The 105,516-nt window shown below is 44.8% G+C and overlaps 5 protein-coding genes, 1 long non-coding RNA gene and 2 pseudogenes across 9 annotated transcripts; 3 read left to right on the forward strand and 5 right to left on the reverse strand.

The window, feature by feature from the left end:
• Positions 1-3,965: 3,965 nt before the first annotated feature.
• On the reverse strand, positions 3,966-5,675 carry LOC136540155 (uncharacterized). Its single transcript, XR_010779883.1, has 3 exons — positions 5,385-5,675; positions 4,627-5,304; positions 3,966-4,241 (listed from the first exon to the last, which is right to left on the reverse strand). It is a non-coding gene; the product is annotated as an uncharacterized lncRNA (long non-coding RNA).
• A 13,602-nt stretch (positions 5,676-19,277) lies between these two features.
• LOC136533366 (protein IN2-1 homolog B-like) lies at positions 19,278-20,308 on the forward strand. Of its 2 annotated transcripts, none has more exons than XM_066525927.1 (5): positions 19,278-19,361; positions 19,464-19,540; positions 19,732-19,839; positions 19,911-19,991; positions 20,060-20,308. In XM_066525927.1, exons 1-5 carry the CDS (start codon positions 19,325-19,327, stop codon positions 20,063-20,065), a joined length of 309 nt encoding a protein of 102 aa, XP_066382024.1. In that variant the 5' UTR covers positions 19,278-19,324; the 3' UTR covers positions 20,066-20,308. The 2 variants fall into 2 exon arrangements, 1 of the variants encoding a protein (XP_066382024.1); XR_010778470.1 differs by lacking the exon at positions 19,278-19,361 and adding an exon at positions 19,370-19,385.
• Positions 20,309-21,217: 909 nt separating this feature from the next.
• On the reverse strand, positions 21,218-27,004 carry LOC136533352 (ABC transporter C family member 3-like; annotated as a pseudogene).
• Positions 27,005-27,467: 463 nt separating this feature from the next.
• LOC136533377 (uncharacterized) lies at positions 27,468-31,384 on the reverse strand. The gene is made up of 6 exons (XM_066525939.1): positions 31,075-31,384; positions 29,153-29,309; positions 28,388-28,469; positions 28,262-28,309; positions 27,927-28,024; positions 27,468-27,849 (listed from the first exon to the last, which is right to left on the reverse strand). Exons 1-6 carry the CDS (start codon positions 31,367-31,369, stop codon positions 27,717-27,719), a joined length of 813 nt encoding a protein of 270 aa, XP_066382036.1. The 5' UTR covers positions 31,370-31,384; the 3' UTR covers positions 27,468-27,716.
• Positions 31,385-31,799: 415 nt separating this feature from the next.
• LOC136533387 (uncharacterized) lies at positions 31,800-37,992 on the forward strand. The gene is made up of 4 exons (XM_066525947.1): positions 31,800-32,151; positions 36,840-37,012; positions 37,110-37,299; positions 37,574-37,992. Exons 1-4 carry the CDS (start codon positions 32,073-32,075, stop codon positions 37,798-37,800), a joined length of 669 nt encoding a protein of 222 aa, XP_066382044.1. The 5' UTR covers positions 31,800-32,072; the 3' UTR covers positions 37,801-37,992.
• Positions 37,993-38,058: 66 nt separating this feature from the next.
• LOC136537280 (probable ATP-dependent RNA helicase prh1) lies at positions 38,059-39,264 on the reverse strand. The gene has a single exon (XM_066529312.1). It carries the CDS (start codon positions 39,262-39,264, stop codon positions 38,059-38,061), a length of 1,206 nt encoding a protein of 401 aa, XP_066385409.1.
• Positions 39,265-41,426: 2,162 nt separating this feature from the next.
• On the reverse strand, positions 41,427-97,296 carry LOC136537281 (probable RNA-dependent RNA polymerase SHL2; annotated as a pseudogene).
• Positions 97,297-98,892: 1,596 nt separating this feature from the next.
• Positions 98,893-104,417, forward strand: LOC136533398 (uncharacterized). Of its 3 annotated transcripts, XM_066525967.1 has the most exons (5): positions 98,893-99,147; positions 100,044-100,107; positions 100,199-100,424; positions 100,545-102,798; positions 102,958-104,417. In XM_066525967.1, the coding sequence occupies exons 2-5, from the start codon at positions 100,084-100,086 to the stop codon at positions 103,931-103,933; spliced, it is 3,480 nt and encodes a 1,159-aa protein (XP_066382064.1). In that variant the 5' UTR covers positions 98,893-99,147; positions 100,044-100,083; the 3' UTR covers positions 103,934-104,417. The 3 variants fall into 3 exon arrangements, with proteins under 3 accessions (XP_066382064.1, XP_066382058.1, XP_066382054.1); XM_066525961.1 differs by having other exon boundaries at positions 100,004-100,107; positions 100,199-102,798; XM_066525957.1 differs by having other exon boundaries at positions 100,199-102,798.
• Positions 104,418-105,516: the final 1,099 nt, after the last annotated feature.

Here is a 105,516-nt window from a genome sequence, read left to right on the forward strand (position 1 = left end):
TCTCCGCGCCAACCACCCATGCCCCGCGATGCCGCTCGATGCGCTCGGCGCAATCCCCAGCCGTCCGCCATTGGAGCTCGGAGCTCCGGCTATAAGTCATGGCCCTCGGTTGCCCCTAGCGCCCTTCCATCGCCCCGCCGCCACTTGTGGCCATCCACCAGACCACCCAGCACGAGGCCCGAGGGGAGGAGAAGAACAAAGAGGGCGGAGCCGCTGCCGGGAGGAGGACCGGGAGATCACCGGAGCCGGTGCGGACGACACTGCACGGCACTGCTTTCGGAGCTTCACGGCCACGACTCTTCACTGCACCGCCATCCTCTCGCCCTCAACACCGACGGTGAGCCGTACGCCGCTGAGACCTCCTCCTAAGCCCCATGGACACGAGCACGCATGGGCGCACACCGTAGACACGCGCACGGCCATGGCGAAGCCACCGCGGCCGCATCACCGCAGTAGAAGCGACGCCACCGCCTTGGCTGGCTCCTTCTCGCCGCGGAAGATGCCACGCTCACGATCAGGGTAGACGTAGGTCACTGGAGGACCCCGGAGGCCACACCGCACCACGGCCGGAGCACCGTCGCCACCGCGTCGACTCCACCGTGGCCAGGTCCGCTGGGAGCGCCTGGCGTCTCCTTGTCTCGCCCGTCCTGTTCGCTGGAGCCACTGGTAACTCACGCGCTCGCCGTGACCACCCCACCGGCGCCCGTAGCGCTACTGCGTGCCTCGCCGCCGCCACCATGCCGCCATGGACGCCATGGAGCCCCCACCGGCCACAAGAGTACCCGAGCCCCGCCTTGAGCCCTGGACGCCCTCACCGTGCTTCCACGGACCCACAGAAGCTCTTAGCCGCCCCGCCGAGCCTCCAGGGAGCCCACACGCGTGACCTCGCCACCGACGAGCACCGCCGAGCCACCGATCATCGTGGCCAAGGCCTTAGGAATCCATAGCCGATGCCCCGACCCTACCATCGATGTCTCCATGGTGTAGGGGAGCTTTTCCCTCCTCAATTGGACGCCAGCGCCTATAGAAAGGCTCGCCGACAAGGGTCGCCGCCGATGGGAACACGCCGGGAGGAAGCAGGGGAAATTTCCACTCACCGGCCACACACGCGTACACCCGGTTCACGAAGACCGCAACGGAGGAGATGAAGGGAGGACTCGGTCCACCATGGACCCTGTCTTAGGTCCATGGACCATGAACTTGCGTCCACCATGAACCACGCACCGTGAGCCAGCGCTATGGACGAAGCCCAGTAGAGGCCCACGGCTACGACGTGGCAGCGCCACAGCACGCCATGTGGCGGGCCAAGCCCGGCCTAAATCCAGCCCATATCCAGGCCCAACCGGCCCAGTTTGAACCCGACCCGTATTGACCATTGACCGGTCAACGTTGACTGTTGACCTGGCCCCACATGTCAGTGGCACAGGCACTCTGGACCCACACGTCAGACGCTGACGTCATGATGACGTCACACGGGACCCACACGATAGAAGCCAACGCAGTCGGGGTGACGTCATGCTGACGTCACGGTGATGTCAGCTGCTGACGTCAGCAGCCCTGGCCCCACACGTCAGTGACCCTGACCGTTGATCGTTGACTGACGTTGACTTTGACGGGACCCACATGTCAGTGACCTAATAGCCCCTGGACCCACCTGTCGGAACTGACGACGTTGATGACGTCAGCTGGACCCCACCTGTCAGCTCGGAACCGAGACGATGATGTCATGCTGACATCATCATGCCACGTGGACCAGTCACTGCGTGACACGTGTCAGCCCAGGATTAATTCAGCCTTTTTCCATTTTCAGAAATGATTTAAACTTCGGAAATTCATAACTAATTCATATGACCTCAGAAAAATACAAAACCAGGACCAAAATTCATCTAAAATCGAGCTCTACGCAATGAACCCATGTTTGAGTGCATTTAGCCCTTTTGAATTTTCATTGCTTCTTTGTGCTATTCTATAGACGTCGCTAACGCGACTATAACGCGATCGTTTGCAGACTCGGAGGAGAACCGGACGGACGAGGATCATGAGTACCGTGAGGAGTACGGAGACGACTACACTGAAGGTGCCACATCCCACCTAATCTCGTAGCACCTATTACGCATGGCTAAAATAGAAATGCTAGTGCTTTACTTTATTGTCGTGATCACACTATGATAGTACTTGCATGGTAGTATGCTTTCTTGATGGCCTTTACCTTGACGCAACCTTATCCCTGCTCACCCGGCTGTTAGGCTAGTCACACGCTTGCTATTATATTTCATTGCTTATTACTTCTACTACGCTTGCACTACATTGATGCGTGGTGGAAACTGGTGTTATCTGGACCATGGGGAGAGTGTTGCGTGTGTGACTTGGGTGCGTGGAGGGTGAGGGTTGTGTCGACCAAGTTGGAGTATACGACGAGCCTGGGGCAAGTCTTGCCGTGGGGTGCTACCTGGGCACCCCTGAAATGGATACCTGTGGTGGGTAAATGGTATATGAGGTGGTCCTAGGTGTGAACCTATGATGGGAGGAGACCAGAATGGAGGTGCTGTGGTGGCACGATAAATGGAAACCCTGATGAAGACATTCTAGCTTGGTCAACCCTAATGACTTACTAGTACTCAGATTCACCGGGAAGCCTTACGTACCACTCGCCCTATATGGTGCGGGACAGCCGGACTACTTGGTAGGATATTGCCACTACTGCTAGGTTGATAGCGGACAGTGTAAGGAGGTACGGGGCGTGGAGGATTTCCCCCACACCCTTCCGAGACTTCATGGAGACCTTCTGGACCCGGCTCATAACTCACAGTTTCAGCCACCCCAGACTAGACTTGGGGTGAACCAGGGCTGAATGGTAGAGTGGCTTTATCCTAGGCTAGCAAGCGGCCGGAATCAGCCCAGTTGACGATGGTCAGCGAGGAAGGCGGATCTTGTGGTTATGTAAAACCTCTGCAGAGTGTATGGTTGATCGATCGATGCATTTGCCGACTTGTCGGCTATGGACCTTTCTTGGGTTTCGCTTAAACTAGATAGTGAGATGAGTCCTTCTCTTCTTCCCTTGGGAGTGAGTGTTCGGTCATAGCCAGAGGCTACGGGCCTTGAGATAGTGTCGAGAGGGATTTGGCCTGTCGACTGAGCGATGGTATGGTTATGGTATGGTGATGGTGTGGATATGGTGGTATATCGATCACAGGATCGAAACCTGGCTCTGGGATGGGAATGGGGTGGAATGTGAGTGGGAATGGTGTTAAAACTTGATTATACTTTTATTCATACCTGATATGCTGAATGCATAGGAAACCCCAACCTTATAGGTTCCTTTGATTATATCCAGCTTGCATCCAATTTCCACAAAGCAATGCTCATAGGATTGGGAGTGGCTAGTACAAATCGTACTGATAAATTTTGGCACACAGGTTCTGCTGAGGAGTATAGCTCCGAGGAGTTTGACGGATAAGGGGTCCGTGCCTACGCTCGAGTTTGGCGATCTTATCTTCAAGCTGTTCTGAATGAATGCTACTTTTGATTCCGCCAATACGGCGATGTAATAATTCATGTAATTCCGCACTATTTGTACTCTGATATTATCGTTGTATGGATGTGATATTCGACTGGAATTTGGGTAATATGATCTACAACGGTCTTATTACACTTCGACGCTGTGGATTTCCCTTCGTGGAAATCGGGGTCGCTTCATAGTCAATGCATGAAAGTAAATATATACGGTGTTTTTATTTTAACCTTTGATGAAAAGTCAAATGAATAGTTCACCTAGTTGTAGATATATTGGTAAATAAATATTGCTTTTATAATGCTCTATTATAGCTGAGTCGTGGCATAAACTATAGTAATAACTAATAACTAATAACTACATGATCGAAAAAGAAGTAAAGAATGACGTATGAGTAAGAACAGCAACAGATATTGAACAGTTTGACTAATGAAACATTAATGGTAAATTGGTTACTAATTTTGACTTTAATTTCTTTTCAAGATGCTTCTTCACAAAAGATGGTCTTCTTTGATTTAGCTAAACAGTGAGAACATGATAGTCAATTGGTAGTTCTTTGGCGACGTCTTCACACCAAGACCTTAGTTGAGAGAGTGAGACAATTTTTTTCTTTTGTAGAATCCTTGAGCCTCGTGATTATATTCATGTACTGATGTACATATAACTGCGAAAGTCCTTGTGAGAACCAATAGAGAAATGAAGAGCACCATATCAACATTTCCGCGGTGCTCTGAATGGAAAGAAATATCAATGTTGTTTGGGAAAATACACTGTTAAAAAGTATAAAAAGACTAAAATGAGGAAAGAAAATGCATTAATGTCCAGAGAAAAGTAAGTAAAAGTAGGATTAGTGGAGAACCAGCTGATTTGTTCTTGATGGTTGACGATGAGCAGAAAACTACAGTGTGGACTGTGGAGTAAAGGGAAAGTTGTGTACGTACATAGAGTTTTAATGCAGAGATCCAAGGTAATGGTGACTTTGATTTTGATGAAGAATTTAACTAAAATCGATAACACCACCTTGCAGTAGTAAGACTTTATGTGAACTAAACTTTTTTCTTTGCATGGAAAGAGAATATATGTTCGCAAACATAAACTTGGCATTTGATACTTACTTTCTGCAAATCTGCAAATTTGTCCATTTTTCCGTGAATTAAGTCCCTGATCAGGTTCTGTCACGCACTGCATTCTCCAAAATGCTAGGTTAAAAAATTTAACAAACGAAGAGGAATTGCCAGTCTCACAGAGAGGAGGCACTGCCTGTCCGTAGTAGGAAATTGGTGTTGCCCTGAACAAATGAGAAATCTATGGCACCAAAATAGATAAGTAGGAACTCGTTAGAACCATGGATGGTTTCATATTTCATCAGACTGAACCATCGGTAAAGAAAAAAGTAGATCTCCTTGCCCTTATTGATCAATAGAATTTGTACGTACTGTTCTTTTGGTTAATCTGTAGCTAATATATTTGAAGAAATTTGCTGTTGCTCCAATGTAAAAAAATTCAGACATAGGATGGTGAATCGAGCAGCAAGAGTAACAAAAGAAAAGATGCATACACTCATCCAACGTGAGATGCGAATTTGTGTACCTGTGTGAGCCGGAAGAGCCTAATGAAGCACAAACTCCGCGGAGATTCACTTGTTGGCAAACCGTCGAGACCTTTGGAGCTATAGCACAATCGTTAAATCATGAAACCTGACAACTAATGAAGCACAAACTCTGCAGAGATTCCCTTGTTGGCAAATCGTCGAGCACCTTTAGAGCTATTGCGCAATCGCGAAATCATGAAACCTGACAATTGCAAATATGAACCTTAGGGATAGGAGAAAGTAGGAGACGCTAAAAATTAGAACGGACACTTGGCCACTTGCCTGAATGGAGGGTGATGGCAGAGATGAGAACGTGAGGATTTTAACGCGAAGGCAGTGGCGGCGGATGAAGCAGTTTCTTCCGCAACTTGCGATTGGATCGGATAAATGCTGGCATCATGCGATTGGATCGGATGAATGCTGCAGTCCGTTGCAGGAGCATTTGTGGGTCAGGTAAGTGTAAGTGGAAGGAATGGTGGGGAGGAGATCAGACGGAAGCAGGAAAGGAGAAGAGGGAGAGGCAGGCGAGTTGGCCGATGGTGTTCGCGAGAGTTTCTGCACCGCCGGGAAGGAGAAAAGGCCGACCCCATGGTGTTGTGTTGGCGTGGACCAATGGTGACGTGGCTTCATAAGAACGCAGCAAATGGGGATCTTCTATTTAGGTACAGAAGATACAGTCATATGTGAAATGTATTTATATGCTGTTGTTGGCCACACGGGGATACTTTATCATGAGAACCTATAAAATCAATTTCTATCTTTCATTCTTTAAATTTAAGACAAGCTTTGGAATGTCAAATTCTAAATCAAATAGTGAGTCCAAACAGACTCTAAGCGTTCTGCATTCATCCATATAGACATTCATGCAATCATGTTATAATTTTTTTACAATTTTATTATTTTTTTGAAGAAAATTTACGTTTGCCCTCTAGGAGACTTAAACTCATCTTTAGACCCTAGGGGTCGGCGTCAGGACTCATGGCGCCGAGATAACACGTCTCGGCGCCACAGATCTTGGCGCCGAGGTGCCTGGCCGAGCACAGCAAGCCGTCCTAGGTGGCGTTTACGTGGCCGGTACCTCGGCGCCACAGATCTTGACGCCAAGCTCGGCGTCATGTATTCTGACGCCGAGCATTGATTCAAAACCCGTGGCCGCAGCTCTCTCTCTCTCTCTCGCTCTATCTCTGCCCCCGTCTCTGCCTCTGTCCACGCCACCGTCTACGCCCTGTCCGCACCGCCGTCGGCCGTGCCTCCTGCGCCGGCAGCAGGCCACCGTCGGTCGTCCGGTCCCTGCGCCCCCTCCCTTTCCCGGCTCCTGTGCCCCCGCGCAACCGCCCGCAGCATGCCGCCGCCGTGCCCCGTCGCCGTGCGAAGCCCGACCGCCCTCGTCGCCCCTTCCCTCCTCCTCATCTCTGTCTGACGGTGAGGGCGGCCCGCCACCGCTCGTCGAAGCTCCCGCCGGCCGGCTGGGCTCCGGGCCCTGCGCCCCCTGCCCCTTAGGGTCCCCCTGCCCCTTCGGGCCGTGCGCGAGCAGCCCATCCAGGTAATTTTTTTAGTTAACTTAAATTAGTTAATGTACTTTAGATAATTTAGTTAGTAATTTTTTTAGAATATTTAGCAAATTTAGTTACCAAATTTAATTACATAGGTTGAAAGTTAGATGCTTATTTATTTAGTTATATTATATACTTAGGAATATATGTATGTAGCTTATTTAGTTAGATTAGATTGTTAGAGACATAATTAGGGAGTTAGTTACCTATTGATTTAGTTAGCTAGTTAGTAAGTGTAGTTACCAAATCTCTTATCTTGTTATAGAGATAGTTAGACAGTTAGATACTTATTTGTTTAGGTCGATAGTTAGGTAATTTAGTTAGCAAATATAGTTAGATATTATGGTTAGTTATTTTATAATAATATACCCGTAATAACTTGGTTGATGTGCATACCAACTAGATGGACAACGTAGTCACCCTGTATCATGGAGGAAGTGTGGAGGAAGATGAGTTTGGTAATGTTAGTTTTGTTGGAATGCAAAGGGTGCCAGTGATATTCGATGATCGGCCATTGTTTTGCGAGTTATTTGGTAGGGCTCGTGATGAGCTTAAATGCAATTCAAATGAAGATGCCATCTTAGTTGAGGGGGTACTTCACCATGGCAGGTCAGGGATAATTTTGAGGCGGTTGGTCCTAATTGCATCAAAGGCTCAATGGGATAAATATGTCAAAACTGTCATGAAGAATGAGTTTCAATGTTTGGATTTGGTTGTGCGGAAGTTGTCCAATGATCCCACCCCTCATGGGTATTCACCCCCTAATGTTCATTCACTCCCTCATGGGTTATCGCCAGCACCAGAGAATCCGGCACCCTATGAGCCTCTGTTATCCAACCGTGAGGTGGATGTGGAAGATGCGGTTGTGGTGCCCGATGCTCAATCCACCCCCAATGAGGTTGATGTATGTCCTAGTGTCCGTGCAGAATGTGGGACTGATGATATTATAGGTGCCCCTCAGGAGATCTCTTTGACCCAGAATCATACTAGTAAGTGATTTAGTAACACTTTGGCTCTCCTTATTCTTTGTTCATTCCATTCCTTTGTCTCAGTGATATCCTTGTGCTTTAAATGCAGGAGACAATCGTGATAATGATGGTTGTGCTCCTGTTCCTCCATCAACCAACGTGGATCTAGGGTTTATGGCCTCTAACAATGTAGATGTTGATATTGCGGATGATGAGGAGCCTTATGGCACAACAAGGGCCATTGATTCTGATGATGACCAGTCAGTTGCAACTTTGAGCGAACAAGAAATGGAGCTCATTAGACGCTTGTGTCCTAATCGTGATCCACTGGTTCATGAATTCAACGACCTTAGTCATTCTCAACATGCTTATGGAGAAGGAAGAGATGACGAGCTGCTAGAGGCTCCTGAGGCCGATGGCAGCATGGAAATTCAGTTGGGCATGGTCTTCAAGGACTTGCCCACCTTAAGAAGGTGGCTACAGGAATATTCTGTGAGATGTAAGTAGGGATGAAAATGGTACGGATATTTTTCGACCGTATTTGAAACCGAATCCGTTTAGAGGGGTTGAGATCTGTCCGTATCCGAGTCTGGATATCCAACATCCGATACTGTATCGGTATCTGAATACTCAAATCGCATATTTATGATGTCGATATCCAATCGTATCCTATCCGACATAGTTGACACTATCCGTATTCGAATCCAAATCCGGACAAAAATATGAAAACTAATGTAATATCGGTGATATCCGTCCGTATCTGATCTGTTTTCATCCCTAGACGTAAGAGACCATTCAAGGTGAGGCACTCCCATGTGGAGCGCCGTTACACGGTGGTGTGCGAGATGCCAGATTACAATTGGAGGGTCTGTGCTCGCAAATAGAAGGCCACAGAGAAATTCAAGATCACCAAAATTGTAGGTCCATACACTTGTGCCCAGACAGATCTAAAACAGAAGCATAGACAATTGACCTCTACCCTCATTGCCAGAAAGTTATACACAACTTTGAAGGGTCAGCCCAACTTGAAGGTTAGGACAATTATAGAGACGTGTAAGGAGATATTTAAGTATTAAAGGGACCGTGACGCCTAAGAGGGGGGGTGAATTAGGCAACTTAAAAAATCTAACACTAAACTATGGCCTCTTTTTCTAACCCTAGCAAAACCTATGCAATAGATAAACTATCTAGATGTGTAACTATAGTTTTGCTAGTGTGTTGCTATCTCTACCGCAAACGTAGTAAAGTAATCAATGTAAATGTGGAAGCTAAAGAGTAAGGTAGAGATATGCAAACTCCCATCGATGACTCCGGTATTTTTACCGAGGTATCGAGAAGTGCGCAAGCTTCCCCCTAGTCCTCGTTGGAGCCCCTCGTAAGGGCCAAGCTTCCGGTCGGGTAACTCTGTGGATAGCCTCGGGCCTTCCCCACGCGCAAGTGGGTCTCCGACGTGCCTCTCGGCAAGCCTCTCTCGGATGCCCTCCGCCGTCTTCACTATCAAGCTTTCGGCCGAAACGCCGCGGGCCTTGTTCTCTCCGGTACACGGTGGCGGCCACACCACAAACACGGTTGGTGTGATCTCGCAAGACTTCAAGCCCCTCTGATGTATAACAATGGTGCTCGCAAGCACCGAGTGGTAAAAGATATGCAAACCTCACTAAACACTAGGCCTAAACCTAGAGCAAGCGCATAAGCGGTGGTCTAATCAACCTAAGCACTTCGCAAAGCACCTACGCTAATCACCTGATGAATCACTAAGCACTATGCAAGTGGAGATCACTAAAATGGTGTATCAACACCCTTGGTATGTTTCCTCAACTCCACACCACTCAAATGTCCGGTTGGGGGTTGTATTTATAAGCCCCACTGAGAAAGTAGCTGTTGGGGTCGAATTCCCGCAAAACTGCTACTAACCAAACGCTGAATCGTCCTGACCGGACGCATTCGGTCATCCCGACCGTTGAGCCGGCAATATACTGATTGGACGCTGGCCAGCGTCCGGTCGTAGATTTGCCGCTCTAGAACCTTACTATACTCGATAGGACGCTGCTTCCCTGCGTTCGGTCGGTTTCGCCGCCCGCGTCTGGTTGTCCCGACTACAGAGCCACCGGTCCAGCGTCCGGTTGTCCCGACTGCCGAGCCACCGATCTAGTGTCCGGTCATCCCGACTGCCAAGCCACCGGTCCAGCGTCCGGTTGTCCCAACTGCCAAGCCACCAGCGTTCGGTCCAGCGTCCGGTTGCCTCTACGAGCTCGTTTCTTCGCGATCTTGCATACGGCTTGGTTCCAATCTTCATGCTTGGACTTTACTTGATCTCTTGGGTCTTCTCTTATGCTCCTAAGGTCTTGCTTGAGGTGTTGATCATCAGATCATCACGTCGTCTTTGTCCAAGTTACGTCTTGCACCCTATTGAACTACAAAACAAACACTTGCAAATTCATTAGTCCAATTTGGTTGTATTGGTCATCAAACACCAAAATCCAAAGTAAATGGGTCAAGGGTCCATTTTCCTTACAATCTTCTCCTTTTTGGTGATTGATGCCAACACGACCAAAGCAAGCAAATAATAAGAACTTGGAAGTTAAAAACTACCAACTTGCTAGGATGCAATGCAAAGGGCAAGGTAATATGATACTAATTGATAGATACCAATTAAAACTTTACTTAAAAACTTGTCTTGCCCTTGCAAAAGTCCCCATGTGATATTATGGATTCAAGCCTAGCTTTCAAAAAAAATCTCCCATTACTTAGACTAACCCATAATTCACTTTCTAATTCACTTTCCTCCCTTTCTCGGACCATTACTACTTGTAACTAAATGCTTGTCTTTAGTCCTTCAAATTCTCCCCCTTTGGCATCAAACACCCAAAAGGAATACGTTAGTAGCACAAGGGAGGGTCAAACTTTATGAACCAAATGAAGGATTTGAATAGCATGGAATAGGTCACAAAACTTGACTATCACATTATATAGACTAAGCTCCCCCTAAATTTATGCATACATATGATAAAAAGCAAAGCATATGCATAATTAGCAATTTATTGTACAAGAGAGTTTAATCTATATAATGCATGGAGAAAGCATATAAATATGAAATGAAATCAACATGATGATGCCAATTGAAGAATGATGCTTAACTCCGGGGACTCCAATTTCCTTACAATGAGACTACTACACTTGTGATAAGTTTGAAAAATTGATACCGTTTGAAAAAGTGTTAGTCTCAAAGCATCCAAGTTGTAGAATTACTCCCCCTAAATATGTGCACACAAATGTGGAACACTTTGTAGGAATCATGCACATTGATTTTAGAATCAAAATACCACTTGAAAGATGACTTCTCATGAATGTGAGGAACATTTTCAAAATGATATTCGGGAGAGATTATCTACAATTTGGACTTTGGCACATATTAGATAAACAAAAGTAGGACAAGCTATGTGTTGTGCTCCTAAACAATTTTAAACCATGTAGGTTTGCTCCAAGGGTTGATAATGAAACCGAGCAAGCCTACCATATGATATACCTATTGAATGCATGACAAAAGATTTAAGCATGTAAATGTAAACATAGGCATGAAAGATAACTAGATGCTTTAAGAGTATATCAATTGAAAAACAATACCAATTAAAATAAATACTAATTGAAAGTAATGACATCTAGTTACCTAACATGGGAAGGGGAATTTGGGTCCATTGTATTCACTAACCTACTTGGCAGTGACTTTGTCCATCATGATGCACCCCATGAAATGCACCCATACTTTGCCAAGTCTCTAAATTCTCCGAAGTCCGATGGACTTCTCACTTCCCTTTCGGAATCCAAACCTTCTTGGTGCTCTTTATGTTGGAAATGATTTCCTTTGGCACCCAAAAGCGTTTGACTCTATTGTTGGCTTGCTTGTTCACCTTATGGCCACCACCTTGTCATTTTTCTTCTTCTTTAAGAGATAAGGTATGGAGGCCTTCTTGTCACCTTGTTGGTGTAGGTGTTGGAGAGCTTGCTTGTTTGCTTTTTCTCCTTCTTCTTTGCTCCTCCCCCATTCTTCACCTTGCACTCATAGGACTTGTGACCTTTCTTGTGGCACATGTAACAAACCATGATTTGTCCTTCATCAAGCTTCTTCACTCCCTTGATGGTGTTATCTTGATAAAGTTGGGTTTGCTTCGCCTTGCCTTTCACTTGAGTCAAGTCCTTGGTGAGGCGAGCTACTTCTTGCTTGAGTTGCTCATTCTCCTTTGCAACCTCTTGTGTGCATGTATCTACAACAACTTTCTCAACACAAACTTGGTTGCACAAAGGTGAGTCTAAACATAAATCATTACAAGAAGTAGAGGCATCCTTTTTAGACATGTTAAAGATAGAACTTTTCTTTTTAGATGCCTTGGTGGGGGTTGTGCTAACGGCTTTAAGATTAGCAACTTTATTAGTTAGCTCATCACAATGTTTGCACATGGTTTCCATTTTAGCAAGCAAACTATTATATGCTTCTTGTGAGCTAGCTAACTTTTCTTTTAATTTTTCATTTTTCTTTAAGAGTTGCTCATCATTGATTGTGCATGCATTTGTTGTTGCACTAGTCTCAAGTTTCTCAATTTTAGTAGATAGTTCAACATTGAGATTAGCAAAGTTCTCATATTGTTCAAGCAAGGTTTTGTATGCTTTTTGTGAACTATCTAGCTTTTCTTTTAAACTTTTGAGCTTCTTTTATTGACTAGTGCAAGCTTTAGCATAATTAAGATTATCTTGCACAAGTTCATGATAAGAAGGCATATTATCATCACTATCACTCTCACTAGAGGAAGAGCTTTCGTTACCTCATGCCATAAGGCACACAAGAGAAGAGCTTGATGATGAGTGCTTGTGGCCTCGCCTCTTGTGATGGGATTCTTCTTCACTTGAAGAATCATCCCATGATCTTATTGATGTGAGGGCTTGGTTCTTACATGCCTTCTTCTTTGTCTTGGGTGTGGGCTTGTTTGGACAAACTTCCATAAAGTGCCCCAACTCGCCACATCCATAGCATCCTCTCTTTCTTTGCTCATTTCTTTGATTGGTGAAAATGAAATCTTGAATTTGGATGGGCACACCCTTGACATTGAGCCTTTGGATCATCTTCTCCACCTTGTTGATCACTTTGATTGATTCTTCATCAAAATCAGAGGTAGAGGAGGAAGATTGATCATCACTTGAATCTTCATCATCATCATCATCATCATCCTCATCTTCTTTTTTATCTTCACTTGAGGAACTTGAGCTTGAGCTTGTCTCAACTTGCTTGCCCTTCATCTTCTTTTTCTCGCTACAAGCGAGAGCTTTGCCTTTGCTTGATGAAGAAGCTTCTTCTTGACCCATCTTACGTGACATTTCAAATGCCACTAACTTACCAATGGCTATGCCCAGGGTCATATTGCTCAAGTCCTCCATATTGTGAAGGATGGTGATGATGCTTGCATATTTCTTTTGTGGTAGCATGGAGATGATCTTCCTCATGATGTCTGCATCATCTAGCTTTAATAATCCTATAGAATGGAGCTTATTGATAATTAGATTCAAACGAGAATACATATCACGAACAAGCTCATCATCATTCATAGTAAAGGAATCATAGTTTTGCTTTGCTAGACAATGTTTTTGCTCACGGACATTGCTTGTGCCGTCATGGAACTCTTGGAGTTTTAACCAAATTTCATGAGTCGTATTTAAAGTGAATACTTGGTTAAAAACATCCATGCTAAGTGATTCAAACAAGCAATTTTTAGCTCTAGCATTGAAATGCATTTCTTTTTCATCACTCTTTGTGGGGTTTTCGGGATTCTTGATGGGTTTCATCCCATCACGAGTGACTCTCCATACACCCAAATCAACTGCCTCAAGGTGGCAAGCCATTCTAGCTTTATAGTATAGAAAGTTAGTGCTGTCAAAGTGCGGAGGCCTAGCGGTATCCATCCCAACCACTCTAAATAGCGTCGGCTCAATAGCGGTTAAGCCAAAAGTCCAAATTGAGCCAACCGGCTCTGATACCAATTGAAGGAACCATGACGCCTAAGAGGGGGGTGAATTAGGCAACTTAAAAAATCTAACACTAAACTATGGCCTCTTTTTCTAACCCTAGCAAAACATATGCAATAGATAAACTATCTAGATGTGCAACTATGATTTTGCTAGTGTGTTGATATCTCTATCTCAAACGTAGTAAAGTAATCAATGTAAATACAGAAGCTAAAGAGCAAGATAGAGATATGCAAACTCCCATCGATGACTCTGGTATTTTTACCGAGGTATCGAGAAGCGCACAAGCTTCCCCCTAGTCCTCGTTGGAGCCCCTTGCAAGGAATCCCTCGCAAGGGCCAAGCTCCCGGTCGGGTAACTCCATGGATAGCCTCGGGCCTTCCCCATGCATAAGTGGGTCTCCGACGTGCCTCTCGGCAAGCCTCTCCCGGATGCTCCCCGCCATCTTTACTATCAAGCTTCCGGCCGAAACGCCGTGGGCCTTGTTCCCTCTGATACACGATGGCGGCCACACCATAAACGTGGTTGGTGTGATCTCGCAAGACTTCAAGCCCCTCCGATGTACAACAATAGTGCTTGCAAGCACCGAGTGGTAAGAGGTATGCAAACCTCACTAAACACTAGGCCTAAACCTAGAGCAAGCGCATAAGCGGTGGTCTAATCAACTTAAGTACTTCGCAAAGCACCTATGCTAATCACCTGATGAATCACTAAGCACTATGCAAGTGGAGATCACTAAAATGGTGTATCAACACCCTTGGTATGTTTCCTCAGCTCCACACCACTCAAATGGACGGTTGGGGGTTGTATTTATAAGCTCCACTGAGAAAGTAGCTGTTGGGGTCGAATTCCTGCAAAACTGCTACTGACCGGACGCGTCCGGTCGTCCTGACCATTGAGCCGGCAATATACTAATTGGACGCTGGCCAGCGTCCGGTCGCCTGCCACCGGACGCGTCTGGTCACAGATTTGCCGCTCTAGAACCTTACTGTACTCGATTGGACGCTGCTTCTCTACGTCCAGTCGGTTTTGCCGCCAGCGTCCGGTCGTCCCTACTGCAGAGCCACCGGTCCAGCGTCCGGTTGTCCCAACTGCCAAGCCACCGGTCCAGTGTCCAGTCATCCCGACTGCCAAGCCACCGGTCTAGCGTCCGATCATCCCGACTGCCGAGCCACCAGCATCCGGTCCAGCGTCCGGTTGCCTCTGCGAGCTCGTTTCTTCACGATCTTGCGTACGGCTTGGTTCCAATCTTCATGCTTGGACTCTACTTGATCTCTTGGGTCTTCTCTTGTGCTCCTAAGGTCTTGCTTGAGGTGTTGATCATTAGATCATCAAGTCGCCTTCATCCAAGTTACGTCTTCCACCCTATTGAACTACAAAACAAACACTTGCAAATTCATTAGTCCAATTTGGTTATGTTGGTTATCAAACACCAAAATCCAAAGTAAATGGGCCAATGGTCCATTTTCCTTACAAGTATAACATAAAGTATGGGAAAGCATGGAGAGCAAAGCAACGGGCCTGGAAGATGATATATGGGGACTAGGAGGAGGGGTACGAGCAGTTGCCTGCAATGTTCAATGCAATGAAAGCAGCAAATCTAGGCATGCATTATGAGCATATCCCGAAGCCGAATGTATGGAAGGACGGGAGGCAGATATTCTTTCGTGCATTCTGGTGCTTTCCCAGTGCGTCAAGGCCTTCAGGCACTGTCATCCAGTGTTATCCATTGATGGTACTTTTCTGCTTGGCAAGTACATGGGCACACTTTTGGTAGCCATTTCCTGTGACGCAGACAATGCATTGGTTCCTTTGGCTTTCGCTTTGGTGGAGAGGGAGAACAAAGATAGCTGGGGATGGTTCTTGTGGCTTGTTAGGATCCATGTCGTTGGCCCTCATAGGGAGGTAGGTGTCATATCTGATAGACACCAAGGCATACTCAGTGTCGTATAGGAGCAGATTCCGGGGTATGCACCTTTACACCACCTTGGTGCACTCGACACCTTGCTGAGAATTTACTTCGGAAGGATAGTACGAAGGACAACTTTCCTCTATTCGAGGAGGTTGCTCACATGCTTTAGGTGCCGTTCTTCGAGGAGAAGTTGGAGCAGCTAAAAACGGCAACAAACGCAGAAGGTAGACAGTGGCTGAGAGGATTGATGAGAGAACCTGAGAAATGGACAAGAGCCTACGACGATGGTGGATGGAGGTACGAGTTTCAGACTAGCAACATGGCAGAGTCATTTAATAGTGTACTCGAAGATTATATAATGATGTCTCTACTTGTAACCGTGGATGCTCCTGAAACAAGGGAAATTTTTGTGAATTTTTTCCGTGAATCATTAATTATACTATATTGCTACAAAGGCACAAATGTAGTATACAGATTAAATATAAATTCATTAGAACGTGTATAGTCCAATCGTATCGTACATACGCTTTACAGATGAATATAGGCTTTTCAGTAATAGTGAACGAATCTAGGCTTTTCAGACAATAGTACACCTATAGGTACGAAGGCATGCAAGGAAGCACAACTCCACTCCATCTCCACCATCCATCTTATCACTGTTTGATCCAAGGGATGAGGCGAAGAGACACACGGATCGTGGACATGGAACATTGAGAGGCCTCCATTCCTCCTCTCAACCTATAAATAACCCCTCACTCCCTCTCATTCAAACACACAACAAGGAGGAAGAGCACTCCTCAACATTATCTTTTGTTGCAGTACCAATGTCTGGAGGGTCGTCCAGAGGGAGAGAAAAGGGAAAGGGAACTACCATTAGGTGGGAGGGTCCTCTTGGTCCCAATTTCTTTGAGGAAGCTCTTTATGAGAGGTTCCCAGTCGAGAGCAAAAGTGATTTCACCAAAGAGGCACCACTGAGAGGATACGATGAACGGAAAGAAGAGTGGCCAAAATGCATGCATGGTGAGGACTGTCTAGTGCAGATGTTCACCGAGGGAATAGATGGGGGCCGACGTTTCTTCAAATGCCCGCGAGCATGGGTAATTACTATTACTATTTGTTTCTTCAATATGTTCCTCTTCTATACAACTTACATGACATACTTATTGTAGTCTTCCTTATCCAAAGAAAACTATGGGTTCACTAGGTGGGTCGATCCTTGACCTATTTATCCGCATGCGGAGTACATCTACTACCGATAGGACCGTATCTTTGATCTAGAAAGAGAAGTTAGCAGTGGTTACAAGGACGACAAACATGAAGATGACAACAATGGTACCAGTTCACAGGAGGCACTCTGCAATAATCCATATTGCGTCTGCCCTAATCACAGGAACAAGGGTCCTCCGCCGCCACCCCCGCTGTGATCACCACCAACAATAGGAGGATACTTTGGAGAAGGTGCAACACAATTTGCTATGTGGCCACACTACTAGGACAAACCAATCTTTTTAACAGGCGACATCCATGTGTTTGTTTTTTTGCTTTAATCATCTAAGGCATGTTAGGGTTAGTCGAAGGAAATATGTACCCTTGTTTGGCACATGTTCTCACATGCAATTTTATGTGCTTGTTGTTTGTTTCAATTACCTAAGGCATATTAGGTTTAGTCCAAGACCTCTGTACCCTAGTTTGATACATGCTATCACATGCCATTTCATGTGTTGTATGTGTTGAATTAGGTAACCCACTACTTCGTTACGTTTTATTTGCACTACGTGAGCTCGTTTCACTACCTATGCAATATTAAACTTAATATTATGACAACAAATAATGAAACCAATGACACTATGAAAGGTCCAATAATAGAGCATATTAATCAACATAACAACATTTGAAGTACATGACGACAAACTAAAAGTGTATTACATGACAACACAATCCAAAGTCCAAGATTAGACAACATTGTTCGTGAATATACTATAGAAATAGCAAGTTATGAAGACTACTGAGTGCAACGAGGCCACTTTCCCTTCCTCTGGGTATCGGGATTCTCCTCCATCACTGCTTTCGCTCGCTGCGCACGCTCAAGCTTTCTCTCCCTCTCCTCCCTGTGCGAAGTAACACGCCTCCTTTCCTCATCTTCCTTGTGCTCCTTTTCTAGAGCATTCTCTCCGTGTCTCTTCTTCATCATCTCCTTGTCCTCTGCCTCCCACCATAACAGTTCTGCATCCACTTCTTGTCTTCCGGCTTGATCTCAGTGTCGATCCACTGCTCAAAATCACAGAGCGGTGGAGGGGTCTGCAACAAATGCAATTGTTATAAAACAAATAAATCATGCAAGACTTTATTTTACACAAAATAAATATTAAACAACATTAATTTCTCACCATCTTGTTAATGCGGCGCTGACGAAGTGTATGCTCAAACGCAAAATTAGCACACATCCAATACCTCTGCCTATACGTGTCCTCTTCATCGGACTTGGCTACCTTGCAAGGATCACCGTAAAAGCACATGGGCACTGGAACACCACTAGGCAGAGGCAACGGGTCGAAGGCATTTCTGGTCATCCGGCCATAACTACAATTGAACATAAATACAAAAAATAAAATATAATACAAAAAATAAAAACATAATATAACACGATGATAAGGGATTACCTTGGCTTACCAGCTTTACCACGCCTTGGCATCCTACCGTCACATAATACAAAAAATAAAAAAAATCACTTCAAACATTAGGTACTAACGTATCTAGGGTTGCAAAATAGACGTAATATATACCAAATCAATGCGTAAAATTTGATAAGGGGAGAGAGGATACCTTGCTCGCGAAGATGTATGGATCAAATCCAAATATCTAAGGTCAAATCCGTCGATTCAAGAGATTGTGCGGGGTAGGGAGAGGAAGAAACCGAGAGGGGGATAAAGAAATGAGAGCACATTCAGCAAGGAAAACTGGGGTTTCGGATTTTGAATCAATGCTCGGCGCCAGAATACATGATGTCGAGCTCGGCGCCAAGATCTGTGGCGCCGATGTGCCGGCCACGTAAACATCACCTAGGACGGCTTGCTGTGCTCGGCCAGGCACCTCGGCGCCAAGATCTGTGGCGCCGAGACGTGTTACCTCGGCGTCATGAGTCCTGACGCCGACCCCCCAGGGTCCAAAGATGAGTTTAAGTCTCCCAGGGGGTCAAACGTAAATTTTCTTTAAAAAAAGGTCCAAATTGTAAAAAAATTAGGCAATCATGTTCAACTGGGCCTTACTCAAGCTTCCTAGAGCAGGGAAGCCCTCAAATCCTCTTCTACCGTGGTCAGGATGCAACCGTTCACAATGAAGAACTACTAGAAATTAATGCTAGGTATGCTCAAAGGCGGGCCCATTTTGCTAGAAATCAATAATCTCCTAGTGGGAACTTTTTTTTCACACCTATAGTAGGAACTATTGAAGAACTGTTGGGTGTTTGAATAATAACCTCCAACTTCCGACGCATGTATTGCTCATATTGTGACACGGCGCATGAAAGACGTGGCTTCAGCCATTACCACTCAGGCACTCACTCATTTTTTTGGCTACTCGTCACTGCTGACGCTCGAACTGAATTAATTTTTCTTCGGCATCGCTTTCAGCTCAGACTGCTGCCATCTTGCATGCTCTCATTTAACAGCGCCAGAATTTCATTTGCTAAAGGAATCCTTTTTCCTGTGCGTATCACTGCTGGAGGCAATTGTAGCATCACCGGCTAACAGGTTTTTTACAGTTATGGCATAGTTGGACATGAGACAGAGTACCATATCATCGCTAATTTTTCTCTGTGAGTGTATGACCGCTGAAGCTGGCAAGAACTGAAAATTTTCATTTATTTTTATTAGAGCTATGATTGTGCACATACTGATTCTTGACTCTTGATTGTCAGTTGCTGCTCTGGACAAAATAAATAGCTCCCTGTTAAAATTCGATGATGGCCCTTTCTTCCTTGGCCAACTTAGTCTGGTAAATTTGCATAAATGTTCTTAATGCCTTATGCTAGTTACTCCCTCCTTTATCTAAAAAAAAATATATGGTGCTCAGGCGAGCTAATTAGTTTACTTTGAACCAGTTAGCTTGTCATAAACGTTGTACATTTAACAACGTAGGGGGCTCTAGTAATTCACAAGTACTAATGTTGTTTAATCTTGGGATAGGTGGACATTGCATATGCACCGTTCATCGAAGGGTTTCAGATATTTTTTGCTGGCATAAAGAGTTGTGACATCACCGAAGGGAGAGTTCATATACATAAATTCATCGAGGTAGTTTTCACTGCATGTTCATGTCTTTAATCTAATGATTTATATCATGACGCCAGAACAATGTATGATAGGAAATGAACAAGATTGACGCGTACATGCAGACTAAGCAGGACCCTCAAGTGCTGCTTGCTCTCACAAAGAAGAAGTTTGAGGTAGGCAATTCCTGCCATGTATTAATACTTCTTATGTCGCTGAAAGAGTAATGGTGTCTTGCCTACAGATTTAAGGATACATGAAGCACTTAATCTGCTTGATCTGAGCTCTACAAATGGCTATTCATTAGATAAAATGAAGGAGAGCCCGTCACACAAGGTTTTAGCAGGTTGGAATTAAGAAGGCTATGTATCTCTTTTGACAGACTTCACACAGGAATAATCAGGATGAGATCAACAGCTTGACTGTTGAATCCTGTCGATATGTTTTGTTCTCCAGCATGAAAAGCTGCAAATACTTCGCTATTTTATTTAGATGTGTTACCTCCACCAAAATGTAGTGCTACAACATCTTTGAACATTCCACTCGACCCGTGGGGGTGTATGACGCCCCCTGGGCATTCTTGCTTAAAGTAGAAGGTAACCATCTCAAACATATGTTGAAGAGTTCTCTAGACGTAACTAGCCATAAGCTCTTGTGATCCCTCTTCCTGATTGAGCTTGAACTAGCGCAACCAAAATGTAGTGCTACAACATCTTTGAACATTCCACTCGACCCGCGGGGGTGTATGACGCCCCTCTAGGCATTATTTCTTAAGATGGAAGGTAACCATCTCAAACATATGTTGAGGAGTTCTCTAGACGTAACTAGCCATCAGCTCTTGTGATCCCTCTTCCTTATTGCGCTTGAACTAGCGCAACCAAAATGTAGTGCTACAACATCTTTGAACATTCCACTCGACCCGCGGGGGTGTATGATGCCCCCCTGGGCATTCTTGCTTAAGATAGAAGGTAACCATCTCAAACTTATGTTGAGGAGTTCTCTAGACGTAACTAGCCATCAGCTCTTGTGATCCCTCTTCCTGATTGCTCTTGAACTAGCGCAATCTACCAAATTTTTGGCATTTTCAACGATTCAGCCTGAGTAACTGAGTAGAAGAAAGAACCATCTTCAGTCGTCTGCTATGTAGTGTATTCTGCTACGAGCTTTGAGAACAGAGACGACTTATCCTCCAGCAATTTCGTCGGCCTGTCGTGCTCGACAGCCACGCCTGCAAAATAACAGCACCAGCGTCATCACAACAGAAGCGCCAAAGGCATCACATTCAGTAGTAACTGCTGTTTGTGGCACTAACCGTTGTCAAGAAGCAGCACCATGTCGCTGTCAAGAGCTGAAGTGATCCTGTGCGCTATCGTGATGACTGTCGTCTCTGAAAACTGCTGCCTCAGTGTTTTCTGGATCAAGTTGTCAGTTGCAGTATCCACTGAAGCAGCGGCTTCGTCCAGAACAAGGATCTTACTCCATTTCAGAATTACCCTACCAAGACACACAAGCTCACGCTGGCCCACACTCCAGTTCTCACCATTCTCTATCACTGCAATCCAAGTCAAGAACATTTCACAAGAATATTCAGTACCATGTGCCTCCATTCTTTCATTTTGGCAAAACTAGTATAAAGGGCGTATCCAGTGCAGAGAGTTCTCGCTCTGTGCGGGGTCTGGGGAAGGGTGTTATTGGCAAGCCTTACCATCGCCTGTGCAATGCGAGGAGACCGCGACTCGAACCCGGTACTACGAAAAAAGATACAAGGGTGAGGGGAAAAAAAGTAGTAGTAACTCTGAACTGCATGACTAGTATAAGGATACCAGACCTGGTGAGTCAAGCTTCAGCTCCTTCTTCCTAACTTCGTCCCCTAACTGACAACAATCCAAAGCCTGAAATCAGGAGTAACAGATTGATATTTTCAACTATTTTATTTCCTTTTGAGAGAAAAAATGGGAATGACATAGCAACTTAGGTAAACCGATGCATGTGAAAGGTGAAACTACCTCCCAGATTTGATCATCAGAGTACTCCCCAAGAGGATCGAGGTTACTTCTAACAGTTCCTTCGAACATTGTTGGCTCTTGCGGAATGAAGCTCAGTCTGGATCTCAGATCATGCAGTCCAATTGTGCAAATGTCGACGTCATCTATTAGTATCTGACCAATAGTAGGGTCCACAATACGGAAAAGGGCCTGAATGAGGGTTGATTTGCCACTTCCTGTTCTTCCAACAATACCAGTCTTCATGCCCCCCGGAAAAGTGACTGTAAGACCCTTCAGAACAAATGGCAATTGCGGTACATATTTTACCTGCATCAAACTAAAAAAAATAAAAAGGCCTTCCTCCTGACATTATTCTTTTGCTCTCCTCTTGTGCACGTATGCCCATCTGACTTCTTCAGATTTATTGATCAAAGCATAATCTGGATCCCGGAAAGACAAATAGGCACTGGTTTGAACAAAGCACACAATTTAACTATTCCTTTGCATCGCACTAATTATTCAGGACACTATTCTAGTACAGGGAAAAAAAAAGAATACAACACCACGGCAAAAGGATGAGGGATTTACATGGAGATTATGGAGCTGAATTTCTCCATTAGATGGCCAGTTATGAGCCAACTTATCTTGAGACATAACAAGTGGGGGTTCTGCAGGAATGCTAATGTACTGTAGAATTCTCTCTACTGATATTATCTTGTTCTCCAAAGTGCACATACCCCTGACAACCCATGCTTGAAGCATGTTCAGATTAAGCCCATATGTGATAGCAAGACCAGCAATACCTGAAGGTTCGTCGTGATGTTAGTTACGTATCCATATCAAATCCTATCTAATTTACTGTCATCCATCCAGCAGAACTATAGATATTGTTCAGAATTAACATGATATATACCTGGATCAATGAGACCGGTTGGTAGATTGATAAAAAATATCAAAGAGAAGGCAAATATAAGAGATGACAACACATCCAGACGAAAGCAAAGCCACTACATTGCTCCAGTGTTGTAGAATCTCGGTCGAGAGTAGGCATCTGTTAGATGGCTATTAGTTGACACGAACTGATTTTCCTTGCCGAAACTTCTAATGGTAGTTGACCCCGTTATTGATTCTGCAAAATGTTGTATGGTAGGAGCTTTGCAAACTCCTACTAGCCTTTGAAGCTCCCTAGCTGTGTCAATGTAGTATCGCTGCAACAAGGCAAGTAAAATGAGATATGGGTGATCCTGCAGTTTAACATGGAGGATGATAGGATTGGTAAAAAGTACCTGATACCAGACACAGGTAGCAAATACAGGGATGAAAACAACGAAGACCTGCCGTGCAACTTGAGACATCACCAAAATAATTCCGATAATTTTTTTTTCGACTTTAATTCCGATAAGTTCAATGATGGAAAATGCAACAGAGCCCATCTGGTCAGCAATGTTAGTGTCCACTTCACTTTGATCAGTTGAAGCCTGCAAATTTTGAATAAATGAATTAGCAAAGTACAAGTAAATGAATTGAACTAACAACATTTGATCCGACGAAGATGACTTGCCCTATTCAAGATGCGCCTGCTCGGAGTGGAATCGAAGAAAGACATAGGAGCTCTGAATATGGACAAATGCATCTTGTTGAATAACAACGTCGCTGTTTTGTATGCAGCTGTTGCAAGGAACAGTGATCTTACAAGGATGCACAGTGAGCTTCCAAGAGCCAGGATGACATAGACATAGATCAGTGTCGACATGCTCACCGGAGGCTCAAGATCCTTTGACACGGGAGCAGCCCAAGCCATCCAATAATTACTCGCAATTTGAAGTATTTGGAAAAGTATCTGTGCTAGCAACACAAGCGGTACAAGAGCTCCCTTATAAGCTAGTGTGAGGTACTTCCAATAGACCCAGAACCCCACCCTACCTTTCTCCCTTTCTTCTTCCTGCACCAGCTGCCCACTCTGAGCATTCTGCTCATCATTGTTGGCTTTATCTTTCTTCTCAACTGATGACAGTGATCTGGACAGCTTCGGCTTTGCTTTGCCACTTGAAGGAGAGGGCACATTGCCTCCATTCATGGAATCAATCGCATCCAATGTTGTCAGAGCATCCTTGTGAGCACCAACTAGCTCCATGAACTCTTTCCCTGGATCTAGTATTTCGTCGTATTTTCCTGCTTGTGCTATTCTCCCATCTTTCATGACCTACATCACGAGTTTTATAAGAAGAGTCATATGAACTTATGGTAACAATAATACAATAAAACTTTACCAAGAATTTCTCACAAGAATGAGATCAGCAGTAGGTAGGAATTCAATCTGATGAGTGACATAAACCACTGTTTTTGAAGCCAAATCCCCAAGCAAGCATTCCTGCAAAATAAATTTTGTAAGCGATGAAGCTTATAGTTAGAATAAATCAATAAATCATGTACCTTAAAAAGGTGGGATCCTGTATGGGCATCAACTGCACTGAATGGATCATCGAACAAATAGATGTCGGAATCCTGATACAGAGCGCGGGCTATCTGAATCCTTTGCTTCTGCCCGCCACTAAGGTTGATGCCTCGCTCGCCAATGACCGTCTGATCACCAAATGGCAAGATCTCGAAGTCTTTCTTCAGCGAGCAAGACTCAAGTACTCTGTCATACTTCTCTGCGTCCATCTCTTTGCCAAACAGTATATTCTCCTGAATTTTGCCGCTCTGTATCCATGCTGACTGACTGACATATGCTGTTGTTCCACAAGTCTGGACCTCTCCTGATAACTTCGGAATCTCACCAAGAATGCAAGATAGCAGGCTCGATTTGCCGGAGCCAACTGTCCCACAAACAGCAACACGCATGCCTGGCCTAGCTTGGAAGCTCAGGTCCTTCAGTGTTGGGACTTCAGGTGAGGCTTCCCAGGAGAAGCACCCATTGTTGACATTGATTGCAAAGTCAGAGCTACCACTTGGAAGCCTCTGCACAGCATCGCTAGGCAGCTCGTCAAGGCATAGGAATGATGCTATCCTGTCAAGAGACACCTTGGTCTGAATCACCATTGAGATAGAATCAGGAAGGACATATATCGGTTCCTGCAGCACGCCGAACGTGGTCAATGCTGACAGCACCTTCCCTGACTCCAACGGGATCCCCATGAGAATGCAAGCTCCAAAGGTGACCACAGCAACGAAGGTCGGGGTGCCCCAGAAGACGAAGGTCACCGTGGCCGATGTGTAGAGGTATTTCTTTAGCCAATTCGTCTCTGTCTTCCTCAGCTCAATGATCTTGGACAAGAATTTCATCTCCCGCCCCTGCAGCTTCAGAATCCTCATGTTGCGAAGGATCTCGGTCGTCGCCTTCATCCTGACGTCCTTGCTGTCCATGAGCTTGTCCTCGAACTTCTCCTGCATTTTTCCGGGAGGAACGTTGGCGAGCATGATGACCACGGTGGCACCGAGCGCGGCAAGCGAGGCGAGCCCAAGCGTGGAGTAGATGATGAACATTGCCATGCCTACTTGTAACGGCACCAGCCAGAGGTCGTGCATGTACCATGCGAAGATGCCGACGCGGTCGGCGTTGACGCTGATGATGTTAATCATCTCTCCGCTTGTGCGGCTCCGCCTCGACTGGCTGGAAAGTGCGAGGCTCTTCTGGTACACGACGGCGACGAGCGCCGACCGCGCGCGTATCCCCGCTTGCTGCAAGCGGAAGAACCAGTGCCGCTGCGACAGGCACTCGAACGCCTTGGCCACGATGAAGGCGAGGACAAGGAGCGGCCCCTTGCTCGCGTACCTCTCGTCGCCGTTGAGGTACTGCACCACGGAGTCTATGAGGTACGGGCCGACGTAGGTGGCGACGTTGTAGACCAGCGCGTAGAACGCGGTCACCGCGACGTGCCACCAGACGGTGCGCAGCAGGGCCTTGGTGAGCTTGAATGCCGTGACGACCTTCCGGCTGGAGCTGGAGCTGTCGCCGTCGCGGCTGAGCGCCTCAAGGTTGGCCTTGAACGACGGGAGCAGGCCAGCAACGCTGTCGCCGGGCTCGAAGCCCGGGACGTCCTCCAGGACGAGGGTCTTCCTGTGGCCCACGCTGAGCAGAGGGGCCATCCACGAGAAGGTGAGCACGCTAAGAAAGCCGGCGCCAGTGAGCAAGGATGCGCCGGCGGCGCCGGCGATGCTGCTGTTCTCATCGGCCGCCTCGTGCGCGCCGTTCAGCAGAGGCTCCTCGGAAGCATGGCCTTGGCCCCGTCCCGCCCTCCTTGGCTCTTCCGAGGAACCCAGCTGAGAGTAGAACCACTGCTGCGACAACAGAGACGCCGTCGAGCGCCCACGACCGACCGACCGGGCACGAGGAACCCGTCGAGACTCGTCGCCGTGTGAGCGCCGACGGTGGCGAGGGACAGCAGCATGTAGAGCGCCCACCAAAGCCTGAGCTGCGCAGGGAACCGCTCCTGCTGCCGCCGCCGCCCGAAATCGAACTGCAGGTACGCGGCGAGCAGCAACCACGGCACCGCGCGCGCGGCCGCGTCCACCTGTTCCGCGACCGCGTCGCGTGACCACCCGGCTCCACCGTCCGCGTACCAGGAGTACGCGGCGACGAGGACCTCGAACGCTGCCAGGGTCCACGTGGTGCAGGCAGTGACCCCGTAGCCGTAGCACCGGAACCGGCCAACGCCGCCGCGGCTGGCATCTCCCTCCACCTCCTCGTCCTTGGTTCGGGCCGTTCGGCCGGCGGAGAGGCGGCAAAGGAGCAAGAGCCCCGCGACGGCGAGCGCGAGGGTGAGGTGGGCCGCGGCGCTCACGCCGTGGAGGAAGAGCGGTTGCCGGAAGAAAATGAGGGATCCCTCCCCCGCCGGCGTTGGCGCCATCGCTGCCGCGGCGGTCGAGGGCATGGACGTCAGTGGACGGGTGTTCCAGTGAGGCGCATGCGCGGGGTGAGTGAGGAGATCAAAGGGGTCGGTCGTCGTGACGGCTACAAAGCCGTTGGCGCCGTGGCGTCAGACGTCGTGGCGGCGACGCGGCCATAGGGATCAAAGGGGTCGCGGGTGCTCGGCTCCTTGACGCAGGAGCTACCATACCAAAGCTTACCGCACGCCATGCTGAAATGCTTTGCTGAGTGGCTTCGCTTGGCACCATGCATCCATCATTTTCTCCGCTGACGATTAATCCATTTGCGATCGTTTGATTATTCGGCCACAATTGCTAGAGTGACTCCCATTTCCACCTATGACCTATCCGACAACGACTGAGGATTAGGGACGGAACAAAAAAAAATGGCACGCTAAGGAAATATTTCGTCGATGACCTTTAAGTCCGCTTCGACTTTTCCCATGAATGCAACGAAAAGGATTAAATAAATGTCCCGCTTTAGGACTAATCATTACATATCTGCACAGTGCACATATCTTCGAATCTTGGACTTGTACACTTCAGAAACATTCTACCAAAATAACAAAAAGTTTTGCCTATCCACGGCTCCCCGACTATCCGCAGCTTCCATTGCCACCATAATTTTTTATTTATTAGTGCACTTTTTAATCTCTTTTGGTCTTCGCTACTCCACACTGATGGTTTCTACTGCTGATAAGCCGGTTTTAACTGATTTGTTGTGAGAGAAAAACAATATAACATAGCTGATAAGTTCCGAACAAGGCTGAACACAGTAGCAATCCAGCACTCGAACACTAGCGTTTGTACTGTTAATTATTTTATTCTAAAGGGTACAGTGTACAATTTCCAGAGTAGACATGAAATATTTGCCATACAGTACAATTGAAACCACAAACTAATAGGAAATTAAAACATAAAGCAGGCTACCAGTTGAATGTAACCTACAGAACCACACAATGCGGCAACATTTGTGGATAGACTTCAGATAAAGGTTTTGTCTGACAGAGTTGGCGCAAATATCACGAGATTTGATTGGCTACTCAGTTACTGAAGGACACGCATGCTAACTTGATTGTTCAGACAGAAACCCCTGTTTTTGGTAATGAAGGCATTCATCGCATCAGTCTTTGTGCGGAATTTAACCAGCACCATTCTTATGGGCTCTGGGACACCAGCTCTGTTGCAGCAGTATGTATGGAATTAGACAACTACGACTAGGACTAGCAAACAAGAGTGGGCGTCTAAAGTCCTTACCTTATAAAGCTTTCAAATGGAGGTTCAAAGTTCGTGCCACACAAAAAACGCTCTATGTCCTCTAGGAGAGCATTTCGTGGGACTCCTTGCAATAGTACCTGGAAAGACCAATACAACAAACAACAGAATCAAAACTATATTTGTTCCAGACAAATATATTTGTTCTACTAGAATAAGAGATTGGAGATTTGGGAGGATTGTAGTCCTTGGTATATGCACAATCAATAAGCACTAAGTAGAAGAGAGATAACACTATATTTGTTCTACTTAATCTTCTTGCAAGCATAAACAAAAATTGATTACATACATATACTTAACACAAAACTATCACTTACAGTTTTCCCATCAAAGGGCTTTTTGAGATCCCATACTTCACGACTTATCTGTTTAGAGCAGACAATATATCACTGTTTGGCACTGGACCAACTGAAAAGCTGATAAAAGAAAAAGTCCCGCCTTACCTCATCAATCCTGTACACCCGATTCTGACTTGTTTGCCTATTTGCGGTGGTAAACATTGACTTTGAAGAAAACCTCAACAAACTAATCAAGTAAAGCATTAAAACAAGTTTCAGGTTGATAATCACATCCAGAAGTGGGCAGAAATAAATAATAATACAGATTTTTTAATACCAATATCATGTCAACAGCTATTAAAATATTAATGAAAGCATGACATACGTTTACCATAAATACAGTGTTTGATAGTAGTAAACCAAGTACTTGTGTTTGCACAATCTTCCTTAGCATCATACAGAATAATAACATCAATGAAGAAATAACTATTGTCCCTCGTACAGAACTCATCATGTGCTCAAGGAAAAATATCTTGCACAGATACACAACCTAACTAAATAGGTCATCAGACAGATCAACAAAGGCTAGTGAGGGACAAATTGGACTACTAAGAAAGGGCAACGCTTCATGAACACTATTGAAAATAGGCATGCATCAACCAGACACAAGGTTCATATCTAAGCTACAGTTCTAAAAGGCCAAGGCGTCACTTGTCTTGTGATCGGGTCATGAAGGAATGGAGACGGTTAGGAGCCCAAGTTCAAGTAAACAAAAATAAAAAAAGGTTATATATAAAAAGCATGCAGAGTATGCAGAGCATACAGAGTACGTCCCTTGTTGTAATCAATCTTCACACAAGGCTATGTATACAGAGCATGCAGAGGGAAAAAAAAAAGGTTATATATACAGAGCATGCAGAGGAATCATACGCGGCCAATGGATCATATCTGTTGTTGTAATCAATCTTCACATCATCCAATGACAATCCACATCTGTCAAGGTGATGGATAATGTCAGTTTTCAACATGTTCTTCTCAAGACGATTGCCTCCACCAATGACGCTGTAGAACCTTCCATAAGCCAATCCTGTAGCAGTAGGAAAAATATTATTGTAATATACTTGATCTATGAGGTGAATAGGTACCTTATCAGCCGAAACAGTTATTACAAGCTATGAGTATCAGCAGAACAAAAGGCTAAGAGGCCACAACAAAATCCTCTTGATCTCAACAATCAAGATACAAGAACACAAGAGTGAGAAGACCCAATTTAAATGTTACAACATATGTCACAAGCTCGGCAACCTACCCAGTTCACACTTCTTTAATTTAAGCATGACCATTGACCAGTGTTCCAAAAAAACAGTATTAAACGTGTGCCTACACACAATTAAGCGCTAATCAGAGCCTCCTGCATCGATTAGGCCCTGCACGGCCAAATAAGCATTGGTTGCACCTAGGTGCTTTGCATACGCACACGGCGGCATGTAAGCGGCACAGACACAGGGAAAAGCTGCGGCGAGGCAGTCTTGTGCTAGTGCAGGCGGGCAGGCAGGAGCGAGCGAACGGGCGGAAAAAAGAGCCTGTGCGGGCACAAGCAAGAGCGCAAAACAGATGGCAGGAGCACGGAACAGAGGGCTGGCGCAGACAGGTAGATAAAGACCTGGTGGGTAGGTTATGGGAGAAACAAAAAGCACCATCGCTCCTTGTCTCATTGCCGGCTGCAGAGTCCTCATCACCACCCCTTGTTCATCCTCGTGTTGCCACCGGCGTAGCTTCGTCCCAGCCTCCTCCTCCCTCATCCTGCTAGCTCCCAGCTTCCCATCGGCGGTGTATGGATGCGCATATGAGGTGGGGAGCCTCAGGGAGTGCATCATTAGCTGTTCATGCATGCCCTCATGTGGTAAGTGGTGGATGGAGTGTGACTTTGCAGTGCGGCAGTGCGCGACCTGCAGCACTCAGCTGTCCCTGTGAGATACGTTTCTATTATTTTTTCTAGACTAGAACCTGCTTCTGTTTGAAAAAAAACTCGGTACTTCTGTGTCGGTTGACATAATTTTCTTCTGAAACTATGTTCTCAAATGCTCTGAACCTGATAAATGTCCCTTGTTTGTGCTGCCTTGTGATTTATTAGCCTTGAAAATATCTCTATTAAATACTCTGTTTGGCCTTCATCTGTGCTGGTACCTCCGGATCTTGCTCCCAGCAGCAAAAACAAATTATATATAAAAAAAGCACAAACGCTTAATCTATGTTTAGGCGCTCTAGGCCCTAGGTCACCAGTGGCCTAGTGCGGAACCTTGAGCATGACAATACTCCACAGATATGAAATCAACAGAAATACCTATGAACATTTTCCTTTTCCCTGTACACGCATCCCCAATAAGGAAATGACGTCTTCTAAAATTGAATTTTTTTCTTTTCAGCTTACATGTGATGAAACTTCCAAAGAGGCAATAACAATGACTGACCTTATACTGGTAGCAGTATTGCTTCACAGTGTTCAACAGACAAACTAGAGCAATATCTCATGCTTCCAAACCTATAATTCACCCTACCAAACGTGGTACTATGTCATGACCTTAGAGATCAAATCCCTCCATCAAATTCACGGATAGCACACCCAACCTACATTTTTTTTATCAAATTTAGGTATAGCACATCCAACCTACATTTTATTGCGGGCTACTCTATCCCTTTTAGTTCCTTACTCGGTATTCTTAAACGGGAAGATAACATCAAAGTATTAAACCCTAAACCCACCCAGAACCAAGCAAATTGACAAACTACAGAAGAATCACGAATAGGTACAGGTAAAGGAAAAGGTAGAAGCACGAGAATGACCGAGTTACCTTCGCGGGATGCCTTGAGGAAAGAGTCGTCCTGCGACTCTGCGGCCGTGGCGGCGGCTTCGCCGGACGCATCCGCGGAGAAGAGCCGAGCGGACACCGGCGGGGTCACGACCAAGAGAGAGGAGGAGGGATCCCTCGATGCGGTGACGCCGCGGCGGAGGGCGGCGGCCGCGAGCCTCGACATATCTCCGGCGGCGCGGCGGAAGAGGGAGGAATCAGGAATGGCGTTGGCTTCGGGACTCGGGGGAGCACGAACGGGTCGCAGATGGGTCCCTTCTCTGATTTGTGCAATCATATGGGCTAGCTACTTGTTGGGCCTTATATAAATGGGCTTTGAGGATCATCAGAGCTAATGGGCTTTATGAGTTGGAAGGCATACGTCGACGAAATCTGATCCGCAGTCTATCGAGGGGTATACCATGACAGTAGATGAATCGGTGGAGGTACGCGTGATACGAATCAGATGGTAACAGAAACACAAGACACAAGATTTATACAGGTTAACCATTAGCTTAAGGTAATACCTATATCTTGTGCTCTGTTATTTTATATTGATTGTGTATCAGATTCAATATATCATTTATGAAACTTCTTGTGGGATAAGGTTATCAACAAAATATCATATTTAAGTATTATAATATTTTTTTATACTCTTACGATCGATCAGTGTCATACGTCGCATCTTATGAGTTGCACCTTTAGTGGTACCGCCCACGTCTTAACCGGGGGCCATACCCCACAGCGTAGTTCTAGAATGACGGCGTATTCGTAGCGCATCGTTTTCCCCACGAAGTCACGAACTCGCGTAGGCGAAGAGAGAAGAATCAGTTCCATCTCTCCGTCTCTTGTTTGGGAATTGGGAGGGCGACGAGGAAGAGGAGGCGCGTGCCGGCGCCCGACCGTCGACTAGCCCGCTACGACGCGGCACCAGGATAGGTGATCCTGAGCTACGAATCCGCACCCCACGGCCAACCCGCTGCGTGCGCCGCGGCCTTAGCATGAGGTGGCCGCTGGCGATCTCGACTCGCCGCCGCCCCCTCCTTTTCGTCCTTCTCGTCGCCCTCTACACGATTCCTGGTGAGATCTGGCTCGTATCTGTTTGTTTCGGGTGAAGGAATTTAGTTTGAATGTTTTACCGTCATGGAGGGTTGACCAAATTATTTCACCGTGTTTTTTTCGATTGAGAGTGATTAGATGGGAACTAGTCATTTTCCAGACATATTATTATCTTTTTCCTAATGTATGTATTTGTGGCCACTGACCAGCGAAAGAATTAGCCGCTGGGTAAGGTCTGAGGTGCAATTATCATAGGGGAAGGACTGAAGGAGATTTAATGATTTTATAGACTCGTAAAATAGAAACTACATGTAGCAATAAGTGAATTTTGGCCTGCTAGGTGCCTCGATGATTTATTACGATAGGATCATCAGTGTGAAGATTGAAGGGGGGCAGGGGGCAAATGCGAGCAAAAGCTTAGTGCTCATTATGAAACATTTCAAAGATGGAATAGACAATGGGAAAGGCCACCGATTTTACTTCTTATGGAACAGTTTGGGGGATTCTTTTGGTTGGTGTTGGATCTATCAATCTAGAACAATCCATATTGTGGCCCATTTTTGGGTTCAGCTTCACCCTGAAGGACATAGTTCGCTTGGGGTTCAGAAGTTAGGAAATATACTGTGTTGTTACGTGCACAATTTGTGTTCGTTATGTAACCCAAGAACAATCTTGCTTACACGTCCTGTATTTCTGGAGATTGATTGTTTTAAATTTTTAGAACTCAGGTCCCATGTTGTTGACAATGTCAAGTGTCAACAAAGATTTATCTCTTCCATGTTATGTATTTCAAAATTTTTAATGACTTCTCTATCTTCACTTCATCAGGAAACAAAGATTGGTATTTTTGCATTGAAGTAACACAATTTTAATACCTTTAGTGCCCTACAGACACCAAACTAAGCTAAATGATTCTCATGTGTCTGCATTTTAAGTAGTTTTTTAGCTACTAGATGGTCTAGTTTCATATTGCTTACCATTAGTTTTGCTTGATTGAAGTTGATTGTTTTAGCAAATTTGTGTAACAGAAACTAAGCCAACTGGTTGTAACTTATTTTATCTTCTATTGGTGTATTTTCATCAAAGATGTCAGTGTTTTATTCTAGTTGATATTTTGAATTCTTCTGAGCTATAATTGCTATAATGGAATAGATCAATAGATGTGAGAGATCACATTTCACTAGCTACAGTGCAATAGATATACCATGATGAGGCCACGGTGCTCGTTATCAATGCCTTAGTAAGCAAGTGATTAGTTAAAACATAAGGCATAAAGTATAACAATTGAGACCTGTCACAATGCATCCTAGATCAGTAATTAGATTACTGCGGTGCATGAATTTGTCTATTATTGCACTACTTGAAAAAGGGGAAAGTAGAAACGCGATCAGAAAATACAATTTTGGTTGATAATGAGAAGTTGGCAAGATTTTGTTTAAACCGGCCTGGTCTTTCACTGGCTGCGTGAAAGCAATGACACCATATTTTTATTTTGACCGTTTTTGTGTTCTCATTGGTGATACTTATACTGTTGTACAGGGTTGTAAACTTAACATATGTGTTATGCGATGGTTTAAAAATGATCCCTCATTTCTAATACCAGTTATCTTACCACACCGTTCAACAACAGTCCTCCCTGGGCCCACTAACTCCAGCTGATTTTTGCATATGTGATGTGCAGTCCTCTGCAGACTTTCGTTTTCAGGTGCGTGCCCGTAGGGATAAACAAGCTAAGATTGAAAGAACAAAGTGGTGAAAACTAAAAGGGGAGACGTCAGAGGTATTCAGGAAAATGGTTATCAAAAAGGGCTCTTGGAAGGAAGAAGAGGACATAAACAACATATGGGAGAAGATGGCAACCAACATTCGGAAGGTGGCCTCAGAGGTGTGTGGAGTAACCAAAGAAAGTGGAGGCGAGGCTAAAGATACTTGGTGGTGGAACGAGGAAGTCCAAAGGGCTATTAAGGAGAAGAAAGAGTGCTATAGACGCTTGTACCATGACAAGAGTGTGGACAACATAGAGAAGTACAAGGTGGCAAAGAAGACTGCAAAGCGAGCTGTAAGTGTGGCAAAGGGTAGAGCGTACGAGGATCTTTACCAACGTTTGAGTACGAAGGAAGGAGAAAAGGACATTTATATGATGGCTAGGGTTCGTGAGAGAAAGACAAGGGACTTCAACCAAGTTAAGTGCATTAAGGATGAAAGGGAGCATCTCTTGGTGAAGGAGGATGAGATCCGACATCGATGGCAAGAGTATTTTGACAAATTGTTCAATGGTGAGAATACGGACACAACCTTTCAGTTGGATGACTCTTTTGATGACACCAATAGGCGCTTTGTGCGGAGAATCCAAGAATCTGATGTCAGAGAGGCGTTGAAAAGGATGAAAGGAGGTAAGGCGATGGGACCGGATGGTATCTCAATCGAGGTGTGGAGATACCTCGTGGACATAGCTATAGTATGGCTAACCAAGCTGTTCAACCATATTTTCGATCGAACAAGATGCCTGATGAGTGGAGGAGAATTATATTGGTACCGATCTACAAGAATAAAGGGGATATTCAAAGTTGTACTAATTACCGGGGAATTAAGTTGATGAGTCATACTATGAAGCTATGGGAGAGAGTTATTGAGCATCGCTTGAGAGCAATAACGCGGGTCTCTATGAACCAATTTAGTTTCATGCCCGGAAGGTCAACCATGGAAGCCATTTTCTTAATAAGACAAGTTATGGAGCGGTATAGGGAGAAGAAGAAGGATCTACACATGACTTTTATTGACTTGGAGAAGGCTTATGATAAAATATCAACGAATGTTATGTGGTGGGCTTTGGACAAACATAAAGTCCCAACGAAGTATGTCGGGCTCATTAAGGACATGTACAACAATGCTGTGACTAGAGTTCGAACAAGTGATGGAGACACGGATGACTTTTCGATTAGGATAGGACTACATCAAGGGTCAGCTTTGAGCCCTTATTTGTTGCCTTAGTGATGGATGAGGTCACAAGGGACATACAAGGGGACATCCCTTGGTGTATGCTTTTCGCGGACGATGTAGTGCTAGTTGATGAAAGCCGAACAGGAGTGAATCAGAAACTGGAGTTATGGCGGGAGACTTTGGAGTCCAAAGGTTTTAGACTCAGTAGAACTAAAACTGAGTATATGAGATGTGACTTCGGCACTACTATTCGGGAGGAGGAAGATATTAGTTTGGAAGGTCAAGTAGTGCCTAGGAAGGATACCTTTCGATATTTAGGATCAATGCTACAGAGAGACGGGGATATTGATGAACATGTTAGCCATAGAATCAAAGCAGGGTGGATGAAGTGGCGGTAAGCATCTGGTGTCATATGTGACAAAAGGGTACCACAGAAGCTAAAAGGCAAGTTTTATAGGACGGCGATTAGACCTGCTATGTTGTATGGTGCAGAATGTTGGCCTACGAAAAGACGACATGTTCAACAGATAAGTGTCGCGGAAATGCGTATGTTGCGTTGGATTTGCGGTCATACAAGAAGGGATTGAGTTCGGAACGATGATATACGTGATAGATTAGGGGTAGCACCAATTGAAGAAAAGCTTGTCCAACACCGGTTGAGATGGTTTGGACATGTCTAACGGAGACCTCCAGAGGCACCGGTGCGTAGTGGAATCCTAAGCCAGGATAGTAACGTGAAGAGAGGCAGAGGAAGACCGAAGTTGACTTGGGTAGAGGCAATAAAAGGAGACTTGAAAGGATGTGATATACCCAAAGATTTAGCCTTAGATAGGAGTGCTTGGAAGATAGCTATTCACGTGCCTGAACCTTGATTGCTTCTGCTGGGTTTCAACTCTAGCATATCCCAACTTGTTTGGGACTTAAAGACTTTATTGTTGTTGTTGTTGTTGATGTGCAGTCCTCTCTGACTTGCCCCTTTTCTGATCTCTCTCTGTATCGCCCACTTATTTTCCCCTCATGGTGGAAATCCACAAATCAATCTGTATGCCAGAAGGTCTGAAATTCTGTTTCCCATCAGATCTGTTTGCTTGATTAGTTTAAGCTTGTGCTTCGATAGTTTATTTGTTTACTTGAGAGCACACCAGCTGCAGCTGCTGTTTTCTCAATGCAAACACAGGACAGCGATGTAGCTTGCTGTCGCCCGCGCCTACCTTGTGTTCCCAGAGCTTGCCATGTGTGACTTGCTGGCGACGGCTGATGGATTTGGAAGGCACATATTGCAAATGTGGCACAGTGCGACGCGACAGGGATAGACTGGTAGTGTGATTTGGGTACGGCAGTGCCACTGGGGTGCGGATTAGCATTGGAGGTGTGGCAGTGCGATTTCGTGGGTAGTTAGCCGGATTGGAAAGTGCAGGCAGCGTGAATAGTTGCGCTGGTGGGGATTGAGTGCAGCAGGCAGCAAAGGAATGGGGAATGCGAAGCTGATGGTGAGAGAGGAGAGAATAATAGGAAGGCTGAGGTCAGCTGCTAGAAGCCACACCCACATCAGATCCTAGTCCATTGCCACTTGTGCAAAGACAGCTAATATCAAGGGAAAGGTCTTTTGTCGTCTGGTTTTGAGAGGCAGGGACCAAAGATAAACGTGCTATAGATGATGGACCATTTTTAAACCGATCAAAGAGTTGCGGGGACTAAAATTGGACCATTTCCTTTGTTTATTTCCTTCACTAATTATTTGTGCATCACTGATGAGCTTCATTGTATAGGAACATTTTCATCGAGGCAAGTCACACTCGATACTGTTGAGATATTTACTACTCATGAATGGTTTGGCCAGCCAACAGTGGTTTTCCGGTGCAATGGAGAGAACAAAACAGATTTGCCAGATGTGAAGGAGGCGCACACGCTATATACCTTTAAGGGTGAAGAATCATGGCAGGCAAGTCAAACTGTTGGTGTAGTACTTAAAATTGTTCATCAGTTTGTCACTACTTTGTTTTGTTAGCATCATACATTGAATTGTGCAATTTTGGCAGCCCTTGACAGAGCTTCCAGAAAAGAAATGCAAGCGATGTGGTTTGTATGAGGAGGACACATTTAAACCTGATGATGTCTTTGATGAATGGGAGATGTGTTCGAGTGATTTCAAGGGTGGAAAATACACCCGGTTTAAGGAAGGCCAGTTCAATGTAACATTCCTATGTCCAAACTGCACTGCCTCAACTGGTACTGCTGATATCCAATACCTATTCCTTTCTGTTTGTTTAGACATTTTTCCTATGAGCTAGCTGGATTTACCGTTGCTTTTTGATAGTCTAAGGTAATTCTTTGCAGCTTGTTTTAATTTGGTTACGAGTAGTCTAGATTCATGGATAACTCCTCTGCAGCATCTTTGATGATGAAATTTCCCTGTTAAATCAATAGTACTTAATAATGCCAAAGAAATGCCTTGTGTCTTTGTTCTACATTGCCTTTGCTCAAGATGTTTCTTTCGTGCCAGGACATGGAAACAGTGAACCTAGCGAAGATTTGGAAACTAAGAAGACATCTGTTGCTGCTATCATAATAGTTAGTGTTCTTGCTTCAGTCCTTGTCATCACTGCCTTGGTCGGGGGCTACAAGTACTGGCAGAAGAAGAAGAGGGAGCGAGACCAGGCACGATTCCTCAAGCTCTTTGAAGAGGGAGATGACCTTGAAGATGAACTGGGCCTTAGCAATGAACTCTAGAATAGTGCGTACAGTCTTACTTCCGATGTTTTCAGATGTAGTTTCCACGATGATGTATAGAATGTGCAATTTTTCACTTAGAAATTTTGTAGTGTATAGCATCCAGTAATGTATAAAGAAATGATTCCAACAAAACTATGATTCAGTTCAATTTCTGTTTCTAGTGACCTCGTAGCTTTTGGAGAGGGTGTGAATCTTGCAACAGTTTTGCGGTAGCCCTGTTACGTACATGTAGTGCAAAAATGAATGAATTCACGTCTAGTCTTCATCGTATGCTTCGCGTTTCCCTCTCTCTGTCAGTTTGCCATGCTTATCCAGGTAGCCGATGGTGACGAGCTCAGCAACAACATTCTCCAGTGATGGCGCCACTGGTGGGTCAAGAAGCTCGAAGCCCGGCATGCCATCGGCAGCGTGTCTCTTGAGCATCAGCGCGAGCTTGTTGAGCGCGCCGCCATCTCGCTTGACGTGCGGAACTGTGTGCTCTTGGAATCCAGCGTACTCGCCCTCCATGTAGAGCCGGTGGCAGTGCCCCGCAAAGGCGGTGCCGGCCACCGCTGCCCGCCTGATTGCCGCCTCCTTGGAGACCATCGCAAGCGGGTCCTCTGACAGCACGCCCGTGTCGACGACGTACGTGATCCCGGGGACCAGAACAGCCGTCTCGGCCACGTCCGTCGCCAGGACGACTTTCCTCGATCCACCTGGCGCAGGGTCCAGTGCGTGGTCCATGAACTCTTTCGGTAGGTTGTCGTGAATGAGGCAGAGGACCAGCCCTGGCATGTCGAGCTGCTCAAGCTTCTCGTAGGCCTCCCGGATGCGGATGATATCCGGCAAGAACACGAGCACGTCGCCGGGCGGCTTCGACCTGTGGATGTCCGTCACCTCCTCGACCACCGCGCTCACCATGTCGAGCATGGGCCCCCGCGAGTAGTGCACCGCGACGGGGTGCACCGCGCGCTGGAACGCGACGATCGGCGCGCCGAAGAAGAAGTCGCTGAGCGAGCTGTCTTCCGGTCCGCCGGCGGTGCAGACGACCACGTTGAGGTGCCCCATTTCCTCCGTCGCCACGGCGGCCTTGACTACCCCGAGAAGGAGGTCGGTGCAGAGCGTGCGGTCGTGTGCCTCATCGACGACGATCGTGCGGAACGCCGCGGCGAAGGCCGGCCTGTCGCAGCACAACATGTCGATGAGCACCCGGGTGGTCGTGAACCAGACGTCGTCGGACTCCCGCTCCTGTCCGGGTTTCGACGAGGTCACGGTCACCGCGAAGAGCCGAGGCTGCGCGCAGATGACCGGGCCGAAGCCATAATTGGCGAGGTATCGGGGGAGCACCGTGGACTTGCCGGAGCCTGGCGCCGCGGAGACAACGACAATCCTATAGTTTTGGAGATAATAGAGGATTGTACCAATGTGGTGAGAGATCGCCGGTGCCTGGGGCTCGGGTTCCTGCGGAACGCCGGTTGCCATGGCCTCAAAGTTGCAGGAGGCGACGGCACGACGAACACACGGGCTGTGCACCATCCAACAGTTTTGTAGAGTGGATTGAGAATCGGAACACGACCGAACGAGATGTGGACTTGGAGTCAGGCTGTTTCCTAGTCGGTGCCGGGCCGAATCCGACATGTAGTCGGGTCACGAAATCGCAGTCCTTTAGATGAATTTGGCCTGGGCCAGGCGTATACAACACAAGCTGTGGTCTGGCATCTTACCCAATAGTTGGCCCAACAGGCCGACAGCATGGGGAACGAGGAAAAGGCAAAGTAAACATGATTTGAAATTGCTAGTATAATTCTTCGAGTGTCATAAAAAAGATGATCGAACAAAATATATTATCAAAATGTTTATCGTGGATTTTATACCAGCTTTTAAGATTTTATTTTCCTGGTGTTACTTCTGTGAAGTGGTTGTTAACTCGCTAACATAAAAGTGACACTAGGGGAAGAAAAAATTTAAAGCGAGTATAGAAGGTAGTGGCATCATTGGCAAGATAGTTGCAGAACAAATAAATTCATAATGTTTTCATATGTAGTCAGATGAAAACAAATTTATATAAAAATTATAGAGATTAATAGGATCAAAAACTTTGCAGTTGACAACCTTTTCATTTAAGATCGTTTATGAGCCTCCATATATACTCCCTCCATCCTGAAATACTGCATTATAACTTCTAAAGTTTGTACTAAATGTAACACAATCCATGTGGTGCCCATGCTCAGATTTAGCAAAGTTATTAAAAATAAAACCATAATTTAAGGAGAAACTTCTTAATTGGGTTTAATTCATGGGTACATATGTCATTTGAGTGTTTTCTTAAGTTGTCTTAAAATTTTAGGAATGCATTGTATTACAGGATGAAGGGAGAATACTAAGTGAACTTTAAAAATGAAAGTGAAAGGGATGCTCGATAATGGGCTTGAAATTATTTATACCTGGTATGTCAGCTAGTACATCCCTAAACTAACCGTCTAAAGTAGTAAACTTTGAATTTTTTTACAAATAAAAAAAAGGATTTAGCCTACCAAGGATTTCTAAACCAAAATTATAATGACAATCAACGATAGTACTTTTACGCCCAGTAACCAAACTAGACCAAACTGAAGACTAGCTCAACACATAAGGTTTGCTGAGTGCTACTTTTTAGAACATCCTCTTAGCCTTTAGTTGAGCTACCAAACTATTTTAGTTTTGTCTATTAATGCTATTGTGAAGTATTAAATTGTCAAATGAACATGGTATACATATATTTGTCTAAATTAAAGATACTTCAATTTTTAAACAAGGAACAACAGTTGTTATTGGTAGTCAGAGCTTACTCAATACTGACAAGAAATCATCTTGTTATGATTGTCTTTATATGTTTGAGATGTGAAAAATTATGAGAAATATTCACAAAAAATATTCTCTTACATGGGGTATGGTGTTTCATTCAAAAAAAATTAAACCTAGACATAACTTATTCTAGGAGAAACAGAAAAAAGGACAAACTTTTAGGAGAAACAGAAAAATGATAAACTTTTGTTAGTGGTAAGGTTACCCAATTTATAAGTAACTCAGCGAATTTTGTATGGGGGGTTAAGCAGAGAAATTAAACAGTTGGAAGTAGTGACTATTCAAAGGACTAAATGAATATGTGGTCATGCTCTTTTGTAATCGAGCACTCATAGTGCTAAATAGATCAACAACTTAAGTTCACTAATTGAGCTGCATCTCTTTCACTCTTTATCGGTAACGTGAATAATACTTTTTCACAAGAATATGTCCTTCCAGTTTGCAAAACAAGGTTAATGAATTAGTTTTAACCTGTGACACTAGAGTCTTAACAACTTTTACTTGCATGATACTGGATCTTATCTTTAATCAGCATCACTTGATTATGTTTGCAAAGAAACTAAACTTCCTTGGTTCCTTATTCTATCTAGATCAGTAAGGGGAGTATGGTAGGTATGTCCTAACTATTCTACCTTTTCAAAATCCTTGTGAAACCATTAGGAATGGAATAGCAGCATAGATCCCATATCCATGGACAAGTAAAATATTTGGTCTCAAACAAGATACACATTGCCAAGTTACAATTTCCTAAGCCATTGCAAGAAAAATGTTTTCAGCATTCAGCAACATTAAACAAAGTACTACAGAAAACCACTTAACTAATAAAAGAAACATACAAATGATAGGGAAGACATCTAACTAAACAAATAGTTATAAAATAATTGTGCACGTCCAAAGAATATGTTGAACTAACATGCTGAAGTACTCTTTGTTGTAGTTGTTTTGCTTCAGTAGGAGTGTAGTCCATAGGCTTCCTCCATGTGACAAAGTAGATGTCCCATCAAGATCACTCTCAGAAGCTTCATTGGCGTGGGGCCTCTCACCTTTCTTTGGGAAAACCAAGCAATCAACAAGGTGATGCAGTTCATGCACATCAACTGCTTCAAGAACACGGACATCCCCCTGGATGAAGGCATGGGTTCTTTGCAACCACGACTGTACCTACAATTATCTCTATATTCTTGTTTTGAAAGTGCATTTGTCTCCGTTGTGGGTTTTGGTGTATTGATGACATCCAAATTAGAGACTAATGAAATCTTATTGAGATATATTGTAGCTTTAGTCCCATGAAAAGTTTAAAGAGTTGATTTAAATGAAATGGTGTCCCTCAATTCTTGAAGTTTAAAAGGCGGACGAACTCAAAACGCTCTTCAAAGTTTTTATCTTTTGTTTCACAAATAGGCACATGGACATACCATAGGCAAGAGTTAGCATTTGGGAAAACTTAACTTTGACTAACTAATTAAACCAAAGCTCAAGGCATACATAGATACATATTTTTAAGCAAAAGCATTCAAGGGCTAGTAACCACATACATAGGCATAGGTCTTTTAAGCAAGGGGGTCTATTTAGAAGCAACCATAAGATTATCATAACAATAAGGCTCGACAACAACTAATGCACTCACAGAGGACAAGAAGTCATACTATGGTACCACCTAGAGAATAAAGCAACCATACATTTAAGAATTTAGGTGAAGGCCACTTGAGGGGAAGAGCTTGAAATTACATTTAAAAGGATGTATGTGGAAGCTACTAGCAAGATACAACTACAAGCTTTAGTTTCAAAAGATTGAAGTTTTTGTTAACTACTAACTTGTCATCTATTTTCTTTGAAAGCAAACATACAAGACAAAACTAATCACACACTATCTTCAAACATAGCTATTCAAGCAGCATGGAACAAAGCATTTTGCTTAGCTTTACACAAAGAAGATAGCAACATTACACTAATTATTAATTGTAGCAAGTTATTACTAGAACAGAGGAGAGGAAGGCATGTTAATGCACAAGATAACAATCATGATGCATGCTCGTCCTATTCGTCCTCACAAAGTTGCCATTCTAATAAGGGCAATCACGTTCTATTTTGGTGGCATAGCATGTACTCTCTTGGTATATATAGCTAGTCGTCAGCTACATTCAATCTACGCATTCATGATCCGTGTACCTACATAAGATTTCATTTCAGCCCAACCCCACGTACATATATATATCAAAAGTAAAGTTATCTATGATCTCTACATCAAGCAAAGGCTAAGTCACTAATTGCTAAGTTAGTGAGCTCTCAAAAACTAATTAAAGAGCCTCACTAACCAAACTTCTTGACAGACTAGCTAGCTCTCAAACTAATTACACTAAAGAGCTTAGCTACATTAGAATGTAAATACATAAGATTTTTCCTCCACCATTTGACTACTAGGTAATCCTTAAGTAGGGATTAATGGAGGTTGTCGCTAGCATAGTTTTGAAAATCTGGTTTGAAACAAGTTGCATATAGCTAAGTTTTTTTGTCAAAATAGGCTTTTCAAAACAAAGACTTTGTTTTCAAACTATGTACAAGATAGTATTACACTTAATCTTGCTTTGATGCCAGCTGTGACAGAACCACCCAATTTATACAAGATTAAGTATGATTGTCTCCATTAAACATGTTGACACGCGCATACCGTCACTTATATAAACCCGGTAGTCCAACGAGTACCACGAAGGCCTCGATAAATCAACTTCACAACCAAGATCGTACTTGATTAAGCAAATACCTATCACATACACATAGTTTGCAGCGGAAATAATATTACAATAGGTGTTGACGATAGTTAACAACCATTATAAACCATCAATATAACATGCATAAGGGCATAAATATAATCACCAATGAAGGTCTAAGAGTTTATTCAGAAAACCGTCAAGGTGGACCTACATGTCAGATTTAATCGCACTTATCCACAGTGAAACAGACACCAGAAGATTCTAGAAGACTCAAGAGGACTCCGTGTTGAGGCAGAGAGGCAAAGGCTGCCACCTACAGGCTGCCTAACCTCCTAGGCCCACATGTCAGCCTCTCCTTCAAATATCGGTTCTCCACCGCCTCTTAGGTTGCATCTACGCCGCCCTTTAAGTCGGTTTGATCCAGGGGCTCACGTTAGACGCTCTAGGCTTTGAATACAACTGTTTTGATATAAGAATTTACTCTAAAACTTGAAACTCGTGGGTAGCATATGCTTGATCTAAGTCTAAGTAATTGACGGATATGATATGAGAAGGTCTGAGCTATTGTTTATCTTGTTCTAAGTGACACTAAAGTTTTGGAGATTTAACTTTTGAAAAACATAAAAATCCTACATGATGAGCTCCTGTATGACAAAGCTTGAATTCCTACCGAAGCCATATATGATATTTAGATTAGGAAAACTTCCACATATATGCTGCTTGTTTTGCATTGAGTTTAGTCAAGCTTTGTTGACCCTTATGAGAGGTTTGTCATGCTCTTAAAATCAAGATCACATACACACCACCCAAATATGCACTACTCCTACACTTAGGGTAGGCGCAACAACATGCCATTCCATCTAGATCCACCAAAAAATGTTTTACTCCTACACTAGGAGTAAACACCAAAAATATTCTTGATAGAATATCCACCAAATAAATGCTCTAAGTTCTTATTGCTATCTCTCAAAAGTTTTGTTGCTGAAAATAAGCATGTGGCTATGCAAAAGTTATTCATTAAAAAAAGAGAGATAAAGAAAAAAAAGAGATGAGAAAAAAATGGACAAGTGTCTGAGATATTTAAAACAATAGGTACTTAAATGCCCGCCTAAAAAGAAGAAAAGATGAATAAGATAGCCCATGTTTTCTTGCAAAGTGGTTTTCAAGTTTCAAGAGAGATGTTTTCAAGGAGCATAGTAGAAATTGGTTAGCCACCATATATATCCATGCACATGTATATCTTGATTTGATTGTATGACTCAACTCTCTTTGGATCTGAGGTTTGACTTTACAATATATGTATTACAAGTATGCTCTTTCTTGCTTTTTCCACTCCTATAAGCTCCACATAAGCTTTAGTTGTAGGAAGAGGAAGGCATAACATCACTTTTGCCTTGGTAAGGATCTACAAATACCACATATATTGAGAGACTTGAGAGTGTCATACAATGGAAGTTTTGAGTTTTATTTTGAAAATCTATAAAAACTCTGAAATAATGGTTGAACAAAGAATTTAAGAATAGTGCTTGACTTAATCGTTCTGTATTTTAATTGCTCAAGACCCAAGTGAAGGCTGAGAAGCCCCATGGTTGAAGGTAATATGGGTAAGTTTGAAGTCAGATCGGTTCATTCTAATCTAGATGAGAATTCTTGTTTGAACGCATGTGTACTTTTGAGGAGTTGCGTCGATGTTCTCAAAAATCTTTAAACTCCTGATCTATTTACTAAGTTTAGCTTTGCTAAGGGACTAGCAAAGGTTAAGCTTGGGGGAATTTATTGATGGTAGTTAACAACCATTATAAACCGTCAATATAACATGCATAAGGACATAAATATAATCACCAACGAAGGTTTAGGGGTTTAAACTAATAAATTCCACGAGTTTTGGTGAATCTGTATTTTTTGTAGGGTTTATTCAGAAAACTATCAAGGTGGACCTACATGTCAGATATAATCGCGCTTATCCGCAGTGAAACAAACACCAGAAGACTTTAGAAGACTCGAGGGGACTCCGTGCCGAGGCAGAGAGGTAGGGGCTGCTAGGTGTACAGGCCACGCAACCTCTTGGGCCCACATGTTAGTCCCTCCTTCGAATGTTGGTTCTCCACCATCTCCTAGGTTACATCTACACCGTTCTTTAAGTCAGTTTGATCCAAGGACTCATGTTGGACGCTCTGGGCTATATATACCAGCCCCTGCCACCCCTAGGAATAATAACTCCAGTCATCAAGTCATTTGAGAAGACAGAAACCCTAATCATCCTCAGAGCTCCACCATATTCTAGAGCATAGCTAGTTAGGCTAGGTCTAGAGGGAGGCAAGCAGGCTTCGCTTGGATTCCTAATCATGTCAAGAGCGTGGTTTGGTATAATCTTTGTATCCCTCTCTTTTATATCTCTATTATTTTTATATGCTAGATACAATTGTTATGGCAATATTAGTATTCATTTTATTTATGTTCTTTGCTGTAATGTTCATAGTCTACTTTGATTATATGCTTAGTATAGTTAGATTATCACCATGTTCATGCATAAGTTCGTATAGCGCTCACTCTAAGGTACCATGGGTGAGTAGTCAACATTGTGTAAGCGTGGTGCTTATACGTTGTTTACCTACGGATACACCCTATATTCTGGGTCATATAGTAGATCATGGATATGACACTCCCATTGAGTCCTTTATAGTCTACTTCCCGAATATAGGTGCACGTAGGGTCCGGTTATGAAGGAAGAACAAGCTCTGTTCTTAATCTATCTTAGTAATATCCCTTATGTGTAGATATGAAGATGATCTTAGCAATGACTACTAGGTATAATTGCACTAATCAATATATGCTTTGACTTGTAATTAAGAATGACTTAGGAATTATTCCTCTAATATTCTACCTAACCATGCTAATGCCATAGAAAGGAGTACTCTGAGTGATTTATCATTATCATTGATTAATACTTATCATATATTTTATCATATGACTTACCCCTGTTATGAATAGAACAATGATTATGGTTTATTTCTCCATCAATAGTATAAGTTATCAATACATGTCCATGTCAGATCTTCCCTGTGGTAAAAATATAAATAATGATACCTGGAGTACTCCTAGGTGAAATGCTACAATGGTATAATTATCTATGCGCTTGCAGATTCCTTTCATATATATATATATTCATATATATTCTTCATAGTCACATAAGTTAATAAAGAACTGCTTAGTATTATTCTAGTAGTAATGCTATGTAGTACCAACAAGCATCTCTAGCATCATCACTAGGGATGACAACCTAGTAAAGTAATGTTAGGAGACATAGGTTTATAATAGGTGGCTATTAAAACAAGTGACAAGTTAGTAAATACCAACAAGCATTTCTAGCGCTGTCGCTGGGGACTAGATTTAAAACTCTGTTCTTAGTAGCAACACTAAGAAATGTCAACAATAGGGTCACAAGTAATTAATACAAGTTCAGTTTCAAATCTAATAGGTTAAAACAACATAACTTTGAAATGATTACCAAATCATAATTTTGAATCATATTGCTAGCACTGATGACACCCTCCAACAAAAGCATAGATGAGAAGCAAATACAGAATAGCCAAGCCCACCGACACTTAGTCACCACCTTCAGCACACATAGCACTTCACCTACAACAGGGTGGGATAAAACCCTGAGTAGTCAATTATACTCAGCAAGACTTACCCAACAAGAAAAAAATAAAGACTCCAAGGATATGCATGGTTTATTTGGTGGACCTAGTTGGATAGCATAATCTTTTGCAAAAGAGCTTACTGTGTAAGTTCTTACTTTCAATATTCTAGCATTAAATTCAGTGAAGCCAATTATAGCTAAGTTTGCATCTATCCTATAATAATCATTTGATTAATAAGTATCAAAGTAGTAACCATATTCAATTATCATGATTAATAGAACCATCATGTTTCATCAGGTACTATGACTGCCGGAGCAAGGTATGAGTTTCTCACTATCCAGGAGAGACGGTGATTCGAATCGATCATATCTAGTTGGGCAATCCCAAACACACACCCGTACGTGCCCACATTAGCTTGCGTGGGTCACCGTTCACTCCATTCGGTGGTGAGTCTGGACCGTTTTGTAAAACTCATGATCCCACATCCTCACATGAATTGCCCGAAGCCCATAGCAAACATGGTCTTGGACCAGTCCCCTTCCTTTAGGCTCTCCTCTCAGCAATGTTAATGGTCCAATATACTCAGCTCGAATGAGCTAATCGGCTTCACGATCAACTATAACTCAGGGCCCTGTTATGTGTTTGATACCTTCAATCTCAACCAAGGCCCGACAACAAAGCGGTCCTTAAATGACACAGATGGGACCAAAGAATACATGCATATGAGAAAGAGCAAAACCAAAACATCATGTGATTGCAAACAAGGACAAGTATAAGATCACAACAGAATTGACGTAGGCACATGGATGAATAAAGTGCCAACTAAACATCAAACGAATTTGTCATGCTAAGATAGCAATAAGACAACACCGTAACATTTATGTACCGAGAACTAATTAAGTTTAGTATCAAACAAAAGCACTAGGATTGATGTGGGTAACATCAAACCTAGCCATGTCAATCATGATCAATGTTCTACTACTAAACAATTAAACATACAACATAGAAATGGTAAGATGGTAATCAACTTTCAATTCTTTTTATCGAGTACGTGCATATCTATTCACCGGTAGGGAAGGTAAAGATTCTAATTCACCTAAAGCATACAAATCGTTATCATTTCAAAACAACTCTTATAATTCAATTATTGTGGCAGAACCTCCTAAATTATAGGACCCACATGCACTTGTCACTGTCCAACGATCTTTGACAACTATGCATATGTTCCTGGTAACTTAAGAAGTCTATCGGGTGTCCTCAGGGAACCCTAAATCATCCACGATTTCCGAGCAGGATCACATTACAGAGTCATTGTAGTATTATAACATTTATTCAAATATATACATCAAAGTAAAATAGTGAAAGTCTTACGATAACTTAATTTACAAACTAGTTGTTTCAAACCTTACAAACTAAGTTTGATAATTATTACAAACCATAGTAGTAGTGGAGTGGCATAATTAACATAAACATAACACACAAAATAAGCATCCTACCCAAGGATCACACCTTCACTTATCGTCATCGACAGGAACAATAGTCATGCAGCAAGGTCCAAAACAGACCTGCTCATGAGGCTCACCTACAACAAGGGTCAATGAACCCTGAGTACAAAAGTACTCAACAAGACTTAACCGAAATAAAAACTGAGAAGACTCAGGAATGTAGGCTTAGGGATTCAAGATATGGCTTTAACAATAATCAAAGTTCTTTTGCGTAAAAGCTCTTTAGCAAAATTCTTTATATCAACATTTTCATCTACAAACGATCATATACAAAGCTAACATGATCCGTAATGAGATCATGAAACTTCATACCCAACACTTTCTTAATCCTTACTCAAGTTTCAGTTATTAACTACGATGATGAACAGTGAGTTGAGTCTCCATAATCGAGGAGCAACGACGATTCGAACCGATTATTAACCCAGCTAGGGATTCTAGACCACACGACATATGCAGGTCCCCGACTTACATATATCAACCTACCCTCGGATCTTCTAAAACAAGAACAGGTCTGTGCCACCCAAGAATACAGTACTCCACCAATCCAGCCCATTGCCACGTGGGTACATGCTATTCCCGCCATCTCTCCACTCCTAGTGCGTGAGTAGCCATTCTCATAATAGAATAGCCGAGTTAAGGCTTACTGGAGTATGTGGTTAGTACTACAAAGTCTCACCTCATGTAATTCAACAACGGACGGACCTTAATCGACACAGGCGGAAAGAAGCCACTCACAAGACCTCCATGTCTTGTGGCTCTCACACACCGAGTCCGTCCGGTCTAGATTTATTACCTCCATGCTCATATCTCATGACAACATAAGTAACCAAAGATCCATTTAAAATTCTCAGGTGACAGATAATCACCCGACTAAGCATGTCTAAACATAACTAGACAATTACGGATAAAACAGGTAATCATGGTAGATATGGAAAAACAAGGTTGGTGATGCACCAATTAGGTTTCCACTTGACTCCTAATCACTTAATGCAGTATAGAAAAGCAAAAGCGATAAAATTTGTAAAACACAAGGTAGGGTTAAATGCATCCGGGGCTTGCCTTCGTTGACGGAAAAGTTAGGTTCCTGCGACGTTCCACGAGTATCAGATCCGACCTCAACAGACGGATTAACCTCCTCTGCAACTTGATTAACTACCACGTATTTACCTTCGTTCACTACACATAGTAACAATGCCATGTTTAACATGATGCGGGATACGAAACATGATGCTTGATGATGGATGCAAAATTAACAATTTGAATACAACTTTCCTTCGCGGTATAGTTGTAAGTCAAACTAACTAAATCTTTTTTGTAACACATACATCAATTGCCAAGGATCATTACCAACTAATGATTCAAGGTCATTACTCAATCCAAAATTTAAAACAAAACCTAAATCATTAAATGTTACTATTTGCTTTTATGAATTAATTATTTAATTCAAAATTATGAAATAAATCAACTTATTCCAATTGAGCTCAAATTTTTTGTAAATCTTCATAACATTATAACTAAGTGGCAAAACAATTTTTAAAATTTTTGGATAATTAATTAAGCCTAGAAAAATCATGGAAACCCATTTATTAATTAATTGAGCAATTTTTATCACATTCAAAAAGTACTGAAAAACAACATTTCATATTTTTCTTAAATAACATACATCACAGAGAGGTCACACAAAAATTTTCATAATTTTTGGAGCTCTAAATAAATCTACACAAAAATAACAATTTACAACACTATTTAAACATTTTTGAAAATAGAAAAATTCATTTTTCAACTACACAGTCGCTGACAGGGTGACCCCACATGTCATCCCCGACCTCCCGCTTTGACCACGACGGCGACGGCGCTGACCGACGAAAACTCGCCGATGGTGAGACCAACGGCGACAGCCAAAGTACCAAAACACTCCCCACACCACCCCGCATCGCTTGAAGGCACTAGCTTGAGCAATTATAACGAGTTACGAGCTTGACATCGGCCATGGCGGATGCGACGGCTCAGCGACGCCACACCGGCAAAACAAGGCCGTTAGAGTGTAAACAAAAGGCACGGGAAGGTTCAGCGGCTCACCACGAACATGTTGGAGCAAAGAGCGAGGCCGGAGAAGCAACAGTGACGCGGGTCGTCGTTCACAGCGGCCACAGTGGAGCAAACTTCGGCGACAGCGGTGCTCAGGCGACTGTGATGGACAAAATGAGCAATCAACCGGTCATAGAGCATCTCTGGAACAAGGCAGAGCTAGAGGTGCACTGAGCAAGAGCAAAGGCTCACCGGAGAGCGCTGGCCACGACGGCGCAAGCACGATGGAGAGGTTGCCGGCCACGAGGAAGAAAGGCAGCTAGCGATGATTCTCGGCGAAATCAAGTGACCACAGTTGGATGACTAGGCGTGAAAGGAGTAGGCGAAGCTATTGAGCGCTTTGCTGCGATGGCACAGACGCTGGTTTGACGACGAGGGCTCGACGGAGATGATCGGCGACGTCGGGAAAAGCAGAGCAAAGAAAGGAAGAACGACGACAGCGTCTGAGCTTTATAGAGCGGCCAAGGGATCATGGAGACGACATGCAGTGGCCTTCTCCGTGCTAGCACGAAGCCAAGAGCGGCCACAGGTGCGTCTAGAACTGAGCAGAAGGTCACCGGCTGTGGCAGAACCACCCGAATAGCGTACTTACGGAGGCGCTCGTCTTCCATCAAACACTAAGCACCCCAAAAGTAACTACAGCGAGCGGTGTCCGTCGGGCACACCCCAAGGGAGAACCCGAAAGATCCACATTTTTCCCAAGGATCCAATAATGAAAACGAGTTACAACACAAGTCCATCTCATACATTAGAGTTTCTTGAAAAGTACATTATTACAATACCAAATATAGAGTGCGGAATGATAAACAGCGGAATATTAAAAGATAATATCTAGCGATAAGATAACGAGGATTGCGTCTGAGCCCACCAGAAGAATCCTCCACACAAGGTACTCCTCAAGCATCACCTGCAACAGGGGTAAATAAACCCTGAGTACACAACGTACTCGCAAGACTTATCCGACCAGTGGAAATACTTTCCCGACTCCAAGGGATATGCTAGGCTTTATGGTTTGCTGGTTCTCTTTTAGCAAAAAGCAATACTAATAGTGAGTCCTTATTGATACACTATTATCATTAGCCGTATTAAGTCTTCATCTAGTCAATCTATATAAGCACCTGTTCTACTTTCAAGCAAGAGTTGAGCAATCGATACTGATCATTCTCCTTTTTCCACTTACAGTTCTTACTACGGTGCTAAACCGCAGACAAGCCGTACCGGATAACCCGGCGATTCGTGAATCAATGTGCCCAGCAGGGTGCCCCAAAGACACATGACCCGCTTCTACCCCAGGCACAAGCAGGACTAACCCACCACTCTCCTGTCCCGGGTGTTCAGGTCCCCGTCCAAACTTGGACTCCAAGCCCCGCCTCTGAATCCCGGACTCAGTGCGGTGCAAGGACCTCCACCGCCTCCTCTTCCCATCAGTCAGTTCGGAAAGAGCCGGATCCACGACAAGAGAGCAACAAGTCTTCCCTGCGCCCATACCCAAGTATGTGCTTGGGACAATAGTCTATGACTTGCCTAGAGTCATATGCAACGACCGGTCCTTAATCGACACAGACAGGGAAAAAGTGTAACCGGGTTATGCCCTGTTGGCCGTAGGACACAACCCCTCACACCCACCAGTACCAGATCCACATCCCTGCCCGGTCACCATTTTCCTTTCCATTATTTCATCATGATATCATAGTTTAACCACCTATTTGCGAGTAACGACAGGTTACTCACGCTACCGACATCCTGAGCATAGCAACTACTCGACCTGTACTAGTAGGACTCATGGTGGATATATTTATGCATGTAGTTTCCATAAAATGCCTGTAACGTAAATGTATATCATATAATATATTAAGTGACCTTTTAAAAATAGGGATTATGCACTAGGGCTTGCCTTGGGCAGGTGCCGGGTCAGCAAAGTCAGTACCAACAGGCTCCTAGGCTCCCTCCTATGTGAAAAGCTCCTCCTCGTACTCCTCGATCACCTCGTCATACTCCGAATCACCGATGGGTATGAAGCCTACCTATTCGTGATCTACATGAAATGACGATGCAATGATTAACACTATGGCAACAACAATTCTCAATGCAAAAGTACCTCTATTAAATTACTAAGTGAGGTCTACCCACTAAAGTCTAAGCTACATACCAGTACTACTAACAAGTATGAACATGTCCTAAATTCTTACGATGACTACGGATATTCATACTCCTAATGCCAGTTTACGATACATACTGGAAAGCAAGGATAATAACTACGCCATTAAACGACTCGTTCTATGGTTACCATTTTTACAGCAAGTATATAAATGCCTAAGGAACCTACTGTAACGATTTCAAAGCTAAAGCTATTGTCGGTTTACCACAACAAATCCTACAATTAAAGATCGATATACCGCTAAGCTCTCTACTTCAAGCTTATGAGCCTACCATCCTAACAGCTAATGGTGAACTAATTGTACTAACAGGTAGACGATATTTTTGTGAACCTAACAAACTTAGTTTCGCTATTTTTGGACAACCATGCAATTTACTACGATTTATCGAAGTTGGATTCATAACAGGAAATAAATAAGCATTTCAAATTCTAGGAAATAATGAAAACCAAAACCTCCTTTGCCGGCCCACAACGCGCGGCCCGATCCAACGCGTCACCCCACCCGCGCGCGACGGAAGGCCAGCGCGTGGAGGCGATTATGCACGGGCACCCCCGAACTACAACGAAATCGGAGCGAACCCTAAGCCACTATTGAATCAGTCAGCGCTTTTACAACAGCACGCTCTGACTTCTACGTCTTCACCGCGGTGAAGTCCCTGACCATCCAGGGCGCGCACCGACGCGACGGCGTGGCACTGGACGTCTACGTCGACCACCCCAGCCCTCTCCTTACTAAAATAAAGAGCCGATACTCACCTACGTGCGAACACAAATCACAGGACGGAGACACACGCGCCGAGACGTCGCAGCGAGCTCGGACCACGACGGTGGGCACCCTGCAAGTACGGCGATGCCGTTCCGGTGAACATCAGCACTGCCGGGACAAAGCGAGGAGCGGACGAGTACCAGCGACTCACCACGGAACTAGAAGACGCGAAGAAACGACCGGAGATGGCTCAGGCCAAGCCAGCCACGTGCGCGCGATGAGTGCAGCAGAGCACGACATTGGCACGGCCGCACCACGGGCTGCACTACGGCGGTAGGGTCTAGGATGTGGCGAGCATGGTGACAACCGACTGAAGGGGAGGCTAGTGGCGCGAGGAATTTGACCAAGCTACTTTGGTGGCGATGAAAGCCGACGGCGCAGGCACTCCTGGTCTTAATGGCCCGAAAGCTCGGCCCTACAAAATTGGCGCATAGGACTGAGCTATAGGCGGCTATGTGGGGCAGGATGGGCGACCGGCTGCCCAACGGAGCTACGGGCATGGCCAATTGAGGCACGGTTCATTTACCACGGCAAATTAGCAAGCTGGCCCCGCCAGTCACGGCGAGAGCGGAGACAGGGGAGCTCACGGCGTGGCATGGCTCGTCTGCGGATGTCAATGCAAGGTACTGCCGTGCCTGGCCATGGGGAACCTCAAGGCGTGCTCCAGACAGCCGTCCGCACAGCCGCTGCAGCAAATGACGAGACTCGGTTTGGCTCGTCTGCGGACAGCGCCAGGCAATGACACGGCGAACGCGACGCCGAGGTGACTGTGAAGCAGGTACTCTTCTAATGCACAAGCGGCCAAGGGAGTCAATGGAGCGGTGCCGAGCGTAGCCGCTGGCGACGCGGACGCAGGACCCAGCGCGACCACGGTCACAGCGGGGCAGGGCAAGGTGCTGGCAGAGCACGGCCGGCGGTTAGGGCGCAACATGTCTACTGGCGAGGCGAGCAGCAGCGGGGCAAAGCGCACAGGCGGGCAGCAGCGAGCAGGTGGCCAGGACGCGCGGGTCGTGCGCGTGAACGGCGTTGTGAGCGCAGCCGGGTGCGACGGTGGGCTCAGTCGGGTGGCAGCAGGTGCGGCCCACGCGGCAGAGCACGCTGGCAAGCCAGGGGGAATGGTGACCGTGCCTAGTGATCAGCCAGGTGGCGTGCACAATATTTAAAGCAGCTAGGAAACGTGTACGCCGCGCTCCAAACGCTAAGCCAATTGCTTGATGCGAAAGGAGTACACCGAGCCATCACCCTCAGTCGCGACATTGCACTACTTCTTAAGCCAATTGTTCTACAACTAATGCCAAAGATGGCTTCATCGACCACTTCAAAGACTTACGCGGAGGACGTCGATTTGAAAGGTTTCACGTCGAATCCCAAACCCGACCCCTGGGGCGTACTCGATGCCATCCATGTCTTCGACCGCACATTTTTATCGCCGTTCGCGAAACGTTTCATAACATTTTGTTTTAACAAGAATTCGATTAAGATAATAATTATGTTATGTGACACGAAACATAACCTTTGCTTTCCCGTTTTGTAAAAATGTTTCAATACCAAACATTGATTATAAAGCCTATCATACACAAATGCACATAACTTAGATGCTTACGAAATGTTTCAGCAAAACATTACAATGTAACACTAGGGTGTTACAAATCTACCCCCCTAAAACAAAATCTCGACCCGAGATTTTATGTGCCTAGTGTGAGAAAGAGGTAGAGAGTACATTCGGCGCAAAACTAACTATCCAATCCAGAGAGGAGATGGGGGTAATGCTTTGCTAAGTAGCTCTCTTGCTCCCAGGTGGCTTCGTCCTCTGAATGGTTTTGCCATTGTACCTTGTAAAACTTTATTACCCTGTTCCTGGTCACTCTCTCCTTCTCATCCAAGGTTTTTATAGGATGCTCCACATAGGACAGATCAGGTTGGAGCGGAAGTCCTTCTATTTCCACAGATTCTTTAGGAACTCGTAGGCATTTCTTCAGTTGCGAGACGTGAAATACATTGTGAACTGCCGAGAGAATTTCAGGGAGTTGGAGATGATAAGCAACGGGGCCACACTGCTGCAACACCTTGTATGGACCCACATACCGAGGGGCTAACTTGCCATGGACACCAAACCGATGTACCCCTCTCATAGGAGATACCTTGAGATACACATAATCTCCAGCTGCAAATTCTAAAGGTCTTCTTCGCTTGTCTGCGTAAGCCTTCTATCGACTCTGAGCTGACTTCAAGTGTTCACGAATTATATTTACTTTCTCTCAAGCCTCCTTTATGAAATCAGGCCTGAAGTACCCACGGTCTCCTACTTCAACCCAGTTTAGTGGCGTCCTACACTTCTGTCCATATAAAGCTTCAAATGGTGTCATACGGATACTCTCCTGATAGCTGTTATTATAAGAAAATTCGGCCAGCTTCAAACATTGATCCCACTTCTCAGGAAAAGAGATTGTACAAGCCCGCAGCATATCCTCGAGCACCTGGTTCACCCTTTCAGTCTGACCATCAGTCTGTGGGTGGTATGCCGAGCTTCTGAGAAGACGAGTACCCAAACACTCCTGGAGTTTCTCCCAGAAACGAGAGACAAAAACTGACCCTCTATCAGAGATGATGGTGAGAGGAACTCCATGTAGGGTCACAATCCGATCAAAGTATAACTCCACATACTTCTTGGCATTGTATCTAATGTCCACTAGAAGGAAGTGGGCAGACTTGGTGAGACGGTCCACAATGACCCAAATAGAATCAAAACCAGAGGAGGTGCGGGGTAAACCCACAATGAAATCCAGAGAAATATCCTCCCATTTCCAAACAGGAATGGGCAAGGGCTGCAGATACCCAGGAGTACGCATATGATCTACCTTGATTCTACCACAAGTGTCACACTCTGCAACGAACTGGGTGATATCTTGCTTCATGTAAGACCACTAGTACAGTTGGTGTAGATCATGGTACATCTTGTTGCTACCAGGGTGGATAGACAGCTTGGAATGATGGGCTTCTTTTAAAACCTTTCTTTTTAACTCTTCATTAGACGAAACCACCAGCCTATTCTTGTATCTCACGACTCCCAGCTCATCAATGCTAAAATGAGGTCCACGTCCTTTAGCTAGCAATTTCTTGATGTGAGGGATCTCTTCGGGGTCTTCCTTTTGTTCCCGAATATATTGCTCCAGCAGCTCTGAGGTCAAAGCAATCTAAGCTAGCACCTCTGTGTGGTGAAGTGACAAGGGTATTTCCTCAATCTGATGCGACTTACGACTTAAGGCATCAGCTACCACATTGGCTTTTCCTGGATGATAGTGGACTTCCAAATTATAATCCTTGATCAACTCTAACCATCTCCTTTGCCTCATGTTCAACTCAGACTGAGTGAAAATATACTTAAGGCTCTTGTGGTCAGTGAAGATATGCACTTTGTTGCCTAACAAATAATGCCTCCAAATCTTTAGAGAGTGAACTACAGTAGCTAGCTCTAAATCATAGGTAGGGTAGTTCACCTCGTGCTTCTTCTGTTGGCGCGAAGCATAAGCTATCACACGCCCCTCTTGCATAAGCACACACCCCAATCCCGTCTTTGAGGCATCACAGTAAACATCAAAGGGCCTCTCAATATTAGGTTGAGCCAATACAGGAGCAGTGGTCAGAAAAGCCTTCAGGGACTGAAAAGCTTCTTCACAAGCTGGACTCCAAACAAACTTAGCTTCTTTCTAGAGCAGCTTAGTCATGGGCTGGGCTATCTTGGAGAACTCAGGGATGAAATGACGATAGTATCTAGCTAGTCCAAGGAACTGACGGATCTGGTGCATAGACCTAGGAGACTTCCAATCTAATACATCTTGTACCTTGCTGGGATCCATAGAAACGCCCTCAGGTGTCAACACATGTCCCAAAAACTGCACTCGATCAAGCCAAAACTCGCACTTGCTGAATTTAGCATACAGCTGGTGCTCTCTGAGTCGAGTTAGGACTATCCGAAGGTGACAGGTATGCTCTTCATCATCCTTGGAATAGATCAAAATGTCATCAATGAACACTACCACAAACTTATCCAACTCCGGCATGAAGACTGAGTTCATCAGGTACATGAAGAAAGCCGGGGCATTGGTGAGACCAAAAGACATCACAAGGTACTCATACAACCCATACCTAGTAGAGAAAGCTGTCCTTGGTATATCCTGTGGCCTGATCTTGATCTGATGGTAGCCCGATCGAAGATCTATCTTCGAGAACACCTTGGCACCAACTAAATGATCGAACAAAGTATCTATGTGGGCAAAGGGTACTTGTTCTTAATTGTTACCGCATTGAGGGGGCGGTAATCCACACACATCCACAGAGTACCATCCTTCTTCTTCACGAAAATTGCTAGGCAACCCCATGGTGAAGAACTTGGGCGGATGAAACCCTTGTCCATCAACTCCTCCAGTTGCTTCTTCATTTCTGCTAGTTCTCTCGGAGCCATGCGGTACGGACACCTAGAGATAGGAGCAGTACCAGGCTCAAGCTCAATGGAGAATTCTACCTGACGGTCCGGTGGCAATCCAGGAAGATCTTCAGGGAAAACATCTGGAAACTCACACACTACTGGAATGGAGGTAAGATCCGGAACGGCTTCAGCATGGGCAGCAATAGGTAAGACCGGTTCTGAGGGTATGATGAGGGACATCCTATCCTCAGAAGATGGAAGCCGTAACTCTACACTCCTTCTCTTCATATCCAATACTACCCCATACACCCGCAACCAGTTCATTCCAAGAATAACATCAATGCCTTGCCCAGGCATTATCATGAACTGTAGACGGTAAGTGTGGGTGGCTAATACCAAACTTACTGTATCTGTGCGGGTATTGATGAACATCTGAGAACCCGTAGTACGGATCTTATAGGCATATGGTATAGCCACTAGTGATAAGTTGTGCCGCTCTACAAACCCCATGCTCATAAAGGAATGTGATGCACCAGAATCAAACAACACCAAAGCTGGATGGGATTCGATGGTAAACATACCAGCCATAACTGTCTCCTACTACACAACCTGCTGAGCATCTGTGAAGTGCACCTGACTAGATCTGCTAGGCACCTTCCTCTTGATGAAAGTCCTCTTAATGAGCCTGGAATTTGCAGACGGCTGAGACGACTAAGTTGCATGCTGCTGAGGACACTCCCTGGCATAGTGGCCATCCTTGCCACACTTGAAACAAGCACCAGGCTTGTTCCCGAATCCTTGATGGGGTGGGACCTACTGTCCCTGAGCCTGCTGGGGCTGCACCTGCTGTGGAGGTGCCTTGTACTAAGTAGCGGAAGTCTGTGATGTCTGCTGGGGTGACCGGAACGGAGGCTCGCCGGATGGTTGATAGGGCCCCCGCCTAACAATCTACACCTTCTGAGTATGGGGATGGTTGGAGGATCCAGCTGCCACCCGCTTCCGCTTCCAATCCACCTGAGACGCCCGATGAAAACCCTCAAGAGCAATGGCGGCGTTCATCAGTGCCCCAAAGGTCAGATAGTACCCCAGGTACAGTTTCTCCTAAAGAGCAGGAGTGAGACCGCGAAAGAAGCGATCCCTCTTCTTGTCATCCGTGTCCACCTGACTACCAGCATACTGAGCCAAGTGGTTAAACTGGGTCACATACTCCATTACCGTCCTGCTCCCCTAACGTAGCTCCATGAACTCGGTCACCTTCTGGTGGATAACACCAGCAGGTATGAAGAACTCGCGGAAGGCGGTGGAGAACTCCTGCCATGTCGTTGGGTGATCCGGCAGCTCCGCGGCCTAGAAAGTCTCCCACCAGGCACCTGCGGACCCCAAAAGCTGCTGGGACGCAAAGTGCACCTTCTGCTCATTAGCCACTCCGAGCAGCCAAAACTTCTGCTCTAGCATGCGAAGCCAGTGCTCCGCCTCCAACAGATCGTCCGACGGCGTGAACGTGGGCGGGTGGGTCTTGAGGAAATCCTAGTAAGAGGACTGTCCCTCAGGACAACGAGCACCACCCCCATTCCCATCGTTGCCTCCGGGGCCTCCACGGGCGAGACCCGTGATGGCCTGTGCCATAATCTCCAAGGCACGAGCAGTCTCCTGACGAGCAGCGGCTGACTCCCGATGAGCAGCCAACAACTCCACCATTACCTCTGCGGTGGACAACGGCGGAGGCGGTGGCGGCGGCGGGAAAGGATGAGGGACCAAAGGTGGAACCTCCCGAGCTCCCTCGTTGTCACGCTCAAAGGCCCGAGCACTGTCACCATGGCCCTCGTTAGCCGCTCCCGAACTGGTGCTCCCATGTCCGGACCTCAGAATCATCTGTAAGAGAGACGAACCATCCATTAGGACACCTTCCCGATTAGAATCTAGGGATTAGAGAGATGGCAGCACATTTATTAAAGTATTCATTAAGTTAGTCCTACCAATTTACTACTTTCATCATACATGAAGGGGGATTCCTAGTTCAAGTAAGATGTTATTATATGATGCATGCATCGACCTATACGTTCACTCCAGCCAGAATATAGCGGCGTTCGTAAAATTTTTGGCACATCGCACACTCACTTTCCGTATACTACACGATTTCTTACGCAACGTAAGTCAGTGTACCTACAGAAAACTAATTAGATAAAACCAGTGCCGCTATCCTAGATATACCATATAGCTAGGGCTTATACTTATATAACTTACTTAATCACATCCTACTTTTCGCAAAACTTTTGTTGGTCAACTTTTAGTTTTGTAAAAGAGTGAGGAACTCATGACCATTATTGGCTCTAGTACCAACTGTGGCAGAACCACCCGAATAGCGTACTTACGGAGGCGCTCGTCTTCCATCAGACACTAAGCACCCCGAAAGTAACTACAACGAGCAGTGTCCGTCGGGCACACCCCAAGGGAGAACCCGAAAGATCCACATTTTTCCCAAGGATCCAATAATGAAAACGAGTTACAACACAAGTCCATCTCATACATTAGAGTTTCTTAAAAGGTACATTATTACAATACCAAATACAGAGTGTGGAATGATAAACAGCGGAATATTAAAAGATAACATCTAGCGATAAGATAACGAGGATTGCGTCTGAGCCCACCAGAAGAATCCTCCACACAAGGTACTCCTCAAGCATCACCTGCAACAGGGGTAAATAAACCTTGAGTACACAACGTACTCGCAAGACTTATTCGACCAGTGGGAATACTTTCCCGACTCCAAGGGATATGCTAGGCTTTATGGTTTGCTGGTTCTCTTTTAGCAAAAAGCAATACTAATAGTGAGTCCTTATTGATACATTATTATCATTAGCCGTATTAAGTATTCATCTAGTCAATCTATATAAGCACATGTTCTACTTTCAAGCAAGAGTTGAGCAATCGATACTGATCATTCTCCTTTTTCCACTTACAGTTCTTACTACAGTGCTAAACCGCAGACAAGCCGTATCGGATAACCCGGCGATTCACGAATCAATGTGCCCAGCTGGGTGCCCCAAAGACACACGCCCTGCTTGTACCCCAGGCACAAGCAGGACTAACCCACCACTCTCCTGTCCCGGGTGTCCAGGTCCCCATCCAAACTTGGACTCCAAGCCCCCGCCTCTGAATCCCGGACTCAGTGCGGTGCAAGGACCTCCACCGCCTCCTCTTCCCATCAGTCGGTTCGAAAAGAGCCGACAAGAGAGCAGCAAGTCTTCCCTGCGCCCATACCCAAGTATGTGCTCGGGACAATAGTCTGTGACTTGCCTAGAGTCATATGCAACGACCGGTCCTTAATCAACACAGACAGGGAAAAAGTGTAACTGGGTTATGCCCTGTTGGCCGCAGGACACAACCCCTCACACCCACCAGTACCAGATCCACATCCCTGCCCGGTCACCATTTTCCTTTCCATTATTTCATCATGATATCATAGTTTAACCACCTATTTGCGAGTAACGACAGGTTACTCACGCTACCGACATCCTGAGCATAGCAACTACTCGACCTGTACTAGTAGGACTCATGGTGGATATATTTATGCATGTAGTTTCCATAAAATGCCTGTAACGTAAATGCATATCATATAATATATTAAGTGACCTTTTAAAAATAGGGATTATGCACTGGGGCTTGCCTTGGGCAGGTGCTGGGTCAGCAAAGTCAGTACCAACAGGCTCCTGGGCTCCCTCCTATGTGAAAAGCTCCTCCTCATACTCCTCGATCACCTCGTCGTACTTCGGATCACCGATGGGTACGAAGCCTACCTATTCGTGATCTACATGAAATGACGATGCAATGATTAACACTATGGCAACAACAATTCTCAATGCAAAAGTACCTCTATTAAATTACTAAGTGAGGTCTACCCACTAAAGTCTAAGCTACATACCAGTACTACTAACAAGTATGAACATGTCCTAAATTCTTACGATAACTACGGATATTCATACTCCTAATGCCAGTTTATGATACATACTGGAAAGCAAGGATAATAACTACGCCATTAAATGACTCGTTCTATGGTTACCATTTTTACAGCAAGTATATAAATGCCTAAGGAACCTACTGTAACGATTTCAAAGCTAAAGCTATTGTCGGTTTACCACAACAAATCCTACAATTAAAGATCGATATACCGCTAAGCTCTCTACTTCAAGCTTATGAGCCTACCATCCTAACAGCTAATGGTGAACTAACTGTACTAACAGGTAGACGACATTTTTGCAAACCTAACAAACTTAGTTTCGCTATTTTTGGACAACCATGCAATTTACTATGATTTATCGAAGTTGGATTCATAACAGGAAATAAATAAGCATTTCAAATTCTAGGAAATAATGAAAACCGAAACCTCTTTTGCCGGCCCACAACGCGCGGCCCGATCCAACGCGTCACCCCGCCTGCGCGCGACAGAAGGCCAGCGCGCGGCCCACACGGAGGCGTGGCCCAGACGGCCAGCGGCCCACGACGGTGATGGCCTGCGCGCGGAGGCGATTATGCACGAGCACCCCCGAACTACAACAAAATCACAGCGAACCCTAAGCCACTATTGAATCAGTCAGCGCTTTTACAACAACACCCTCTGACTTCTACGTCTTCACTGCGGTGAAGTCCCTGACCATCCATGGCATGCACCGACACGACGGCGTGGCACTGGACGTCTACATCGACCACCCCAGCCCTCTCCTTACTAAAATAAAGAGCCGATACTCACCTACGTGCGAACACAAATCATAGGACGGAGACACACACGCCGAGACGTCACAGCGAGCTCGGACCACGATGGTGGGCACCCTGCAAGTACGGCGATGCCGTTTCGGTGAACATCAGCACTGCCGAGACAAAGCGAGGAGCGGATGAGTACCAGCGACTCACCACGGAACTGGAAGACGTGAAGAAATGACCGGAGATGGCTCAGGCCTAGCCGGCCACGTGCGCTCGATGAGTGCAGCGGAGCACGGCAATGGCACGGCCGCGCCACGGGCTGCACTACGGCGGTAGGGTCTAGGATGTGGTGAGCATGGTGACAACCGACTGAAGGGGAGGCTAGTGGCGCGAGGAATTTGACCGAGCTGCTTTGGTGGCGATGAAAGCCGACGGCACAGGCACTCCTAGTCTTAATGGCCCGAAAGCTAGGCCCTACAAAATTGGCGCATAGGACTGAGCTACAGGCGGCTATGTGGGGCAGGATGGGCGACCGGCTGCCCAACGGAGCTGTGGGTACGGCCAATTGAGGCACAGTTCATTTACCATGGCGAATTAGCAAGCTGGCCCCGCCAGTCACGGCGACAGCGGAGACAGGGGAGCTCACGGCGCGGCATGGCTCGTCTGCGGATGTCAACACAAGGTACTGCCGTGCCTGGCCATGGGGAACCTCAGGGCATACTCTAGACAGCCGACCACACGGCCGCTGCAGCAAACGACGAGACTCGGTATGGCTCATCTGCGGATAGTGCCAGGCAACGACACGGCGGATGCGATGCCGAGGTGACTGTGAAGCAGGCAGTCTTCTAACGCGCAAGCGGCCAAGGGAGTCAATGGAGTGGTGCCGAGCGTAGCCGCTGGCGACATGGACGCGGGACCCAGCGCGACCACGGTCACAGCGGGGCAGGGCAAGGTGCTGGCAGAGCACGGCCGGCGGTCAAGGCGCAACGCGTCTGCTGGCGAGGCGAGTAGCAGCGGGGCAGAGCGTGCAGGTGGGCAGCAGCGAGCAGGTGGCCAGGACGCGCGGGTCGTGCGCGTGAACGGCGTCGTGAGCGCCGCCGGGTGCGATGGTGGGCTCAGTCGGGTGGCAGCGGGTGTGGCCCGCGTGGCAGAGCGCGCTGGCAAGCCAGGGGGAATGGTGACCGCGCCCAGTGATCAGCTAGGTGGCGTGCATGATATTTAAAGCAGCTAGGAAACGTGTACGCCGCGCTCCAAACGCTAAGCCAATTGCTTGATGCGAAAGGAGTACACCGAGCCATCACCCTCAGTCGCGACATTGCGCTACTTCTTAAGCCAATTGTTCTACAACTAATGCCAAAGATGGCTTCGTCGACCACTTCAAAGACTTACGCGGAGGACGTCGATTTGAAAGGTTTCGCGTCGAATCCCAAACCTGACCCCCGGGGCGTACTTGTTAGCCATCCATGTCTTCGACCACACATTTTTATCGCCGTTCACGAAACGTTTCATAACATTTTGTTTTAACAAGAATTCAATTAAGATAATAATTATGTTATGTGACACGAAACATAACCTTTGCTTTCCCGTTTCGTAAAAATGTTTCAATACCAAACATTGATTATAAAGCCTATCATACACAAATGTACATAACTCAGATGCTTACGAAATGTTTCAGCAAAACATTACAATGTAACACCAGGGTGTTACACCGGCGGTGGGGCGGTGGTCGTGGCACCGTTCATCATATTTACAGAATTGCCATTCGTTTTAAAATCCAAATTACTCCCAAATTTGTAAAACAGCTCAAAAATCTCCAAAAATAAAAGTGGCTCAAAATCCAAAGTTCTACAACTTTGCTTTTATAACCACCCCCTAATTCGGTCTATGTTTTGAAATAAACTTTTGAATTCAATTAGGAGACTTTTAAAGAATTTCGCCTTTTCAAATTACTTCAAATTTTTCATAAAAACTTTGAAAACTCCAAAAACAAACTTTGTATAACTTGACAAGCTCTACACTTTTGCTTTAAGGCTCAACCCCAAAATGTGCTTAGATTTTGAAATGAGTTTTCAGGGTAGAATTTAAATACTGAAAATCAGGGTTTTCTTGAAAATTTAAATCCAAACCAAATTTTGAACTTTATTCAAACAATAAAATTCAACACATACCACATAAAGGTAAACTTGTTTTAGTGTATGCATATCAAAATTTTCACTAAATGCCAAATGCTTTGCAATGCATATGATGATATGGCAGGTTTTAGTATTTAAACACCCGAGGTGTTATAGTGGCAGCCATCCGTTGACCGGATGTTGGCAGGGTGCGTCCGGTCGATCTGACCAGAGCATTCGGTCACCCCGAGTTGTGCCCAGTGAAGGGGTACAATGGCTCTATTTTGTGGGGGCTTCTATTTAAGCCCCATTGTCGGCTCTAGCTCACATTCTTGGCCATTTGCATTGACATAGCAACCTTGTGAGCTTAGCCAAAACCCTCACACTCATCTCCATCATTGATTTATCATCTTTATAAGATTGGGAGAGAATCCAAGTGCATCGCTTGAGTGTTTGCATCTAGAGGCACTTGGTGTTCGTGTTTCGCTATGAGATTCGCTTGTTACTCTTGGTGGTTGCCACCACCTAGACGGCTTGGAGCAGCGAGGATCGATGAGCGGAGGTTACTGATTGTCTCTGGCTCCAATCATGATGATTGTGAGGGGTTCTTGACCTTTCCCCGGTGGAGAGCCAAAAGGTACTCTAGTGAATTACTCGTGGCTTGTGTGATCCTCATCTTGTGTTGGTTGTGTGGCACCCTATTGAGGGTTTGGCATATGATGCCAATTAGCGCGTGAACCTCCAAGTGAGTGAATCGACATAACGAGGACTAGCTTGTCGACAAGCAAGTGAACCTCGGTAAAAAATCATTGTGTCAACATTTGATTCTGATGTGATTGGTCTTTATTGGTATTCATTCTTGTGATTGATTGGTTCACTTCTCAACACGGTGGTATAACTATGTTGTTCTCTCTCTTTATAATACCGCAAACTAGTTGTCAAGCTCTTTAGTGTAGCTAGTTGTGAGAGCTTGTTAGTTTGGTTAGTGTGGCTCTTAAGTTAGCATTTGAGAGCGCACTAACTTAGTGTAGTGACACAGCCATTGTGTGGATAGAAACTATATATAAACTAGAATTGTGGTAGGTGGCTTGCAATTTTAGTAGGCTAGCGCAACACTTGCTTTGCCTCATAATTGTCTAACGAATTTGCTAAGTGTTGTTGTAGAAAATTTTGAATAGGCTATTCACCCCCCCTCCCCCTCTAGCCATTAGGACCTTTCATAAACCTTGAGTACACAATGTACTTACAAGACTTACCCGACTAGTGGGAATAGTTTCTCGACTCCAAGGGTATGATAGGCTATAAGGTTTGCTATTTTCTTTTTGTTTGCGGAAAGCATTACTAATAGTTCATCCTTACAGTCAAGTTTAATTAGCAGTCTTGATTACTTTATTAGCTAACCATTCTAGGTAAGCACCTATTCTACTTTCAAGCAAGGGTTGAGCAATTAGAACCAATTTACCATCTTTCATCTTCCAATTCATACTACGGTGCTAAACCGTAGCCAAGTCATACCGTCTTATGGAAACAGCGATTCATGAACCAATGTGTCTTAGCTGGGTACCCCGAAACACACATCTCATTTGTACCCCAGGCACAAACAAGACCAACCCATTACACTCCTGTCATGGGGTCCAGGTCCCTGTCTAAACTTGGACTCCAAGTCTCCACACTTGAGACCCGGTCTCAATATGGTGCTTAGACCTCCACCTTTCCCCACCTCCAATCAGTCGATCCAGAAAGAGCCAAAACCCATGACAAGAGCATAACGAGCCTTCTCGCTCCCATAAGTAAGTATGTGCTTACAATAATAAGTCTATGACCTGACTACCATCCACAGCAATGGACGGTCCTCAATCAACATGGATAGGGAAAACAGTGTAACCAAGCTATGCCCCATGTCCGTGGGACACAACTCGTCACACCCACCATAACCCATACCATATCTCTGCACAGTCTCCATTTTCCTTTCATCATTTTTATCATGAGAGTAATTATAATATTCACCTATTGTAAGTAACGGCAGATTACTCACGCTACCAAAAACCTAAGCATCTCTTAACTTGATTTCACAAAATAAATTGCCAAACATGGCATTGTCTTGTTGTATATATATACTTAAATTCTTCTAAGTCCTTGAGCTGAATTTGATTTCAAGTTCTATTTTTAGGCTATTAGAAATGTTAGCTAGCAATGTTATTTTCTGCAGCAAGTATTTCATTGTCATCTACAAAGTTTCTACTTCAAACTTTATTTAAGTATCACACACATGTTCTATAGTATTTTTGCTCAATAAAAATTGGTTTTTCCACCGTACTTGACATAACATGAGTTATTGAATAAATTTTCATTTAACATTTTTATTGGTTACTTTAGGCTACAAGAAATCTATCAACACTTTCTAACACATGCATTATTACATAAAGATGATCCTCATGACATGATTTAGTAGTTTGTTTAGGGTGTAACACCGAGGGTGTTACAGCTCCCCCCTTAAACAAAATCTCGTCCTGAGATTTCATGTGTGTGTCTAGTGCGGGAAAAGGGATAAGAAGTAGCTTTTAACATAAACGATTACCTTGATACTTTGGGGAGAAGATGGGGATAATGCTCTAGAATATAATTCTCCTCCTCCCAAGTTGCTTTGTCCTTCGAATGATTTTGCCACTGGACTTTATAAAATTTTACCACTTTGTTTCTAGTCACTCTTTCCTTTTTATCCAAGATTTTGACAGGATGTTCAATATAAGAAAGATCAGGTTGGAGAGGGAGTCCTTCAATTTCCACTACTTCATTGGGAACCCACAAGCACTTCTTTAACTAGAAAACTTGGAAGACATTATGGATTGCTGACAGAATATCCGGGAGTTAGAGACGGTAAGCAACCAAACCTGAAAGTGCATTTGCCTCCTATGTGGGTTTTGGTATATTGATGACATCCCAAATTAGGGACTAATGTTATCTAAATGAGATATGTCGCATCTATTAGTCCCATGAAAGAATCAAAGAGTTGATAAAGATGAAATGGTATCCCTCAATTCTTGAAGTTATAAAGGCGGATGAACTCAAACGCTCTCCAAAGGTTTTAATTTTGATTTTGAGTTTAGGATCCGCCGCACTATAAAGAGGGACGCAAAGTGATTTGGTCTGAGGAATATAGAGTGCTCAAGCATAATAATTAAATAAAAATTAGGACACTCTAGCACATCACGAGCACATAGAATATTTTTTCTATGACTGGCGGTGTCGAAAGTCCCCACGTAAGTTGGAACTCCCGACGGTCAGAAGTACCGACCTAAGCTAGGAGTCCCGGCACCTATGCTTCTGACTGGCTGGCTGTCTGTGCTCGTTGGAAGTCCCGACGATCGTCGGGAGTTCCGACCGTTGGAAGTCCCGACATTTGTCGGGAGTTCTGACACTGACTTGACCCAAGCCGGGAGTCCCGGCATCAGTGGTGCTGACTGTTTGTTCAATTGTGCGCGTCGAAAGTCCTGGCGAACGTCGAGAGTTCCGACCATCGGAAGTCCCGACGTTTGTCGGGAGTTCCGACACTGACTTTCACTCGTGGACTTCTGACCCATTATGAACAGTGTTTTTCTGCTAACGTTGGAAGTCTCGGGATCTGCGTCGGGACTCCCGACGTAGCTCTGAACGGTTGATTTTTACTTGGAGTATAAATACTCCTCTCTTCACTTCTAACTGTTACGGACTCATTTCACAGTTGACTCACTTCGTGCTGAACAGCTCCCAAGCAACTAAAACACCCCTCTCCTTCCTCCTTTGCTCTAATCTTCAATTCCCTTAGTTTTTGAGTGAAAGGAGATTGGATTAAGTGAGAGCATCACTTTGGAAAGCTTAAGCACTTGATTTCTTCATCAAGCCGGTTGTCTTTGCGTCTTTTACTCTTGGGGTTTTGCCCCTAGCCGGCTAGGCATTGCCCAAGAGCTTCCATCTTGTGGAAGAGCCTTAGGAAGTTTGTATCACCCTTCAATTTCTTAGTGGAAAGCTCAAGTGACCTATGTGGTCACTTTGAGAGAGGCAAGGAGATGGAAAAGACTCCAACCTTAGTGGTCACCTCAACAACGAGGACATAGGAGCTCCTTTGTGGGGTTGCCGAACCTCAGGATAAATCCTTGTGTCCTGCGTGCTTGTTGTTGTTGTGATTGCTTGAGATTACTTGTATATGTTTGTCCCTTTGTCTCCAAAATCTCCATTTTAGGGTTTGGACTCGATCTACGGTTTGGAGGCATTACGGCGTCAAGGGAGTAACCCAACATCTTCACCAAACCACTAGGAAGTGAGGTTGTAAGATTATTTATCTGTAAAGTTAAATTTGGCACTACTTTTGTAGTTCACATAGGCATCGGAACTGCTGACGTTTGCGTCGGAACTTCTGACATCGTCGGGAGTTCCGACCCAAATGCCGGGACTTTCGACAGTGGCTGACAGATTTGAACTTAGCATTTGCAGTAAATTTTTAGATACGCCTATTCACCCCGCCCCCTCTAGGCATTGTTAGATCCTTTTAGAACCACACCGCTCCAAAATTTTATAAGGTCCAACATAATGAGGAGCTAACTTTCCATGGACTCCAAACTGATGCACACCTCTCATCGGGGATACCTTTAGGTACACATGGTCACCAACTTCAAACTGCAAGGGCCTTTCAATATCTGGTTGGGCGAGAACAGGAGCAGAGGTAAGAAACTTCTTTAGGGCTTGGAAAGCTTCTTCATAAGCTGGACTCCATACAAACTTGGCATCCTTCCAGAGCAACTTGGTCATCGGTTGAGCTACTTTAGAAAACTCAGGGATGAAGCACCGATAATAACCAGCAAGACCAAGGAATTGATGAATTTGATGCACTGACTTTGGAGATTTCCAATTTAACACATCCTGCACCTTGTCAGGATCCACAGAGATGCCATCAGGTGTTAGGACATGTCCCAAAAACTACACTCGATCCAACCAAAACTCACACTTACATAATTTGGCATACAGCTTGTTTTCTCATAATCAAGTCAAGACTATGTGAAGATATTGTGCATGCTCTTTGTTGTTCTTAGAATATACCAAAATATCATCAATGAATACCACTACAAACTTGTCCAACTCCGGCATAAAGACTGAATTCATGAGATACATGAAGAATGCAGGAGCATTGGTGAGACCAAAAGACATGACTAGGTATTCATAAAGGCCATACCTAGTAGAGAAAGCTATCTTTGGTATATCTTGTGGCGAGATCTTAATTTGATGATCCTAGAATGAAGATCAATCTTTGAAAACACTTTTGCACCAGTCAACTGATCGAACAAAGTATCAATACAAGGTAAAGGATAATTGTTCTTAATGGTTACCACATTAAGAGGGCGATAATCCACACACATCCAAAGAGTGTCGTCCTTCTTCGTCACAAAAATAGCTAGACAACACCATGGTCATGAACTAGGACGAATGAATCCCTTCTCCAACAATTCTTCTAACTGTTTCTTCATCTCAGCCAATTCCTTTGGAGCCATGCGGTAGGGACGTCGTGAAATAGGAGTAGTACCAGGTTCTAACTCAATGGCAAACTCTACATCCTGGTCTGGTGGTAACCCAAGTAAATCCTCGAGAAAGACATCCAGAAACTCACAGACCACATGAATAGAAGCAAGGTCAGGAGAAGCTTCAGCATGAGCCACAACTGGCAAGGTGGGGACAGAAGGCATAAGGAGAGATATTCTATTCTCAGAAGAAGGGAGCTTCAACTCAACAATTCTCTAAGGTTCAGGACTACCCCATAGTTTCTCAACTAGTTCATTCCCAGAATTGCATCTATGCCTTGACCAGGCAGCACCATGAACTAGAGACGATAAGAGTGAGTTGCTAGCACTAGTCTCACTGTGTTTGTCTGAGTTTTAACGCACAACTATGCACCCAGAGTTCTGATTCTATATGCAATAGGAATAACCATAGTAGATATATTATGCCTTTGTGCAAACCCCATACTCATGAATGAATGTGATGTACTAGAATCAAATAATACATATGCTGGGTGCGAATCAATGGTGAACATACCAGCCATCATAGACTCTCCCTGTGGGATCTCCTTAGCCTCAATGAAGTTAACCTATCTCGAGTGGCTCATGGGCACCTTCTTCCTAATGATAGTCCTCTTGACCAGACGAGAGTTGGCTGAAGGCTGGGAAGACTAAGTAGGTTGGTTCTAGGGGCACTCACAAGCATAGTGGCCTTCCTTGCCACACTTGAAACAAGCACCTGGCTTGTTCCCATATCCCTGACGAGGTGAAATCTGCTATCCCTAAGGTTGTTGCATCTGCTGAATAGATGCACGGTACTGAGTGGGAGGTGCCTGGCGAGTCTGCTGAGTCTAGCGAGATGACTATCCACCTGGACAGTGATAGGACACCCTCCTCACAACCTATATCTTCTAAGACTATGGGTCACTAGAAGACCCAGTGATCACCCTCTTGCGCTTCCACTCAGCCTGAGAGTCATGTTGAAGTCCCTCCATAGCAATGGCAGCATTCATCAAAGCACCAAATGTCTGATAGCCCACTGTATACAGCTTCTCTTGCAAGATGCAAGAGAGACCGCGATTGAAACGGTCCATCTTCTTCTCATCAATATCCACATGAGTCCCAGCATACTGTGCAAGGTGGTTGAACTTATTCACATATTCCATCACAGTCATGTTTCCTTGCTTCAGCTCCAGAAACTCGGACAGCTTCCTGTTCAGCAAACTAGTAGGAATATAGTACTAATGGAAAGCAGTGGTAAACTCCCTCCAAGTCACATGGTGGTCCATAGGCTACATGGCGTTGAAAGCGTCCCGCCAAGTACTGATAGATCCCAGAAGCTGTTGTGCGGCAAAGTGCACCTTCTGCTCTAGAATATGAAGCCAATGTTCCACGTCTAGAGGCTCAGCAGGCAGCGAGAACATGGGCAGGTGTGTCCCCAAGAAGTCCTAATAGGAATAGGGCCTCTCGGGACCGCAGACACCACCCTCGTTCCCGCTATTTCCACCGGGGCCTCCACGGGCGAAGCCACCAATAGCTAGTGCCAGCATCTCTAGGGAACGGGCTGACTCACGACGAGTAGCCAACATCTCAGCCATCATCTTGGCATGGGTCATCAGAGGCGGTGATGGTGGTGGAGGAGGAGGACCAAGGAGTGGGGCCTTGTGGCTCTCCCCGTTGGCATTGCCATGATCATCGCCATGACCATTTTTGCCCTGGTCTTCACCAAGACCACGGCCCATCCCAACACTAGTGCTCCCATGACCAGACCTCAGATTCATCTGTAAATAGATAGGAACCCACCACTAAGGACAAAGCCTCCTCAATTAGAATCAAACAACTAGAGAGATGATAAGTCCTGATAAATCAATACATGCTAAAACTTTCCCTTAAGGATTAAAGCATTTCTTTTCATTTATTATCCTATCAATTCACTGCCCAAAATTATACATGTGGGAGAGTTTAGTTCAAGCTAGATTCTTACTTCATGGTGCATGCATTGACCTATTCGTTCACTTAAGCCAGAATATAGCTATGTTCGTATAAAATCTTTGGCACAACGCACACTCACTTTTCGTAGGCTAAACGATTCTTACACAGCGTAAGTTTGTGTACCTACAGATGATTGATTAGATAAAACTAGTGTCACTATCCAAGATAGACCGTATTATTAGGGCTTATACTTATTTACATAATTTATCGCATCCTACTTTTCGCAAAGCTTTTGTTGGTCAAATTTTAGGTTTTGAAAAGAGTTTTTAAACTCGTAGACTCATTATTGGCTTTGATACCACCTGTGGCAGAACCACCCAAAATAACACGCTTTCGGAGGCGCTCGTCTTCCACTAGACACTAAGCACCCTGAAAGTGAGCTACATTAGACCGTTCTATTGAGCCCACCCCAAGGGAGAACTCGAAACAATCCACGTTTTACATCTAGAATCCAATAATAAGTACGAGTTTACAATACTTAGTCCAGTTCATACAATAAGAGTTCTTAGAAATTATTTATAACAATACCATAGTACAGAGTGCAATAATTAAACAGCGGAATTGAAATAAATGTCTAACAAAAATGATACAAGGATCCATCTGTGTCCACCAGAAGAATCCTCCACACAAGAGCTACTCCTCAAGCTGCACCTGCAACAGGGGTAAAATAAACCATGAGTACACAATGTACTCGCAACACTTACCTGACTAGTGGGAATAGTTTCCTGACTCCAAGTGTATGATAGGTAGTAAGGTTTGTTGTTTTCTTTTAGTTTGCGGAAAGCATTACTAATAGTTCATCCTTACAGTCAAGTTTAATTAGTAGTCACGATTACTTCATTAGCTAACTATTCTAGGTAAGCATCTATTCTACTTTCAAGCAAGGGTTGAGCAATCTGAACTAATTTACCATCTTTCATCTTCCAGTTCTTACTACGGTGTTAGACCGTAGCCAAGTTGTACCGTCTCAGGGAAAGGTGATTCGCGAACCAATGTATCCTAGCTAGGTACCCCAAAACACATGCCCCGTTTGTACCCCAGTCACAAACAAGACCAATCCATTACACTCTGGTCACAGGGTCTAGGTCCCTGTCCAAACATGGACTCCAAGCCCCCACACTTGAGACCCTATCTCAATATGGTGCTTAGACCTCCACCTTTCCCCGCCTCCAATCAGTCGGTCCGAAAAGAGCCAGAACCCATGACAAGAGCGTAACGAGCCTTCCTACTCCCATAAGCAAGTTGTGCTCAGGATAATAAGTCTATGACCTGACTACCACCCACAGCAATAGATGGTCCTCAATCGACACGGATAGGGCTTATGCACACAACATATATACACTAACAGATACATCATAATTTTAGGAACCTAACAAAATTTGTTTCACAATTTTTGGACATCTACTAGATTTTATATTAATTAAACAAAACTGACTCGTGAATAAAAATATAAAGCTATTTCTAATTCTTTACGAAAAAGCAAAACTGAGCTGGCCCAGCGCGGCCCACAACGCATGGCCCACGTGACGCAGCACGCGCGCAGTGACCTTCTTCCATGACCCACGCAAGACCAGCCCACACGCGGTGCGCCCATGCGCTGGAGCTTTTGCAACCACATCCTTGGTTTTCTCTCGAATCACACCGAAGTCCTAATACTATTTTCCCCTCTCACAGACCTTCTCACTTAACCCCCGACCTTTCCCTAATTCACCCACGTGCACCCCCAATGACTCAACGCATGGTGGTACGGCGCGGCAGTGACACGGCATGATCGCGCTGACCACCAGAGGCTCACGCTAGCCCGTTGGTCAGGTTGACCATCGACTATGGTCTAACCGCCTACACCAAGCAGCAACGCAAGGCGGCGGGACGTGCTGGAGCGAGCTGCAGCGACGTGTGGCCATCCGCGGTGGCGGCGCACTCGCTTCGGTGAGCTAGGGTGTAACACCCCTGGTGTTATGATCTTGTTTAGCATCGAGATTTAGGCCTAAAAATTTTCTAAAAACAAGTTCCTCGAATTTTGATTTAAAACAAACTTGAAGTGGTAAGTGGATACTGTGTGACTCACTTTTGTGGACTCATATGAACGTCCAAGTTAAATTATTCAGTGCGTAAAAATATTTAGAAATGTCTGACAACAATTCTAGCAAATAAGTAACGGATGGTTTGTTCTATGGGATTAAGTGTGAAAAATGATTTTTATAAACCAAATAAAATATAGCTTGTAATTCATACGTAGATAAAAGTTTGAAGTGCAAGTTTAGTAGATAAAATGCTATTTTTGGCGTTTGAATTCTAACAAAATTTTCTAAATCTTAGTTTCGTGTTTTGGTATGATTTGTTGCATCAAAGTGTGTACTTGAGCCTTCATCACATTAGTAAGTTATTTTTGGTTCGCTTTTAAAAGCGTGCGTGACGTCATTCTGGCCAGCTCGGCCGCTGCCACTGCCTCGCTCTGCACTGTGCTCCTACCGTCTCATGTCGCGTCCAGGCCCCTGCACCGCTGCGACACTATCGGTCGCCCGATGCCATTGCTGCATGCACAAGGGGATGCCCCTCCCCGCACAGCACTATCGCTGCCTTAATGGCACTCCACGTGCATGATCTCCCTAGCCACGAGTCACGTAGTGCCAGCACATGTGCCACCACTGTCGCTCAACCACGGTCTGCCTCCGTTGTCTCGTCACGCTATTGTCCTGGTCGTAGCGCCGTTGTCTGCCTTCGCGTCCCGCCAGGTTGAGTCACCCCATCCAGCCATTGTTGTCCTACGTCTGGCCATGTGCGCTATGGTGCCGGCGCTATGCTGCTCGTACATGCGCTCCCTCCAGACTATTGGGCAGGGCGCCGTTCTTGCTACTCACATAAAACGCAGTTGTCGGTAGCTGCTCACTCTCACTGCTTGCCTACTACGCCTCCACCCGTCCATCGTGAGCCCCATTGTCACGCTGGTCCTGCTGCTCCACAGCGCTGCCCCTCCTTTTCCCTCCCCACATCGCATGCCCGTGCCCGTAGCACCACACCGCCTCCAATCGCGCCTGCTGCGCCGTCGCTTGGCCCCTAATAAGCACGTGCGCGCGTTAGTCCCTCGGCTCCGTGCTAGACCTACGACTCCACAGCGCTGCCTTCCCATCACCGCTCCACCTCCATTACCCAGCGCCCAAGCCCGCTGCACCCCCAGTGCCATAGCCGCAGCTGCCGCCTCGCCTTCGCGCTACAAACACCTTGGATGTCGTAGCCTCACTATCGCCGAGAGCCGCCGTGGCCCCTACTCAGGCCTTTGCTATGCTGCGCATGCGGTCGGACTGCTGCACCCAGCCCCAACACATGTGGGGCCTAGCCGGGGGGCCATGCCACCCGGTGCCGAGGAGCCTATCCTCGCTAGCCACACGCCATGCAGCAGCAGCACCGCCGCTGTCGCTAGCCGCCAGCCATCACGCCCGCCGCTACACGCAGCCATGTCTCTGTAGGCCATGTTAGGGAGTGCCTTGGCCACACCATGCGCATCTAGGTCCGTCGCTGCCCCATAGTCAGTCCTCCACCATCGTCGTGCCTTCCCCGGCCAGAAATCGGTCGTCGGCAGGATTCCCCTGTCCGTGCTCTGCTTGTGTGGAGGATGAGAAGGACCGTGTGGTAAGAGCAAAATTTTTCTAGGGTCCCCAATGTAATTTCCATGACTTTGATGAATAGTGTTTATGTCCTGCGGGTTAATTTTGTGAAAACTCAGGGGCCTCTTAGCAATTCGGTGCTGCCGTCGCTGGGCTTCCCATCGTGGGCTGACCTGCTTTCACTGGGCCACCTGCGCCCGTTATTGCGTCGAGCTAGGTCGGTCTGCTACTGTCGTGCGCTGGGCCGGCCTGTTGCCGCCGTGTCTAGGCTGCTCGCTCCCGCGCGGTGGGCCAGCCTGTGGCCACACGCGCCCTGCCCCGCCTGGGCCACATGTCTGCGTGGGCCGCCGGCCTCCACTGGACCACATGCACGCGTTTCGCGTTGGGCCGAGGTCGTGGATGCCAGCCCTTTTTTATTTCTAGAGCAATTTCTAATTTAGCTTATAAGGCAAATTGTAAATTTAAAATAAAATTATGTAGGTGTCCAAAAATTGTGAAACCAATTTTGTTAGTCTCCTAAAATTATGATCTACCTACTAGTATATTTTGTTCATATAGTTTTATAATATTCTTGGAAGCTATATAATTAATTTGAGATACTTAATATTATAAAAATATAAATTTATAGGAATTGTTGTGATAAATTGGTAATAGTGTTGGATCCAAAATTTTTATAGTAGGTTCCTAGCAATATTAGGTACTCACTATAATTTTTGTAGCACAATAATAATTAGTTTACTAGAGTAGATAATGATGCCCTATTTCGAATAAAGAAACACCTTGGAATTGTATAACCAAAACACTTGTTGGGAAATGACACCTTTCTTGACGATATGGATGAGTAGATTAGTATATTAGTCATTACAGCTATCTTGTTAGTTCATAGTATGTACTATGTTTTAAGAGTTGTTGCATTGTTAATTCTCTGTTGCATCATTTGCATCAATGCATATCATATAGGCACGATGATGGATCAACGAATCAATTAAAGGATGATTGGGAATCTGAAGATGGTGTAATGGTATTCACTCTAGGAGATGATGCAATGGGCTTTCTATTCAGTTGATGGTGGATGATCTGAAGATGCAGATACTAACTTTTTAGTATATATTTTACCCAGGCAAGCCCCAGTGCATAACCCCTACTTTTCTACACTTTAAAATATATTTGTGCATTAAGTTTTAAGGAGTTGAATGAAACCCACTTGCATATATATATATTTATATATATATATATGCAACTATATATATATATATATATATCTTTATCCTATGAGTCTTACTAGTATGACAGGATCATGTAGATTGCTATGCTACAGGACTCCAGTAGAAGTCGAGTGATTGTCTGTCACTCGCGAGAGATAGGAAATATATTATTATATTATTATTACTTGGAATATATAAAATGGTGGAAAGAAAAAATGAAGATCGGGCAGGGATATGGTTTGGGTATTGGTGGGTGTAAGAGGTTGTGTCCTGCGGCCAACGGGGCATAGCTTGGTTACACTGTTTTCTCTGTTTGTGTCGGTTAAGGACTGGTCGTTGCATTGGACGCTAGTCAAGTCACAGATTTATTATCCCGAGCACATACTTGGGTATGGGCATAGGGAAGACTTGTTACTCTTTTGTCATGGGTTCCGACTCTTTCTGGATCGACTATCAGGGTGGTTTTTGGGTGGAGGTCCTTGCACCGCACTAAGTCTAGGACTTAGGGGCGGGGGCTTAGAGTCCCAGTTTAGACGGAGACCTGGACCCCATAATAAGAGGGTAGTGGGTTGATCCTGCTTGTACCTAGGGTACAATTGGGGCGTGTGTTTTTTGGATACCCAACTAGGGGCATTAATTCACAAATCACCGAGCAATCCGGTACGCCTTGTCTAAACTCTAGCATCGTAGTAAGAACTGAAGGATGAAAGATGGTAAAAATAATTCTGATTGCTTACCACCTGCTTGAAAGTAGCACAGGTGCTTACATGGAATGGTTAGTTAATAAACTAATGCAACTACTAATAAAAAATGAATATAAGGACGCACGCTTAGTAATGCTTCCTGCAGATGCAATAAACTCACAACCCAAATAGCCTTGCATATCCATAGAGTCTTTTCTTTTCTCCTGTCGGGTAAGTCTTGCGGAGTACAATTAAGTACTTAGGGTTTTATTTTCCACTGTTACAGGTGACAGGCGGATGCTAGAGCTGACTCTTGTGTGTGGATTCCTCGTGGTGGGCTCAGACAGGATTCCTTTATGTTGTAATCATAGTCTTTATTTATAACTCCCACCAAATGTTTTTATAAATAGAAGTTTTATAATCTGTTGTCATAGTTTATATATCGATGCTTCATCATGTCATGAATAGATAATTATTCCTGCTGTAATTCTGATAACATATTTTTATTCCACTGTTAATTTAAATTGTTCATATCTCTGATAACATGTTCATATTCCGCTATTATAAATAATACACATTATACTCTGATGTTACATGGAAAGTGATGTAAGAAATGTTTAAATGTTGTAAGCTTTATTCTCTCATTTGTGATCTTGATGGAAAATGTGGATTTTCGGGTTCTCCCTTGGGGTGTACCCGATGGAACTGCATAATTTGGTGTTCCCCCCTGAGTACTTAGTGTCTAATAAAAGACAAGTACTCCTAGGAGGCATTAGATTAGGCAGTTCTACCACATGGGGCTGCTACGGACCTAACTGGCTAGCGCATGAGCATCAGGAGGCTACCATGGGCCAGGACGAGGTGACGGTTGGAGTGGAGGATGGCGGAGGAGGGGTGGCCACATGCGGCCGAGCCATGCGACAGCGCACCACGGTGGCATGGTCGCGTCAACGGCAATGGAGAGGTGGTAGCGGTTCCTCTGGCTTGCACAAGGTGGAGAGGGAGGCAAGGCGAAGCTAGTGGTGTAGGTGAATTGGATCGGTTGAAAGCTCTAGTTTGGTTTTGGTGAATTGATGAAACCCTAAGTGCAAACCTAGTTTATCAAAGTGATCATGAGATAGGTAGCACATTCCAAGTGATGAAGCAAATGAAGATCATAACATGATGATGGAAATTCCATGATGATGATCAAGCGCTTAGACTTGGAAAGGAAGAAAGAAAAACAAAAGGCTCAAGGCAAAGGTATAAGGGGTAGGAGCCATTTTTGTTTCGGTGATCAAGACTCTTACTGAGTGTGATCACATTTAGGTTCGATAGCTGTATTATTAAGAGGGGTGAAACTCGTATCGAAATACAGTTATCAAAGTGCCACTAGATGCTCTAACTCATTGCATGTGCATTTAGGATCTAGTGGAGTGCTAACACCCTTGAAAATGTTTGTGAAAAATATACTAACACATATGCACAAAGGTGATACACATTATGTTTAGCACTTAGGAGCAAGGGTAAGGAACTTCACCGGTGGAGTGTGCCGGACGCTGGCCTCAACTAGACCGGTGTGTCCGATTAGTGGAAGCAGTGAAGATGCTGGCGTCGGTCTTCGACCGGACACTGGTGGGGTGCATCCGGTCCTGCTAACGTGGGAGCACACAGAGGAGACAGTGAGTGACCGGACGCTGGGTGAGTTCGGTCAGGCATGACCCGGTCATGAGTGGAGGCTTACTGGAAATGACCAGACGCTGGGGTCCTGCATCCGGTCATGATCAAACTAACATGTCCGGTCGTAGCTAGAACCTTACTAGAAGTGACCGGACGTTGGGGTCCTACGTCTGGTCGTGGCACTATGCTACGTCCGGTCATCACTTGATCATTGGGATCAGGCGCTCGATATTTGAAGAGAGGGATGATGTGGCGGCCATCCGTTGACCGGACACTAGCAGGGTGCGTCCGGTCGATCTGACTGGAGCGTTCGGTCGCCCCGAGCAGTGCCTAGTGAAGGGGTACAACGGCTCTATTTCATGGGGGCTTCTATTTAAGCCCCATGGCCAGCTTTAGCTCACTCCCTTGGCCATTTACATTGACATAGCAACCTTGTGAGCTTAGCGAAAGCCCTCCCACTCATCTCCATCATTGATTCGTCATCTTTGTGAGATTGGGAGAGAATCCAAGTGCATTGCTTGAGTGTTTGCATCTAGAGGCACTTGGTGTTTGTGTTTCGCTGTGGGATTCGCTTGTTACTCTTGGTGGGTGCCGCCACCTAGATGGCTTGGAGCAGCGAGGATCGTTGAGCGAAAGTTGGTGATTGTCTCTGGCTCCAATCATGGTGATTGTGAGGGGTTCTTGACCTTTCCCCGGTGGTGAGCCAAAAGGTACTCTAGTGAATTGCTCATGGCTTATGGGATCCTCATCTTGTGTTGGTTGTGCGGCACCCTATTGAGGGTTTGGCGTGTAATGCCAATTAGCACGTGAACCTCCAAGTGAGTGAATCGCCACAACGAGGACTAGCTTGCCAACAAGCAAGTGAACCTCAGTAAAAAATCATTGTGTCATCATTTGATTCCGAGGTGATTGATCTTCATTGGTATTCATTCTTGTGATTGATTGGTTCACTCCTCGACTCGGTGGTATAACCATCTTGCTCACTCTCTTTACATTAAGCTCATTAGTGTAGCTAGTTGTGAGAGCTTGTTAGTTTGGTTAGTGTGGCTCTTAGTCTTTGAGGGCACACTAACTTAGTGTAGTGACATAGCCATTGTGTGGATAGAAACTATAGAAACTAGGATTGTGGTAGGTGGCTTGCATTTTTTAGTAGGCTAGCGCAATACTTGCTTTGCCTCATAATTATCTAACCGGTTTGTTAAGTGTTGTTGTAGAAATTCTTAACAGGCTATTCACCCCCCTCTAGCCATTAGGACCTTTCATCGGGGCGGACGGCACGGGGACTGCCCTCGTCCATGGCCGATTGTGGCCTTATTGGCACGACGGCGGGGAAAGCTCTAAATTGGTGCTTGGTAGTGCGTGCTTCATGGCTAGGTGGGGTTGGGTAGCTGGAGAACTCACTGGCGAGACTATAGATGGGCAAAATTGATTGGAGATGACGTCTCACTGTCTAACGTGCTGGCACGACTCTGACGGCGGTAGCAGAGGGAAAGAGGGAGACGGGTCTGAGCTTTGGCCGTCCTCACCTTGATAGCTAGTGGTCGTCTAGACCCGCGACCGTGTCTACGCACTCGCTACGCGACACACGACCAAACCACGTGCCCGTGCGGGGAGGCAAGTGGGGGCGCTGCCTACGTGGCCGTAGCGCCATTAAGGCAAGGCGACGGTGCAAGCGTAGCTGGGACAGCCCACATGCATGTGGTGGCAGAGCGAGCGGCAATAGGGCAGCACGGTGTCACGGTGGCATCGGTAGCGACAACGCAAGGCAGGGCAGCAGTGCACGGACGCGACGATGAGGTGATGGCACCGACAGTGGCTTCGTCGCGGTGCAGGGCGGGGCAGGCGGCGGCGGAGGCGGCTCCGCGCGGCGGGGCCAGCGACGGTCGGGCCATAGCCAGGCCAGAGGCAGCCACGGTCGGCCATGCACGGCAGCGCGCGCACGTGCGACCAGCGTGGTGACGCCGAGCGCCCGACCTTGGTGACCGCGTCCACCCGGTGAGCCAGCCCGAGAACATGTCGTGCAGGCATTTTAAAGCGCTTATAACAACTAAATGGTTACTTCTGGACCTAAACCATCTTTCCCATGGTCAAGAGAGCATATCCGGCTACCAACCCGAGCTAAAACACGACACCATCTCTTAACTCGATTTCACAAAATAAATTGCCATACATGGCATTGTCTTGCTGTATATATATACTTAAATTCTTCTAAGTCCTTGAGCTGAATTTGATTTCAAGTTTCATTTTTAGGCTATTAGAAATGTTGGCTAGCAATGTTATTCTTCCGCAGCAAGTATTTCATTGTCATCTACAAAGTTTGTACTTTAAACTTTATTTAAGTATCACACACATGTTCTATAGTATTTTTGCTCAATAAAAATTGATTTTCCCACCCTACTTGACATAACATGAGTTATTGAATAAATTTCCATTTAACATTTTTATTGGTCATTTTAGGCAACAAGAAATTTATCAACACTTTCTATCACTTGCATTATTACATAAACATGATGCTCATGACATGATTTAGTAGTTTGTTTAGGGCATAACACTGAGGGTGTTACAGATTGCAACCTACTCACGGCCAAAACAGCTCCCAAGCATTCATTGCTCCCCTCTCCTCTCCCCTTTGCTCCTAACTTTGATTCTCCTAAAGATTTGAGTGAAAAGAGAGTGGATTAAGTGAGAAAATTACTTTGGCAAGCTTGAGCACTTGATTTCTTCATCAAGCCTGTTGGATTTGCGTCTATTACTCTTGGAGCTTTGCACCTAGCCAGCTAGGCGTCGCCCAAGAGCTTCCATCTTATGGAAGAGCCTTGTGAGGAGTTTGTATTATCCTTGATTTCTGAGTAGAAAGCTCAAGTGACCTTTGTGGTTGCCTTGAGAGAGGCAAGGAAGTGGAAGAGTCTCCGACCTTTGTGGTCACCTCAACAACGAGGACGTAGGAGCTTCTTTGTGGGTTTGCCGAACCTCAGGATAAATCCTTGTCTTCTGTGTGCTTGTTGTTGTTGTGATTTGTGCTATCATATTTATTCATAGTTGTTTTCCCTTCCCCCCAAGGCACCTTTTAGGGTTTGGGCTCGATCTACGGAGTGGAGGCTTTTCGGCATCAAAGGAGCAGCCCTAACGCTTCATCTTACCACTTAGAAGTGGGGTTATAAGAAATCGCATTCTTAAAGTTCATTTTAGCTCTTGTTGTGTAGTTCACGTAGGAGCCGAAACTCCTGGCTGTTTGCGTTGAAACTTCTGGCTGTCTGAAGTTCTAGGCCAAACTATTGGGACTTCTGATGGTGGCTGATAATTTACTTTGAATTTGTGTAGAAATTTTTAGAAACGTCTATTCATCCCCTCTAGACATTGTTTAGATCCTTTCATGTTTGCTGAGGAAAATCTTGTGCCATGCTTCATGAAACGATTGTTGATTGATAGAGATAAAGTATTGCCCCTGCTCAAGGATGCCAAGTTCATCCAGGCAGCCCATCGACCACCTTCCCTCGGGCGCAAAAAAACTTTGTTTTCTTTAAAAGACCCTTCAGCTGTGAGGACTTTATAGCCAAATGCATTCCCTTCAGGCGTGGCTCAGTTGCAGGAGTAAATCCAACACTCAGCATCAGCCTTGCGATGGTTCCATGCTTAGGGCAACTGTTTGTTACAATATGGTAAGCAATTTCTCTGTCTAACAAAATTCTATCGAGATTATTAAACATTTATTCCTGCATTTCCCAAAATATAGCTTCTGGGACACCAAGGAGATCAGCAATACTATAATCTGACAGTTCAAGAATGCGGGTTGAAACTTTATATAGGACACTACTTCTATCACGGAGTGGGTAGACTCAAATTTCCTCATGCTTGACCTAAGGGAAAGCTGTATCCCATCATTTTGTCCTTGCCAGGCAGCCATAACACCCTTGAATCCTGCATATCTAATCTGGTACACAGATGGAGGGTACCTATCTGTCAGCGGCAACCTCGCCACAATTTCCATTGCAAGGTCCGGTGTGATCTTGTCAATTCCATGAGAGAAAATATATCCATTACACTCGCCATCCTCAAGAAACTCATTAACCTCATTCGACCGCATCACAATCGTTGCATACGAAGATGTGAAGCACAACCCCATTCGAGCGGCATGCTTTGCGACATTCCTACTTGGGGACTGTCCCATCCACTCCCTAATGGTTGCAGCAATTGTTGTTCTGTTCTCCACGAAGATCCAAGCTGGCATGTCCTTCATCTGGTTCAACGAGGCCCCGTTCGCTTCTGAAAAAACAAACCGAAATACTGTTTCGACTGACTTGTTGTGAGAGAAAAACACTGTTTCGGCTGAAAAAACAAGCTGAAAAGTACGGATTATAAAACAGACGAATAGAGCCTGAGAATGCAAGGAAAGAGTACTTCCTACCACACAAGTGGAAACCGTTTTTCATAAGTGTGTGCACACGCCTGTAAATTATTGTCTTGTGCTAGAACGATTTTGACATAAAGCTCTGGACAATCGGTGCGACATGGAAGTTGAGTGCATTGATGTTCAGTAGCTAGATACCTTCATCCATAAAAGTTACCCTCAAGAACCGGTCCGCCATATAATGATAGTGCCAAATGACGCAGTTAGAGCGCTCCACTTGTGACGGCATACAATATGCCCTGGTGGGAGTGATCACCAGCCTCCGCACCACAGCATTATAATCACCAACAACCTTGCCCCTGCTGCGGGGATGAATTAATTTGGGATTTTTGGCAACCCTATCCTGCACACTTTTTAGCCTCCAGCATACATCAAACATTTGAGAAATTTTCTCCTAACATTTCCTTCAGTGCAGCCACATTCACATGCTCCTCCTCTTTCTTGAGCAAAGAGAAGAATTTGGACATGAGCTAGTGCTCGTTCACTATTCCCTTATGCACCAGCACATTAACCAAGAATAAGACTAGAAACTGGCGCTCCTCGAGATGCTGCACGCACAAGAAAAGGTTCCGCGTTGGCTTCCCAAACTCTGGCTCGTCTGAGACTGTCTTCAACGACGTGACCTAAACGCAAAAATGCGTTCTGCACAGTGTTTTTTTTTTTACCAAAATACTCCTCCAATGAAGGACCGAAACCAGCTACCCATTCTGGTTCCTCTGCGATTGGGAAGGCAAATCTGCGTTTCGAAGAGAGACGACGCAAATGGTGGGCCCGTAGGAGCCGTCGGGGTAGGGCGCGGCCGTCGGGGCAAGACGACGCAAGAGCTCCGCCGGGCGCGAGCTCCGCCGAGCCGCGGGCGTGAGATCCACCGGCGCGGGCGCGAGCTCGGCCGGGCCACGGGGGCGAGCTCCGCCGGACGCGAGCTCCGCCGAGCCGCGGGCGCGAAGAAGGAGAAGGAGAGGGAGGGGGGCCGGACGCGGGCACGAGCTCCGCCGGGCTCGGGGAAGAAGAAGGAGAGGGAGGGGGCCGGATCCGGGCGCGAGCTCGGCCGGGCCGCGGGGGCGAGTTCCGCCGAGCCGCGGGGGCGAGCTCCGCCGAGCCGCGAGCGCGAGATCCGCCGGCGCGGGCGTGAGCTCGGCCGGGCGCGACCTCCGCCGGACACGAGCTCCGCTGAACCGCGGGCGCGAAGAAGGAGAAGGAGAGGGAGGGGGGCCGGACGCGGGCGTGAGCTCCGCCGAGCTCGGGGAAGAAGGAGAGGGAGGGGGGCCGGATCCAGGCGCCGCGCCAGCGCCAGAGCGCGTCGTCGCCCCACATCGTCGCCGTCGCCATGCCCTGCACGGCCGCGTGGGAGAGAGAGGAAGAGAGCAAGGCAGACGCGTGGGAGAGAGAGGACCGAAGATATTTTGCCTTCGCCGTTGGAAACGGAGGAATTTGGGTAGCTCACTCATTCACTGTGCATCACCTAAATCCCGGTATGGGTCTTTCTCGTTGGAGATAGCCTCATGCACCATGAACCTTGTCCACCCAATGTCGCGGACCACGGCCGGCACCCTCTTCTCCTTCATGTACACCGGTGCGATCTTCATCTATGGCCAGAACCACGTCTTGAACGAGAAAAACCCCCCTGTACATCCGGCATCGGCCAGTGGCCCTGCTGGCGGTGATGTCTGTGGTCCTTATGCATGGGTCGTCGTTGAGCAGGTGAAAGGCACCAGCTAGTGGACACCAAATATTAAGTACTCCCTCCGTCCCTAAATAACTATCACCGTTGATGTACGTTCCACTCGATTTGTAGAAAATACGTGCAACATTTATATCTCCAAATAAGTTTATTAAAAAACTAGATTCAAAGATCTTTCTAATAATACTTATTATGTACTATAAATATTAATATTTTTAATATATTTAATCAAAGTTGTTTCTCAAGAAAGCGAAAACGACAAATATTTAGGGACAAAGGGAGTACTCATATTTTGAAATATATTTTTTATTTTTTAAATGATCTTGGATGGAGACACTAAGTATATCAAAATTGTAGTGCTCAACGACATCTAAAACTTTATGGTTATTTTTTTTATTTAACAATGTTTAGAAGCTGAAATATTCAATACAAGATTTGTATATGTACTGTTTGTTTTTTTAGATAATTTTGTGCCACAGAGTTAACACCCGCTTGACGGAAGTAGCATCATGGGGAGATTGTTTTTTGCGATTACATATGGGGAGAAAAAAATTAGAAGTTGATATAGAAGCCACAATTAACTTTTCAACTGCACATACGGATTGACCATCTTTTTCATGGCGCATAGAAAATTGTCTCTTTGACCATGTTTTGAAAAAAGAAAAGAGGGTTGGGTCCGAGAACAGGCTTGGGTCTCCAGGGTTTAACATGATGGCAATTGGTAGCGTTGATGCTGGTATTGAAAAAAAAAAATCACCCGTTCCAATGCTCAACCCAAGGCTAAGTTTATCACAAATGATTGAGATAATGCTACATCTGTAGTGCCGTGAACTCATCCTGACGATCATCATGATTGCTAATTGCAAGCTAGGTCTAACTGAGTGTTATAGTGAAACATATTTTCGTAACAAATACATTAAGAAATATAGCTGCGGATAATATAGGTTTGGACTGATTGAAAAGTAAGATGTGCAGTTATTTGGCATGGATGGAGTATGATGTGGTCAATACATGTTGAGTAGCATCGGTATAAACGAGTCACGTGCTGCTTCTACTTAGGCTCAGCAACGGGTCCACTCGTACTACCATATTCGTATGTGTCAATGCACATTATACCACAATCCATCTACGATTAGTGTTAGGATTTGGTTTGATGATTAGTGGGCTCTGTAAAAAGAAGTAGGCGTGAACTAGGCCAATTAAGAGGGCACGAGCCCAATCTATATGTACCAATAAATGGGTGGACCTAAATATCGACCAACCATCTATTGATACGGCAAAATAAAAAAAATCAACCGATGGTGGGTTGGTAAAACCAACCTACATTCCACTACAAATCTTTATGAACCGAACATCCGGTGATATTTTGGTACTTTTTATCGGTGCCCGATGCTATACTCGGATTGTGGTACAGTAGTGTAGGGCGTCGTTCGACTTGCTGAATTTTGACTGAAACTGACTGAAAAATATTGTTCTCGCTGAATTATTGTGAGAAAAAAATATTGTTTGGACTGAAAAAACAAAGCCGAACAAACCGAATATGAAGTAAGCCGAACGGAGCCTAGGTATGTTTTGTAATTTGCCTAGCATATATAGGCCCGGTTGAGTCCACTCAACTAAGAGCTTTTTTATCCCACATAGCTAACAATTAGCTGCTAAAAAGAAACCAATCTCTTGGTCGGATTATTAATTGAGTGGATCTAAATGGGGCCTAACAATTATTTGTGTTAGCTGGAAAAACTAGCTAATAGTTAATTGTTAGCTAGTTGGTAGGTATAATACACCAGCTAACTTATTAGCTAAGGATCTAAACAGAACCTCAGCTATGTTTTAGCAACTAATTATTAGGTGCATATGATCAGCTCTACAATTTTCATGATACAATCTGGCATAACGGATAGGCTCGTCTCATATGTAAATCCAAAAGACGCGTAGGTTCTGCTTCCTCTAAACTCCTCTACTATTGTTCACCAATCTGAAGATGACACATTAATATTTTTCACCAATCTGAAGATGACATAAACCATATGTGAACTGCTTTGTGTGTAACTACATGAGTACAATCACAATCATGCATCAAAACCATTTTGATAATGGACAAATCGTTGGATAGATCTTGAGTTCGCCATAACAACTGTTCACCAATTTGAAGACGACATGTTAATCGGCCTGTTCGCTGGTTGGTTTCTGGGCTGGTTTGGGCTGGCTGGTGTTGGTTTATTATGAGAGGAAAACACTATTGGCTGGCTGGTTTGGGCTGGCTGAAACCAACAAATGAACAGGCTCGATATTGACATAAGCCATGTGTGAACCGCTTTGCGTGCAACTACATGATTACAACTCGATCATAATCATGTATGAAACCATTTGGTAATGGACAAATAAATTGGATAGATATTGAGTTCGCTGTACTTTAATGGTGCCAAAAATGACAGTGCTCAAACCATTCTTTTTGGTCGGCTGCATCTTGCTGGTGTGTATTATACCAGCTGTACAGCACAATGAATATCATTAGATGTATCACTATTCTCGTCTGAGTAGATGACCCATTAAGGAACGCGGCAACGCGCATGCTTCTTGTATGATCTTTTTTTCTCTGAGACCAGAGCATGCGTACAAATTAATGGTCCGATCTATCGGCCTATTTAACATGTTCAGTTTTGCTACTGATTGTGTTATTGTCTATATTCGGCATGTTCGTTGATTGGTTTTTAGGTTGATAAATTCGATTGGTGCTGGTTTATTGTGAGAGGAAAACACTATTAATTGACTGATAAGCCCTGACTGAAATCAACAGGCGAACAGACCGATCGTGTCTTCCACTGTGTCGCAGCAAAATCTCCCTGTCCCCACTATATTCAGCTTGGGTCTATTCGCTTGAACTTATAAGCCGGCTTATCAGCTAAAATCTACAGTATTTTTCTCTCACAACAAAACAGCTTTAGTCGGCTTATCAGTCAGCTTTAATACCAGCGGAACAGGTGTGACAACAATATGACCACCGAGTTTACGTCCTGTTCGTCTGAACTCATCAGTCATGATATAGTGTTTTTCTCTTATAACAAAATAGTACTCCCTTCATCCCAAATTGTAAGTCATTCCAAAAATCTTGTAGAGTCAAAGTTTTTCAAGTTTGACCAAATTTATATAACAAAATAATAATATTTATCATACCAAGTAAGTATCATTAGATTCTTCATTAGTTATATTTTCATATTATACCTATTTGATGTCATCAATCTTTGTGTTTCTCTCTATAATTTTAGTCAAACTTAAAAAAATTTGACTCTCCAAGATTTTTGGAATGACTTACCATTTAGGATGGAGGGAGTATGAATTAGCTGATCAGCCGCAAAAAACCACCGGCAACTCCTCGTGCAAGCAATGCAAAAGCACATACTTACAGTATGACCACCAGCTTGTATTCGCACACGCTAAGAATGACGACGAGCAAAGCAGACGTGGCACGACATGTTGATGAGGGTCGCAAACCCTACTGGACTAGCTAGCGTGCAGTGTCTTGCTAGCTGAAATGCTGATGAAGATCAACGTGTTAATGTTTTCTTTAGGAGGAGTAGACGAGCCATCCAGCTCTGACTAGTTGCTGACCTTCTCGACCCGTTATGAAAGGTTTATTTTTCAAACAACTCTTCATTAGGCCTTGTTTAGATTACAAGTTTTTTCACTCTCTCTATTACATCAAATCTTTGGACACATGTATGGAGTATTAAATATAGATAAAAAAATAACTAATTACACAGTTTGATTGTAAATTACGAGACGAATCTTTTGAGCCTAATTAGACCATGATTGAACAATAATTGTCAAATACAAACGAAAGTGCTACAGTGCCAAATACTGATTCCTAACCTCAATCTAAACAAGGCCTAAAAGGTTTATCTTGTAAAACAAACTAGGCAATTCCAAAGATGCAAAGAAAGTGCACGTCGAGTATCACAGAACGCTACATCATATCATAAAAACAAAAAAATCAAAGTCGATTGGCATATGACAACTTTTCGTCTAGCCTTGAATTGAAGTACACAGACCACTAAAGTTTCATAGTCGTAGAAAAATGCATGCAAGGGCATGGGAGTCACAATCCGCCTCTTTCTAGTTTTTGGCAGTCCACGATTTACTGATTTACTTTTGACCGTCTTAGGCTCTTAGCTTACCCCAACTGTGTTAAAGTCCCTGTTTTGCAAGGATTCGATAGCGTTTTCTTTGGGAGAAGTTGATTCTGATTCTTTTGAGAAACATGTTTTGGTAGATATTCTTCTGTTTCTCCGTTTATTTGATATAATCGAATAAAGATTATTCTCTGGAGAAACAGTGAGAATCTACTCTTATCAAAGCAGTTTTCTTTGGCCATCAACCAGACGGTCCACGATCGCAAACAAAATTTACAGCTTTGATTTCCCGATCTGTGGTTCACCTTTACCCCACCATCATTTACTGTAGTATACCGCGTGTCCACGTGTGGTTGATTGAAGGGGAAAATATCTCCCTCACTTGCCTCCCCCTCCGTTTCTCTCCCATTTCTCTCTCTCCTTCCCTCCCGAGGCAGCGACGGGCGTGAGGCGACGACGCCTATGCAGGCGGCGGGCCGGCGCGGGTGGCCCTCCTCCCCCCCACCCCCCACGCAAGCTGGGCCCCACGGCGCGGGTGGCGTCAGCACAATGCGGCGCGCGCGCCGCGGCCGAGCAGCGCCGGAGACTGCAGACGGTCGGCGCGGCTCTGCTTTCCCTCGATCCGTCCGCTCGCTGGTTTACTCTCCCCTCTCTATCCTTACTCTGTTTGATTTTTTTCCTGTATCTATTGTTCTAAGATCGATTTCCCCTAGGTCTACTATTCTCCCCCTTTACTCTTACCGATCTAGCTGCGATTTTTTTGGGTTTTATAGCCTGCGGCCTGCGGGGTTTCACTGGATTTTGAGAGCAGGCATGTATTATGCAATAGACCTGAGCACATGACCATGTCTGTGATATTTGCTTGATTTCTTAGTGTAGGATAAAGATTGAGACCATGTACCGATGGTTTTTTTATTTATTGTTTCCATTTTTTTCATGTATAGTGATCAACACGGTTTCCTATTCTTGTTATGTTTTGCTTTGAGACAAATTGCTAGTGATGTGATGATTGCAGCATAAATCATGTTTGATGTTTCATGCAATTATCATGGTCTACCTTTCCACATTAAATCTCTTTCTTTTTTTAATGATTGAGGCAATGCTCACAACTGAACCAACCATCATGCCCAAACTTACACTATCTTTGTACCTGTTCACTGATAGTTAAAGCAATGCTCAATAGTTGCATCTATTTTCGTGCATTTCTTCCTACCTCTTCTGCTTTGTGTAGTTTCCAGGCACCAAAGAGATGTATTGTTTATTGCCTGGGATGATTTCTTCCTTTGTCTAATTTGATCGTTGCCAAGTTCAAGATGTAACAATTAATTTTGCACTTTCACCCTATTTGGTGGGGATGATCCATCAGAGAGAAAAAGGTAGATGAACAGCAACATCAACCATCTAAAAATTGTTGAGCAAGCAGTTGGCTACATGATCATCTCATGGATAATAACACATAATAATGTGGTATCTATTTTTTTAGCCTTTCTGTTTTATTAATGATTTTAGGAAATGCTTAGGAATTGATAGAAGTATCTTTTGGACAATTAAGCATCTTGTGACACTTAGGGTGCCGAAGGGAAGATGGATATATGGAATTCCTTTTTAGGGTTATAAAATCATTTATAGGTTCTGTTTTGTCTACACCATCTTAGTTGCCATGTTCCAATCTGAAACTGAAATTGACATATTTTCTCTTCTGATTTTTATGTTGCTTGGTTGTTCAGAGGGCCTAAATTGAAAGCATACAAGATGTTTCCTGCCAATTTTTTTGTTGCAGTATGAGAAGACCATACAAGATGTTGATGGACAACCAGTTTGAAAGTGATATCTGAATATCTGATGATCTTTTTGCAAGCTACATTCCAGGTGATGAAAGCTGATTGGCTGTTGGTTTCTCTTTTTGGTTCTCATTGCTCATGCCGTGATCATGAATGCCTGCTGATTTCTCTTTTTGGCTCTCATTGCTGATGCCATCATATTAGTAGAATTAAAGTATAAGATTAAAAAGTATTAGTACAGTTGTTTATGTTATAGATTGATCTAATAGATTTTATCATATTACCATGTGTTACTTTGCCATGCTTTGGTGATTCTTACAACGTGTCTCTTCTATTTTGCAAAATTAAAATGCGAGAATAGAATTGTCTCAGTAAAAATAATAATTTCACTGATGAGATATTTTGTTGCCAGTCCATAATAGTGGTTGATTTGTGGTTCAATGCTTCCTATTAGGCACAACTCTAGTTGCCTTTGCTATCGGTGGTTCTGCAATCATCTATACATACATGTCAATCTTGTAAGGTAATTATTCTACATCTTGCTACTTCGTATCAGTTGTTTGCACATATTGGGGAAAGGAAGGTGCCATCATTTATGATGTTTTCTTTCCATATCATAGTATTATTTTTTTCTAATTTTTTTGTGGCATCCTTTTTCTATCGTGGCACTGCACTTTAACCTTGAAACCATAGTATCTCCTCCTTTGACAGAGGTACTACAAGTAAAAAAGATGGTAATCTAACTCAGCGTTATAATAAAATTGTATCCATATACATGGAAATATGCCTCTAGATTTTTGTCTATGGCAGCTCTTGTGTTTTTGCATTCTTCTGTGCTATTGTTGACGCCAGTGTGGATATTGATTTTCCATATATCAGTTTAGTAAAGTCTATTTCAGTTGGACCCTTTCAATGATTCAGTACGATGGCAACAATGAGACACCGATGAGAATGCACAGCCATGTTGGTTTAAATTATGAATCTATATAAAAATTCTCTCTCCATCAGTTTTATTGTCCATAGACACCACGTAATGGTAATTGTTGTCACAATTTAACGTCAAAAGATCGGATTGCTTTGATTTTTTTTTAAAAAGGTCTTGTTTTGCGCTACCATTTGCAAAATTATCTTCTACTTTTTTCGTTGTGGTGTTTTCCTTGCCTGCATACATCCCACGTGTATCATCTTTACAATATCGGTTAACAAAAATGTACGGCCTCTTATTATATTATCTTTATAATACATGCCTACTTGACATTCCTTCATACTGACAGGTTCTCTTCTAATCTCTATTTTACACCTCAACATAGTTCCTAGAATTATGTAGCAACAATTATCTATACCTAAATGTTTATGAGCTCCAGATCACTACAGACTAATATGATAGTTACCTCAATGCTCATAAATATTTCTGCTCCTATTTTGCACAGAAACCAAAAGAAGCTATATGTGAATCTTGGAAAAGGTCTCTGTAGCCCTGCATCTGCAGGTTTAGCAAGGGCGGTGCTACTTTGCTGCAAAAAATGGCAGAGGCTACATATTCCAAACCGTACAGGGTGCAGTACCAGGATGACAAGGAAAGCAACATCCCCAATTCTCTAGGATCTGCACAAAAGCAGCCTCCCAATTAGGTACTTATGTGCATTTTTTAGCCACCTCTCTCTATAAACATGAATTCATAGTCTTCTAATATAATGAAGACATCCACATTAATATAATACAGGCCGAGGATTCTCTCCCCCCTCCCTCCGTCGACTTATCAAAAAAATCCAGACATAATAGATAGGCATCACTATGGCCATCACTTTATATTCCATGAATGTCAGATTCTATTTTGGGTGAATACATACAAATAGAAAATAGCCTTGCAACTACTTATATTCTTTTACTATTTAAAAAGTAAACTACATATGTGAAAACGCTTTTCAGGTGATGTGACCTTTCTGCCTAGGCAGTGCACGTTTGAGATTTATTAAATGTTAAATTCGTCATATACCTATGTTATTTGCTATAGACAAGGGGAATAGATAGAGTAAATATATGTTTGCTCAATCATAGTTACAAAAAACCTTGCTTAGCAACCTTACTATCGGGCTCTGTTTTCTCGGCTATTAACAAACAAACAAATAGTTATAGATGTTTTCGTAATCATACATGGAACATGAGTATCCCAACTATTGAAGGTACCAGATTCTATAACCATGTATCGTCTGCTACTGAATTATTAGCTATCCGTGGTGTGGTCTGCTTCACCTGATTGATCTCTTTGTGTTGGTGTTCATGCTTTTCATTACTTCACATGTTCAGTTTATGTCCTTTTCGTGAGGCGCTTGTGGTTCAGATAATCTCCCGGTTGCAGCAAGCCCTGTTCCTGTCTGTTCCCTTGATTTATTACTATTTCTGCATTTTAACATCTATTTTCCATATTTTCTTTTTTCTGCTTTGCCCTTCAGTACTTTGCTGATTGATTAAAGAAAAAAATCCCACATAGGTTGGGTAGCCTGTTGTGAGTGTTGCTGGCAGAAATAGTTTAAACCCATCCTGTGGCATTGGGGTGAGTTCTGTAGGGAACTTTTATAAATTTTTCCATTCTTTGTTCCTTGTTTATCATATCACTGTCTTCCCTTGACTCACATTATTTCTAAGGGTTGCCCCGCTGTTGGTGTTCAACATAAAATCGTGGATATCACAGAATAGGAGCCTAGTGATTTTTCTATCTAGCTCTTGTTGTTTTTTTGGGTTCACATGTGTTCTATTAACAAGAACCATCATGGACTTTTACTGTGGGGGTATGGCCCCCAGTATCCACAAGATAAGACATGGGCCGCACCATCAGAGGTGGCCCAGCCCACAAGATCAAGACATGCACGGCGCTGCTCGGCGTGCACCGCAAGCTATTGTATATTATCAAATAGGATACTTTCCTTATAACCCTACCCCTCCAGAGTATATAAGGAGAGGTAGGGGTCCCCTAGTGGACATCGAGATACATACACCTCATATTCAATACAATACACCAAAGACATAGGACGTAGGGTATTACGTCGATCAGACGGCCCGAACCTATCTAAATCGTTGTCTCTATGCCTTGTGTCACCATTCGGTTTCTGATTACGTGCACCTCCACCGATCAATCTACCTTCGTGAGATACCCCTCGGAGGACTGCCGATGATATTCTGTCGACACTTATCTTGCATGATTGTTTCTGAAAGTATGGTTCATAATTATGGAATAGCTATTACCACCTTAGCTTACTGATTATACCCATAGCATTGCAGCATGTTCTAATTATTACTTGGTCACCTATATCTCTACAAAACCTATTTGTCAGGCTTAAACTATCTGTCTAATAGTCCACATACACAGGCCAGTGTGAGAAAATGCATAGCCCATGCCAGTTTTATGCCTAGCCCATTATCAAGCTTGTGCACATGCTCAAGAAGTGCATCGCTGATTGCCTTCGTCCTCTTCTAATCACGAGGTAAGGCTGGTCCTAAGCCTTATCTTGAGGGATAAATTTATTTAATATGGATTTATTAGTTTAGTGAGAGGAAATACCATTTATGTGCTATATAATGAGAATTAGTAGAGTGATAGTTGACATTTTCATATATAGTTAACCCATTACTTCAGTGATAGATAGCGGTGGTGACAATTAGTTCAGTGGAAATAAAAGGTCTGATATAGCAGGTTTTATTGTAGCAAACATGAGTCATTCGAAGAATCCTCTGCCACTAGCTTAGGGCTGGCTCCTTAGGCCCTTCCTTTATAGAATTGGCACATACAGGAAATGTGCAGTCCGCGATAGCTGTCCATTCCTAAAATAAATATTGTAGTATTATTCTATGTTTTGGTTTTGATTCTTAAATACATGTTTACTGAGAGAGGGTTTCATACATAGGTCTTTTCTTTTATCAACTACATTATCATTGCCATATACAGGAGATGTCCAGCAGGGGACAACTGTGCTTAGTTTCTATCCACATTAAAATTTATAAAACGAAGGAAACATTTATTACCTGTATAATAATGACTTGCTATTCGCTTCACAGATTTAATTTGACTAACTTTTTGGTTTTTAGTTCTCAATAGCATGACACTGATAGAGTTTCATGAATACCCCAATCTTTTATCAATATATTATCATATCCTAGAGATGTGCATCACCGTGGAATAACTGTATATCACCCTTGGCTTTGCACAGATATTGTTATCATTTTTATGTTCTTTACCACGCATACATAATTCTATAATCTAAAATAGAGTAAGTTGACTGCATTTTTTGCAGCAACAGCAAGACCTGGCCATGGCGGTGAGGAGGTTGTTGGTGGTGGCGCATGCCGTGGTGTCAAAGATGCAATAACAGCCTTCTTATATGTCAATGTTCTCTGTGTCTACATCTAGCCCACATGTATTGAATCCTACATGGCCGACTTCGTCAACCTTCTGTGTGGCCTACGTTGACTGCAAAGGTACATGTCCCAGCAGCATGTTTATGAATGCTCCTAACAACTAAAAGTGTTTTTTAGATTTAGGCCTCGTTTAGATTGCGAAAAAATTTCAACCCGATAAATAGTACCACTTTCGTCTTATTTGGCAAATATTGTCCAATCGTGGACCAACTAGGCTCAAAAGATTCATCTCGTGATTTCCAACTAAACTGTGTAATTAGTTATTTTTTTTACCTACATTTAATACTCCATGCAAACGGCTAAAAATTGATGTGATGAAGAGAGTGAAAAAATTTGGAATTTGGATGGCATCTAAACAAGGCCTTAGACCTTCGTGAGGTTAAATGTACCAAATCTATAATAAAATCCTTAATATACGACAATGTCTTAGTCAAGTGATACGCCGAGACGAGTGAGGATGCGCATGATGGACTGGTTCTTATCAAACGGGCCCTAGAGTTGGCACATGCGGACATGCTATTCTGTCCACTTGTGATGAATGATGATAAAGGCCGCCAGGCCGGCACGAGGCCACCAGTACCTGCCATCTGGTGGTGGTCCGGGTGGTCAGCGTCTCAGTGAGTAGTAATGGCTTCGCTTTCAAGGAACTTGTGGGCCTCCTCGTGATGGGGACGCGGGGTTAGATGAGCATGAGATGCTGCCGCCCGGCGGGATTTGGTGGAGCGTGACCGCAACGGCGCACCATCCATCGTCCATATTCAACCCGTTTGGCAGAGACGTGATTATCTGCTCAGTTGTTTACTGCTTTCCACGACGATATTCATATCATATCATAAACGCTCAGGGCGTGTTTAGTTTCGAAAATTTTTGGCTTTTAGTTACTGTAGCACTTTCGTTTGTATTTGGCAAAAATTGTCTAATTATGGACTATTTAGGCTTAAAAGATTCGTCTCATGATTTCTCGATCAACCGTGTAATTAGTTTTTTTTTCGTCTATATTTAGTACTCCATATGCCGTAAGATTCGATGTGACAGAAAATCTTGAAAAATTTTAGGTTTTGAGGTGCATCTAAACGGGGCCTCAGTCCTCCACAAGCCACAGCCAGAGCCACCCAAAAGTGGTGGCGTGCACCCTGGTGCACAACACCTTTTCCAACGCGATCTTCTACGCCGTGCTCCGGTGCAGTCACGTGTGCGGGGGAGTATTGTCCGTTAGAGAACCATTTTTTTTTGTTGCCGATACGACTACAGTGCATGCTACAGTAGTTCGTATTCCGTCGTAAATGGCCTCCGGACGGACCACGGAGTCCGGACACAGCCGCGCGACGTGTCTGTTGCTCGCTACTCCTACGAGTACGGTATTTGCATCGTACCTGTACGATGACCGTGACCGAACCCTGCAGAATCGATGACGCGACGCAGCACTCCAGCAGCAGGCCCTGTACAAGGAATCCAGCCAGCCGGCTCTCCTTCAAGTCCATCCCGAGGCAGGTACTGGTTGCCCAGTCTCGACCGAATTGGACGGGCGTGTCAGGCAGTCGAGGGATGTGTAGGACCGGCACGAACTACTATTACGCACTGCCAAGTCCGCCCTGCTCTTGCCGTCTGCCAAGCAGACCCACCCCAGCAGCCCAGCCTGCCAGCCATGGAGGCCACGACCATGATGGGTGTGTTTGGTTTCTGCCTTAGGCCCTGTTTAGATCCCATCCAAAATCTAAAATTTTTTAAGATTTCCTGTCACATCAAATCTTGCGGAACATGTATGGAGCATTAAATGTAGATAAAAAGAATAACTAATTACACAGTTTGCTCGTAATTGGCGGGACGAATCTTTTAAGCCTAAATAGTTCATAATTAGACAATTTTTGTCAAATACAAACGAAAGTGATACAGTAGCCAAAAGTCAAAAAAATTCGCATATAAACGGGGCCTTAGCTGGAGGCCCAAGTGTCGCAAGATTTGATATGATGGCTACTATATTATTTTTTGAAAAACTTTTTAGAAACAATCACAGAGACTAAAAGTTGGTCACCCAACCAAACACCGATGCGTCTCGTCGCATCGATGAAGCAAGGCACCAAACCAACGTTGCCCGCGCGCGCCGCATGCCCTCCAACCAAAACGAATGAGAGCCTGCCGGGCCGGGCGGGGCGGGGCAGCTCGCGCGCGTTGGCGTGGCGTCCGTCCCGCGTCCCCAATCCGAAAGCGGCGCGAGCGCGGGCGCGGGCGCGCAACGCCCCAACCACTCGGCAGTCCCCACGCGGTCGCGCCCACTGACGGCCCCGCTCACCTAGCCCACGGACTGCGGGCCCCGCCGGCAGATAAATTATTTGGGCGCCCTACCAAGGCCGCGTTTAGATGGCCACCGAATCGGCGCCGGCGTTTTTCCTGTAGCTACAGTATCTACAATGTTGTTTCGTTTTTATTTGGTAATAATTGTCCAAATGTTGACTAATTAGGCTCAAAACGTTCGTCTCGCAAAGTACAACCAAACTGTGCAATTAGTTTTTGATTTCGTCAACATTTAGTACTCCATACATGTACCGCAAATTTGATGTGACGGGAATTTTTTTTTTTTTTTTTTTGTATAGTGTCAAATTCAGGAGTTTGGGGCCAACTAAGGCCTTGTTTAGATGCCACCAAAATTCCAATTTTTTTCACTCTCTCTTCATCACATCAATTTTTAGCCGCTTGCATGGAGTATTAAATGTAGGTAAAAAAAATAACTAATTACACAGTTTAGTTGAAAATCACGAGATGAATCTTTTGAACCTAGTTGGTCCACGATTGAACAATATTTGTTAAATAAGACGAAAGTGGTACTATTCATCAGGATCAAATTTTTTCAGCATCTAAACGAGGCCTAAACATGGCCCAAAGCAACGCGGACGGCCAAACCGGCCGCACCACGTGCCGCGCACCGGACCACCCGATCTGGCTGGGCCCCACAGTGGCGTGGGGTGGGACTAGACTCGAGCAACTTCTGGGAAGGCACGCACGCACCGCATCTCGAGACGGCTACAAAGGGAAAAAAACGGGGCGGAAAAAAATATTCTTGGGTTGGGAGGAGAGGGAGGGAGGGAAGGAATCAGATTGGCGCAGATGAGATTGGAGAGAGAAGGGAGGTCAGATCAGGCGACGACGCAAGCGGCAGGAGGAGGATCAGGCGGATTAGGGAGTGGTTGGCCCGTCGCCGTCGCAAGCCAGTGAGCTGCCAAGGAGCACTCCTTTTTAATCGCTGCGGCGCCCGCGGCTGCGTCGGCGCCCGCGTTTGCTCCTGTCGGCCGCACTCAGCGTGAACGAGCTCTGGGCCAGACTGGAGCGCTCCTCAGGTACTAGTTCATTGTATTTTCGTCATTCATTTCTCTTTTCTTTTTCGCCCGTCTGTGTGAGACGATGTTGTTTGTGAGGTCCCGGGGAGTGGAGCGGTAGGAGAGGGATACGAGATTTGTGTTGTCTTTTTTTTGCCCAAAGTTTTCTCGATCCATCTCGCTGATATTTGGCGATCTTCCTGCCTGACTGAGCCGCGGGTAGATATCCTGGTCGTCTTGTTCAGATTGCTGATTTCCTCTCGAGGTATATTGGGATGCTTCTATTCCACGCAAGCGTGTGATCTTGTTGCTCATGCCTCTGGGGCCGTGGATTCCGCTTCTGCGTTTGAGGAAAGTTTTTTGGCTGCTCACTTTGCACTGCACTGCAGCTGTGTGAGGGACTTGTTCTTCAGCCACTGCTGCGCTTTGATTTGCATGGGGTTACTAGCAATTTAGTGGGAGTGGTAGCTGTAGATTAGTTCTGATTATGATGTCGATAATCTCACCTCGTCATCAGTGAATGAGTCGGGCTGCGGCATCTGGGAAGAATTGAATTTGTTTGATGGCCCAATGATGCTCTATATTTGCTACTGTAGTGTTTGCACTAATTGAATCTTTCTGTTTGTGTACAATCCATTCATCATTAACGCAGTAGATTTGTTTCTATCTACCTTCTGCCAGTCTACTTCTTTGATAGTTTGATTATTTTCTATAGAAAACTTGTACTGCCTTTAATTTAACATGGCAATAAATAATTTCTTCTTCTATATTAAGAATATTATTTTTTTTACCTCACTGTTCTTCTAGTAGTATCTTTGATCTACCCTATCATCTGCTTGTTTATTGTCGGTTGGTATGCGATGTACTGTGCCTTCAGTTCTGCTTAATCTGGGGAAACTGACAACGATTTGTACCAGAGGACACAGATTATCAGCTGATTGTCCGTGACACGGCAAGATGTCGCTAGCCAAGAAGGAAGAGGTACTCAGAAACTTCTTCCTCGGAGATCAATTCTGGTTGTTTGAACGTCTCTTTCACATTTGCGTAAAAATCCTGGGTGTTTTATGAGCAGGTTTGCAGTCACCGACTTGTACCGCGGTTGGATGAGCCTGGGGTTGGTGTGCCTATTAAGAAGAGGCCAGTTCTCTTGTCCGACAGATCGGTTGCATCTGCCATACCACTCTCGATAAAGCCCCCATCTCCAACGAAGACGATGCCTGTTACTGCTACAGGGACTGGCCGCTGCGAGGAACCATTCTTCAACATTGGTAACTCAGACACAAATGTCATCACCAAAGGTAAGGGAATCCCTGACACCCAGATCCAAGACCATGCCAACACGTCGCGTACTGCGCTATCCATGGCCAATGGCACAGGAGTGCTATTTACTGGATCAATTGAGATCTCTTCTATTGCAGATAGTGCTACAAGGACTTCTGCACCAGTTGCTGAATTGCAACGTCCAAATTTTTTGGCTCTGGATTTACAGTTACCATCTCGTCAAAGTGGCAAAAATAATAACTATGGCTCACTTGTGAAGGAAGAGAAACTGGACCAGAGTCTTTCTAAACACCACAATAACGTTCCTATTGCAAATGAAATCAATGCTTCTGGGAATAGTATTGTTGGGAGACTACCTAACTTGGATCTGAATATACTGCCAGACCCAGCTGATTCGCTTGAAGGTTTGTCTAAAATGCATGAAAGTGGGAGTGGGTTGTATCATCATAGAACAATTCAACATCAGAAAGCTCAGGTGACCCCAGCGGCAGCTATTTCTACAATAAGCAGTGGAATAGGTCGAAATATTGGCAGTACTCTGAACATGTCTAATTCATATGGGCTTTCTCATATGTCTGGACCAGCTGATGTTACCTTAGATTTGCAACTTAAACCACCAACTAGACCTGAGCTAGGGATAAACTGGAAAGGACTTGCTCCTGCTCCAGAACTGAGTCTCTCTCTATTTGGTAAGCCTATGGATGATCCCAAGTCTCTTAGCACCCCTAATGCTTTATTTGATTCTGGGACTGCTGGAAGTTCCAAAAAGGTCAATGAGGAGGCTCCTGCTACACTTGTGTCAGATAAGGCACCAGTTGAGAAGATTGTAACACCCGTGCCCTGCAATGTAAATCCTCAGAATACTACATCAGCAACTGTTTCTGGAATTGATCAGCTGCCATCTAATAATTTGGTGAAGAAAGAACCTGAAGAAATATCCCAGCAGCATATTCTTGACGGTGCTGAAAAGGCAAATCTATCAGAACGACAAAGTGTTGGACTAGTTATCAGTGCTGAATCTGAAAAGACTGACAGTGCAGCCCAAGGTCCCCGTAAAACTGGGTTTGATTTGAATTCTGACATCTCTACAAATAATATTATCCATAATGGGCCTGATGTAGCAGCAGTTAGTGTCCCAGTACCAGCTGAAAGTTTACCTGATACTTCCCACACCAAGACCATGCCTGCTGTTCCTGAAGTTGACAAATGTGTGAAGCATGAAGAATCCACAAGTGCTACCCCTAGTCTCCATGTTGTAGTAACAGGAAGTGGTCATACTACACTGTTGATGGAAGCAAAATCACTGCCTTCGCAAAGTAATGTTGCCAGCCCTTCTGTTGGGTTATGTGAATCATCCAGCCAGCCCACTGTTTCTACTGTTTGCAAACCACCAGCCAACCAGCCCACTGCTCATGAGGATACGAGACAGAGGCCTTGTGATGCTAATGAATCTAGTGGTGCATTACAAAGTTCCTCCAGTCCTACAGTTGAACCTTTGCCTTTTAATTCTCTGGAGAATGCTATTGTTGATGGTATGTCACAAGGGAGTGCTGAAATGGACTGTTCAGATGATGATGGTAATACTGTTTCACGAATTCCAACTACAAATAAGCCTCATGGTGAGCCATTGGGGAATGGCCCCCCAATCAGCAAGGATGGTATCAATACTGATAACTTAAGCAAAGAGCTAAAGAAAGAACACGATAGTGATATGCATCAAGATTGTTCATCTATGACAAATAAGGTTAATATTGATCCTATTGAAGGTGGCAGGTGTATTAAAACAAAAGTTGGTGTTGTCAGCCATGCAGGTCAGCAGGGGCTCCGAAATGAGGTTATTGTTAGTGAAAACTCTAAAGGCAAGCAATCTTTGAATTCTGATAAGAATATCCCAGTAAATAATACTGACAATAGCATACATGATGCTAAGACTGCCATAGGTTCCAGTACCACACATCTCCAAAAGTCATCAGCTTTGCCAAAATCTGATTCCCCTAAACTGCAACCTACCAAGCATTCTCCTAAGACTTTAGATAGCTGCCTAGAGAAGACTAGAAGCCCAGATATAAAGTCTCCAAATGGTATGCAAGCTGGAAGTTGTAGTGAGAACCATGCAAAAATTGCTGCTTTGAAGACAGAGCATCAGACTAAAAGTGAAGAGGTCGGTAAACACTCTGATTTGCGCCCAAGAGACTCTGTCCTGGGTGAAGACTCAGAACTTGATGGCGCTTCAAGCAGTCAACAGCATAGTGAATATGGCAAGAAGTCAGCATCTGAAAAGTCAGAACATGACAAATCCAAACCTGACTCTTGTAACACATCTCCACAGAATGAAAAAGATGGACAACTTGTTGGGGCAAATTGGACACTGGGGCATGTTTATGTGAATAGGTATGTTTCGTGTCATCTGTTTCCATTGTGGGATACTACAGTAATCATGACTCAAGGTCCTCTTGTGTATGGTGCCTAGGTGTGCATGGTTTTATCACTTTATGTTTGGCTTGAATTATAAAAGTTTTCCCTCCTTTTGTCCATGTGCCATTTTTACAGGAACGAAAGGTGGGAGAGATTCATGGAGTCCGAGCGAGAAAAGAACAATGGAGAATGCCATGGTGGCAGACATGCATCTGACGTTATGAACAAACGAATGACAAACCACCGTGGTGGTTGGCGGGGTGCTGGATCCCGTGGCCATCTGAGGAACTTCCGAGGTCCAAGAATGAGCAATGAGTTTGTTGATGAATCTATTGGTGGCAGGAGGGGTTCATTTGAAGATGAACCTGGGCACATCCGAGGTCCACATAGGAGGCGTCATTCACCACATGGCTGCATCATGAGAGAGATGGACATTGACGATTTCTATGGAAGAGAGATTCCAGACTCTAGGCTGCTGGCCCGTGGGCAAATAGAAGATCTCCCAGATGACATGATGGATGATAGGTTTTTTATGCCACATTCCCGTAGACACCGTGGTCAAGGTGATCATGGATTCATCCACAGAGACAGGAGCCATTCGCCTGCACACAGAAGGGGTGGCCATGTGCATTTCCATCGGGGACGATCACCTGAAGCGATGCACAGATCACCGCCACTAATGCGAACTGACAGACCATACTTGCCTCACCGCCGTCACAACGGAAGCCGTGATGAGAGAGAAGTCATGCAGAGAAATGTGAGGAGGTGCGCCATGGAAAGTGATGCCTTTGAGCCACCGCTACATGCTGCTCACCTAGCTGGACTCCATACAGAAGAGGAACTTGTGGGTAGAAGGAAGCATAGGGAGCGGAGAGCATATCTTCATTCTCCGGTCAGTGATGAAGACGAGATGCTCTCCTACCAGACAGAGGATGACATGGAATTTGCTGAAGGAGGTGTTGGTCCACGGGAGCACGATGGCCGCTTCAGGAACAGGATGGGGCACAGCAGGGCAAGAGGAGAACAAGAGGATGGGTACAGGCACCGTGGTGGTCATCAAGGGTGGCGAGACAGTGACTCGAATGACAGACCGAAAAGGAGAAGGTACTGAACCTACTCACAGCATGACCGGCTAATGAAGACGACGTTGGCCTTTGGTTGGACTGACTGAGGGCATCTGCCACACATCTCTCAGTCTCGGCCAAACCCAACACCTTTTTGCCAGCGTCTTCCATTCCATATATTGGTTTGTTTGTTGCATTATTTTCTCAGGAGAACATGGTGCTGCAGTGTGATGCTCCCAGACACCTGCAGCGTCTAAAGCATAGTCCTCTCTAAAGTAGCCCTGGATCCTGCTCCTTTTACAAGCTGAGCTGCTAGTACATGTGGATGATGAAGGTGGAGACACTGAAATTTGAGGCCAAGCTCAGTGAAATAAGACTCCTCCGGCATGTGCTATTTTTGCCTGGCTGCAACTGAGCAAGGAGGCGAACCTGTTTGGGCAAAAAGCTACACAATACTTTTACATGCATGCATGGGTGCTGGTGGGACCTTGTATTAAGGACCAACTTGTCTCTATAATTTGGTTTTGAGTTGATGGGAGTACAGCTGCTGCGGTGTCCTCGCCGGAGGAGGCAGCACGGGGAGGGAACGGCAGCAGTAGGGCGCGGTGCCGGAGAGGGGAGTGGAGGGTGGTGGGAGCAAACGGGCTGGAGAGCGGCGTCGCCATTGCTCCTCTTGGCGCGTGCACGCACCAGCACTTCATGGCGCGGGCGCGGGCACAGGCGGGTGCCTGCAGCTTGTGTCTCGTCTTGGCCTGGTTTTGCCTCTGCTTTTGGATGGGGTCTTTGTTGGTTGGCTGGCGAGTGGCTCCGGTGGTTGCACGGTTCGTTGAAAACTGCCTCATGCAGCGTTGCGGTCGTGTGATGAGATATTTTTCCGTTAGAAAATTCGGACCAAAATGGTGGAGAAATTTATAGCTCGGCTTGTATGCGTCGCTGTCACGTTCACAATTCGGCCTCCTTTATCTCTTGGGCTTCTGCGTTTCTGCCCTACAGTCTCCCCGCAGACACGCCCGGGCTAAAAATGAAATGGGCCTTTAAACCCACTACATTAGCACGACTTTTATTTCAGATACTACTAGTTTCTTCAGTCACTGAGCGGTGAACGCGTTGCCATACAATGTTGTGTCGCATGTAATGTTTCAGAGACATTTCACTTGGAAAAAGAAAACAGAAAAGATATACAAAAAAATAGTTTTAGGAAACTGTTAGTTAGCGAAATTTTATCGAACTGTTTGCTAACATGACTCTGTGAACGTGCAATAAGAGGATCCCAATTAATGTCCCAAGTTCTCATTTCTTCTTCTTCTTTTTTCTCCTGGCTTCAATCTTCTCTTCAAAAAGAGGATGCCCAATTCACAATTATTACACGATGAACCCTGAGACTACCAAAATTAAAAAAATATATACTACCGCCACATAGGCAATGTGCATCATTGTTGAATTCTAACCATAAAAGGGCATCCATGGCCCATGGAATGTACAAGTCCATAGCCATCGACTCCAATGTGTAGTCGACTTGTAACGGCTCCTTGTAGACCTCACATTGCTGCAATCAGGTCTAGAACTGAAAGCAGTATGTTTCCATGAACAGCACCAGCAAAAAAGTTTTAAATTATTTTTAATCATATCA

Source organism: Miscanthus floridulus, chromosome 2, assembly GCF_019320115.1.
Source record: "Miscanthus floridulus cultivar M001 chromosome 2, ASM1932011v1, whole genome shotgun sequence".
In the NCBI taxonomy this organism is placed as follows: Eukaryota; Viridiplantae; Streptophyta; class Magnoliopsida; order Poales; family Poaceae; genus Miscanthus; species Miscanthus floridulus.

Excerpts from the sequence above, each read along its gene's own strand:
- LOC136537280 (XM_066529312.1), bottom strand. The coding sequence starts at position 39,264 with ATGGCAACCGGCGTTCCGCAGGAACCCGAGCCCCAGGCACCGGCGATC.
- LOC136533398 (XM_066525961.1), top strand. The coding sequence starts at position 100,084 with ATGTCGCTAGCCAAGAAGGAAGAG. Across the intron at positions 100,108-100,198 it reads CGCTAGCCAAGAAGGAAGAG|GTTTGCAGTCACCGACTTGT; the intron begins GTACTCAGAAAC and ends TTTTATGAGCAG. Across the intron at positions 102,799-102,957 it reads GGGCATGTTTATGTGAATAG|GAACGAAAGGTGGGAGAGAT; the intron begins GTATGTTTCGTG and ends CCATTTTTACAG.
- LOC136533366 (XM_066525927.1), top strand. The coding sequence starts at position 19,325 with ATGAGACAGAGTACCATATCATCGCTAATTTTTCTCT. Across the intron at positions 19,541-19,731 it reads TCCTTGGCCAACTTAGTCTG|GTGGACATTGCATATGCACC; the intron begins GTAAATTTGCAT and ends ATCTTGGGATAG. Across the intron at positions 19,840-19,910 it reads ATATACATAAATTCATCGAG|GAAATGAACAAGATTGACGC; the intron begins GTAGTTTTCACT and ends AATGTATGATAG.
- LOC136533387 (XM_066525947.1), top strand. The coding sequence starts at position 32,073 with ATGAGGTGGCCGCTGGCGATCTCGACTCGCCGCCGCCCCCTCCTTTTC. Across the intron at positions 37,013-37,109 it reads AGGGTGAAGAATCATGGCAG|CCCTTGACAGAGCTTCCAGA; the intron begins GCAAGTCAAACT and ends CAATTTTGGCAG. Across the intron at positions 37,300-37,573 it reads AAACTGCACTGCCTCAACTG|GACATGGAAACAGTGAACCT; the intron begins GTACTGCTGATA and ends CTTTCGTGCCAG.
- LOC136533377 (XM_066525939.1), bottom strand. The coding sequence starts at position 31,369 with ATGATTGCACAAATCAGAGAAGGGACCCATCTGCGACCCGTTCGTGCT. Across the intron at positions 28,025-28,261 it reads AGCCCTTTGATGGGAAAACT|GTACTATTGCAAGGAGTCCC; the intron begins GTAAGTGATAGT and ends TGGTCTTTCCAG. Across the intron at positions 27,850-27,926 it reads CCATTTGAAAGCTTTATAAG|AGCTGGTGTCCCAGAGCCCA; the intron begins GTAAGGACTTTA and ends CTGCTGCAACAG.